The sequence below is a fragment of the Poecile atricapillus genome, chromosome 1, assembly GCF_030490865.1.
Source record: "Poecile atricapillus isolate bPoeAtr1 chromosome 1, bPoeAtr1.hap1, whole genome shotgun sequence".
In the NCBI taxonomy this organism is placed as follows: domain Eukaryota; kingdom Metazoa; phylum Chordata; class Aves; order Passeriformes; family Paridae; genus Poecile; species Poecile atricapillus.
In genome coordinates this window covers 88,792,829-88,912,769 of record NC_081249.1, presented here as the reverse complement: position 1 = coordinate 88,912,769, position 119,941 = coordinate 88,792,829, and the positions used below count along the sequence as shown (strand labels likewise).

The following is a 119,941-nucleotide window of genomic DNA, read 5'->3' as shown; positions in this document are numbered from 1 at the left end:
GACTCACTTCTGGTACATACCTGGCACTGCCTGCTGAAGTCCTTTGCCAAGAGGCTGACCCCAGCATGGGGAGCATGGAGTGCAGCAGCCACAGCAGAGACCTGCATGTCTCATCCCAGCTCAAAGGCTGACTGCATCCCTCAGTGCCTCATGGAGCACCTCATGCTCTCAAGTGGGTCTGTCCCAACTCTTGCCTCAAGGGAGGGGTTTTGTGCCACTCCTGTGGCTGACAGTAAAACCTGTGACTGTCCTCTTGTGCCCAACTTGTGCCTAAATCCTCCTCATTTGGGCACAACAGCCCAAATGCTGGGGACGGAGAGGGCAGAGCAATCACCAGCACCTTTCCAGACTGCCCAAGTAAGTAAGACTGCTAAAATGGACTTGTGAGAGGTAAGAAGCTGATGAACCAGTCTGCCTAAATATTCAATGGGAAGACCTTATTGTGAGTCCAGAGATATAATCCTAAAAGGATAGTCTTGGACAAATGTTCAAGAGGTCAGCACTCAGCAGCCACAGTCCTGAGCTGAATGCTGACAGAGGGACTGCCCAGATGCATCCTGCCATGGAATTCCATTCAGTCTGTGCTTGCACTGTTCTTGGGCACTAAACATTCACCTTAATGCATGGACACAGAGCTAGAGCTAGGACCTGATATTGCTTCCTGAGCAAGCACTGCCACGAGGTGTTCCTAGAGGAACTGAGCAGCTCCTCTTCATCTCCTCTGGGAACATCACAGTTCCCAGCAGGGCACACGGTGGAGAAAAGCAGGCTTGATACTCCCCAAAGAATGAAAAGGAGCCCACAGAGAAGAACTCAACAGATGGAGGCACCACATCTCATTTCAGCATCAAAGGTGTGGGGTCACCACTGCTGGACAGGCAGGTGGCCCAGCTAACACCAGAGGCCTTGGGCTGTGCTTCCCACACGGAGAAATTGCTGAGGCAAAGGATCCATGTCACATATCTTGCCAGAGATCTTGGAGGCTGTCAGACTGGCGGGGGAACAGAGCCTCTTGCTGGTGATACAATTCACCAGGGAACAGCATCTTGCACATGTGGGTGGCAGAGATTTTGATTTCACTGCAAGTGGAGTCGTGGCAGGCAGTGTGGGACCGGGATCACCACGTGTTCTGGACACGGGAGTCTAGCAGCACCTGCTGCTCCTCTGGGCAGTGACTGCTTGAGGCAGAGACCTCAGTCCTTCTGTGCTTCATGCCTGAAATCTCTCAGGGTATGTACTCTGCAGTCTTGTGGGTTCTTTAAGCAGCACCAAGGCTTAAGGATGTATGCACATCCTGGATTATACACAGGGGAAGCCAGAATTTGTCAGCCACTCACAGAACTCTCCACAGGAGAGAAAGAGCAGAAAACACTGAAAAGATGCCTACAGGAAAGGGGATTTGCATGAAACTAAAGAGCCTCCAGGCAGGATAGGAAGTGATCCCTGATCTACTGTGTGTGAGACATCATTACCTGAAGGTAGAATAGTAAAATATTTCCTCTGGCTTTAGCTCTTTTAGGTAGGAAAATAGAGAAGAGGGAAATAAATGGAAACAGCTGAACAAGGTGACACGGAGGTGAGGGCCATGGCAGGCATTGAGGCATGCACCTCGCATCTCCCCACACACCCACAGACAGCCAGGGCTTCTGCTGCTTCCCAGCACGCTGCTGCTCCTGTGAAACACTTCCCAACTTCCTGCAAGAAGTGAAGATGGCATTCAGGAGTCACAGCCCAGCCACAGCAGCTCGCAGGCTGAGGAACTGCCATTCCCCACCACCAGCATGCTCTACCTGAGTCCTGATTTCCTGTCTCCTGCTCAATTCTTCTGCCATCTGCAGAGACTCGCCTCCCTGCCAGCTCTAACCAGCCAGCTCAGCCCCTGCTGCAATGCCTACACATGCCTTAACACATCCTGCAGGCACGGGCAGAGCACCTCACCCTGCCCAAACACAGACACTGTGCTGGGGTGCATGGGTGCCACAGTGCTCCCAGCTCAAGCACCCAGCAGCATCAGCCACCCAGGCCATAGTTACAGAGAGAAACTCTTGCATCCCTCAGCCCCTGTTTTATCTTCCATACCTAACCTTTGAGATAATCCAAAAACTATACTGCTATGTGTTTTCTCTTCCCTTCAGTACTTTTAGTGGGAAGCATTTTTTCTCCAGAGCTTCACCTGCCTTGGTTGTGCAGGCTGTGTCCACTTTTCAGCAATCACACTGCCTCTCTGGATCACAGTGCCTCTTGCTCCCCCCTGACACCCTGCCAGGCCCCAGCCTCCCGTCACTATCACAGGAGGAGCAGGTGCTGCAGCCAGACAGGAAAATGCTGCCAGAGATGGAGGGACAGGAGATTCCCCCACTGCAGTTACACTGAGGTGGGATATGGGTCTGAGGGCAGGCAGGAAGGGATGCCCTGGTGTGGCAGAGGAGGCCAGGAAACAGGAAGAGGAAGGCTCAAAAGTCACAAGCCAGGATCAGTTTCATTTTCAATCCCTCAGCCTCTGCACTGACGATGCTCCAGGTTAAAAACAAGGCAGCCCATGCAGCACCAGTGCCTGCTGAGGGCCAGTGGCTCTCAGAGCAGGGATCTCACCACTGTCCCATCTGCCAGTCCCACCTGGCAGGCCCAAGGGATGGGACTGTCCCATGGGGAGACCCACTGATGTGGGCTTGGGGTCTGATGGGCGACAGCCCCGCCTCAAGCCACGCGTCGCCCGCGGCAGCACAGGGAGAGCCCAGACCCAGCGAAGCTGTAGAAAAGGAAATTGTCCCGTTTAATGAGCTCGCCCCCGTAACACAGACGTGAGCGCATGGCCGACGGGCGGCAAGCAAAGTGCACAGTGAGTGGGACTCAGCCCCCGCCCTGGAGAAGGCGTGGGAGGGCTCGGGGTGCCCGGCACGGCGTGGGCACCAGCCAGGTGCCCGGCCAGCAGCAAGGACAGGGAGAGCCCCGGGCTCGGTCCAGTTGGCACCAGTGTCAGGTCCAGTTTGCAGGGAGGTACGGCTCTCGTTCGGCTCCGTGTAGCGCAGGGAGGGTAGGGGCAGGTCAAGTGTACCAGGACGGAGGCCAGAGGAGGTGGGTCTGGGGGCGCCTGCGAACAGGTCCTGCAGAACGCCACCATGGCAGGTTTGGAGCCTCCCTGCCTGAACCACAGTTTAACCAAAGCAGGGAAAGGGAATAGAGAAGGGGCTGAAGGCAGGGCAGCCCGGGCAAGGGCCCTCAGGTCTATCTAGCTATTCCCATTTGCAAGGTATCCGGTGAGGGGGTGTGTGGGATCTGTCAAGCACCCCAAAACGGGAGTGAGCCTGGGTGACAGACGTTTACCAGCAGTTCCACGTCCCTGACAGTCTCTCCCAGGTGTGACTCAGGCAACCCCATGCCAGGAAGGGGGTCCGAGGGAACCGGGCCTCCCCTCATTATCTGATGGAAGCATCGCTGGGGGGATCACGGTCAGATTCCTCGCTCTCCTCGTTCGGGGCTGACTCGCTGTTGGAGGTTGGGGTGAAGGCAGGAGACTTTCTGCAGAGAACAGTAAAGGGCAGCAGTCATAGCATCGCCCAGGGGGAGGGAAAGGACCCAGTTTGGTGTGGGCAGGGGTCACTACAGCAAGGAGAAGCTGAAGTGCCCCTTTGGGCATGTGTGGGTCTGCAGGAATCCCTGGGTGCTGGGAAGGTGTTCCAGAGGACACCAATGAAGAGCATGAAGCAGAACTGGGGGAGACGCTGGAGGGGCCTGCTCAGAGCAGGACCCTGACAAGATAAAGTCTACCACAGGGCTCCCCAGCCTGGAGCCATCCTGACTCCACAGGCCTTTGGGGACTTACTCAAAGTCCCTACACAATGGCAACTCCTCTCTCCATTGAGGTGGGGGTCTGGCTTCATGCGTCAAAAGTGACTCCTGTGTGTCTCCTGCCTTCTGCAGAGGTGGCACCATGGCCTGTGTGGAGGCCAGCCAGGAGTCCAACAGCCCCCAGGGACTGCCCTCTCTCCCTGCCACACAAGGGCAGGGCAGGAGGCTACCCAGTCCTTCGGCTCCCTGTCACCACCAGCCTGGCTTCAGAGCCAGAGCACGGGTGTCCTGGCCCTCCTGCTGAAGCTCACCTGTCCCCAGACTGGGTGATGAGCCGCCGGCAAGTCTCCATCTGCACATCCAAGCCTCGCTTCATGCTGCACATTTCCATGTACTCGTGGAGGTGCCGGTTCATGTCATTCTTGGCTGTGGCCAGTTCCAGCTGCTCAAAGGAAACGGGGCAGAGATGATCCCAGGGCATGTGGTGCAGGGCAGTGGGCATGGCCAGAGCGAGGGCTGTCTCCCACATTACCAGTGACGTGCTCCAGCATTGTGTCTCCCCCCGCCAGGGACCCACTCCCCCATTTGACACCCTTCTGTGCCATGCCCTCCCCGCTTCCTCCTTCTCCCACCTCTATTTGGTCGATGGTTTCCTGGTACTCCTTCTCACGGCTCTTGAACAGTGACTCCGTGTCCTTGATCACCTTCTCCAGGCTGTCATCCTGCTGCTGAGGAGAGCAGACAGCAGGTTTAGAGGCAGGGAAGCGTCCAACATGAGGAACCAAAGGCAAGAGAGAGAGACAAATCAGAGAAAGAACTGGCAGCACTGGGAAAAGAGGAAGAAATATATACTGTGTAGTGCAAATAAGACAGGAGTCAGTCCTGCCAACGTGGACTTGAGAGACTCAAGACTCGCCACACTGGGCAGAGACCACATCAGGCGAACAAGCCCAGCATTGCACTGAAGATTTGGAGAGCACAGACCATTCCCAAGCATGACAGATCCCCAGGGGACTGCCGAGGGCCAAAGATTTGGGGTGACAAGGGCTTTGGCCAGACACCAAGGGCTCTGTTTGGGCATTTTTACTGCCCAGTGTGTAGGTGGGCTGGAGAACATAAGCAAGGATGACCAGAGACCAGTCCAGCCAGAGGAAGTCTCCTCTTCTGGATGGGCTGTGGCTCTCCCCATGTGTGTGCACCCTGCCCTCAGCACACCCCTCAGGCTACAGGTCCCTGCCCTGTCTCTAAAAGGGAGACCTCGACAGGGATGCTTTAATGTATTCATGCAGAAAGGCAGGAAAGCACCTGGTACAGGCCTGCAAAGGGAAAAGGGCTGAAATCTGGTCTTTGAAGAGAGCATCTTCCCAAGCTCAGGCAGGACCGAGTGTCCCAACCCAACAAGACCTCAGGGCCCTGACACCACCGTTACCTCCCCCTGCACCTCTGCGGCTGCAATGGCGTATCCGGAGAAGTCCTCCCAGAGGAGCAGCGTTTCTTCTGTCTCCTCCCACGTGAGGCTGTCACAGTCATCCTCAAAGTCGTATTCCCTCCTGGGCACAAGGGAACGGCACGTCAGCACCCAGCAGGAGAGCCGCAGGAGAGCCGCAGCAGGCAGGGGGCTGCATCGGTGCCAAAGCCTTGCACCTGCTCACGGGCAGGGCTGCAGCCCTTGGGGGTCTGGCCAGGGTGAACTCAGGTGTGCCCAAACCCAACAGTTGATGGGGAAGGGGCTGGCTTTATGGTCAGGACCCCAACAAGTTCGGGCACAGATTCACAAAAGGCAGGGAGAGAGGCAAGAGGAGGGGAGCTGGAGCTCCCATTCTCAGCATAGGTGGGCTCAGGTCTCCCAGGGGGTCAGTCCCACTGTGCCACAGAGCACAGGGTGAACATTCTCCACAGCAGCATCTCTCATCTTGCCCTCACCAGGGAAGGGAAGCCACAGACCGCCCTTGCCCTCCCCATCCCAGGACCAGCAGGGAGCCTGGCGCTGGAGCCTGGCTCGACACCACGGGCAGAGGTGCACAGCAGCCGCACTCACAGCTGGTTCAGCATCCTCTGCATTTCCTCATTGATACTCATGGCCGTGGTCTCGTCCTCCTCCTCCTCGTCAGGTTTCCGGGAGGCATCGCTCTCTGACAGCGAGGTGTCCTCGTCGCTGACCTGCTTGCGCTCCCGCTTCCGCCCCACCGAGGCTGGGACCTTAACGGGAGACAAGTGCAGAGACTACAGAAACGAGGCCGGGTCCGAGGTCAGGAGCAGGTAGTTGGGAGGAGATGGAGGGGAAAGGAATGGCGGAGGGACAGAAAGGCAGGGAAAGAGAGAAAGACAGAAAGAAAGGAAGGAAGAAAAGAGAGAGAGAGAGAGAGAGAAAGATGGGCTCATTATGATCAGGTTAAAGATGGGTGCAATGGATAAAACATGGTTTTAGCATTTTCTAAAATTAAAACTAAGCAACTAAAGATGGAAGCTATGAATCTGATGAGAAAAAACAATGTGGTTTTACTGTAGAAAAACTCAAATCACCCACCACCCCAGTCCAGAGACAGGGAAACAAAGTGACAGAAACAGGAAAAAAGAGACAGTCTGAAAAGGTGAAATATGTCAATATTTATAGTCCGACCTTTTTTATAGAAAGTTTAAAATTTGTAAAATTTCTCAACTGAATGGAACTAACCAGTTGCTTCTGTAGGGACAAAGAGCGAGACAGAAAGGCAGAAAGAGAAAACAGAACATCCAGAAAGAGAAAAGAGACAGGGACAGAGAAGAGAGACAGAGAGAAGATGACGGAGAGGGGAAGGGAAAGGAGAGAGATGGAGTTAGAGACAGACGCTCAAGCAACTTGTCTCCCTCCTGCAGCTGTTCCCCTAGCACTGTGGGGTCCCCGGGCCCAACACAACAGGTCAGCAAGAGGTTGAGGGGACTCTTGATGTCCAAAGCAACATCTGGAGCTTTCCACCTCCTCTAGGTGCCCTTTTGCCTGGTCCTCCCAAGAGACAGAAAGCAGGGGACCGCAAGGAGCAAGGCCGAGGGTGACCAAGCGTCTCCCCTAGCAGGGGGCTGGTGTTGTCTCTTCTACCTCCTTTGGGATCTCTCCTCCCCAGAGCTGGTGGCTGAGTCTGGAGCAGCAGCGGACGCTTCTCACCTGAAACATCTTGATCATGTCCTCGCAGTTGCGCTGCTGTGCCACATCACACAGCTTGGCAGTGATGTCGATGCGACGGCAGATGTCCATGTCCACCTTCATGGCCTTCTCCTGGATCTTGGTGTCCAGCTCCGTGATGTTCTGAACCCACGGCACCACAAGAAGGGGACAAAGGAGGAATATTAGGCAAGATAGATGGCAATGGGTGCCCCCACTTTCCCCCTCATGCAGGACTGCTCCTACATCCCTGCCTTGCTCACTGTGCCCCAGACCAACCCTGCCAGTGCTGGATGGGCCCCACCAAGGAACTGCTTTTCTACAGAGCCGCACCACTCGAGTAGGACACTGCTGTGGGGTTGGAGAGGGATTAGGGACTCACATTGCTCATCAGTCCCTTGAAGACAACAAGCTCTGCCTTGAGCTGCTCCACCTTCATGGCCAGTTCCTCCTGACAAGCTTCAGCCTCCTGGGCTTCCTGTGCCAGGGGGAGAGATTAGCACCAGTGTGGGGCAGCTGGGGTGCCGGGGAAAGGGGAGACAGCACTGCTCACCTCCTGCAGCTCAGCCACCCGGTCCTGGAGCTGGACACGCACCGTGTACTCCTCTTCCCATCTAGGGAGACAAACACCGCTCAGATCCCACCAGCCTCGCCTCGCTGGCTGCCAAAGGGAGAGGATACAGCGGCAGCTGCTCTCCCCAAAGCTATCCGAGAGGGGGGGATGGCAGCACCGGGGTGGGAAGGAGAACGTGCCCAGGAATGCATGGCCTCTTGTTTCCAGGCGATGGCAGCTGCCAAGCCCATCGGGCCCCCCGGCCACAAACCCTCTCCCACCATGGCCGCCCGCCCTGCGATGGGGGGAGCTGGGGACACCGACCGCAGGCTCTGCACGGCAGCTGTGCCGCACGCCCTGCCACACCGGAGCTGGCCCGTCACAGCCCTCCGGCCTCTCCATCCGCCCCTGAGCCCCACAGCCCTGGCTCACAGCAGCTCCAACACTCAACAACAGGTTTGCAGGTGGATTGCAGAGTTGCCCCCATGTGCATTGTTTTTGTGACCACATTTGTGTGTCTGCAGTGTTGCAGCTCAGGAGCACAAGCCCTGATCTTGACACCAAACCTCCTCCACTCGTGTGAGTGACCACGATGTGCATGGAGGGCTGCTCCATTGCCCATCCCAATGCAGGGGGCTGTCCTGTGCCAGGCCACGCTGCCTGGGCACTCCTTGGCTCTACTGCTGCCTAACAGGCTGGATTAAAGAACGCTGTTTCATCCCACAAGGAAGCAGGATGGATTGTGCCACTTTATGCCGGGCTGTCCGGTGGGTATTCAGCTCTGCAGCTTTGCAAAAATCCGAGCTGCAAGGCGCCCCAGCTTTGCAGTGCAAAGACACATCCCCTAGCAATTATTATATTATATTTCACTGCATGAGATCAACCTCTTGGGTCATGCTGCAGTGTTGGCCCAGCCCACGGTCTGTTGGGAGGCCATCAAGCCGTACTGCTCTTGGCTAAATGACGATCCCATAGAGCAGGGGGGTTGGCATGTGCTGTGGTGCGGCATGGGGCAGGGCTGCTGCATTCTTATCCAGCTCCTGGCTCTTCTGGGAGAGCCAGATTTTTCTGAGAAAGAGAGATCACTCTGGGACAGCAACCAGAGCTGGGCCCTTCCTGGTGCTGTGAGGTCTGGTTTCTATTTAATGCCTGCAGGCACCAACACAGACACTGCAACTCTGCACAAAGATGTGAAAAATCTCTCCTCTCACTTAGGCACACCAAGTCTGAACAATAAATCCTAAGGTCTAGAAGGCCAGAAAGCATATGAAAAGCCCTTACATTTGTTATCTTGGGGTATCTGGACAATCTGACGATGTGGGAGAGCCCTGGCTTGTGAATTTCTAAGCTCTTAAAGCTAGCAACGCTTCTCCTTACTCAAACAAGGACAAAAGTGTGCACTCCTCATGTTAGTGTTGGATCCATACCACAGCTCCAGAAGGGGAATCAAAGAGTGTTCCCATTGCCTTGGGGAAAGAGACATGAAGGGAAAAGAAAGGAGAAAGTTAAAAGGTAGAATTGCCCTTATATGGGAACTGCTCAAACAAAGCCTCCCTCCCCAGGGACAAAAACGCCTTCCACCATAAGAAAAAAAACTTCAGCATCTTTCTCGGTGTGGCACTGCCTCTTTTTTGGTCCCCGCCTCCCTCTGGGTCTCTATATAGCCCAGACTCACTGGGGACATAAAGCATAGCTGCAAATCCTGGTAAGAGTTCATCGCACACCAACGCTTTGGAAGACGAGCGCAGGTCACATACACGGGAGAAAACAGCGACTCGCCCCACCAGGGACAAACCCGTGCACCCATCCCCTTGTGAACCTCGCTCCCACTCACCTCCTGCCTGGCTCCTTCTCCCCTGCTCCCTCCTGCAATGCACCACTCCTAATAATAACCTGCCTGCAGCACTGCGCCCGCAGCCCGCAGCCCCGCTGCCAGCTGGAGCCGAGGCTGCCCCACACAGCCCCACGGCCACCGGTGTGTGCCAAGGGGAGGGGGCAGGTCCTCCCTGCACTGCTGCAAAGCAACAGCCTGCCCAAAGGCAGACAGCGAGGGCAGGAGGGTCCCAGCTGCATGCAGACCTGACCATCCCCTTGCCAGCTACGGGACAGCTCTTCCAAAGCCAGGGATGTGAAAAGATGCACTGCTGTCCCTGCCAGGTGCGTCCCTTCAACAAGTTCACTTAGAAAAGTCAACAATTCCCCCATCTTTAAAAATCCTGCTCACTGCAAGAGGCAGTGGGGTGCCTTACCCCATCCTGCAGGGTCAGTGCACACCAGGGTTTTGGGCTGCTCGGGGCCTGAAGCTCCACTTATCCCCCCCCTTGCCACGTCTAAACCATGTTAGAGCTCACCTTAATGGGGATGGCCCTGCAGCCTGGCACAGCTCCTCAGAGGGCAATTACAACAACAAAAGACCTTCTTGAAGCATTTTAATAAGCAAGGGGGCTTGTAAGAACGATGGAGAGACTTTGTACCAGAACTTTTGCCTGCAGTGACAAGAGGCGAAGGTTTAAAACTGAAAGAAGGTAGGTTTAGGTTGGACAATTTAGATTGGAATAAATTTTTATGATGGCGGTAAGACGCTGGAGCAGAGAAGTTGTGGATGGCTTGTCACTGGAAATGTTCAAGGTCAGCACTTTGAGCAATCTGATCTATTGAAACCTCACAGCAGGGAGATTGGACTAGGTAACCCCTAAAGGTCTTCTCCAACCCAAACCATTCTGTGACTCTAACACACCATGTTAGACGTGTGTTACTCACTCCACACCTCCAGTCTGTCCTTGCAACATCCAAGATAAGAACTACTTGTGAATGCAAGTAGTAGGTGTAGCAGACAGCACAAACCCGATAAGACTCCCAGATCCCCAGCACTTAGCAGATCTAATGCATGATACAGGCACCCTTTTCCCCCATTCAGACCACCTAATATCAGCCTGTTCCTCCCAAATGATGCTCCTGTGAGCCTCTCTCCTGCTGCAGCAACTATTTTCATCCCTCCTTATTGCCCCCACAGCCCTCCTGGATCCCTGACTTGAATTTCAGGCCCTGTGTACCCAGAGAGAAGCTCCTGCTGCTGTGGGGCACACAGCAGCAATGCTGTCCCAAAAAAAGCATAAGGTCCAGCACCCAAGCCATGGGTAAGAGAACTGGGAAGTCCTGTTTTAATATGGCCTCTTCCATCTGTCTGCAGGCAGGTGGCAAAGGCATGACACCAGCTGCACTGTCCCCATGGCAGATCACAGCCCACTGTGGCAGGGAACTCTCAGCTCCCAAGGGATGTTGGTGTCAGCCCCCAGCACGGAGAAGGGTGTGGAAATGGGATCCTTCTGTCCCATTCCCCTGTTTGGGACCTGGCTTTACCCGTCAGAAAGTTCCCAGTGCTGGATAGGGTCTGGGGGTGGGGTCTGCTTTCCCCCAGCTCCTGGTAACACACTCCAAAAATAGATCCCACCAATAACATCGGCTCATAGCAGCTTGTGGTGCCCCCCATCTCACCCTCCGCAGTCCCTCCGTCACCCCCACCTTCCCCAAAGCTAAATTGCCACAGCAGGACAACCCAGAAAAACTCTCAATTTTCCCAAAGTTTCAGCAGCACCAACAAACCAAACTTGGTCCTCTCTAGCTGACCCACTTTGAGGCTCAAGCTTTCCTGGCCAAAAAAACTGGCTCCAGCTTCCCACTCTCTGATCTGAAAATGCAATGCAAGGAGTGCCGCTCCCCTCTGGAGAAGGAGCCTGACCACTGGCTTAAAAATAAAAGGCCTGAGGTACATGCAGCAGTTAGTGGGAAAGAAGAGATGCCAACTCTTCCTTTCCACATGCCTTGCTCAGTGCCTTTCGAGCATCTGACGGGCAAGTTTGCTCAGTCTAAGCCTTATAAAGCCAAAAACATAAGGTGCCATCTTGGACCCCAGCCTTGATCTTGGCACTGGCCCGTGGCTGTGCAGAACCGGTCAGTGGCACAGCCGGCGTGGGGAGCCGGCTGTGGAATCACAAACTTTCCGACTGCTTCTAAAGCACCATAACGTGACATCTGAAAAAACCCCAGACCAGTCTCTGGGCTGGTGTCAGTCACCAGTGACGCTCCGGCCCGGCGCTCTGACCCCGCCACGCCAGCCCAGCCTGATCTCATCCTACGTGCGGATCCGGGAGCAGCCTCGGGAACCGGCCCGACACAAAAAGCACTGCTGGCAAGAGGCGAGAGCAGCGGCCACCCTGCACGGGAAAGAAGAACCGGCCAAGAGATTAACTTTGCATTCTGCTTCACTCTTCTGCAAGGCACATGCCAAGCCACAGCTATTTTGGGTCGGGAGGAAAGCCCGAGGAGTGGGGTGTCCTGCCTCGGCTCCCTGCTGCCGAGGGGCCAGCTGGAGAGCACTGGCGAGGGAAAGGGCCTAGGAGAGGCCAGCCACCCTGCTGAAGGGCTCCTAGACACCTTCCAACACATCCAGAGAACTCTTCCCAGCAGCCTTCTCCAATCCAAACCTCTCGCTGCTGCATGTCCACCTTTCTCACCTACTTTCAGGAAGGAGGCTGCTCCTCCTTCCTGAGCATTTCCAGATCCCCCCGGCTTTAAAACACAGCTCCTGGAGCCATTCCTGGAGTTATTCCTTCCTTGCTCGGAAAAGCATTTCTAGCCCCTTACAGTAGGTTGGTAAGATGGAAAAAGACTCAGGGAACATCCCGAGAGGGTTCACACACCAGGTGGCAAGGGAGGAGACCCAGGCACAAACAAATGCTTTCAGGGGTCCACATTTTTCCTCACGCTGCCTGCAGCCCCTGCTCCCGCGAAGTCTGGCCAAGACTGGCGCCTTCCCTCCCTGCATCTCCTGCACAGAGAGCCCTGCAGCCTCCTCGGGATAGCTCGGGTCCCCCGGGGGATGCCGCTGGTTCCCCCGGCTCCCGCCGCCCCTCCTCACCTGCGCTTGTACTCGTCGCGCTCCCTCTTCACCTTGGCCAGCACGTTGTAGAGGGCTCGGATCTCGGGGGTGATGGTGTCGATCTGCACACCCACCCCGTCGGGGTGGACCCAGGAGACGCCCGGTCCCTGCACCAGGGTGGTCTCGGGCCCCGGGCCGAGCCGCCGGGCTTGCGAGAAGGACCAGATGGTGCCGGGCATGAAGCGGGAGCCGGAGGAGAAGGCGGAGGGCTGGCCGGGACCCCCGGGGCGGGAGCCGGGGGACCCCAGCGCCCGGGCCGACCCCAGCCCCAGCCCCAGCCCCGGCCCCAGCCCCAGGGTGCGGATGGGACCCACGAAGCCGGTCTGCACCGCCTGGTCCCGGCGCGGGGGTCCGCGGCCGCGGCCGCCCGCCCCCTCCTCCAGCGCCTGCTGCAGCTGCTTCTCCAGCTGCCGGTTGCGCCGCTCCAGCTCGTGGACCTTGGCCAGGAAGCAGCGGAACCGCAGGTTCAGCGTCTTGAGGACGCTGATGTTGGAGCCCAGGTCGTTGCGGAGGGCCATGGCGGCGGGCGGCGCGGGGAAGGGGCCGGCGGGCGGCTCCCCGGACAGGGGCTCGGCGGAGGGCGGCGGCGGCAGCTCGGGGCCCGCCAGCCCCTGCTGCTCCTGCGGCAGGAGGAAGAGGTTGGGGCCGAAGAGCGGGTTCATGGCGGCGGCGGGACGGGGCGGGGAGCGCCGGGCGGGGGGATGCGCCCGGCCGGCCCCGGCGGCGGGGGCGCGGCTTCCGCTGCGGCGGGGATGCGGCGGCGGCAGCTCCGAGAGCCGCCCCCAGCTCCCCCCGCTCCCCGCCGCCGGCCCCGGGCGGAGCGAGCACAAGAGGGGCCACGGCAGAACCTCCCTTTCCTCTGCCGGCCCCCGTCTCTCCCCACGCCGAGGGGCGGCTCGGCCTTCCCGCAGGGTTTCGGGGCGCCCGGGGGCGAAGGGACGCGACCCGGGTCCAGCAGGATTCCCGGAGGGAAGTCCCTCTCCGGCACCGCTAGCTGAAGCCCCGCCCGGTACCGATTTCCGTAACCACCCCAGCCGAGACATGGTGTCCCTCTGCCTCCTTTTTAATACTTTATTCTTTTCTGCATAGAATTTAGTGCTTTCCCAGGGCTGCCGCCCTTAAAGAGAGCATAACTTTGGCTCTGCACCCCAAACCCTCTCGTTATCCTCGCCCACGGCGAGCTGCCGCTGGACAATGGCGAGCCAGCGCGCAGAGGCGGCTGTGTGGAGGCAGCCTCTCACATATCATGCTGGGCTTGCAACTGGCTTCCTCCTTCCTTCCTTGTTCACAAAGCAGCCTCGGGTCTTGTTTCATGTCCCTTATTTTAGCCTACTTTAGGTCATTCCCTCTTGGCTCCCTGACCCGACCCCAGGTGAATTTTGCCCAAAGCGCTGTCGTCGCCCCTCACCCAATCATCCGCTGGGAGGGGACTGCGCACAAATCGATCGCCACATAAATATTTTATGGATGTGGACACCTGTGTTCCCTCGCTGTCTGTGTGCTCCTGGCCCGTTCCCCCAGGACTTCCACTGAGGAGCTGAGCCGAGTGTGGCACTTGCGCAAAGCGGCCTCTGATGTCTTGGCTGAGCCATCAGCCGTGGGTTTGAACTCCAAGAGATGCCCAGCACTGCACTATGCTGAGCTCTGTGGAAGGGGCTGGGCATGCTCCAGTGGGGCAGTGTGCTACAGCCCTTCCCTTGGGATCAGAGGTATGGCTCAATCCACACTGCCCGGAGCTTCCCGGCTCCACTGAGGATGGCCAGCTTTGTGAGTCTTGAGTGAGAGTCTGCCTACTGCATGTTCCCAGCTGCTTCTCCTCCAGGGCTACAGATCTCTTCCATCCCTCCATTACTCTTCTGCCATACTGGCCTGGGAGCAGGCGAAATCAAATTTGTCCCCCTCTCCTGCCTTGCTGTGTCCAGCATCAGTTGTATCCTGTGGCCTGCCTATCTCCCCTGTCCTGCCCACATCTCAAGGCCCCCCACGGCAGCCCCCAGCTGCATTTCTAATACTTCCTCTCCTACCAGTAACAATCTGCATCCTCCCTGGCACGCCCACAACCACTGGAACTCAGCTGGATTTCAATCCCTCTGAGATGGGCTTAGGTTGGGAAAGAAGTGAGCTTTCCTTTTCCATCACCTCCTTTTTACTGTTTTCTCAAGCAGATGTTCCCTTGCTCTGCCTCTGACTAGAGAGGCTAGAGAGGCAAGCAGTGCTTTTGTCCAGGGAGAGGAGGGCAGGAAGGCTTTCCTCATGGACAGGCAGAAGAGATGCCCATCTTCCAAACACCAGCACTGCAACAGCACCTGGTAGGGAGCAATGTGCCTGGCAGCAATGCTACCAAACAGCCAGGAAAAGAGAAGGACAGATGGACAAGAGGGATCCCGGTCACAAAGCTTGCTTTGAAGCAGCAGTGACAGCTCCAGCTCAGAAATCTCCCAGCATGTGACCTTTAGCCACCGCTGACTCCCTCCTTCCTGCTGCCACCTCCTGTCACCCGCCCCCCATGCTGCCACAGCCTGCCTGCGTGCCTGGCAGCCCGTGCTTTCTGCCGGCATCCTCCCCTCTCACATACTCCTGCTTTTGCCCCTCCACACCCTTTGCACCTGGGCGAGCAGGGCCAGACAGGGGGGCTCTGCCGCTGGGTGAGCCGGCGAGGAGCACGGGCAAGAGCAACGCCACAAACCGGGCAGCGAATGCTCTCCCAAGCCCTGCCTGTCCGGCTGGGGAAACCCAGCAAGTGGAGCTGATTAATGAAATGCCAGTGGCGGAAGGCATTGCCATCCATCAGGAAAAGCTTTTTTACCAGGAGGCCAGCACAGCACAGGAGCAGGTGGTGGGATCTCCGTCGGTGGTGGCTCTGCGGGCTCAGCTATGCAAATCCAGTGATGTGACCTAGTGCCGGGACAGCCCCGCTCACAGCAGGCACTGGGCTAAAGACCTCCAGCACCTCCTCCCACCGACACTCCTGCTGTCTCCTGGACAGGAAGCAGTGTGGAGCCTCCTTTTTTCTCTAACTTCCCTTGCTTGGGATACTTGCTGGAGTAAAGGATTCTTATTGATGCAGAAGATGCCTGGGGCAAAGGGCCAACCTATTCTAGTTACTCCTGCAGAAGCCCAGAAACTAGAGACAATCCTGCTACCCAGGGGACCACAGCGCTCCTCCTCTAGGCCTCAATCTCACTGCAGCACAACAGCTCCTTCTCCCCATCTTCCCCTCTCGGTTCACCTAACACCTGGCACTTCTCCAGAGCCTCTGACTGCTCCTGCCCCCACTTTATCAGCTCAGGGTCAACAGTGGCACGGCTGGGCAGCAGCTGCTGACATGCAGAGCTGCTCATTGCAGCTCTTGAAATCATACCTGTAGCCAACATGAAAAGAGACACTTACAAACATGGTGGTATTTGTCTTACTTCCACAGATTTTAAGGCCAAGAAAGAAGCACTGCATTTTCTGACCCTGTGCAAAACAGTGCAAATTCCTGTTGTTCAGATATTTGTGTGGGACTTCATCTTTAATTGCAGGCAGCACAGTAAAAAGAGCTTAAGCCTCTACCACTATCCTCCATGGGGAAAACAAGGTAGGCTCCCCAGGTGGCAACCCCCTATTAAAATCACCTGTCTCCTTTGCATTTGCCCAGCCTAACATCCATTACCAGGCTGAGATGCTCCTCCTCTCCCAGATCTCAGAAACTCTTGGTAGCTAACACATCCACCTTGCAAAGACACAGAGGTTCTATTTGTAAGGCATAGGTCACCTTGGTGTGTCTGTACCCCATCTCCCTGCTCCCTTTTCCCTCCAAGTGCCTCAGTGGTACCTTCTCCCTTACACAACACTGCTGAAATATTTCTGTGTAAACTCTCCAAGTCTTCCAACTTCCAAGATTTATGACCCATAAAATTGCTTCTATCCACAACCAGGGGGAGGTGTTGCAGTGAACACACAACTTTTGGACCCAGCAAAGCCACCAGCCCAGTCAGCTGCCTGGATTTGGGTGCAAAAGTGGGGAAACTGGTGCAGAGGAGCAGCTGCACCACCAGCAGCTGGGTGATGGCCACACTTAACAACACACAAAAATGCTCCTGTCTAACAGCAAAGGAGGGAATGGATTTTCTTCTAAAAATACACAAACACCAGTCCAGGAGGGAGTTTTGGAGCCAGGTCTTCATGAGAAGGCAGTTCTAGGAAATGCTAGAGACTGGGATGTAACTGACCTTACCTTCTCAGCAGTTCCTGACTGGCTCCATCAGGAAGGTGGGATTTGCAGACATCCTCCTCAGGGATGGACAGCCTTGGGGAGCAAGACCCACTGACAGGACTTTGGCCATTTGTGGATTCAGCCCCTACAAAAGTGTCCGTATCTCTGGGTGTTAAGTGCAATGTAGTGAGTGCACGAAGATCCAAATTTCATACCCAAGTCCCTGAAATGTGCAGGGCAGGATTTCAGCCCCTTCTCCAGGATACAGCCAGACATGAGGAAATGCAACCAGAGGCAGCATGCCTGGCCCAGAACAGACATTACAGCACATGACATCACTGGAGTCAGTGACTGACCCCCGTTGCTGCTGGAGTCTCTTCTCTTTCCATTACGCACTCTTATCCCCAGCAGTCTTCATTTTCCTTCCTCCACCACCCCAAGGGTGCAGCAGTGCAGAGGGGAGCTGGCAGCGCTCTGGAGCCTGCAGGGCAGGAGCTGCCAGCTGGCTGTCTTCATTGTGCCTTGATAAGGCTTCTCCAAGAGACTCCCAGTTTGGGGAGAAGGAGTGCAAGCGGCGCAGTGGAACAGATATCATCACGACTTCTCTCAACAAGCTTTTAATCTGTGACAGCATTTTTACCCCTCAGATCTGCTTTCAGTCCTTGCTCTGCCTCAGTTCTTGCTTTGCTGTGTCTCAGCTCTCACAAGCCACGTTATCAGCAGCTCTCAGATATTAAAACACATTAAAGGAAGGTACTGAAAGATGATCCAGCAGTCACATTTTCCAGAAATCTCAGCTTTCAGGTAACAAAAGATTCCCAGGGTAAGAAGGCAGCTGCAAGCACAAGCCCAATGTGACCACAGCCTCATACCAGCATGCAGAGGAAATCACCAAGCTTTGTCCCCAGCTGCTGCATCTCCAATACTGCCTCTGAAGCTTGATGGCTGCATTTCAATGTCACACTCAACATTATCTCTCTGAGCAGCGATAACTGCAATGGCTGAAATCAAGAGTGCGAGTTCAAACCACCAAAAAGAGAAGAAAATTTCTCCCATCTCTTCCCAGCTATAACAGAAGGTTTGCAGGCATGCCAAGTGATTGGAACAATGCTCAGCAAGAGAGAAGTTTTATTGACAGAGATAAAGCAGCAGCTATTCCTGCATTTCAGGGCTGAAATTCCATCATAATTTGGACATTGTTGGAAACCAGACAGTTACCCTGGGATCCCAACCAGATAAACTCTATCCCTGCTGTTGGGGTTATCAGGATAAACTGCTTCTCAAGCTGAGGCTGCACACTTACATGGTTACCTCAGCAGGCAGCAGCAACAACACAGGACAGATCAGCATTGCTCCCAAAAGGACAGGCCCAGGGCTCAAAAAGGCTCTTGCTGCTTCTTTCACCAAAATTTAGGATGTATTTGTCCTCTCTGAACATTTCCCAGTTTTAGTCTTTATGCAGATGGGGGGTACTAGAAATGCAGTATTGAAGCAGTAATTCCTCCCACTTGGGTGCTATTGCACCTAGCATTTATTTAATTATTCTGAAAAACACTGAAAATCTTCCCTTGGGTCCTCTGTATCCAACAATCCAGACCTCACCACACAAGCCCAAAGTGAGACAGTTGCATTCAGAGGCTGCTCCCTGACCTAATTCACTGGGGAAGCATGGGGGAAAGGTTAATTTTAAACTATGAAGATATTTGTTTAATGTCTATTCAACACAAAATTATAAAGTCAGCCCTCCTGCACCTTCCCTATTCCAAACAGGGTTATAGTAAATAAAACACACAGATAGATAAGCCCTAAAAAGCAGAAGATAACAAGGTCTGTAACAAAGACCAGGACTCCTGAGGCACTGAGACTGAATCATTACAGGAACCACTCAAGTGCAACGTTGGAGAGCTTCAGCCAGAAATTTCACAGCTGATAAAAAAGCAGCATTATCATGGACTTGGTGGGAAAGAGCAGATCTGTGATGGGATGTTTGAGGGTAACTGCAGGACCGTGTAAAGTTTATCACGCAATGTTTTAAGGAAGATTATGGGAGCAAAACTTACTATGGGATGTTGAGGGGCAGAATCAAAGGAGGCGAAAGGGAGGCATCAGGCTTAAATCAGGGAGAACTGGGCATGGGAAATGGAGAGAGGGATAAACAGGAGCCAGTCACACAGAGACAGGCTGCTGGTCAGTGTGGCTGGGCCCTGCTCCCAGTTACCACCATCTGTCCTGGCCTTGCATTAAACTAATCCCAGCCCTTCTCCCTGCACACATGCACGTTGCTGTCCCTTAGCTAACTGCAAGTTGGGCTAGCCTGCATGCAGGAAAGGTCTGAGAGCCAGGCAGCAGACAGACCACAAGCCTGAGGACCAGCTGCCAGTGACACACCAAAGTGTGGGAAGGCAATCCACCAGCATAGTCCAGGTTTGACAGGCCAGGGAGCAAGAACAGGATTAGGATTTTTTTTTTTTTTCCATGTTTTCTAAGTGCTGTTTTGTGTTTCCCTGGGCACCCATCACAGCAGGTTCCCTCAGTTTCTGCTGGTCACTCTTGTGCCTGGTGGCACTGATGAGTAGGAAGGCTGGAGCCTCACATGGAACAGACCAGGACATTTAAATAGGAACAGCCCAGACCACTGCTTGCTATGTCTTGAGAAGAAGCTGCATCTAGGCGAACATAAAGGCAAAAAGAACTTCACTGTATACAGCCCCACAAACCAAAAACAATCCCTGCTCAAGTCTGGGAGGCCAAGAACTGAGACACTGCTGGGGACCAGAAAAATGATGAAATGGGGACAGTCACAAGAGTGAACTAAGTGACAACAGGGAACTAGGGAACCACTGGGCTAGAGCCTTGCCCAGACAAAACACTCAGCTGACAGCTCCACACAATACAGCCTTCATGCAGGCAGAAAGGATTTCAGCTCCCACTGCTTCTTCACAAACATCCCCGTTGTAAGGAATATGGACAGACACCAGAAATGCCAGAGCATCAGCTGGGAGTAAGAGGGGTTTCTGCTGCAAAGGAGTAAGGGGACACAGCAGAATCCCGCATTTCGTGTTCCAAGGAAAAAGAACAAGACTTGAGCAGGAGTATAAAACTTTTAATGGGTCAGTGCATCAGTCCTTGATGCAAAGGGAAAGGAGCAAAGGGGGCTGCCATCGTCCCAGGTGCTCAGAGCTGCAGCGATGATCTGCACAGAGCAGCAAAGTGGGGGTACACACAGAGCTACAGCAGCCTTTGCTCTCCACGGAAGGGATCAACACGTGGAAAAGCACTTCCACTCATTGTCCATTCGCTTTCACTCTATGCTTCTTCTTCCTGGTAGGGACTTTAGGCCGCATCATTTTGGGAGAAGGCCGGACAGCCTTCAAGGGTCTCCTCTGTGCTTGCAATGAACGTTTCTTCTTCAAAGCAGGTTGGGGCAGCTTCTGCTCTTTGTCAGCTTTTGATCCCTCAAGTTTCTTCTTTTTTGGCGGAGGCTCCGTGATGATGGTATCGGGGACAGGGGACGGAGCTGCCGCTTCCACAGAGGGCTCCGCATCTGAACCGAGAGAAAGGCGCTGTGAGAAGAAGCCAGGTGGCTTCTACAGGGGGAGCAGCCTGTGAGGGCAGGCCCAGGCAGCTGAGCTGAGCTCCAGCACCACGTTACCTTTCTGTGCCTGCGGGATGGCATTGGAGAACTTCTTGAACTTGGCAATGAAGAACCCGTCCATATTGTGCGTGTGGGGGTAGAAACGCCGCGTAGACTTGAGGGACGGGTGGAAGCGGCGTTCCTTGAACCTGGAGGAGGAAGTGGGGTGAGCAGCGATAGAACACCTCTGCTCAAACCTGGCCACCAAGCAGCAGTCACGTGCAGCTTGTGACCTGGCACGCACCTGGTGAAGCCTTCCTTGCCAAAGTCCAGGCCTGTGGGCACCAAACGGACGTTGCGTTTCTTCAGGGCATAATCCACAACCCACTCATTCTCCTCCACCTGCCAGAGGCTAAACATTAGGACCTAAAACTCACCATCTCCTGAGGAGGAGGTGACCACAGCAGCTCGTGGTAGAAGGCACTTACCATGATGGAGCAAGTGCAGTAGACAATGTAGCCCCCTGTCTCAGAGGCAGCATTGACTGAATCTATGGCGCTAAGAATCAGCTCCTTCTGCAGGTGGGCACAACGCAGGATATCTGTCTCATCCTGAAAGAAAGAGAGAGAGGCTGGGATGCCACAGGCATCCCAGGGAAGCACCCCAGGCCTCTGCTGTGGATGAAGGAATGACAGGAGAGAAAAGCATTTATAATATACAAGAGTCTGGACTCTTCTGCAGAAGGAATCTCAAAAACTAGCCCTGGTACAACACACAGAATAAGAAAGAAAAGGAAAAATGTATTATAGGTATCTTTCAACAACACAGCTGCCCCAAAGGCCTTCCTCTTGTGACTCATAGTTGAGTCTGCTCTGGTCACCCACCTTGTTGGTTTTGACAGCAGGATCCTTGGAAATGACACCTGTTCCGCTACAAGGAGCATCGAGCAAGACACGGTCAAACCCTCCGACAACCTACAGGCAGACGTGTAGATCTGGAATTACACTCATGGGTGGGGACTCAAAACAAGGCCAAGACTAAAAGGGGAACCAGAAGACCAGGAAGACAGGAAACACTCCTTCTCCTTCCTCCCTGTCCACTTCCCGCCTCTCTATCAAATAACAAACACTCCCCAGCAGCTCTGCTCATCCTCCTGTGACAGGTGACTTTGGGGGACACAGCTTCACTAAAGGGACAGCACAGCAGCTCTGGGTAAGCACTGTGAACAGGAACATACCTTGGGGAACTGCCGTCCATCGCAGTTACTCACGACGGCATTGGTGACTCCCAGGCGGTGCAAATTCCCTACCACGCTACGCAGCCGCTCGGCACTGCTGTCATTAGCCAGGATCATCCCTGTGTTCTTCATAAGCTGAGCTGCCAGAGGGCAAAACACACCAGCAAGGGGCTGAAAACCTCTTGTACCTTTGTCTCCAGTTCCAGCCACCCGCTCCTTTCCTCGAGTTCAGTCCCCCTCTATTCCCCCTTTCTGTGTAGACCAGTGCAAACTCCTCCCTTGCCAGTGCATCCCTCCCAAGGCTCCAGGGCAGTACCTATGTAGCTGGTCTTGCCTCCTGGGGCACAGCACATATCCAGGATGCGCTCATTCTCCTGTGGAGCCAGCGCCATGACAGGGAGAAGACTGGAGGCTCCTTGCAGCATGTAGTGTCCAGCAAGATACTCTGGGGTGGCACCTGGGTAGGGAAGGCAGAACAGAAGAAGATGACACGTAAAAGAAAGGGAAGCAGGAGCAGGTGAGCTCAGCCCTGTCTGGTAAAGGTGATCTCACCAATGGGCACAGTGGAGTCATAAATAACAAGTCCCGTTTTTGACCACTTCCCCAGGGGGTCAAGATTCACGCCACGGTTGATTAGAGCCTGCAAGGCAAGGAGAAGGGACTGAGATGCTGCTCCATGGGACAGGCAGTTCAGGACACAGCCTCTGGTTCCTGCTCACCTGTGCCAGGTCCCGCCGCCGCGTCTTCAGTGTGTTGGTGCGAATGGTGACGGGGCGGGGAACCTCGTTAGCCTCCAGGAAGTTTATCAGCTGGATAGAAGAAGGAACAGAGATAAAAATGAATTCTCAGGGAGGCAGCCAAACCCCCGTCGGTCAGCAGAGCTCCGGGCAGGGCAGGCTCCCACCTCAGGGAGCGGGAAGATGTCCATGAGCTTGGAGAGCAGGAAGTCGCTGTAGGAGTAGTAGGCGGCCATGTCCCGGCGCAGCAGGGCGAGGTATTCCTGCCGGGAGCGCCCCTCCTCCCGCTTCACCCCAAAGTCCTGCAGCACCTCCACATTGCCCTGGATGCGCTGGTGAATGACATGCAGGTCAGGTGGCTCAGCAGGTGGGAACACTGTCAAGGAATTGCCAACAGCCAAGGAACTCGCATAGGGACTCTTTACAAGTACAATCAGCCCTGCTGGACAACAGTGCCTGCGCCAGAATGGCCCTGCTGGAACACTGCTTCCATCAGAGCTCAGCAGATGCAGCATTCAAAGAATGAAACTGGACAAAAAAGTTCACAAGGCAGAACTAGAGAGTGTTTAAAAGAATTGCTTTAGATAAACAGAAAAAAACCAGAAAAAGAAGCCCAACAAAAGAAGTGCTTTAATACTGAAAGCATTACCTGCAGCAGAAAAGAGACTAGAAGTTCCCCAAGGGCAACCAAGGGGGACAGAGGAGAGCAAGAAGGGAGGCAGGAAATTAAAATCACCGAAGTCCAGCAGCAAGCACTTTGGATGCTAGAATTGCTGTCATCAGAAACTCTGAGAATGGATTACACAAACACCCACCAGGAAAATCAGGGCAGAGAGGAAGAAATCACATAATAAGACATCCATATGTATTTAGGACTAAAAAGGAAATTAGGGCAGGTTCCAAGCCCCATGCAGGGCGTCACAGATTTCCTAACTGTGCTATACAGAAGCACAGCATAATACACTATCTATTAGGACAGCTCAGCTAAAAATACCTTGTCATGCACAGACACTTTTGCTAAGCAATATGCATGATAAAGTCCAAATGAAGCTCTTTGGTTGTATCCTGGCCCTGTGCTGCATCACGCAGAAGGCTTGTGGATGTCACAGATAAAAAGGATATTCTCCTTCTCAATCTCTTCACTAGTTGGCAGTTTAAATTGTTCATCTATATCCAGGTTGAGCTGCAGATCTGGGCCCTCTTCTTCCTTCTGTCCCATTTTCTGCTTGCTTGCCTCCCCTGCTTCCTCTTCCTCCTCTTCTTCCTCCTCACTGTCATCTTCACTGAGGCCTTCCCTAAGGACAAAGAACAGGATCACACAGACACTTCTCAACTACCATTTCTAAGATGGCAGAAAGAACAGTAACACCACAGGCTCCTCATCTATCCAGGAAAGTCTCTACACACTCACCTGTCAGGCTTCCGCTTCAGGGCAGCTTTTTCAATAGGCAGCAGCTAAATAGAGACAAAAGGTTAATCAGAAAGCATCCACAGTCATCCCACCATTTCCCACCATCTGTGAAATTTACTTGCTCCGTCTAAAAGGGACAAAAAACAAAAGCACTGAATGTTATGCTGGAATCAGCTGCTAAACTTGAAATCATTCTTGTGAAGGAAAGAAGGGGAAAGTTCTCCACCACCTCACCAGCCCCCCTGCCCTAAAGCCATCCCTTCCCCCCAGGCCCAAGGGGTCCTTTCAGCCAGCAACACCAAGTATTCCTTGTGTAATTAAGAGCAAGAAGTTCCTACCTCTTCTTCCTCTGATGAGGAGGCACCATAATCATCCACCATCTCCTCACTGCTCCCATCCTCCTCCTCCTCCATCTCCCAGCTGCTCTCTTCCACCTCACCATCACTGGATAATTCCACATGGTTTCCATTAGGTTGGGTTTTCTTGGCTTTGGCTGGAGTCAGCCACTTGGAATTGCCATCACTGAAGCCAGAGCGGCCACGGGCAGTTTGTCCTGCTGCCTTTACAGCACGTTTCTGCTTCTGTGGGGACAGCTGCTCTTCAACTAGAGGCAGAAGAAGTGGTTCAAAGTTAGGCATTATCTCCAAAATCAGCTGCTCTGCTTTTTCAGTTGTTACACAAAAAGGCCTCAGTCCGAGTCCTGAGCTGCTTGTCTAGAGGGAGGGACTGCTCTCTACATCTCATGAAGTACTGGGCATATTCTCACCTCTCCTGCAATGGACCTTCTAGGAGATCTAACTAGAATTATCGAATCAAAAACACTGCCACAAAGTTCTTATGGTATTTGCTCTGGCATATTACAGTACCCTTTGCCCCAAATCTTTGTCTATCCTTCCTTCTTTCTCCTTCAAGAGTTTCCTGGGCCACACGAGATGTAAAACAAAGATTTAAAAGCCTCAGTTACAAAAGCAGCCTGCAACAACCTTGCTGTGAACGGAAGATAAGTAAAAAATGGAGTTAATACACAGAAGAGAGACCTTTGAGTAGTTCTTCAGACAACACTGCCTCCTGGCACAGCAGACACAAGAAATCAGATAGAATTCACTGTTATTATCTATTAGAGAGAACCCAGAAGAGGGCCAGGATGATGAAGAGTCTGGAGGGGAAGCCTTATGAGGAACAGCTGAGGTCTGTTCAGCCTGGAGGAGACTGGGGAAGACCTCACTGCAGTCTCCAACTTTCTCCTGAGGGGAAGAGGAGGGGCAGGCACTGATCTCTTCTCTTTGGTGACCAGGATCCAAGGGAACGGCAATCAAAGTTGTGTCAGGGGAGGTTTAGGTTGGATATCAGGAAAAAGTTCTTCACCCAGAGGGTGGCTGGGCTCTGGAACAAGTTTCCAAGGAAGTGATCACAGCACCAAGTCCGTCTGAGTTCAAGAAGTGTTTGGACAACACTTTCAGGAATACGGTGGGACTTTTGGGGTGGCCCTGCGCAGGGCCAGGAGCTGGACTCAGTTTTCCGTGTCGGTCCCTTCCAACTCCGGATCCTCCGGGATCCTGTACCTTCAAATAACGAAATCCCACACGTCCCTTGCCTTGAAAACGACGCCAGAGAAGAGTGGTGGCGGCAGCGCCCAGGGAGAAGCAGGACGGGGTCCGGCCGGTCCGTCAGCCCGGTTCGGACCGGCTCTCACTCACCTGTCGGCTCCCGCTCTCCTCCTCCTCCTCCTGGCCTCCTCCCCGCCGGGCCTCCGCCCGCTCCCAGCCGCCTCTTCGCAGCCCTGCATCGGGAGGGGAAGCGGCGATCAGCGCCGGCCCGGCCCGCACACCCCGGCCCGCCGAACCGCGCTCCTCACCTCTTTCTGCCGTGACTGGAGAGCTTCTTCCTGCCGGTCTCCGGCTCTGCGGGAAGACACGCGGCGGTCAGACGGCCGCGGGCGCCGCGGTCATACGGCCGCGGGCCGGCCCAGGCCGCACTTACCTGGCGGTAGGAAGCGGGCCAGCTCCACCTCGGCCCCGCGCTGCTTGCGGGCCTTGCGCCCGGGGCCGCGCTTCTCCTTCCTGCTGGGGTCGAGCTTCCGCCCCATGGTCGCGCCGCTCGGGCCCCGCCACACGTGCGGCGCTCCCCGCCGCCCCGGCGCACGCGCCCGCCGCGGGCCCGCCCATTGGCCGGCGCTGCCAACCGCGATCGCTGATTGGCCCTGCGGGCAACGTCAGAGGCGCGGGTCGCGCGCCGCCCGGATGCGTGTGCCCGCGGGCCCGCCGCGCCGCGGCCCCCACAGCGAGAGCGCGGCCCCGGGAGCCCCGGGAACGGCGCTCCTGCCACACGCGAACACAGGCGAGTCCTGCAGCCGGGAGAGGAGGTAAGGCAGACAGCAGGGAAAGATGTGGTGCAGAGGCAAGGGGGAAAAGGAGTTATGGAATCAGAGACTGTTAAGGTGAGGGTGAAGAGGTTTAAGGATCATCTAGCCCAATACTTGAACGCTGCCAGGGCTAGGGCATCTACTGCCCTTCTCCGAGGATACCCCAAAAGCTGCTCTGGTACAGCAGAAAGACATGACTACCTCTTCTTTCAATATTGAGACTACATACTTACCCCCAGTACACTCATGATAATAGAGACAACAAAGTAAAATACAAGGAAACTTTATTTTTCGGTTTTATCAATGTTTTGCTCTGTTTTCTGTTCATTTTTCACTGTTGTTTTTGCTTCTGTCTTCAAGCTGCTTATTAGTTGACAAGTCCGGTCAGTTTTTGTATTAAAAAGGATTTTGATGGAGGTAGCTTTGTCTCTGTCCTGGCTTTTGCTTGGTCTTGCCTGCGCACTTGTCTCAGTAAACAAACTCAAAATAAAATTAAGAACGAAAACTGGAATTCCAGGTGGAGGCAACGAGCAATGCAGCCAGGTTCTCCATGTAACAGACATGGCGCTGGGGCCTCCAGTCACTATATACAGAGTCCATCATACATCCATCCCCCTCTCTCCTAAACACACTCCTTGCTCCAACGGGCTGGCTGCAGAGGAAGGAGTTTCTTCTCCTTCCAGAGACCTGAGCAGCAGCTTCCATGGAGGGAAACAGCACCCAGTCAGGAATGTCAGGCAGAGGGGTAGAGTGTGGAGGGGTGGGCTAGGGGGGGTCACTTCAGCTTGGCCGAAAGGTCAACAGCACTGGGCCAGGAACTCACTGCTGCTGGGCCACCTGCAGGGCAACAGAGGAGGACCTGAGGCTCACGGGCTGGTCACCAGAGCCCAGCCTGGCCCACGGAGGCCGCCTCTCCCCAGAACTCCCTTACTGACCAGAGAGGGTACGTACTTGTTGGGGAGGGGGCGGTGGCGGGGGCTCACTGCTGCGGTTGGCCAGGCGGCTGAGGATGTTGCGCTCCGACATCTGAAGGCGCACTGCCACAGGTGGGATGCGGGCAATTGTGGCAGGCAGGCGCGTCACATCTGCCTTCATGTCACTCAAAAGCTCCTCCAGCTGCTTCAGAACTACAAGAGAAAGGGACATCTGTTCGGACGGGAAAGGGACACCCCAGAGGGGACAGCACAGTTGAACACCTATCCCACCCTTGTTTAACACACCGCATTACCTTTGTGCAGCACAGCATTGGCTGGTTTATTCCCAGCCATCGACTCCTTGGATAGGTGCTGGTGGCTCTCAGCCAGGCATTCCACCTCTGCAAAACGTGTGTTCAGAGCCATGGATGGGTGAGATGGATCTTCGGACATGTTCAGATAGGCAGCTCGCCGCAACTGTTCCTCGATCACCAGTGCTTGCTCCAGGAGCTGCAAGGTGGGGCAGGAATGAGTCTTTCAGCAGCTGCCTGAGAGGGAGCCTTGTCTGCACCCCCAGTCTCTCCTAATCCAATTCCCCACCATCTCATAAGGTGAGATTGTGTTGCTGAATCTCTTTTCTCCAGGTTTTACTGAGTAGTCCAAAACAGTAAGGGCTTCATGAAGCAAAGTCAGACATAAAAGAAAACCAGGGTGCATTGGGTTTAATAAACTACTGCAACTTCTCTAGTATTTTCTTTCCTTCTCTGATTCTTGTTACACATTCTTTATGAGGTAAATGGGATGGAGATTACCCTTTGAACTCAAGGGAAAAATATTCCATCCTACTTATAGAAAGTCTAAAATCTTGTAGAGCATTTGGAGAAATCAGTTGGAATCCTCTCAGTGTAGAACTGATCATTCAGTGTTACAGTCAATCAATGTTTTGCCCCAAGACTGAGACCTGCATGGCTTTTACTTAATCTTAAATCACTCCCATGGTTGTGGAGTTGTGTTCACTACTAAAGAGGATGAAGTAGGATGAAGGCAGCCCTTCCAGCAACCCAGAGTTCTGTTCAGGCACATGGAGTGGGTTGTAGCAGACCAAGCAAAAGCTGTGGTGAAAACAGCTGCCTGAACCTCAAGCCTCCTGCTTACCAGTTATTCAATAAACATTTGGATAGAGAGCACTGAACCAAGCTTCCCAATACCATTTCCAGAAAAAAGGGAGCTGCTATCATGGAGCAACTGCATGATCCTGAGATACATTGCTTTTTTTATTACCCCTAAAATAAAAGGCACTGCACAAATCTTTCACTTTCTTGGTGGAAACTCAGAACTGCAAGAACTTGTTCTTAGAGATCCAGGCAGTTATCACACTAAAGAGAAATCCTTACCTTAAATCTCCTCGCCAAGAACTTATTCTTTATTTCCAGGAAGTTACCCCTGTTCATCTCACCCTTGAAGGGTTCATTGAGGATGGCGTAACGTGGATCATTCTGAATATCCTGCCAACGGGCATAGCCATGACTGAGATGGGATGAGCTCAGGCAAACAAAGGCAGTGAAAACAAGGGAATATATAGCCCAGGCAGTACAGTTCTCCAGAGGGACTGGGGAAAGGGGTACAGAGAGGGGATGAACAGGAGCCAAGGAAGAGGAATGAGAACTATGTCCTGCTAAATCATAACTGTGCTGCAGGAAGCTCCCCCTCCCACCATCACTTTCACTCTTGTGAAGAAGATAACGCACTCTCTCACTTAACCTACTCCAGTCAGATTCAGCAGGGTCACTTTCACCCTGACAAATTATGTACAAGGTGGGAGAATGTATCTGTCACGGCAAGGATACTTGATAATCCCGGCTAGGAGCCAGTAGTCGTGACGCCGATGCCAGATCTCGTAGGTCTTCTTGGTGACAGTTGCAGCCCGCTCTTCATTCTGCCAGAGGGAGTGTAGTTCTGGAAAGGCAAGAGACACCAGAACGGTTGGAAGTTATTTCACAAACATAAGCAGGAGCTTATAAACAAGTTCAAGCAGATAAAGATCTCATACCAGTGAAACCACCATCTGCTATGTTGAACATGAAGCGCTGCTTTACTGCCTTCTTGTGCCTTTCATCTACTGACTCCTTCAGCATCTCTCCGTTCTGCAGCATCACCACATCTCTCTTATCATCATCCTTTTTCTCATCTGTACACACAGGAAATTATTACAACAAACATGGCAGACAACACAACAAATTGGACCCATGAGGAATCCTTGCAAAAGAAGGGTTAAGGTAGAGAAGGGAGTCATCATGCCTCACCTTTCTCATCCAGAGTGATTATAGGAGGGTCAGGGGGATTTTCAGTAGCTGCTCTGTCTTCCACTTTCTCCACATCAGCTGCAGGAAAGAAGGGGAACATGAGACGCACAAGAACATAGCAAGTCCACAGTTTTGTTCTTCAACCAGTGAAAGCCAATACTATTCTGTAACTTCCCACTGATTTTCTACATTCAAGCTTATTTCTTTGGGATGAAGTGCTCTGTACCTTTGCTTTCTACTTCCATTGGTTCATCTGGTCTTTCCTTCGCTTCTGTTTCCTCTACTTTTTTTTCATCTGCCTCTGTGGAGTTCACTGGGGATTTTGCTTCCTGGGGTGGTGTTTCCACAGCTTGAGCACACTGCTGAGACAATCAGTGAGACAAAAGTATAGCAGTGCATGACAGATTACAGTCATAGTCACTTGAAAAGCAAAGACACACAAAACTGTGAGACCAATTCTGAGGACCAGAGTCAGAGATCTTCAAGTATCACTCTAAAAACTCATCTCTGCCTCAGCTGAAATGAAGAGGGGGCAGAAGTACAGAAACTTGCAAGAGAAATCACAAGGCAAAAAAGCCAAAACTCACCTCCATAGGAGCCTCTGTTTCAGTAGCAGAGGCAGTGAGCTCCTTCTCTGGTTCAGAGGGCTCTCCTTGCTCCTTAGCACTAGCTCCTTCTTCTACTTTTACTCCATCTTCTGTGTATTCCCCACGCCAGAGCAGCACAGCAGACAAAAAGAGAATCAAATCAGTAAGGTCTTCCCTGTTCCAAAGCCCACTTCTCCTTTGCTCTCAGGGATCAGGCCCACCAAAATGGAATTAACATGACCCCCCCCCCCCCTTTTCCTGCCCACTACAAATGATGGGCTTCTCACTGATGTCAGCTCATCACTCATCATCAGTGTCCTCTCTTGCCTTTAAGGGCTTGCACATGTCTTTGGCAGCCCTCCTAACATGAGAGTAAGCTGATCTGCGTCCACCCCCAGACCCCACCACCACAGTTCCGGTGAGGGGAACAGTCAGGGTAAGGTCAGGACGCGGGGTTGTACGAGAGGGGAGCCCTCACCAGGTGGAGGAACAGGGGCAGGTGTATTTGGCTGCGTATCCCCTGGTGTCGAAGGAGTTGGAGTTTTAGGAGAGGGTGAGCTGGGCTGTGAAAGTTTCTTGTTCTCCTCTATCTCTGCCAGTTCTGGCATACTCCAGCGACCGTTCACATGCTCAAACTCCTGCACCTGTACAAGAAGGAGAGAAAGACGTATCACTGGAGGAGTCATACAATCCTTACACCTGTAGACAGGCCACCGAGCATAGAACAAAAGTAGGAGTGAAAGGAGAGGTAGCTCTCTAACTCGAGGCCCCAGTGACTACATACAGTTGTATGGCCAGCAAAGGCCACATTGCTCTGCTAGGCACCTACCTTTTTGCGTATAAGTGACATGACCCCAATGCGAGTAAGGACATGCTGTCGAGAAAGACCTTCCCGTGGGACCCCATCTGCAAAGGTCTCTGCACCATCAGCTCCAGGTTCACATAAATGGCGCATGAACAGCGAGACATAGGCCCTGCAGCGATTGAGAGACAAGCAATTAGTCCATAAACTGCATTATCTGGAGGCATGCATTGTCAGACCCCTTCCAGCATGTAAGGGAAATTACCCTGAGACTCTTAACCCATAGTAGCTTGTTTTGGGGCACCAGGCACCTTCAAGGGAAAACTTCCTAACAGAATCACTACGTACATAGAGGACACACTGCTAACTCAAGAGTCTTGAGCCAGAAGCAATCATAAACCCAAGAAAGACTCAGGGAGATTATTCTTTACATGCTTGTAGAGCCATGCTACTCCTATAAAAGCATTTGCTTTTGGTGACTGAAGAGTCAGGTCAAGGAGAGTTAGCAACAATTCCAGCTTATACTTCATTCTCCCACAAAGAATCAACCAATACATTAAGGAAATGTAGTCTCCAAGATAAGGCCCAATTCTCATTCCTCCCAAAAGGACTACTTGCTGTCAGTCTTCCACTCCTGCCTAATGCAGACTCACTTGAACTCTTTCTCTGACTTGCCACGGAGGTCCCGAACAAGCCACTGAGTGGTGAAGGCATCCTGAGGTGGCATTCCATAGCGCATGATAGCATTGAGGAAGGCTTTCCGCTGGCGAGCGTTGAAACCCAGCACCTAGAATGAAGGAGCAGACAGATATGGCAAGAGGAATACAGGAGCAGCTGGGATGCAAATGCCTTCCCCTTGTACAACTTACCTCAATGTTCCCTCCCACACGGGCCAGTAAGGGAGGCAGAGGCTTATCCTTATCATTTCTCAGGCCCTTGCGGCTAGGCCGACGAGCTGCTGAAGAGAGAAATGGAGCTAAGTAAAGAGTCAAGGCGCAGCATATTGTTGTGTGAATACTGTCCCAGCAGGGGAGCACCACGAAACATATAAATCGCCCAAGTCCCAACTGTTTCCACACTCAAAGCAACCCAGCAACTCTGGCTCCAGTAGAACTTACCTTCAGACCTCTCATCAAAGTCCTCGTCTCCTTCTTCAGAAGCAACTGAATAGTCTGACTGATTATCTGACTGGTCATCCTGCCAGTCTGAAAGAAATACAGCACGTGAGCCTGAGACGCTACTCCGTTACTTCCCAGCAACATATACTTAACACCCCTTTTTCCCTCAGGGTCCTGTGGATTTGTACCTCTATCCTCCTGCGAGCCATCGTTGTAGTTAACCTGCTTGCGAATACGTTTGCCCTTGCCCAGATTCCTGGCCAGATCCTCCTGTTGTTGCTCATAATGGTGACGGAGCAGTTTCTCCCAGTAATCAGGATCCACAGATTCCTCCTGCTTAATAATTTCCCGTTCAACTTCCTCTTCCTCCTGTCAGAGAGGTAAGAAATTTAGGACTCTATGCTCCAAGTCCCAGCCTGTCATAGCAAATATATGCCTGCCTGTTTAAAAGTTTCAGAGCTAAATTAACTGATCCTCCATCACTCAGGAGAACGTATTAGCTGACATCCACCGCATACTCACCCCCATCTCCTCCTCACGAACCACATACTGGGCCACCTTGAAGGAGCTGAGATATTCATTCATGCCCTGAAGTTCTGTATCTTCTGTTTCATCCTGGTTCCGATCCAATAGACGCTCAATCGCTTTGTCATCATAGTGGATGACACTACTATCCTCACCTTCTTTGTTATCCCCTGAAGGAAGAGTACAGGCACCATTGCTGTATGGATCTCAATGGACTACGAAAGGGAATGCCACCCTAGACCCTCTTTCTAGAGCTATAATCAGCACTGTGTCTACAGTCTCTCACTAAAGGAGGCAGATCTCCCCACCCCCTTCAGTTCTACTCCCAGGTACTCACCCCCCTCAGTAGCCTCATCCTTGAAGAGCTCTTCAGTGCCAAATTTGAGAATGTCATCAAGTTCCTGTTTGGACATGGAGCCTGTCTTGGAGCCCAACCCTGGTCTCACTACCAGATGAGTTAGCATCATCTTCTTCTTGGCCACCTGAGTGATACGCTCCTCCACTGAGGCCCTTGTCACAAAGCGGTATATCATCACTTTCTTGTTCTGTCCAATTCTGTGTGCACGGCTAAAGGCCTAGAAAAGAGATGTGCTCACAATAATCTAGAGCTGCACAAGCAGTAGTTTGATACACCCCAACTACCTCCACAAGCTTCTCATCTGCCTTCATGCTAGCTCTTAGCATTCATTAGTGAAGGCTGTGCCCTAGAAGATCCCTCCACTGTTTCACTTCCCATCTCTACCAATCCTCACTGCTCTAATTTTGCACATTTCTAGAGGGGAAGTCTCAGTCCTTCACTCTTTCTGATGATTTAATTTCTCCTCTTCCTCAGGGATTACTCCATATTGAGTGATCTCATTCAGACTCACCTGGATATCATTGTGGGGGTTCCAGTCTGAATCGTAGATAATCACAGTATCTGCTGTGGCCAAGTTAATACCAAGACCCCCAGCTCGAGTTGAAAGCAGAAAGCAGAACTGCTGAGCTCCAGGAGCTTGGATTAAAAAAAGAGAACAAAAGTAATCAAGGGAGTGTGCAGTACTCAAAGAAGGATTTGTAACTGACCCACATCACCTGACAGAGAATTGCTACTAATTTAAGATTCCAGAAAAGCAACAGAAGGCTTAGGGCACAACAATCCCACAATGAGCATTAAGCACATACAAGGCAATCTTTCATTTTACGGAAAAAGTAGGAGACTATATACCATTGAAGCGATCAATAGCCTCCTGACGCATGTTCCCTGTGATTCCTCCATCAATCCGCTCATATTTGTACCCTTCGTGTTCCAAAAAATCTTCTAGAAGGTCCAACATTTTAGTCATCTGCATATCAGAAAAACACCACCACAGAAGAGTGAGGGACAGATGGACACCAGATCAACAGACTTCTTTGATTGTATTCCAGGCCTGGAGGTTTTTCTCCATATACCTGAGAGAATATGAGCACTCTGTGACCTCCTTCCTTCAGGTTCTTTAACATCTTCTGGAGCAGCAACAGCTTTCCAGAGGCTCGAATAAGTGCACTACCATCATACATGCCATTTGGCATTTTTGGAGCTTCCTAAAAACAAAGAGAAAGAGGGAATAAGGGACAAAAACAGTTTGAAGGGATGTAACTTGGTCTCAGTCCCCAGCTGATGCTGGCTCACACCTGGTCACTTAGCATGGCACAACCACAAGGTATAGCACTGCTTGTATGAAACATCAGTGCTAGCCTGTACCTGTTCTCTTGCAATTTGACTCCTACAGAGCCACCTCTTTTTTTACTTAGTCCCTACTCTTACAGTCTTCACCACCTCACATGAGTCAGAAGATAGCTCCTACCTGTCATATAAATGTGCTGGAAATGGCCTTCCAGCATGTTGGGTCTAAATAAAGAAGGATGGAAAAAACACATAGAAGCAAAAAGAGAGAAATGGGAACCCCTCCATGCCTCACCTAGGGAGCTAACTGGCTTCCTGATAACAGCAAGCAGGGAATTTGCTTATACAGAATAAGTGACTGGACATACCATAGCAGCCACAGGAAAGAGGTAGGGGTGGTTACAGCACTTCTTCAGATCCATAACAACATTGAGCAACGAGACTTGGTTACCACCACCCCGTGCATTCAGTGCCTCAAAGTTTCTTGTCAAAATGTATTTATAATATTTCCTGAAAACAAAGAAAATAAAACCATTCAGACAGTTGTCATGAGAATAACTAACCTACTCTTCCCTTGCTGAAGTCTGCATAGCTACTGGCATTACCTGCCAACTACCTAGGCTCTGCCAGTGCCACTCACTATCTCTTTATCCCTTACACCAGAGCACAGGATCAGTCCTTCCTCTGCTCTAATGGCAGCCCACTGCACAGTAAACCCTGTAGAGTAAGGATAAGGCTGTTGCAGCATCCTCTTTGAAACTGCAGAGCAGAGAAACAGTTCTCAACAGCAAGTGCTCTCTTCACCCCCACACTCACTTCTGCATGGGACTCAGCTCCACTCTGACAATGAGTTCAGTCTTAGATGGCATATTCTTGAAAACATCAGCCTTGAGACGCCTCAGCATATGTGGGCCCAGCATGTCGTGCAGCTTCTTGATCTGATCTTCCTTGGCAATATCCGCAAACTCTTCTAGGAAGCCCTCCAAGTTACTGCAGGGAAACAGACACTCAGCAAACAGCACAAAGGAAAAAGAGCAAAAGAGCAAGTGAGGGGAAAGGAATGACAAGACAGGCAGGCTGACTTGCACTGCAAGACATACTGGAATCTCTCGGGCGTCAGGAAGTTCAGCAGGTGGAACAGTTCTTCCAGGTTGTTCTGCAGGGGAGTTCCTGTAAGCAGCAGCTTGTGCTGGAGGGAGTAACCATTCAGCACACGGAAGAACTGGAAAGGAGAGAACAGGGAAGAAAGTGGAAAAATAAACCAAAACACACACACAAATACATCAGTGGCTTATTAAGTCATAGGCTTACAAAGAAAAACATTCTAGAAAGAAAGTTGACACCAATCTAGGGTTCAATTTAGATCACATCAGCTGTTTGGACAAGAGTTCCAAGTAGTTCACATTCCAGTCAGGGTTACTAGACTGATCTTATTTGGATCATTGTTCTGCATAGCTAAATCATGACTGCAGCAAATCCTCTGAGCCATCAGGTGCTAGTAGGTTTCCTTTGCTCTTACAAGTTATAATCTCTTTCAGACCACAAATCATTTCTAGACTGCTGTACTATGTATTTTTTCTTGCTAAATTAGTGTTCCACATTCCTACAACTATTCTGCCCTGAGAATTCTAGAAATAACTAAGTCACTCTTCCTATTCATATCATTCCTGGCAGTGTTCCAGAGCTCTGAAGAAGCAGAGGAGAAAAAGAGCTAAGGGTTTGCCAATGTATCTTGAAGGTAATTTGCACTGGTTTTCACAACAATGAAGTAATTCCAGACAGATGTAGTGAGCAGTTAAAGTACTGCACTGAAAAGCACAAGTGTACTATGTTCACCTGCACAAACTGACGGTGAAACAGTAATTTATTTATGAGCTTGGCCACTTCTTTGCTTATCTTACACTTAGCATGATACAAGGTCAAACTTAATGAAAGCAGCTGTACTAGATGGCAAACAAAACCCAAATTGCTTATGTTTTGGTTACTGCACCAGAGGAGTACTTCTAATGGTCTTCACAGGGATTTATCTTCCTATGTAGTTATACTTAAAAATATTCTTATTTCAGAATCAAATGCGGAAGTTACTAATTATATCGGCAAAACTTTAGGAGATAACTCAAATTTATCAAGAAGCATCTGACATATGTATCTCGCAGCCAAACACCTATAACAGCTGTCCTTAAAGGACAGGAAACTGCTGTAGAAAAAGATTTAATGGCTCTGCATAGTGTCATAGTGCAACCTTAAGCCTTTACATCCTCTTTCAATTAATGAATATTAATAGTAAGCATTCATTCCTACTTCCAATGGTTTCAATGCTAAGCATAGAATGGCATCCAGTCTTAGTGCCTACAATAAAATAAGATCTAGAAACTGAACTGCAAGCACAGCTGTGATGCCTCAGGAAGATGCCTCATGCCAAGATCCAAAACACTAAAGCTATTTAAACAAACAAAAAAAAAAGAAATCAAGCAGCAATTTTGTCTTATAGTCTCCAAGAACCTCTAAAACCAGCTTTCCAATAGTAATTGTTTTTGGCATATTGAGCACTAGAATCCAGCTGAAGACAGATAAACCAATACCAGAATTAAGGCAGAAGGCCTACGGAGGGGCTGGATTAAGAAAGTACAGTCAAGTCTACTCAATTCAAACAAGCTTAGTTAAGGTGCAGCCTCATATTAAAGTAGCTATATGGCTCTCAGCACCTACCTTGGCATTTTTGAACACCTCTGCCCACCATCAATTTCTGTAACACCTAATTAGTTGTGCTACAAAGCCAGACGGATGCAGAGAGCAAGCCTACTCTGGAAGCAGGGTAATTCTGCTCACGGAGCATGTTTTATGCTCAGCATAGTAAACCTTTCCAGAATAGAGGTGGTGCAGGTATGTGATCTGCTTTTAGAAATCATTTTGTATTTGAGAGCAACAACCACATCCAGGCTTTTCTGTTTTTCAGTCTACACCAATTGCCCATTCACTTGGAAAGAAAGCTGGTTTAACCAGTGATCTGTATAAGTAAAGTTGTTGCTAATGATGATTGATCTCCAAATGCAGGCTGTTGATTTTTCTTTTTAATAACACATCAAATTTACTACTGAACAAATGACTAAGAGCTCTCTCTCCCCTGCAACATATGCCATGCCCATGAACCATCTATGCTTCTCTGTACCTTAGACTGATTGTTCTTCAGTCTGTGAGCTTCATCCACAATGAGACAGGCCCAGTCAATAGAACCTAGTATGGCCATATCAATTGTGATCAATTCATACGAGGTGAGAAGCACATGGAACTTGACAGCAGCCTCCTTCTGCAAAGGAAAAGGACGAACATGTAATGGGATAGAAGATGCAGTGCTCCTCCATCAAGTTATCCTGATGATCCGTGGTCAACAACCCATCAAAAACTTTCATACCCCCTTGTTTCATCCTGTCACAAGATTCTAAATGCTGCCCAAACCATTTTAGCCTTTTAATTCCTATTGCTCTCAACACATGTCTCCTCAACCCCCTCAGTACCTGCTACTTTTGGACAGATGCCAAATACTGTAGCAGAGATGTTTAACAAGTAGTGAGTAGAGGCATCTTAAGAGAATTGAGATTCTGAGATTTGAAGAGTGGCTCATCTGCAAGCTAAGACTTCAAAAGATAAGAAGTTTACCATGGAATTTTATTACTATTAGTACTTAAGGCTGTTCCATTTCAAAGGAAGGAAATTAGCCTATCTGCCTCTGCCACTGAAAGTGCTTTAGCTTCCATCTTGGTTTTACTAGGAAGACTTAAGTTTCACAAAAAAGAGGCACCTAGGTCAGGCTCTTCCTTCCTGTCTGGGCACAAAATGCATTATCTCATATGTCTGGGTATGGCCTGTCAGCCAATTCCTCAGGATGAAAAAGTTCATACTTTTTTGGATATTTGTCATTTACACACAATGGCAATTCTGACATCAACTTAGAGCTGTAGAAAAGATGCACAATTTCACAGGTTAAGTAGGGAAGACAGAGGGACCTGCCTAGGGTCAGTATTACATTAATCAACTATCTTTCCCCAGTACTGAACCAGTTCAGACTAGCAGAAGTGTTTAAACACTTTACAGCAAGAGTCTAAATACCCACTTGTCATCAATTTGCAGTTATTTCCCCTTGGAAACTACAAGTATATTCAGTTCCCAGGGACAGCAGAGTATCTGAATCTCAGCTCCTGAAAGTCAGTCAAGTGCATTTCAGTTCAGGCTTGTGTTACAGCAGAGCTCTGTACCTTCATTCTGGATGCTTTTTTGCCTCCACGTATGGCATTATCCTCAAAAGTGAACTCATTCTCACGGATGATGGCCCGGCTGTCTTTGTCACCGACGTAGGTCACTACATACATATCTGGGGCCCACATCTCAAACTCTCGTTCCCAGTTGATGATTGTGGACAGTGGTGCACTCACCAAGAAGGGACCCTTTGAGTGGCCCTACAAATAAAGAGCATTAGATGACTGCAATCACTAATACAGGCAGAATCTCCCTGGGCAGTGACCTCCCTGCTCTCACCTCTTTGTATAAGGAGTACAGGAACACTGCTGTCTGCACAGTCTTTCCCAGACCCATTTCATCAGCCAAGATTGTATCTGTGCCCTGAGCCCAAGAGAAGCGCAGCCAATTCAGCCCTTCCAGTTGGTAGGGATGCAAGGTCCCCCCTGTTACATCGAGGTACTCCGGTTGCCGGTCATATTTCACTGTTGGCTATAGTGGAAAAAGGAAGAGTTGGAATCCTTTTACTCGCTTAGATAACTCACAAGAGTCCTTTCTTAGCAACCCTTATACTCACTAGTACAGACGAGGCTTCACAGATGACAACCAGACTAGCACCAAACCCAATTTCCCAATGGCCAAAGACATCCAACAAGAAGCCATTGTTTTTTGTAAAACCCTTTCATCAGGAGCTAGGGAGTCCAACCCAGTGGACACAGTGGACCTTTGTCTGAAGGCTGTCTAGTGCCACTTATTCTTTCGGCTATGAAGGAGCTCTAAACCATATGCTGTTCACTCTCTGGTTTTCTATTTACCTGCAGGCACCCCAAAATAAGCAGCTCTATCAGATGGCTGAACAGTAACTTACATCTACTGTGGGAGTCTCAGGGGGTCTTTCCAGTTTCCGCATCTTCACTTTCTTCAACTTCTTACCAGGCCTGCCCTCTTCACCTCGCATCAGCTCCCTATGCAGACACAGTCCCAAGTACATGTAAGTTTAATGGCTTTTCATTGACAGATCAAGAGAACTATTGCAGAGAATAGGAGGGCAATCACCCAACTCAAACAGGCTCAAGAGAACAGGGCTGGAACATTAATGAACTGGTAGAGAGGCACTAGGTCCCTGACCAAAGGCGTAAAGAGTCAGCAACAAGAAGGTGCTTCTTGCCCATTTCATCTATTAATCCAGCCAATGTTAGAGGCTGACATACTGCAGTACTTTCTCTTGAGGGAAGGGAAAGGAAAACAAACTCTAGATACTTCTCCTACCTGTGATTCCAGTAGGCCTGCTTGTAGAGGTCATAATCTTGAATATCCACATCTTCGCTTTCCCAGGATGCCTGATCATAGGGTAGGTCTCTCCATTTAATCAAATAGTGGACATTCCCCTTCTTATCCACACTGCAGAAGAAACCAGTAAGTCTCAAGCAGAGTGAGATGGCAGTATTCCCCCAATCCATTCACATGGAAGGGAAGGACTCAGTGAAGCAGCAGAAAGAGAACAACGTCTGTCATACCGACAAAGAACTCCCACTGTTTCTCCCAGTCATACCGCAGTTTAGCTCATCCCCTCTCCCTTAGCCTTGCTTAAGGTCTTCATTGAAAATCCTCTTTGTTACACCCCCTACCTATGATTAAGGATCCTGTGGATCATCATCCACTCTGGCTTGATCCCATATCGATAGAAACGCTCCTCCATCTCAGCGTATTTGGGGTCCTTGTTTTTTCTCTTCCGGCTTTTCTCTTCTTCCCCTCCAAAGTCTCCCGAAGGTGGCTCATCCATATCATTTTTGCGTTGGTAGTTACGAAACATGACCTGGCAGTGCAACTCCAGCTGCAGTCAGGACACAAGCAGTCAGTAGATGTTTTAGCCTCAACTGTCCACCCTTATGCCATGGTTAGGTCCCTCCACTCACCTGCAACTCTGACACCCAGGAGCAGTGCCAGTAGGACATGCCCTGCCATTTGACAAAGAACTGCCTCTCAGGCCGACCCTCCAGAGGCTTCGGGGGTGGAGCATTAGGGTCTGCATCAGGAGGACGTGGTGGTGCGGGGCCAACTGGGGGCTGACCCCATTTCCAGATCAAGATCTTCTGCACCTTTCCTTTCAAAGCTGGGCACTGGGAAGTTAAACAGAGCTTGATGCATCACAGTGTATGTACTCTAACATAGAAGCACTGAGAAGCAGAAACAGAGTCACTTTTATGGTTTCACTAAACAGAATTTGCTAGGCCTGACAAGCCCAATAGTCTGCCCAACTACTACTTCATCGAAAGTTTGTGCAAATATTTTGCTGTAGAACTAAGGGCCCAACATAACCAACTTTCCTTTTGCTTGTCATCTTTAGGTTATCACCTAATGAAAGCAATTAACACCATTTATACTACCTATTTCTCCTAAAAAATGTGTGGTATTTCTCCTGACCATCTACTTTGAAAGGCTTTAGCATTACAAAGCTTACAACAGTGCAAAACCAGTTTGTCTCAGCATCAGTTTAAATTACTTTAAGCATTGAATTTGCTTGCACTTATTCTCCTCCTTCTACACACGGACAGGAGCCCAGAAAAGTGATCATTGGCATGCTGGACCAAAAACTGCTCAACTACCCTGCACATGGACAAATCTCATGAGACCCAAAGGCTGTAGCCTGGTTCTTCCCACTGTGTGGAGAAAGCAATCAATCAAGGCACAATACAGCTACAAAAAGTCAGGCCTTTAAGCTTTATGATGAAAGTGTATGAGGAGAGAGTCTCCAAAGGACTGTGTATTTCCACAGAAATATGATGATCTAAAGAGATTAGATCAATCACCTCTTGTAGCAATAGGAGAATGGTACTAGCGGAAACTCACAGTACAGCGAGGACACAGCCATTCTCCATTGGGAATCTCAGGCAGCGGGGGATTCAGACAGTGGATGTGATAGGATGAAGGACAGGCATCACAGCACAGCAGCTCTCCTCCATCCTTGCAGACTCTACAGAACTCCATATGGTGGTCATCCTCTTCCTCAGCATCCCCCACTACATCCTCCAGGATTTCCTCACCTTCAGAATTATCCTCCTTTGCTTCCCACTGAATGCCCTCTTTTTCCTATGGGAGAGGGAAATCAGAAAAACAAAGCAATTATTTCATTACCACAGAAACACCCCCAAGTCACTTGATATCCCCCTCATACATGATCTCTTGCACCATTTGGGGAATCCAATACTCACACAGTGTGGGCAGCTCCATTTGCCCTCTGGAGCTTTCTCCATATCTGGGTCCAGGCAAACCATGTGGTAGGCACGAGGGCAGGTATCACACAATATAATTTCTCCTCCCTGCTGGCACACCTCACAGTAGTCCTGGTGATCAGTCTCATAGCCATCCACAGCCACTGTGGAGTCCTCCTCACCTGCAGAGGGTGATGAGGAGCTACTGTAGTACAAGCCACAGGTACAGGTTTCCTACAGCCAGGGAGGGTATTCTCCCAGCAGCCTACATAGCCATCTAGAGATCCAAAATACAGAACTCTTACTCTGTGTAAGTAAACAGGGCAAGAAGGAAGACCTGGAAATAGAAGCAAAACCAGTCCCTTTGTGCTCCCTTCCACCCATGAAATAAAAGGTACACTTAAGGCCAGGAAAACCCAGCACTTCATCTGTTTCCCTAACAAAGAACCCCTGAAAGAACTTCTGAAAACATTTTCCTTATTCAAAATAATATCAAGTTCTTCCTTCACAATCAATTCTCCCTCAAGTATGCTGTTAAACATCAAAACTCCACACAGACATCCCTCTCATCTTTCTACACACTTAGCTGTGCTTGTCTCCAACAGTTGGCAAGTATCTATACCTTTCTTTTTCTTCTTCCCAGCCTTGAGTTTTTTGCGACTGCGGCTGCTACGGCTTGTAGATCCATCTGAAACAGAGTAGCTGTTGATGCTGGCATCATCAAAGTCTGACTCCACATCCAGATCATCATCTTCACTCTGAGGTAGGTAAGAGAAAAGCTTTGTTACTCAGACACACATGCTGGGGGAGCAGCAATCAGACATACACCCCAGCATTACTATCACATCATTACCTCCCTCCTCACAAGGTCAAGAAAGGAACATCACTTACTGATGATCTTTTACGCTTGGAACCAAATCCTCCCAGTTTGATTTTCAGTGGTGCCACCTTCTTTGTTTTAGGTTTCTTGATATCAGGAATACGAGGACTGGCCTTTGGCTTCCGCCGGGCATTGGGTCCTGGGAACACAGGAGGCAAAGTCACAAGGGCTATTGCCTAGACATCACTCACATTCTATCCTCCTGCCAAACTCTTCATCTCACCTTTGCCCTCCTTTGTCTTGGCTTTCCTGAGTGGCACATCTACAGGGGGCTGCGGCAGGACAGCATCCACGTTTGTCACCATACTCTCAACTACTGCAACAGCTGCAGCTGCAGCAGCTGCCACAGATGCACCTGAACTTCCCTTGAAGGGGTTGTTTGTGCTAAACTCCCTCCATTTGGCTCCCAGTACCATCATCATCTTCGACACTGCTATTTTAGGGTTCTTGGCGGCGATAAGTGGTCTGTGTACAGTTAAGAAAGGAAGGAAAGGTTACTGAACCACCCTGAAGTCTAGATTATTCCTCCCCACTGCCAGCCCCATCAGCACCTTTATCTCAAACTACATTCCTTTCTAATCTCTGATTGCAACAGCCAGTGAATCTCCTCACTCTCATCCTTCACTCTAAGTGAAATATGGAAACGTTCAGGGGCTTGGAGAAAAGAAACGGAATTTAGCATAGTAGGGAAAAAAGGGGACTGGGAGAACTTGCATCATCTCAATGACTGAAAACAAAAAAGCTGGGGACCAATTACTTTACCATTACTTCAGTTTTCACTCTAGGTACTACACTAGTGTGTACTGATGTTCCAAAATCAAGGACTCTAGTTTTTGTCCCTTCTCTTTTTTTGCTCCCAAGTAATTTCAAGTGTAGGCTTGCAGCTCACCTGACAAACTGGCTGAAAGCTTTGTAGTTGGTGAGTGTGCGGTAATCCTCCTCTGTGAAGATGTGATCAATATCCTCCATACCCCAATCTTCCAGGAGCTGAGCAGATGACTTTGGCTCCTATAAAAAGAGAATCATGGCAACTCTGAGCAGAGCTTCCACACATCTTCCACATTCCACAGATGACCCAGGGAATTTTTTTCCCCTGCATTCACTTATCACTACCATAGGATACAGCCACAATAGCAGATCAGTGGAAATGAGAAAAGTATTTGGATTCAATATAAATTCCATGTGTGCTTAAAGCAGTGGAGAGGGAAGAATGCAAGGTGGGGAAAAGGTCAAGTCAAGAGGGTCTAGTGGAAGACACAGTCCCAACTCCCTGTGCAATCACAAAGGGAGAGCACAATGATCCCCCAAATCAGATACATGGAAATGAGAAGCAAGCAGTCAGCAGGGCAGTTTGTTACCTTTGAGTCATCATCCTCTTCCTCCTCTTCCTCCTCCTCCTTGCGCTTGGCTTTGTTTTTCTTTTCCTTCTTGGGTCCTAATTTCTTCTTTTTCTTCTTTCCAGGGGTATAATCACTGCCCTCACTGTCAGAGCGCAGAACCTCTTCTTCTTCCTCCACAAACTCATTCCCCTCACCAGAGCTGTCCCCCAGCTAGGGAGAGAGGGAGAGATCAGGCATGAGAAAATACCCTGGATAAACACTAAACACTGCTATCTCCCCAAGTTCTACAGGATTCATTCAAAAGATTGCTGCTATTGGCCAACAACAACAGTAAGCACCCTCACCCTACATATCCACATTTTAGAGTGTGACATTAGGCATCCTTATTACCTCCTTCTTTTGACGTTTGCTGAGCTTGGGCACTTTGGGTTCCTTCAGTTTCTTGGGCTTCTTCTTCTTCTTGATCTTGGGAGTGTCAGCCTCTGACAGAAGCTCTTCCTCTGGCTCTTCTTCAGGTTCTGGATGTGAAGAGGTGACAGGTCTCATTCAACCCCCTCCTGTGCACTACAGCATAGCTCCCCTACACACTTGTCTGCTTCTTGCTACATTCTTACAGAGGTGGTTACAACTCTTACTGCTCACAACAAATACTCAAAACTTGTATCCAAAGGTACCACTGAACATGGTTTCCCCCCTCCCAACACCACCTATTTCCAGAATCTTGCTTCTCCAAGCAGAATTACACTCAGAACTCGGGGACAAGAACTTTGCCATAACCTAACAAGAAGAGGAAAGAGCATAAAACAGATGGCCACATCTAAAGAGGGCAAAACAGCAAATGCATTTGAGAACCTGAATACAATAATGTTTCAGTCCATGGATCTCCAGGAAAGAAACCATCTAGCCTTTTCAGCAGTACAGAACATCCTACAGCTGCAAGCAAAATACAGGCCAGTAAACCGCTACTTTTCCTCCTCCATAGGAAAGTTGTTACTCAGCAACTCTATTCTGATCCAGATTAGACAGAACCTTCCCCCAGCCCCAGCAGCTAGCAAGCTGACTGCCTGGCCAGAACACACAGCAGCTCCCCAGCACCAGTGCACGCTCCCATCTGTGTGCCCCCATTCCCTGTCTGCCCTTGGCCGGAGGGGCAGGGGCAGCCAGACAGAACCTTCCTTCTCTTTGTGGCAGGCTGCGGGAGCAGCGCGGCCACCCGCCCTCCCCTGCCGCCCCGCCCACTGCACACAACCAGAGTCACTCCTTCTCCCTCCAAGGGAAAATGGCCTCCTGACCACCCGAGCTGGGCAGGATGGAGGAAACCACAGGTCAGAGGAGCTACCGCAGCCCGGGTTAAAACAGCAGAGATAGAGCTTTCAGAACCTGAAGTCCCATGCCTGGCCCCTGCCATATTCCCAACCAATGGATGTCTCTTTGCTCCCATGGTGCTGCAACACCAGGTCCTTCAAGGATCATGCATCTTCTCACGCAAGTTCTGATTTAGAGCTTCTAAGGACCCACCATTTCCAAGGTATGACCTAAACCTTTCCATTTTTCAGTGATTTTACCCGGATTTTTGTAAAGACTTATTACTGATAGTCCCATTCCCAAGATCTCAGAAGTGCCAGAAAACTCCAGAGACAAGGCTTAAAAAAAAAGCCAAACAAAAATCCAAAACTCCACAAGATCTTCCCTTCTCCTGTTACATTTATCTTACATGACACTACAACATTCCAGCATGACTTAGTAGGAAATCCCACACTTATCCTGCAATTGACTATATACACATCAGTCTTTTTTCACAAGAAACTGAAGAATCCAGATGCATGTCCACAGAGCAGGTCAGCAGCACCAGCAGCAACAAAAAAAAAGCAAGCCAGAAGAATTCCTAGGGCTCTAACCCAAGCCTCATGTTGATGATGAGGATGCAAATACAAGGGAAAAAGCAAGATACAAGGACTAAAAAAAAAGCAAAGGTGAGCAAGCAGCACAAAGCAAGAATCATAAGAAACCTCAATAATTGGGTGTGGTGATGAAGGAAAGTGGGTCACGCAACAGCCCAGGGCAGTTTTCTCTGGACGTCAGCTGGTCTGAGTTCCCAGATGAAAGCAAGCCAGGCAACCTGCCCTTTCACATACTACCCCCTCTTCCCCCTGCCCATTCATGAAAATTGAAACTCACAAGCATTTCGGTACCCCATCAGAACTGGACACTGCCTGCACGCTCTACACCTCCTCCAAGCACAGGCCCTGACAACCTGCAATGGCTTGGAACAAAGTCAGTTCCACCTGACACAAAGCCGTAAGCCTCTCACTTCAAAGTAACCCTGGGACTCGGATATCAAAAACGTACATGTGACTTGCAGAAAAAACAGTGAAAAAAATTATGTTCCCCAGCACATCATGCATTTCACATATTCAGCTTGAAACCAAAATTATCCCCACTCCACATTCATGCCCTGCAGGCTCGGCATACCTGGATGCTGGGGGATAGCGTTGTTCAACAGGATCTCCATCTCATCATCATCACTGCCCCCTGAGCATGGCGATGGAGATCCAATGCCCGAAGCCATGTCCTCCACACTGGGGGAGGCCTGGGCTTACACAGGTTGTCGTCTTCTTGCCAGTCTGACCAGTACTTCGTTGAAAAGAGAAAGAGAAAGTTACAGCAAATCTGAACTCCGTTCTCCCAAGCAATAGTGCTACTAAGAGAATCTGTGAGAAAGCTTAGACAGCAACTTTACTGTCTTTGGAGCCCATGGATAATAGAAACACTGGCAGCAAGTATCAGTTTAGAGTTGTGATAAAGCAGGCTTTGAAGACACCAGATATTAAACTGAGTCAGCAACTCATGTCTGGCGAAGAAGCCAAAACAGCTGTCCTAAAGGAAAACTCTCCCGTTCTCTGCAGCCGGGTGCCCTCAGTTGTTTCTGCCTTGGACCGGGAGAAGGCAGCGGGGCAAGCAAGGCAGCCGGGCTTCCAAGGGAGCCCTGGGGCCAGCGGGGCGGCTGTCAGCGCGGTGCCCTGGCCAGCAGCCTCAACCCGCCCCGGGCTGGCACTGCAGCGCTGGCCCTGCCCCTGCCCGGCCCCCGGCCGCACACAAAAGGCCGGGCGGGCTCGGCAGCCCCGCTCCGCCGCCCCCGCCCGGAGCGGGGCTGCGCGGCGCAGGGCGGGGGCGGGGGGCACCGTCTCCCGGGCGGGGGCGCGGGGCGGGGCCGGGGAAGTCCGGCGGGCGTGCGGCGAGGGGCCGCCGTTCCCGGGGGCCGGCGCAGGCCAGGGCTGCGGGCACCGGCGAAGCGGTTGCGGGGCAGGGGAAGAGGGGCCGGACTCCTCCCGCGGCCGCCCGGGCAGGGGGACGGCGCGTCCCCGGAGGAGCTGCGGCCGGAGCCAACGGGGCGTCCGGCGGAGAGACGCGTCTGCTTGCCCGGACGCCCCGGGAGGCGGCAGATGGCCTTGCCCGCCCTCGTTCCCTCCCGGCTCCTCACCCGGCTCCGGACCCCGGCTCCTCTCTCGCCGCTGCCGCCGCTGAAGGGAAAATGGCTCCGGCCGCGGCACCGCCTCTTAAAGGGGAAAAAAACCCGGCTAGGCCCCGCCCTCTCCCGCCTACATCCCATAATATGCCCCGGGACCCCGGCAACAGGCCCCGCCCCCGTCTCCCCGGCAAACACACACCCCCTTCCCCCCCCCCCCCCGACATCCCATAATACTCACCCTCCCCTCAGAACTTCCCACTCACTGCCCGGCCCGGCATCCCATAATAATAACCACCCCTCCCGCCGGTAACATCCCATAATACTGTCCCCCCCCGCCCCCCGCACCTTCACCCCGAGAAACATCCCATAATACTCCCCCACGCTCGCACCCCTTCGCTCCGGCATCCCATAATACTGACCCCCACCAAGAAACATCCCATAATACTGCCCTTCCCCCCCACGCCCCGCGCGGGACCCCGCGCGCCGGGGCAGGGCGCCCCCCCGCGCCTCCTGGGGCTGCCATCCCATAATAGGCACGTCCCCCTCCCGCGGGGATCGCGCGGTGGGGGGGGGCGGGAGGGCGCACTGTGAGGACCCCCCCCATGGAACATCCCATAATAGTCACACCCCGAGCGCGCACATCCCATAATAGTCACACCTCCCCCCCCCCCCCCCCCCCCCCCCCGCGCCCAGGCAGGCATCCCATAATAGTCGCCGGGAGCCACCGTCCAGCCCGGCATCCCATAATACTCGCGGCCGCCCGCCCCGCACCCGCACCCGCGGGGCTCCGCCGCCGCCCCCCGCCCGCCCTGCCCGGGGGCGCGGGGCCCGCACCGGCCCAGCCCCCGCTCCGGCCCGGGGCACGGGGCCGACCCCTGGCACCGCGCGGCCTCCGCGCACCTCCCTTCCTCCTGCGCGCTGGCACCGGCCCCGGGCACAGGCTCCGGGCACCGCCCTCCCACCGCCGACCGCCCCCGACCTCGGGGCTGAGCGCCCCGCTCCCTTCCCTGGCCCGTCCTGCCGTGCCCATCCCGCACGCTCCGCCCGCGGAGCCGCAGGACCTCTCCAAGGTTATCCGTGCCCGGCGCGGCCACTGCCATCGCTAGCCTGTGTGTGGGGAGCCCGCAGTGAGTCCGGTGACTCCCCTGCACCTCAAAGCTTCCTGGCTGCTGGTACCTGCAGAACTCCCTACCCCAGGGATACACATTCTCCCAGGCAACTAGTGACAGGACGAGAGCGTGTAGTCTCAAGCAGTGCTAGGGGAGGCTTAGGTTGGACATCAGGAGGAATTTCTTCATGGAAAGGGTGATCAGACATTGGAACGGATTGCCAGGGAAATGGTGGAGTCACCATCCCCCAGGGTTGTTTAAGGCTGGATGCGGCGCTTAGTGCCATGGTCTAGTTGCCATGGTGGTGTTTGGTCAAAGGTTGGACTTGATGATCTCAGAGGTCTTTTCCAACCTTATTTGGATATCTGTGATTCTGTGACACACGTGTGTCCGCGTCCTCCATTCCTCCCCGCCACCCATCACCCTGCTTCCCGCTGCACCCTCCACCAGGAAACTCATCATCGATTCCCACAGACGGGAACGGTCCGTACGTATGAGTATACTCCAATTACGCACATGCAACTGTATCATTAATTTCCCATTAAACGAAATCACATCCCATAATGCTGCCTTATCCTCTGTTGAGCATTTTCATAACACCATTAATCTCAACAAAGAGGTGCAGTCCTGTCCGTCTCTCCCGGTAAACTGTAAACTCCTGCAGAGTTCCACCATGCACAACACCAGTGCAGCCACCCTGCAGCACGAGTTGCATCTCTTGTGCCCTCACTCCCGCCTTGCCAGCAAAGACTAGACCAATATATCCCAACAGGCTGTTGTGTAATCCATGTTCCTGCACACATAAAAATCCCACCTACCTCTCCAGCCATCAGCAGCACGCACCCTGTACTCTCTCCCTGTACATACCTTTGCCCACATGACAGTGATGCTCTTATTTAGCTCAGCTCCACGGAGGAAAAATGATAGGAAAGAGCACACTACTCTTCCACAGGTGCTATCCATCCTCCACATGGATCAAACCAACCATCCAGCGCTACAGAAACATGTGGATGATACCATCACCAAACACACGGACCTCTGCAGGACTTCTCCTTCCCTCTTTTGTGTGCTGACAGCCGTAATCCCCTCTTAACAGGAGCCAGGTGAACCACCACACCAAATTCCCAAGCTGAGCAGCCTGGCCCCAACCAGTGTTCACCAACTCCATGTTTGCCACTTTCCCACAGTGGCTTGGCCACAAGGGGAGAGGTGGGATGCAGATGAAGATCCTGCAAAGGGAGTTAGGTGCTGGGGCTCTCTCTGCAGGTGATTCCCAACCCTCCTGCCTGCATGGTCTGAAGAAGGCTGTTTGATACTGGTTAGGCAATGTGGGCCCAGTGCCCCCCGATGCTAAAGCATGAAGCTTCCCCATGAGCCACCGCCTCCCTGAAATCTTTCTCTGTGTGACAAATGAACACATTCTTACCATAAATGTGCCCAAGGTTCCCCATCTTAGCTCCAACTCCTTTCTTCCTTTGTAACTTGAAGTTTCTTAGTTAGCAGAAATCTTAATTTTCCCTCAAAACAAAACTCCATATGGGATATATGTGATTATGTTTAATGTGTTTTTACTATTTGTAAAAGTAGATTAAATGGATTAAAAAAAAAAAAAAAGATTTAAAAATATTTTCCTTTGATGAGGAAAGGATAGATTTCCATGAGATAGATTTCCAGTTATTTGGCTGCCTTAAACTCAGAAGTTGCCATTCCTTACTGTGGTTCAGTTACTTACCCAGTTTAATTGAATCTTTTGAGTTTATAGCACTTGTCTTGGAAACAATTACAGCAAGATCTGTGTAATACAATCTTCCCTACCTGTGCTGATGGGCATCAACACCCTGAACAAGCCCACAGTACGCTTCCTATGGGGAAAACACCTGCAACATCTTGCTTTGGTGCTGCGTCCATGTTGGGAAATCCAAACTGGCCAGAGGACCTTCCACACACCCCTGCCCAGCTCTGCTTCCAAGAACAACTGGGTGAAGTGGGCTCTGTACCCTCACAGCAACAAGCTGGGGTGACCCCTACATTTCTGTAGTTTTGTGCATGGTCTAAGGCTCCGTCAGGGTTCTGTGTGGGACCCAGGAGAGTCCAGCCTCATCTTCATCCACCCTGTGGGCAGCTGCCCCTGTCCAGGCTTTTATCAGGCCCATGGCCCTTTCTCACTTTCAGTTTTAATTTATATTCACTTTTAAACATATTTCCCCAAGGTAACAAGAAGAACAAAAGCTTTTGACATTGTTTCACCCTGGAACTCAGGGTTGTAGGCTGGAAACCTCCTTCTGTGTGTTTCAGTGCTGCCCAGTGTGGGAGGCAAGGGTGGGAGGAAGGAACTCCAGAGCATTTTGGAAAGAGGGGAGACTCTCCAGCCTAGCATGAACCGTTCGTATGTGGGACACAGATAACAGGCTACAAGGTTGACATGCTGGTGCTGCAGACAAAGCGAACTGCAAGATCGGTTTATGGTCTTCCAGGCTATTTTTTGCCAGCTCTTCTTGTGTTCCACAATGATACAGAGGGAGTGATGGGTTTAGACACTGGGCACTGCAATGCTGCCACTGTAATGCTTCATTTGTGTGCTGGGACACAGCCATACTTCTGTTCTCATTTTTGCTATTTCCGGGACTGAGGGTTGCTCCAGCCTGTCTGTAATATCTGTTCTGTCAGGTTACATACAACTGGTAACATGAAAAATATCTTTCAGTATCTGTGTAAAACTGGCAGCCCCTGATGTATTCGTGAATGTGATGCTGTTCTGCAAAGGCTGCAGCTACATTTCACCTCTTCCTTTAGCCTAGTTTTGATCGCTTGTAGCTAATGTGGATAGACTTACTCCTCGTGTTTGTCATTCAGCAGCCCTGTAGGCTCTCCAGATCATACTGATGCTTGCCATGACTGAGCTAAGGTTTTACCACTTCTGCCAAGGAACCCTGAAGATCCCAGGACTTCTGAGAAGCCTTTCCCTTTTGTTTTTTCTTTGGTAAAGCAGAGAATTTTGCCCTAGATAATTTTTTGAGTGGAGAGGGGGATCAAACTCTGAGATAAGTATATTTTACTTTGAAATTAACAAGAAAATGGTTCAAACTTTCACTCAGTGTCTTGTTATTGTCCAGGCTCTGTGTCTCTTTAACACCCAAGTCCCTCTGCCCCCATTTTAAACTATCTTGTGAGAATCTTGTGTCCCCAGCACAAGCCAAAGTAACTGTTCTGAATTCTGCAATTCTCCCCCAGCACTAGAAAGCTTTTTCTTCTGCCCAGGATACACTTCTCCACTCCCAGCTTTCTACAAAGTCTCCATGGCAAGCTAAGTAAATCTAAATGACCAATTTTCATTGTTGTTTTCTTCATCATGCAACCCCCTTCTATTTTTTTTTTTTATTTTTTAGTTTGAGTGGGGTTTTATTCAAAGAAAAGCATGAGCTTATTTCTTTAGCTCAATGGAAGTATCTTTACTTTGGTGTCAGACATGGCAGAAAATGACGCAGGAAAGTCTCCTCATCTTGTGGAGAAAAGACAAGAGCCGTTCTTGTCATGTCCAAGGAGCTGCTCCTGCAGCAAACAAATGCCACTGGAACAAGAGGCAGAAAGACACTTGCACACAGAGGATTTTGGAGCGTACAACCAGAATAACACCAAGAATCACTCAAGAGACCACGTGTGCTTCTTTTTTGAGAACATTCTACTGTCAATGGAGGATCGAGTCTCTCTCTAACAGCCACCTAGGTGAGGGCTGCCCATATGCCAGCGTGACTCTGCATCTACTTCCCGTTAGGGGAAGAGCATTTCAGACTTCGCTCAGCGCTCGTCATGAGCCTCGTCTCCTGTTTTGCCAGGAGAAGGAGGGGGCAGGGAGGGCGGCGTGGCCGTGCAGCCGGAGCCGCACCGTGGCAGCCAGACGTGCAGGGTGCAGGAGGCAGTGCCGGCGGCACAGAACTGAGGCGGGGGAGTGATAGAGAAGATTGGGGGTTGCTCAGCCCCCTGGAAATCAGAACGGCTGATCTCTATCTCTGTGTGCTTCGCTGGTTTGTTTGCTTTAAAAAACATCACACGCTGGGTACTGACACCTATAGCTAAGGTTACCCGATATTTTCCATCACAAGTCTGTTTTCAGTTACTCAGAACTTTGCCAGACATCAGATAGTCAGATTCGAATTTTCCATGTTTATTTTCACTTTTTTTTTTCTCTGAAGATGGAGGCACTTAGTAAGGCGTAAAAAACAAATGCTGCTTTGCAATTATAAAAATTTGACTTTGACACCAGTCTTTTAACATAGAATTATGTATATAATGAATAACAAAAGCTGCAAGCAATACACGAAAGTTAAGAATGCTTATTAGTTACCATTTTTAGGTTCCCATTTCCCTAAAGCGCCTCAGAGGTGCCCTGATCCCCTCCCCTCCTCACGAAACAAATAGTTGGATCCAGCCAGGGACGGAGCCAGTGGTTTCAAAGGAGCTGCAACAACAACATCCTGGTTTGAGCAGCCTGAAGTTCTACCATACCTATTTTTACCTCCTCTATCAAAGCTGGTGCATGCTGGCAAAAATCACTAACACCGACACACATCTCTTGAGCTCATTTAGCAGAAACACTGAAAAAACAGGCTGAGACAGAACTCTCCTTCATCTCCTACCTCCAGCTGGATCTGGGAGAGGTGTTTCCAGCGCTGCACCCAGCAACAACTGTGCTCCAGGGAACAGCGCTAATTAGCCTGGAGGTTGCATTCCCCATTCGGCTGGGTGAGAGCACTACCGCTGCTGGGCAGAGCTGATGGACTCGGGTTGGCTGGAGCAGAGGAGAGTCAAACCTCGATGGTGATACCTACTAAGTCAACATGGGCTCCAAGCCGAGCAGGGGTTTGCAAAGCTGCCACAGCCACACGTGTCTGGAGGAGGTTTTCTCTCATCTCGGGCAAGAAGCAGACCAGGTACTTTGGGGCTGTGCCTCCGGTGCAGAAAGCAAGGATCACATATCAGGCTCTGCTCCTGGATGGACAGTGCAGGGACATGTCTTGCTTTGTGCCATCCTTGTGCACGGTTCTTGAACTCTGAAGTCAGAGCTTTGTGACACTTAGACTTAGATGGCAAGTTTCTTGGGACTAAACTACAGGTGAGATGCTGAGATGCTCCACAGCCTCAGTTTGAATGGCTGTGGGCTTTTTTTTCTCTTCCTCAACTACGTCGGGGTCAGAATTCTCTTGCGAGGGCAAGCGGGCGCCAGCAGCCTCGCCATGCTGGGGACCCGGCCGGGGCTTCCAATGGAGCCCACGTGCCGTTGGCAGCCACGAGCCCGCCCCGGATTGTGCCCCGTGCCCGGCGCATCCCCCCGATCCCATCCTCCCGCCGCGCCGCCCCACCCCGCATCCCATAATAGTTCACAAAGGCGACTCCATCCCATAATAGCCACCCACGGGAAACACACCATGGCAACCACCCCCCCACCCCACCCCCGCGCCATCCCATAATACCCTGCCGGCTTTATTGGTCCCGACTGAGGGCAGGGGGGGGCCGGGGCCGGACGGGGGCACCGCGGGGAGGTCCCGGCGGGCACCGCCAGGAAGCTTGGCTGGGGCTGCAGCCTCCCCCCGGCATCCCGCAACACCCCCTCCTCCTTCCTGCTGCATCCCATAATACTTCCCCGGGAGGCAGCCCCGCTGTAAGGTAGAGCCATCCCATAATAGTGGCCCGGTCACACCGCGCTGGGAATGGTGCCATCCCATAATACTCTCGCCGGCTGCGGCGGGCCCTGCCATCCCATAATAGCCGCCCGCTTGTTTCCCCCCCGCGTTGTGGGGCATCCTCCTCATCCCATAATACTCTCCCCGGCGGCACGAGCGCCCGCCATCCCATAATATGCCCTGCCACCCACCTGCCCCCCTCCGGTCGCGGGAGGCCTCGCCATCCCATAATAATCGCGGCTCGCCCTTCCCCCCCAGCAGAAGGGTTCGCCATCCCATAATACTCGCCGCTTGCCATCCCATAGAGCTGCGGCTGAGGCCTGACCCTGTGGGCCGGACCTCGCCTGCCCGGCTCAGCTCGGCCCGGCCCGGCTTCCCTGCACCCCCCCTCCCCTGTCTGCCCCCGCCGCCGCCACCACCAGGCTGCCTCGCCCCAGCCTCGCCGTTTGTGCTCTGCTTTGGCTTCACCCTCACCTGGCAGCCCAGCTGCCGCTGCTGCCCCAGCTGCCGCCTTGGCCACGCACCTTCTTAAAGCCTTGTCCTGGGTGCCCCCAGCCCGTGCTGGGCCCCTCGCCATGGTGCCTTCCCCGCTTAGCTCTCGGTGTCCACCCCCAGCCCAGGCACTGCCCGCTAGCCCAGCCACCATGGAGTCAGCAGAAAAGCACAAAGCTGGAGCGCGGTGTCGTGACACCCATGACACCGTGGGTGCGTGTCTGGTGCGGATGGAGCCCCTGCTGCGGGGGAGCCCAGGGCCGTGCTGGTGCGGCCTTTGTGACCACTGAGCCCTGACCTAGTTTGCCAGGTGCTGTGCTGCCACTGGAAAGGCTTCCTGCTCCTTGCCCACGGCCACTGTGTGCCGCGTTGGGGTCGGCTCGCTATCCACTCACATCCACATTACCACGCATCTGGTATGGAAGATAACTCCATGTCTTGCCATCCGCTCATATTGAGCGTATTTATTTTACTCTGAAGGCAGTTTTTACCAATGTCTTTGGGTTTTGCTTTCAGCCCCATCCCTGCTTTTGTGCCCCAACTGGATTTAGTGTTATGGGCTGCAGGGAGTGTTTCTGAGCTGCTCTGTTGTTTTCCTGGGTTCTTTCACCACCTGCCTTTACAAGTGCAGCTCAGCACTTGCAACATGTACTTCTTGTTCAAATGTGTCCTGATAGCTAAGTGAAGAATAGGAAGTGTAAGCCTCAGAAGCTGAAATAATGACATGTGAAAGAAAAAAAAAAGAAAATAACCAAAAAAACTGTAATTCCCCATGCTCTGAACGGAAGCTACAAAATTACAGACTTTGTGGATTGAAAGGTGGGCTGGGAAATAGTAATGCATGCTGACAAGAGAGTGAGGTGTTTCCTTCTTGGATGGGATGAGTAAAGATGCCTGCATCCGTTCAGTCAGACCCTGGCAGAACATCTAACGGCATGAGGTTTTAGAGCAGCAGTAGCAAGTTTGGATGCTGCTGCTGCAAGGAAAGGTGGGAAGCATTCTGTTTTCCCTGGGAGAAACCCGCGGCTGCTGCTGCTTCTAGTGGGGAAGGCTCTCCATCGGGCCTCACCCTGGTGAAAGCAGAGAAGGGGTTTTCCAGGAGCACTCCCGCAGCTGCGTGCCCACCGGCAGCCCCAGCGGTGGCCACGGCACTGGCAGTATTGGTGAGGTGTGGTCCCTTTGTCTGTTGGCTTTCCGGCAGCAAATGCAGGAGCCCCCTTTGCAAACTCTGTGTTTTACAGGGAGTCCCCCTGTGGCAGATCTGTTTTACAGGGAAAGCGACTGCAGGAGAGCATAAGGCTCTCAAGGATGGAGTCTGCAAATTGCTGCCCGTTTTATTCTGCCTGTCACACGTTTTGTTTGCAGATGATCCTCTGGCATCAGTGAGAAACAAGCGAGCAAACACACGCAGCGCTCCACTGTCTTGGAGAGGGATCTCTGCGCTTGGAGAATGGAAGCCCTGAGTCCTTTTGACAATTCTTCCCACACGCTTTTTTTAAGGTTTCCCGGCATCTACTAAGTCAGTCTCCAGCCCGCCTCCTTGGGAAGATACCTGTCTTTTCCTTCTTTAACCCAGAGAGTAGCTGAAGGGCTAAGTGAGGTTGTGCCAGTTTGAGCTAACACAGAGCTCTAGTTTGCAGTGTATAGTCCACAGCACACCATTTACATGTGATGTGTTTAAAGCAACTTTACATCTTTTTAGTAAAACATCAAGAATGCCTAATGTAGAGGATGAACTTAAACTGCTCCAAGCCTGGCTTTAAATCCAAGCCTGGATTTTTTTTTGGATAAATCTGTGGTTCGGGTGCACACTTGCTTAGTGGAAATCTGTCACAATTTGGGTGCTCTGGTCCCTTGGCTGTTCACTACTGATCTCCGGCAGTAGATGTTGCTCCTCTCTTGGCTCTGGCAACAGAGCAGATGTGCCTGCTCAGTGCCTGCTCCGGTGGGAAGTCCAGCTTTTCATGGCACAACAGCTGCAGGAGGAGGGCTGAGCTAAGAGAGCTGTTCTGACTGCAGTGGCCTTGTACGGACCCTGCTGGAGCATCCCACTTGTCAGTGCCTGCCTGCCCTGCCAGCAGCCATTTCCTCCTCTCCTCCTGTTTTCCTCAGCCACCATGTCAGGTCCTGTACCGTGCAGCCTTTCTCATCTTGCACCTCTCACAGGCAAACAGGGTGACTGCTGCAGCCGGGCTGCTGCTCCAGGGAGCAGGAGCCATATTGCTGCAGGAATGAGAGTTGCCACCCAGTGTCTGTGAGCTGCAAGCGGGCACAGGAACGGCAGTAGCGTCCCGGGCAGCGAGCCATGCCAGCCTGCAGGCTCTCAGTTTGATTGCACTCAGTGAACAGGTGCCTTATCCTTTAAGAATACACCAGATTTAATTATACCGCTTCAAAATGTTCTGTCTTAGGTGAGGCTTTGAACATGTCCACATTAGCCGTTTATGGAGGTGTGACAAGACTGTTTTTAAATGGATTGATTTACACTGGTGACATTGCTAACAGACGAACCACGTTATGAAAAGCTCCAGCTTTTGAGTTTGACCTTCTTTCTTTCCACAGAAATATTGTAGGCTTTGTGTGTGAATTTGTTTCCAGCTATCAGGCCTCATTTTCCCATCTGCCTCACAATTCAGACAAAGCTTCTGAAAAGCCCTGATCTATGGCAAAACAAATCCTGTATTCCTGCCTTATTCTGAAGCTGCTGGGGACAGCAATGTGATTGATCCCAGAGTGGCAAGTTCAAACTGCAGGTTTTTGCAAGGAGAAATTTACCAGCAGAGATGGAATTAGACTGACTGGGCATTCCCACTGTAAACCATTCAGTTGCTTGTAATTTTGATGATTGGAGCTGAAATTTTCCATTCTGGCTGTCTGCCTACATTTGATTTTTTTTATAATTTTTGTTTTCTTTTTAAATATGGCTTCAGCCTGTACATTAAATCTACTCAGGGGAAAAAAAGAAAAAGGCAGAGCAAAACATTTTGGTTTTGAGTGTTAAAGTGTATGTTAAAAAGAACAGTCTTTTGCCCAACTGCTTTGGAGGAGGAAGCTGAAGCCTATGAAGGAGAGCTGTCCTTGCGTCAGAGCTACACTGCTCATTATCCCCATAAAAATCCATGCCAAATTTTGGTAAATTATAAGCTTTTAAAAAATATATCCATTTCACATATGCTCTGTAGGGACATTTGAGATTTTCCCTGTGTAGTTCTTCCAAGATTTGCTGTCAACACTGTCTGACAAAGGTGGGATAAGGTTGTGTGAATGCCAGCCATCTTCTGTAAGGACCTATCCACTGGTGCCTGCTCTGGGCCAGGAAAGCGGAAGGAGGAGCAGCTGAATGAAAGGAGAGCAGCAAGTCCCTTGGGGAAGGGAAACATGGAGAATAGATGAGGGGCAGGAGCTCTATGATACTAACTCTTGTGAGAATAGAGACAGAAGGAGTGACTGGAAAACAAAGGGATCAAAGTGTGAGAAAAGAATCTTGGCCAGCTGAATAATGTGACTAGATGGGAAATCAGAGTACCTGGGATTTATTATAAAAGTCAAGAGTGACTGCTGTAGTGGAAGCAGGGCCTAGAGAGAGTGAAGACTTTGAAAAAGCAAGCAACTAGTCTTGAGAGCTGTGGAGAGAGATTGGAGCCAGTGAAATGAGGAGAAAAAGAGGAGCTAAAAGTGATAGGAGGGTGTCTTGGGTTGCAATGCAAGATGTAACCAAAAGTAAGTATTCTATTACCATCTGTTAAAACCAGGTGGGCAGTGTTCTTCATCTCTTCCACACCTATCTCCCTCCAGGGGGACATCTTCTGTTAATGAGCCATTGAGTCTCACTGCATGGCTGATAAAATGACATCATCCCAGTGTGAGATGCTCCACCCAGGGGGAGGAGCCAAGCATTCCTACGTGGATATAATCAGAGACTGGGAACACCACAGGCAGCCTTTCTCCACTGGATTCCCAGAGGAAGACCAGACCCATCCACATCACCACCACTGGATCTTCAGAGGAAAACTACACCCTTCCACAGGATCAGTGCTTCAACAGAAACACATGTGTCACTCTGGGAGTCACCATTTAATCAGACTGCTACCAACACCCTGAGCAACAGGGTGTCAGGTTGTATTCTGACTCTGCCAGTGCTTTGGGGTTTTTTTTGTATTACTGCATTTTTATTTTAATTTTCCTAGTAAAGAGCTGTTATTCCTATTCCCCTATCTTTGCCTGAGAGGCCCTTGATTTCAAGATTATAATAATTCAGAAGGGGGGTGTTTCACATTTTTTCATTTCAGAGGAAGTTCGTGCCTTCCTTAGCAGACACCTGTCTTTTCGAACCAAGATGGAAAGGTGTAACAGCACTGGATGTGGAGATAGGAAAGAACAAGCTGTGCTAGACTCACTAAGGAGCCAAAGAGCGGGAAGAGCATTCAGATAACAAAGCAAGGAGACTTGAGGCAGGAGGGTGGACAAGGAGCTTGCCAAGCAAGCACCAGTGTCTGTCTTATTCTAGGGGCACAAGCAAGCCTTTAAATTCCCACATCTTGTCATTGTTGAGTCATGATTCAGGAATCCTGGGGCTGGCAGCACTTCTATCCTGAAATGTTATAGGAGGGAAAGAAAAATAATTAAAAGTAAGAAAGAGGGGATTCTACATCAGCTTCCAAGCTGTCATTCCCCACATGAAAAAACCCACAAATCAATTAGTCCTAAAAAATGTCTGATTCCTTCACCAGTGTATACATGACATCCTGAGACCATCTTAGGGGCAAAAGAGCATCCCTCCTGGTCCTGACATCCTCATTTGTTTCCTTTCCAGACTCCTTGGTAATGTCACAGAGACTGGACCAAATGAACAAGGACTGTCTATTTTAGTCTGTGGCTAACAAATCCTGCTTTTTTTCTTTTTTTTTTTTTTTTTTTAGGAGGAGGAGTTGAGTCAGCAGACCTGATAGAAATCTCTTGATATATAAAAGGGATAAGGTGCTCCCAACATCTGTGCTCTGCTCACTTAAAGTTTCCGTACCTGCCCTTCATGCTTGCTGCCCAGGCTGTAGGGGGTTTCACCAGAGTTGCTGATGGGCAGGAGACAGGGATGCCAGATCTGGTTGTGGTCCATCCAAAATTTGTTGAAGCTGGTGTGATTCTTCTCCTTTACCTATCTTTTTCAAAATCTGTGAAACCACAGAGGGTGAAGGGGGGCAGCTGAGAGTGACTGAGCCCTATGAACTGTGCTATTCCCAGACATTTGTCTGTCTCTACAACAACACCTGGTATGTTTGCTGACAGATGCAGTCACCTAGACTTGAAGCAGAAACAAGAATGACATTAAGAAACTTCCCAGAGCAGCACACAGGGGCAATGTCAGACATTAAAGTTGGTCTTCAAGACTTGTGTTACCATATCTTTAATAACAGTTCTTTAGTCGAGAGCCAAATATACTCACCAGATACCCAAAACAAGGACATTGCACCTTACCAACAAAGTTTCCAGTTTATCCTGCCCTAGTTGCATGTACAGGCAAGCGGAATCTCTCTTTTTGTAATTTGACCCCTTTTATGGATGCTCAAGCGTTTTTCTTCCCCTTTCCCTGCCCCTCCCCTTTCCCCCACCTCCTCTCCCCCTGGAGAAGCTATGGAAGCAACAAAATATAAAAAAGAGATGGTGACTTTCCTTGCCCAGCTTTCTCTTCAAAATTATACCCTGGAAATAATTTGCTAATCTATCTGGGAAAGGAACTTGAGATGCATTTGATGCAGGCTTGGTGCAGGACAAGGAGTATCAACTGCACTCAGGAGCTACACGAGATCAGCAAACTGTAAGCTCCAAATGGCTGCAGGTTCAGATGCAGGCAAGGCCCCATCAGCTTCCAAAAGCATCCACCACTGTGGCATGAGTCCAAGGAGATGAGACAAAAGGCCATTCTGGACATTTTCCCTGGCATCCAAGCACAGAGACTGTGTTATGAAGATCCTGTGTTCTTGGTAGGGTTGCTGTGCTGTTGATTTCCCAAAATACTCCTCTGGTAAAGAGCACGAGCGTCTTCTCCAATAGGTCTCAATAGTGCCTTTCCTATTCCTTTCAGGCTTCGTTGCAGCCTGATGTCTCATAGGCAGCCTTGGCAATTTGAAACATAAAGCAGGACAACTATCCTCTGCAGCACTCTGCTGCATCCAGGAGCTTGGCATGGGGAAGAGCTATCTGTCAGACTCCGAGATCCACACCCACCACCCTGACGGGCAGGAAAAGCAGTACCAAGCTCAGACAGATCAAACTGTCAGTGCTGAGGAGGTCATTTCTCAGGGTCACTAATACCAACCCTGTGCTAAACACAAGCCAGTAGGAAACACTTTTCTTATTAAATTATTTTTTACTTTCTTAAGTTGGTGAAGGCTACCCCCTATAGAGGGCTATGGAAGTCAACCCACGGACAGAAATAAAAGTGGTGAAAAAGGCAGGCACGATCAGCTTCGTCCTGTGTTTAGGTGTCCTTGGGAAACTGCTCTCCCAGCTGAATTATATTTCTGGTGCAGAGTCCCTCAGGTTTTTGCAAGAGCAGTTTTTCTTAGTGCTTTTAGATTACATGTCCAGAAAATGGCATGAGGAAGGACAGCATGGAGGGAAGAGAGAGCACAGGGTCAGGTTGGAAGAAAGTGAAACAGAGAATTGTATCTATGACAGGGCCCTCCAAAGCTTCAAAAATAGCTCAAGTGATGAGCCTGACCATTTCCCTTTGAAGCATTGATGTCACCCTGCCTGTGGCAATGATCCACTTACCAGACTGACGATATATTGCTACTGGCAGTTACTCTGAAACTAAAGTCAATAAATACCATTTCTAAATTAAGTAGCCAGAGAATTTTCTTATTGCTTCTCCTATATTTAATTCTTCCTTGTCTAGTAAGTCACAGTGTCTCACCCATTGCCATAACTTTCCCTCATCATTAGAAAGTACAAAGTGTAGAATGACAGAATGGCCTATGTCACTTTTTGTCTGTCTTACCCTTTTACTTTCTAAATTCCTCATTCACATTACCTCTAAGATGGCATTTTCCCCTTGATTACAGCTGTGGGCTCTTTGACTAAGTAATAAACTTAATCTAATGAACCGCCAGATCCACTAATGTTTTTCTCTCACTGTATTTCTTCCTGAATAATTCCCCACATCACTGCCCTCCTCTGGAGGCAGGTTCTTTTGGAGCACCAAGTGTACTTTTTGGTGGTTCAGGTTACATTCCAGAAGTGCAAATAAGGTGACCTGGTCAAGAATACAACCTCCAGTTCCCAGGCCAACAACAAATGCCTTGCCACCCTTTGCAACATGACCCCAAACAAGCTGGCTTGTGGCAGTGTAGGTCCTTTCCCTGACTACAAATTGTCACCAATAATTTTGGCAAGTGCTAATGAGGCATTGTTACTGCAAAATATCTCCCACACGTTTCCCAGTTGCAGATCTCCCATAGCATGGGAGACCTGCAACTCCCATGGCTCAGTATCCTGGGGACACAATGATGCTTTCAGCAGTACTGCAGGGACTGCTGTTCCTCAGCCATAGCAGCATGTTTCTCCTACACTTCTCTTTTTTTTTTTTTTTTTCAACTTCCCTCTCCCCTCTGAATAGGCTGCAACTGGGGACTCAAGCAAGCTGAAATTATGCAAATCGTCCCACTGGGTTTTTTTGTAATGCTACTTATATCAAATACATGCTCATCAATGAGAACGTCTAATTTCCTTTGCTCATTATCTAGATGTTGCACACTGGCATAGAAGCATCTGAAAAAATTAATCTCCTCATAACACCGTGTTTGTGAACCCCTTGCCACCACCTTCACTGCTCCTGCCTCTGCCCCAGGACCCCCAGGTGATACCGGGCACAAGCACATGCTCCAAACTGTCCCCAAAAACCACCAGTCCTTTGCTCCTGCCCATAGAGGAAGGAAGCCTTACCATGAGGCTTTGGTGTTTGATTCACAGAATTGCTTAGGTCTTGTATTTGTGACTTAAATCACTGGGAGTGACACGATAGATGTGTGCTATATGGCACTCCAGAAAGTGCCTTCCAAAGTAGTTCAGAACATACATCTTAGCTACTAGGTTTCCCGCCTATAAAATAGTAATAATACCTTATCAGCTAATGGGCCTCCTGAGAATGACATTAATTCAGATTTATGAAGCTGTTGGATGCAGGGATGGTAAATACTACAGAAAAGCGGGAGAAGACCAGGAACACCCTGTTTGCAGAATGGAGTTCATATGCGTATAGTAGATAGCTGATGGATTTGTATACAGCAGAGAAAAATTAAAAGAGGGGGAAAAATGTAAAACAACACTTTTTTTTTCTCTTTCTGATGTATCCTCTTCCTACGTGTTGAACAAAGAAGGGACTTCGAGGGGAAAACAATCTGTCATTTCGTAACAAAGGACAAGCGTGGCACCTATGCACAAGGAGTCGACGAGGAGAAAAGTAAGTTTGGCATTTCTCGACTCAAAGCGCAGGGCTGCGACACCTTCTGTGGATATGTGCTTTCATTTATCGAGGCGCTCCCTAAATGTGTGAGTTCAGCGTTTGCCAGGTTCTGATCAGGTAAAACCCTCAGGAAGACCCTGACCCGTGCCACGGGCTAGATTGCTTCCAGATGTTTTTGTCATTCTGTTCTTTACGCCTTACGGGGATGTTAGTAGACAACAAACTTAACTCCTTTTCTCCCCTTGCTCCCAGCGAAGAAGCACTCACCCATTTACTTCAGTTTATAGCTTCTTGCCTTTATTAACACTTTTCTTTACAATTTGCTTTTCTTCCAGAAGCTGAGAGGAGCTTCTTTTCCCATCTCGCGGTGGCGGGTGCTGAGGGTGCGGACGCCCCGGTGCCCCCGGGGGTCCCGCCGGTGCTGCCCGAGGCGCCGCCGGGGGCCGCTGTTGGCCGCGGAGAGCGCGGGGCGGGCGGGGAGCGGGGCGGGAGCGGAGCCTCCTCCGGCCGGCTCAGCACCGCCTCCCTTCTCCCTCCCCCCGCCACACCCCCTTTGAATTTTTATTTTTATTTTTAATTTATTTTCCCCCCCACATGGTGTTAGAAAGCTTCTTCTATCATCACCTCCAGGTGAAAAGTTTGATCCTCTCCCTCCACCCCTTGCTCTCCCTGGGAGAAAAGTTCTTCTTTGTTGGTTTGTATTTCAGGGGCTCAAGAAGAGGGTTGACTGCCCGAGCTTCAGGGGACAGCGTGTGCAGTGCAAGAAGGTTTTACAGCTACCATGAGAGCCTTGTCACTGTCACTGTCTGAAACAGGTAAAAGAAGTGGTAGCCATGCCTGACCTTAGTACATACAGACTCACAGATAACGTCAAACAAAATCACCAGCATAGCAGGTTCTTCAGTGATGTTACACTACTTATTTTGCTTTGGTGCCCTCTCTGATCGCTATCTCGTTGCTCAAGATGCTGTGCAAACCAACCAAAAAAAAAACAACCCAAAAAACCAAAAACAACAATCCATGCCCAGAGATGTCTCCGAGTGTAAGAGCAGAGACAGTGGAAATGTGGGAAACAATAAAGAAACCCTAAGCTGGGTTTGGTCAGTACAGCAGCATCAGGGCAGCGGCAGCCTGGCCTCTGCCGAGATGCTGTTAGCACTGCAGAATGCACGAGTTTGCAAGAAAGGCTTCAAAAACAGCACACAAAATGTGGAGCTTTCACTGCACTCAGCCACAGGATCAAGGACTCTGCAGCTGAAAGGTAAGCAGGGTATGCAAAGTGTAATCCGAGCAAGAACAGCTCTGGGAGGGAAAGATAATAAAAAAATGCCTGGGATGACAGGTCAGCGTCTAAAACACAAGGTCAGGGAACCATACAATTATTTAGGTTGGAAGGACCTCTGGAGGACATCTGTTTCAACTCCCAGCAACGGGGTGGGGAGGAGTGGAAGGCAGAGGGTACCTCCCAAGCTCAAAGCAGGCACAGCTGAAGTTGCTCAGGGCATTTGTAATACAAAATGCATGTTTTGTTGTAGGGATACATCTAGTGGTGGGAGGCGCACAGCCAGTAAGCAGTGGAAGGAATAAAAACAGTAATAAAAGCAATCTGAAGATAAGGTCTGGCTTGTTCTGGGACTTCTGAAATATCTTTTCAAGCTGACTTACAGAACTCAGAATATCAGAGGGTTTCTAGAAAGTATAAAATACATTTTAATGTCAACAGTCGTGATTAATAGTCATAACAATACTTTTACACAGCATCATTTCCAGAAACATAGAACATATCCATTCTGGAAGTCAAAGGACTTGAAATCCTAATGTATTTGTACATTTTTGCAGATACTGTCTGATCCATACAGAATAAGTGTTCCGTGTGCCTTTGCCATCTCTCTGACCTTTCCCTTGTTTAGTCTTACCTGATGAGGAGACATTTGTTTAATGTTCACATCTGCAAATGACACGCAGTACAGGGGAGTAGTGAATGGCACCTTTTACCTCTGACATACTTAACAAGAATACTAATTCAGGAATTACCACAGTAGGATGTAGAGGGTCACCTATATAGGTTGAAAAGACTTTGCTAAGTTTATATTCCCATTTAACTTTCCCTTCTTGCATATCATTGCTTCACATAGCTCCTGTTGTTCTAAGCACAAGCTTTAGAGTGGTTCTGTTTTGTATTGTTGGACACCATCATACACTAGAACTTTCAGAATTGTTTGTCTGGTTTTTTTTATACACTGATTAAAAAGAAGCCATAAAGCAAGATAAGGGTGAATGACTCATTTCACTAAAAGACAGCACATACATGTGCTATTCCTTATCACCGTGTGATGGAATAAAAAACTCCTGAAGCTTATAGAGCAAAAATGCGGAAGCAGAAACTTAGTTAACTCCAATTCTCCCTGTCAAACATGAAGAATATCCCAAATCCCCTCTAGAATCCAAAGTAATTACATCTGACTAGAATCCTCAAAACCAAAACAAAACTAATGCAAGCTGAAAAAGATTGAATACCCAGAGGACAAAACACAGCAGCCCACACTGGGCCCACCACTGTCTATATGTAACAATTAAGCAAAGCCTTCAGAAACCCAAAGTCAGGAACTTTTCTGCTGTGTGTAACATGACCAGCAGCCCTCTTTATTGTTAAACTGGTTGATGAGATTCATTAAAAGATCAGCTTTGCAGCTATTTATAATTTAGTCAAAATATTTGAGCTAAAATTTCCTCTGCTGGAGGTGGAATATTTATGAAATGTTCCAGGTAAAAATAGTTCCACTTTTTTTCAGGAATGAAGCTACAAGAAAAGATCATGTTTTCTGATATGCTTTTTGAGAAGTTGTGTGTTGTGGAGGATACTGTAAATTCAGCAGAGGAGCAGCCTCTTCCGAAGGAGTGGCATCTGCCAGCTGACATTTCATTCATACTTGGCAAGCTTGCCAAGAGCAGACAGAGTCAGACTCTGCTCATAGTGGCCTTGAGAAAGCACAACAGCCATGACTTGCAACAATCCTGGTGAGCATTAGGAAAAGCCTCTCCCCAGGGCATGTTTCTGCACTGGTGTGGGTACCTCAGGAAGCTGAGGAATCACCATCCTTGGAGGTGCACATAATCCACCTGGACAAGGCTCTGAGCAACCTGAACTGCCTTGGGGTCCCAAGTACATCCTCTGCTCCTTTGGGGCTTTGTCTGTACAAGCTTGGGGACAGGTCAGAGGCAGTGGAGCTGAGGGCAGCCTCTTCCCTCTGATAACTTTGGGGAAAGTTTCCAGAAAGCTCTCCTGGAGCCTCAGCCAGGACTGACCCCTTGCTCCAGGAGATGCTTTTAGGCTGGTGCTCTTGCCCTTGGCTCCTGTCTGAGGAGGCTGGCCTGTGCCTGATGGTGCACTCTATGGATCTAGACCTGTGGATAGGCTTCCTGGCTTGACCCAAGACCTACCTTGTCATGATGGACTTGTCAGCCAGTCTCTGGACTGTGGCTCACCCCGGTTCCTGCCTTCAGACCTGATCCTGATGCTGACTTGACTTCTTACTTTGACCTTGGACCTTCCTCATCACCACAAGCTTGTCTGATGATCTGGATTCTCAGCTGAACCTGGCTATCTGCCTGTACCTGCCTTTGTCCCTTTGCTCAGATGCTTTCCCTTGCTGGCTAAGCCTCTTCCTCTGCCTGCCTTGTTACCTGCCTGGATCTCAGCTCTTGTGCTCCTTTAGGGAGCTGCCAGCCCTCACTGTCCCCAGCAACCTGCTGTGAGCAGGCAGTCTCAGAGGTCCCTTCCCACCTGAATCTTTCTGTGAGCTTGTAACAGCACTCTTGCCAAGTTATAAGGAAAGAAAAATCTAACTCCTCTGGGCAGGGAAGAAAACATAGCTGTGAAGGCATTGTGTTGATGCTTAGGTGCATGGTGCATTAGATCAGGGAAAGGAGAAAGGACCAGAGGGACAGGGACAAGGAAAGGGGTCTAGGAAGGAGGAAGGTGGTGGAAGGTTTGAAAATGGACAGCAGTAATATCACTCCGTTAGCCCATAATTCCCAGGACAAAAGGGTAACACAAGAGATGCACACTGCTCTGTTTCCTCTCCAGCTACACCATTTCACGAAGGATTCATGGCAGTCCTGGGTTTTTAAAATAGAAATATCTATTGCCCTACAACCCCTCTTCTACCACTCTCCCTGCGTCTCTTGGGCACCACTAAATGTTCTTCATCTGCAAATGGATTTCAAGGCTGCTCTGCTGGTGATGCATGGGCTGAGCAAGGGGACAGAGCTGGCTCACATACAGTCGCTAGGGCATATGTCTCACAGGCAGCCTGTGACACAAGGATGTCTCTGTGGAGAGGCTCATCATCTTCTATAGGTCTTCTTGAAGACCTGCTTCTGCAGTCATCTCTCATGAAAGAGAGGGTCTTCAAGGGGACTGGAAAAATGGGTTTAAAACCCAGTATCTCCTAACACAAACCCGTGATGTATTACAATGCATTTATTCCCACAGCAGCCATGAGGTAGGAACTTGAAACCAGATTTATTGCTTATTGAGAAGTCTAAAAACTATAAACCCTAGCACTTTGGGCTGCATTTCTTGTCACTTTCCCTGACCTTTCCTTTAACATTAAAAAACCCAAAACCAAACCACTGTAATGGATCCACTCCAGAATAGCCTGAGACCTTCTGGAAGCCACAAAAAGAGGTTGTTTTGCAGTGCAATTGGAAATGCAACCCTTGACCATCAGCAGGAATGAAAAACTGGGGCTTCTGGCACTGCCTGTGTATAGCTGGATCTTGCTTCTGGGGAGATTTATAGGGCTTTCACATACAGTGCAGCCTGAAAAGCATGTACAAACAGTGCAAGCAAATGCATTTCACCACAGCCTCATTCTGTGACATCATTTCTTTTCAACAGTGAAAATCACTCAGACCTGAAATTAATTATCCTATACAGGGGCCAGCAACAAGAGAGTGCAAAGCACTAACATCAGCATGAGCTTCTGACACAATGACAATTTTGGTATCCTCTCTTTTTTCTGGGACCATTTGGAATGTAGTTTTTAAAGTATGCTAGTGCTTCCCAAGCCATTTTGCCTTAGGTAAATGTATAGCCATTGTGCCAAGCGTGTGTGTGTGTGTGTGTGTGTACAGCTGCACATTTGACATGCCTCCTGAAGATTGTTTTGCTAAGGTCAGTGATTTTCTATGCAATTAGGAACCTATTTTCTGCAAGATTACTGAAAACTCAGCTATTCTCCTTGACCTCAACAAAGCTTGCTAAATGCTTCAGTTCTTTTGGAAAATTAAGATACTCATTTAGGTGTCCTCAGCTGGACCTGTGACTCAAATTGAAACATCTGCTCAAAGGTTTTCCACAGCCACTGCTAATAAATTCACTTTGTCAGCAGTGAGTACCATATCTGTGACCTGATGATCCCCAGAACTGCCTCAGGCTACAGGGCAGCCAGGAGCTACTTCAGACAGGATGGACTTGCTATAGGAATTCATTCTGGCTGGACCTAGACACACTAACTTTGTTTCAAATCCTTGTTCCCCACTGTTTCCTGTACCAAAAGAGTCAGGTATGACCATGTCACGAAGGCACCTCTGTTTATTCAAAACAACCTTTCATCCTTCAGCTTTGCATCATCACATTCACCCACAGACAGTCTGCTGTGCTCCCTCAAACATGTTTGCTGTATCCCACAGGCTTGCTGTGGTTATTGCATGGGTGACTCTGCAATGGTACGGCTTTCCCGGGCTTAAATTTCCGAGTCCTCAATAGGGCCATTCAGAAATACTGCAGTAGGAAGTGGTGGTGAGCATTCATTGGGATGGATAAAGTTTTCAGGTGGGAACAGTTTTACTTTAGATGCAACGTGGTCTCGGGTTGACTTACTCTCCACAATCTGATGCTTAAGCGTTCCCATCTCTGAGTCCCAGGCTTGTCCCCTCCGCAATTTCTTAAAGGTGTTCCGGAAACCCTCGGTGCTAAAGTAGTAGATCAAGGGGTCCAGTGTGCAGTTCATGCTGGCCAGCATCATGGTTATAATTAATGCTTGGCGCACGGAGGCCTGGGTTTCTTCCTCAACCTTCATCACCCGGGCCTTTATCATCCCATAAACCGCCAGGGTAGTGTTGTAGGGCACAAAGCAGATGATGAAGATGACCAGATTGACCAAGAGGAGACGGACAGTCTTCTGCTGTCGCAGGGTCTTTGTCTGGCTGGGCTGGCAGAGCTCCTGAAAGATCCGGATTGAGCAGTATGTCACAGAGCTGAGAGGCAGGAGAAACCCCAAGATTTCAGCCAGGATTACCAGGGGGAAGAGGTTATTCTGCCACATGTTGTCGCTAAAGCTTTCAAAGCACAGATAAATGGTCTGGTTTTTTACTTTACAGTGGTTTTGCTTGTGGACTATGGCTGTGGGGATGGAGCCCAGGAAGATTACAACCCAGACGATGAAGCAGAGGAGCTTGGCCACCTTGGGGCGCCGCAGATGCCGCCAGCGAAGTGGGTGAACAATGGCAACGTAGCGATCCAGGTTGATGCACATCAGGAAGAGGCAGCTACCGTACATGTTGATCTGGAAGACTGAGCCAGAGACCTGGCACAGGATGCTACCAAAGGGCCAGTGGTGGTTGGAGTAGTAGTAGAGTCGCAGGGGCAGAGGAAGTGTGAAGCTGAGGTCGCTTATGGCCAGGTTCAACATGTAGATCATCACTACAGACTTCAGGCGCAGGTATCGGACGAATATCCACAGGGCTACCACATTGAGTATCAAACCTGTGATGAATATCAGGGTGTAGCCAGGCATGAGGAGGTGGTGGTTGAAGGTGTAATCCTTGCATGTCTGAGATGTATTGGACGTATTGGATGTATTGGACGCTGACATGCCCAGCATGGATCAGGGGCTGGTCTTGCTGTGGTGTCTGAGCCTGTTGGTGGGCTGAGGAGACACAAAGAAGAGCACTGAGGGATGTTGTTCCCCTCTGAGAAGCCACGGGCAGGTCATTCCTGTCATCTGCAGCTGGGAGGTAGATGGGCAATATCTCTCTTGGCTGGCACTGCTTTGGATTGCGGCTCTGTGGTCATCTGGCAGGGATGGTAATGTGGAGTCTGCTTCTGCCTCTAGCTCAGTAGTTCTTTCCAGTGGTTATGAGGTGATAAGGTGATGGAGGATCATTGCCAGCTGTCAGTACAATTCCTGGTCAGACTGGGAGATCAAAACAGAAGAGTTTAAGTTAGAGGAGGAAATCTCTGGAAATGTTAAAATCCCACCACAGTGGCGTCTGCAGCAAGAGCTCATAAAGAAACCAAAAGATGAGGAAAAATGGACACTATAAAAGTGAGTAATTACGTGGCAGAAGAAGACAGAGCACAGAGAAGGTGGTTGTTGTACAGAATCATTTATCACTCAGCCCCAGAAAATGAACTTTGCTTTGATCACTGCTGAGAGCACATGAATACAAGAAAGGGACACCATAAGCACACAGGGAAAGCAGTTGAGGCAGCTCCACACAAAGAGAAAGAAAAAGAAGAGAGCAGCATTTTGAAGGAAAAATGCTGAGTGGAAGGAACTTAAAATAAAAGTGGCATAGTATTGTTTTATATCAGAGAAAAAGGACTTTGTACGTCCACTTCAGATAAAAAAATTACAGTACAGTTAGACCTGACTCCACCCAAGCTCCTTTTCTTACGTAAAGCAACATGCACAAACCTCAGTTCCAGGCACTTTGAGTTCCTTATGCTTCTTACATTCATACAGTTCCTTTGTTGTCCTTACTTGCATGGGACCAGTGGTGCTTATTTGGATTGCATGCCCTCATTCTGCTGCTTAGAACACCCTAAAGCTTGAAGCAGCCCATGTCCCAGGAATGCAGAGCAGCACAGGGGAGCACAATAAAAAAGGAAGTGCCATGGGACTCCCTCATTAGCATCCATGTAGATTGTGATTTATTTCAAAAGGAAAGTATAATTTTCTGTCTAGAGAATATCTTTACATGAGGTTGATATTACTCAGCAACCTGACAGGCATGTCAAGCACATCAGACCTTCTGCATGGCATTGTGTGGCAATGCACAGATCCAGAGGGAATCTGCTGCAGACAGAAGAGTGTGCTGACCTCATAGAGAGGAAGAGAACCATTCTGGCAACAACACGTTGCCAGACAATTGCCAGACATTCCCAACAATGGAAGTGGAAACCTAATACAAGAGTGTAGGCAGCTACCAACTTGCCCATCCTTTTGTGTTGTTGCGCAGGTCCATCACCAAAACAGATTTCTTAGAGAAACTTCTACTGGTTTATCAAACTATATCTGAGTGGATTCTACCCTTCCTGGTGGATGAATACTTCGCATGAAGTCTCGTGCAAGTTTGGAGTATAAGATAAGATGACAAGGCAAAAGTGCAAGAATGTTGTTCATTTCAAGTGAAATGTTTCATGCTTCAAGAGATCTCAAGGAGAAGCACCGCCAATGGTCAAAGGAGGTGATTGTCCTGCTCTGCTTTGCAATGGTGCAGCCTCAGCTTGAGTTCTGTGTGCAGTTTTGGGCAATATAAAAAAAGACATTGAGCTATTAGAGAGTGTGCAAATGAGGGCCATGAGGATGGTGAAGGACCTTGAGGGGAAACCGTATGAGAAGCAGCTGAGGTCACCTGGTCTGTTCTGCCTGGAGGAGACTGAGGGGAGACCTCACTGCAGTCTGAAACTTCCTCGAGAGGGGAAGAGGATGGGCAGGCACTGATCTCTTCTCTGTGGTGAGATCCATGTCAGGATCCCAGGGAATGGCCTGAAGTTGTGTCAGGGGTATGTTTAGGTTGGATGTTAGAAGGTTCTTCATCCAGAGGGTGTTTGGGCACTGGAACAGGCTCCCCAGGGCAGTGGTCACAGCACCAAGCCTGACAGAATTCAAGAAGTGTTTGGACAACAGTCTCAGACACAGGGTGTGATTCTTGGGATATCCTGTGCAATGCCAGGAGCTAGACTTGCTGATCCTTGATGATCCTGATAAGTCCCTTCCAACTCAGTATATTCTGTGATCTATAATTCTAGGAGAATATGTCAGCTTTTGTTAGAGCCCAAACCCTGCAATGAACTGCAGACTGAACAGAGTGGTCAGACCTTTATCTTGATGGAAACAAAGTTATTGAGACTGTGACTTAGTGAGTGACCATGACCTGCTGTAACACATGTACTCAGACCAGCCAGATGTCAGGTGAAAAGGACTTATCTCTACAGAAAACATGTTTTTTCAAGCCTTCCAGAGGTATTAACAGATCTAGAGAATACAATATGTAAGCACAGTCCATGCTGTGTCAGGCTTTCTACCACTAATATTCAATCTCAAATTGTGGATGGTGAAGGGATTGTGTTAAGAACAGTACAATCATGTAGTTACACTGCCTCAAGCTGTCTTCCTGCTTCCAGCATAAACAGCTCAGGAATTTCTTGAGCCATAGGTGACCTAGTTGTATTCAGTAGTCCTCGGGGAACTTTTATTTCATTGGGTTTTTTTCAGTAATTTTTTGAGTTGATGTAAAATTTACCACCTACATTATCCAGTGCCAGAGTGCCAATGAGTTCCACAGCTTACTTGTGCCCCAGGTGAAGAATCACTTCCATATACCCATCTCTGATTCATCATCAGCTAGATTCAGTTCTTAGCTTTAGTGCTGGAAGAGACAGGGCAAAACCCATCCCTTTTCACCTTCATTTCATGGCTGATAATATTATAAACGTCTACCATACTCCCACTCAGCAACTTTTTTTTTTTTTTTTTTTTTTTTAGGCTAAAGGGTCCTTGTCTTCATGGTTTTTCCTTGTAGAGAAGCTATTCTGTACTTTTGATCATCTTTGTTGCCCTTCTCAGCATCTTTCTGCTTCTGCTACAGGCTTTGTGAGCCCTGTGCTGGGGTGCTGAAAACACGCAGTGCTGATGATGTGGATGCACTGAGCTGCGTAGGTGTAGATCTCATTTGCAAGTGGTAATGGTCAGTTCAGTTTGCTTTTTCCCATCACTTCACTAGATAAAGTTTCAGCTGTTAGTTTAAGTCCAGTCACTCACACTTCTCTTAATCTCTGCACTTCTTCGCAGCCAAACCTCATCTTTTTAAACTTGAATAATTTTATGTCTCCAACAGATTTGTTATTTTATTATTCATCCCTCATGAATAAGTCAAACAGTCCAAGCCACAGCACAGGTGTCTGACAACTCCACTGAGAAAAACAACCATCTACCTTCACTCTCTGTCCATTCTTTTAGGCCCTTTTTATCCAAATAGGAACATTTTCTTTAATTTTTTTTAAGTGCCAGTGGTGAGACTAGCTTTGAAAGCCTTCTGGAAATCCACATGGGCCACTGTTCACATGCTTATTGAGCCCTTTAAGGAAGAACTGTGGGAACAGCATTCCTTTATAAAAGCCATGATGACTTTTCCCCCCTAATTAGATGTGACCGCATGCCATTTGATTTTTTCCTTTATTATAGCCTCTACTAATTTGTTCAGCAAAACCATCAGGCTCCCTGGTCTGAAACCCCCCAAGAGCCTTTTCTTAAATTGAGTCTGCCTTTAAGAGCTGTTTTAAGCAAAGGTTTCTATAGCACAATTAGTCAGGTCTTCCACCCTTCAGTTATTTCAGTGTGGTTTTGGACACTGTTTAGTTCATCTTGCTGCTCTGTGGTTGATCCTACTACAGTTTTGACCAGAGACAGTCCTTTTATGAACTTCCCATAATGTGAGTTTCTGCTGTGGAAATCTCCAAGGCTTTCATAACACAAATACCAGTGAAAGAAGCCTATCCTTTTTTTTTTGCCCACCATCCCATTTTCTTTCTTTTCTGAGGAGTCTTTCCTTACACACTCTAACCTTTCAGCCTTCAAGATGGAACAGCACAGTTCTCAACTGGCAGCAAAGATCACTGAGAGCAGAAAATAGATTGGGGTTTTTGAGGGGATTTTTTTTCGTGGGTAGATGGAAATACAGAAGAAAGGGTCTGCTAGGTGCTGGTATGGAAAAGCCATACTAAGCTGATAGTCTCAGACTTACCACAACAGATACTGTGACCAAGACCTGAAATGAGATGTATGCAGACACAGTCATTGGAAAGATGAAGTCGTGGGTGTGGAAAGTTTCTCCAGTGAGCTTTGGAGGTCCTGCTTTGACTGTTCCTCTCTAAAAAGGAAATCTATGGGTAGATAAAGCAGGCTGGCAGCAGGGAGACCGATTATCCTTGCTGGTTAATGTCTGAGAGTCAAGAGGCATGTTCCTTGTGGCTGCCTCTGAAAGAATCCCAAGTACTCATTGCTCTGCACAAAAGCTGCCAAGAGATCCCAAGCCACCGGCTGTGTAAGGAGGCAGTGGTACCACAGCTGAATAATTCCCCTCCTCACAACAAGATCCTCTCTTTAAATCCTGAAGAAACTCTCTGTTTGGTGACTGACCTTATATATCCCAGGAGGTGGAAGAAGCATTTTTTTCTCTCTTCAATTTGAGCCCCTGAATACCATCAACTGCCAAGACTGTGACTTGCAAAATCCATGTGAATTTGACATTTTTCTTTTGGAGGGTAAAAAGCCCTAAATGTACTTGCGTACAGGGTCCAGAACAGGCAGGCATGCCCTGAGATGGGATGTGTGCCTGGCATCTTGCTGCCTGGTCCTGGGAATGCTCTCTCTCCTGGCATTGTCTTACTAGGAGTCACTGCCTCCAAGCACTACAAAAATGACAAAGAATCTGAGTATGGGGCTGAGAAATGAAGTGGAAAAAGAAAGCTGGAAAAATACTGATGAGCATGCTGCAGGGACAGTGTTTCTGTTAGTGGCTTGTCAATAAAAAACACGGGGAGTTTTGGGGCTACTGTGAGAATGCAGAGAGCAAATGTATTATTGGGGTGCAGAACTTAAAACACAAGCTGCATAAGCTCGCTTACTTAATCTGAAATCAAAGAGGAAACAACAAAAATGTGTCAAACCTCAGAAAATGCACCCGACTTTACTCTAGAAATTGGAGGTATATTTTTTTAATAAATGTGGGTGCTTTTTACCTGCTGCTGGTGATATTAAATCCCACTTTTTATCTTTTTTCTATGCAAGAAATTAGATTTTTGTGGTGATTAGGATCTTGAAGACATTCAAGGCTTATGATAGCTTGTTTTTAGGGAGAGATACATGATATATAAGCTGAGACCTCTGTATTTAACTCATGAGGTTTGATCACACTGCTATTGCCTCCTCCCTAGAGATGCCACCCCTCCTCATCTCCTGAGAATCCTGTGGAAGAGGGCTCCCATGGTGGGCACCTTGGCAAGTAAGCTCTGCAGGCTGCCTGTGCTTTCAGTATCACAGGATCCCAAAGGAAGCCCCAGTTTGAATAAAGCCAGAGATGTGCCTTGCGCCTCCTTGTCCACGGGGCAGCTGAGGAGGGGCAGATGTCCCCCAGGGCCCCGTGGTCAGGCCTGGCAGCACGTGCACAGCAGCTCACGGGTGCCCAGGGTGCCAGACCATCCAGCTCTCCAGATGTTCCCGCCTGCCTTACCTCGCTGCTGGAGAAGAGCCAAGCGTGGATGCCGGCTTGCTGCTCCGTGAGCGCTCCCACTGCAGTGGTCTCGATCCCGGCACCAAACCCGCAAAGCAGCTTGGATCAGAACAGAACGGGGCAGGCTCTTCATCCAAATCACAGCTGTCCCCTACCACGCTATGGCTGATTCTACATCTGGCATGCTGCAGTTTGACTCTTCTCCTTTCTCACTTCCTGATGCACTTCTGCCTGGCTGCAAAGCATGAACTTTGTTATCAAAAGCTGATAAGCTAAACCACATCCTACAACAGCAAATGCAATCATGAAAGAAGCAGTACCCAGGTGTCCTTGCAACTGAGGAGACCTGCCCTGGGTCATAGTGCCAAATACGTGCTTGTCTTGCTAACTCAGCCACCCCCAGGACTGACAGAGAGAAAATAAAACATCTCTCTCCCCAAAATATTGCTAAACAGGAGGTAGAAGTGAAATACAGGAAGTGAGAGCAAAGTTGATTTAATTGCTAGCCCGCACAAAGACTTGGAGTCCTGTCACTCCCCTGGTCTAGGGTGCTTTGGGATTGAACTCCTTCCCAGGGGTCCAGCTGTGCACTGCTGGCATATGGCAGGGTCCCAAAAAGAACCAGGCTGTGAAGAAGTGTCATTATCTGTGGCAAGCAAAGGCATGTTTGCCACGAACCTCCGTCCCTGGCGTTCAAGGCTATGGGAGGCACAGTGCTATGGAAGTACAAGGGCTGATTTACCAGGACATCTGTGACCTGGCACTGCCACGTGTAGCTGGGAAGGGACCTTGTGCAGAGCCCATCTGGCACTCTATTGCTTCGAGTCCTATTTCTGCTTTGCCAGTCTCAGCACATCTGGAAGAAGACACGAGTTGTGGTGACACTCCTAATCCCACTGCCACCCTGCCCCACGAACAGCTGCCCTGGGAAGTTGCTGTGGGCTCCCTTTCTCTGCAGCCCTTGTCTGCTGGTGTTTGATTTTCTCACTCCCTGCCTCCCTTGTTCTGCTGTTACTGACTCCTCATTCAGGGAATGACACACCATTGGATATATGTTCTGGCTGCCCATAAATCCTTGGAGGGCACAATAGCACCCAAACCACTGAGTTAACCCTGCTTCTTTTCAGTGCCTCCCTTTTTTAACCAGACTCCTTTTCTCTCTTGCTAGTTGCTGGGATCTTTGTTCTCACGGCTTTTTGTGTCTCTTCAGTTCCCGTCAAGGCGTTGCTACTGATAAAAGCTTGCAGATATGCCACGGGGGGTGTCCTTTGCCTAAGGAGTGTCTGACACATTCTGTGGGAACTTCCCCCTCCCCTGCAGCCTTCACCCCTCACACACATGAGCACACACCTGGCTGAGCCCGGCAGTCCTGGCTTTTCCATGTGTGAGAAGACAAGGACACCGCGGCACCCAGCCCAGCCCATGAGCCCCAGAGCATCCTCACCCAGCCAAGTCCACTCACCCCCTCGGGTCTCGGTGCAGCAGCCCACGAGTTGTGTCCCCTCACTGGGGGGGCTCACACGTCTGCCCCTCGCTGTCTCTTGGAGGCTCAGCTCATGGGGAAGAGCAGCTCAAGCCCCAGCGTTTCCTCACTGCTATTGGAGTGAGCAGCAGGTAAGACCAGATTACTGGGGTGTGTGTTGGAGGCTACACCCTGATGCTGCAGATCCCAACATGCCTGCCACCCCGCAGTGCTGGCTCCAGAAAGCAGGAGCAAGGACCCAACAGGAGGAGGGATGCAGGGAGCTGGGAAGGCAAGGAGAGAGGTGAAAGAGAGAGGCAGCCCAGGTCTGAAAGGATGACTGAGAAACCATAGTGTTCTTCAGACCTCCTTGTGCAGAAGAATGTGGGAGAGCAGGGCATAGGGGAGAATCCCTTCATGGAAGAAGCACAGCTGGGCCAGAACAGCCCTGCTTCATTTTCTGAATGATTCAGACAGGAAAAGCAGAAACCTGTGGCTGCGGAGGTGTTTTACCTTCCAAGTCACTGGCAAGAGCTGGCACTTCCCAGGCTGGCTGTGGGAATGGCAGTCTTTTGTCCCGGGATATTTCAGCTCCCTGGTCACATGGCTCACATTTTCCTGGGCTCCCAGGGGCTCTTAGGAAAGGGGTACCCAATGAGAAGGGGGGGCAGCCACCCCATTGTGCCTCCTAGGAGAAGGGCAAGGACTGATCTTGGGGAAAGACAGTTGATAGGGAGGAAAATGAGGGAGGGGAAGGGAGACCTGCCAGGGAAAGAGTTAAGAGAGCCAGGGAGCAGCTGGGCTGTGTCTGTTTGCTGTAGCTATGTGGGCTGCAGGGTAGAAAAGAAGAATCTCCAGCCTGGAGGAGGCAGATGAGGGAGTGTCTTGAAGAACAGTGGATGTGGGTGAGGGAGGCAGCAGGTCTTCTTCTCTCTGCTGAGGAGCTGTCACTGCAGGGAAGCTCTCTCCCCAAAGGGCTTGGTGACACACAGGTGACGAGTTGGTAGATCTGGCAACAGCTGCGTGGTGCTGCTGCGATCTTCTTGTGCGGAAGACTCTGTCTGCTGCTGAGCAGGTCTTGGGCTGCCTCCTGCTGAAGAAGTGACTGGACTGTGGAGGAAGACAACCCCATCATCTGCTGGCAGGATGGCACAGGCCACGGGAGTGACACAGATGCTGTCCCCATCCATGTGAGCTCCTGGTGACGGATGCCAACCCCAGAGCACTAGCTCAGAGCTCTCCCACCGTGCTGCCCAAGCTGTAGCACTGGTGTGGACGACTTCGCAGGGGCAACCCAGCAGGGTTCTGCTGGCTACAGGGTCTCCAATGCTGGCAGGCACCACACATGGACAGCCCACGGTCTCTGCAGTGCTGGAGCTGCTGTGAAAGGCGCTGTTGGGCAGAGGCCGTGGGAAGCGACAGGAGGGGATTCAGGCGGCTGCTGTGCGGGGGCTGGAGGTGGTGAAGTTTTGCCATGGACAGGATGGAGCTGGTGTGGCTGCACGTGATGCTGATCCACGTGCAGCACATCGCTGCCGTGACCTGGCTGTAAGTATGCTTTGTGCTTGTGTTGTCTGGGTTGGAAAACCACCTAGGGAGGTGCTGTCTCCAAAGAAAATAGGGTGAGAACAGGGTGGAAGGAGGAATCTGGGCAACCAGAAAGCAGAAGGGGCATCTCTGGGATGGAGGGAGTGGGATGGTAAGGCTGAAGAGGTGCAGACCAGAATGGGCAGCAAGAATGTCCAATTCACAGACAACATGGCCACAGCCGCTTCCCTGCCCCATTTCTGCTTTAAGATATGCCTAGAGAAGGTTAGTCCTGCAGAGGTGAGGCCCTGGCTCTAGCCCATCTGCAGCTGAACCTCTCCGCTGCCCCACAGGTCCCTGACCAAGCAGATTTCCCTGCAGGCAGCCCTCCAGGACCCCAGGGGCTGTGATGGCCTGATGGGGCAGGTGGAAGAGCAGGTGGAAGCCATGGAGGCGGTGAAGTGAGGTGTGGAGCTGGCTGCCCTCGAGTGCCAGCACCAGTTCCACTCGCTGCTGGAACTGCTCCACCCTGCAGGGGCTGCAGGTCTTGGGCAAAGCCACCATCCAAGGTCAGCGAGGGAGGGTGGCACAGACAGGCTTGGCATGGTGTCCCTCCAGCATGCCTACTGTGCCCTTGGCACATCAGCCTAGTGTGCCAGAATTGCACTGTACCCGTCCCCAGAGTGGCCAGTGATTTCTTCCACATGCTAACAAGTCTGTCAGCACAGAGCAAACTGAACCAAATGCTCTCACAAATATTAGCATTCTGGAGAAACTCCTTCCCATTTGGCCAGATTTGGCATTTTGGTCCCATCGGACCATCCTGGGTACCACCTCTGCAGACTGGTAGATTTTCTCCCTGACCCTGCCACCCACCCTGCCACAGAGCCACATCACTTACTGACTCCCTGCCCACCCTGGTGAACACCCTGACATGTATTTCTCCCAAGCAGTCTCCATCAGAAGGCATGAAGTCTCTGTCCTTCCTGCATGCAGTGACAGCCTCTTTTCCCACCCTGTGCCCCATAAGTGCCTTTGCCCTCTGCAGACTGGTGCCATTTCTTGTCCTGCTGCAGGCACGCAGGAGTCAGCTTTCATCTGCACCATCTCCACTGCCAGCTTTGCTTTTGCTGTCACCCGTGCCTGCAGCCACAGGGAGCTGCACAAGCGTGGCTGCGACCACAAGATCCGAGGAGTCAGCCCTGAAGGTGGAAGAAGTGGGCAGCAGGGAGAAAGTGGCAGAGGGGAAGGTCCTTGGGGGAGACAGACCTGAAAAGGAGACGCTTTCATTCTCCACAGGTCTTTGGGAGATCTTCTCAGGGATTCTCTTTCCTTGTCTCAAGGCTGCTTTCCCTCTGCAGGTTTCCAGTGGTCAGGCTGCTATGATAACCTGTTTTATGGGATTGATTTCTCTCAGGCCTTCGTGGACAGCCCTGAGAGGAGCCACAGTGTCTCCTCCAGCCGAATGCTCATCAACCTGCACAACAATGAGGCAGGGAGGAAGGTAAGGACAGGAGCAAGGGCTGGGAGCAAACCTGGCTGCAGGGGCTTCTCCCTGTCTTGGCAGAGGTCAGTCCAGCCCCCACACCCCAACAGGGCAGCCCCATGCTCCCAGAGGAGTCTGCATCCTGCTGCCTTTCCTGGCCCAGCACTGTGCTGATTACCCTGAGCTGGCTCCTGCCTGTGTGGAGGGGGTCCCAGCCTCCCCTCCACTCTTTTGTGCAGTCTCCTTTTCCTCGCACCCCACCTATGATTTAGGAAATAATTCTCTCTGTTCTGCTCTGAAGGGCTTCCCTGCCCCTCCAGCACCTCTTCAATAAAGAAAGACAGCTGCAGGCGCTGCAGTCAGATCTGGGCTGTTGTGGTTTGAGTTATTTTTTCAGATGGAGGGTTGGAGGACACAAGCCAAATAAACCACTAAAGTTGAGAAAAAACCCCAGCTGCAGTGAAAGGCAAAGTGCACACAAAAGCTTCTTGCTCCCATGCTGTGTCTGGGACCTGGAGAGTCCCTGTCTCTGGTCCCTCCCCCGACTCTGGACATGCAAGAAATGCCTTCTCCAGTGCTCAGCTGTTCCTTTGGCTGGAGAAATGTTTCCAAGAGGAGTTCCAGCAGCTGCCACAGTGAGGCTCTCCTCATTCAGGCTGACCTCAGTGCCAGGGAATGTTATGGAACAAATTATCCTAAGTGCAATCCCACAGCACAACCAGGGAATCAGCCCTAGCCAGAGTGGGTTCAGAAAAGGCAGGTCCTGCTTGACCTTTTAAAAGGTCTCCTTTTATGACCAGGTGACCTGCCTAGGGATGAGGGAAAGGCTGTGCATGTTGTGGACCGGACTTCAATAAAGCCTTTGACACCACTTCCCACAGCATTCTCCTGGAGAGGCTGGCAGCCCACAGCCTGAGCAGGTGCATTCTGTGCTGGGTTAAAAACCAGGGAGTGGTGGTGTGTGGAGTTACATCCACCTGGTCACCAGGGGGGTTCCCAGGGCTCAGAACGGGGCCAGTCCTGGGTAAAAACTTTATCAGTGATCTGGAGGAGGGGATCCAGGGCCCTCAGTCCGTTTGCAGGAGACACCAAGCTGGGTGGGAGCGTTGATCTGCAGGAGGGCTCTGCAGAGGGATCTGGACAGGCTGGATCCATGGGCTGAGACCAATTGTGTGAAGTTCAATAAGGCCAAGTGCCAGGTCCTGCTTTTCAGTCAGAACAACCCCAGGCAGCACCACAGGCTGGGGACAGAGTGGCTGGGAAGCTGCCCAGAGGAAAAGAACCTGGGGGTGCTGGTGACAGAGCTGAACATGAGCCAGCTGTGCCCAGGTGGCCAAAAAGGCCAATGGCACCTGGCCTGTGTCAGGAATAGTGTGGCCAGCAGGAGCAGGGCAGTGACTGGTCTTGCATTCTGCACTGGTGAGGCCACACCTTGAGTGCTGTGTCCAGTTCTGGGCCCCTCACTGCAAGAAAGATGTGGAGGGGCTGGAGTGAGTCCAGAGAAGGGCAACAAAGCCTGTGAAGGGTCTGGAGTGGCTAAAGGAGCTGGGGTTGTTTAGCCTGGAGAAAAGGAGGCTCAGGGGAGCCCTGATCACTCTCTACAGCTCCCTGAAAGAGGGGGCAGCCAGGTGGGAGTTGGTCTCTTCTCCCAGGCAACCAGTGACAGGACAAGAGGAAATGGCTCCAAGCTGTGCCAGGGGAGGTTCAGGATATTATGAAAAAAATTTCTCCACTGAAAGGGTGATCAGGCATTGGAACAGGCTTCCCAGGGAAGTGGTGGAATCACCATCCCTGGAAGTGTTCAAAAAACAAGTAGATGTGGCACTTTGTGATATGGTTTAGAGGGCATGGTAGTATTTGGTCAAAGGCCTTGACTATCTTGAAGGTCTTTACAAACTTTATTAACTTTCAGATTTCTGCTTGGAGAGGCTGTGGAATATCTCTTGCCACAGCTGCACCTCCTCGTCTCCCTCCTTTGCACTCAGCACCCGGTAGCTCTTGTAAGGCTTGCATTCCATGGGAGCCACCTGCAAGGAGAGCCTGGGTTCGTGGGAGTGGTACCTCTGCCCATCCTTCCCCAAGGAAAGAGATCTCCATGGTGGATGGCATCTGGAGGCTGGGATGATGGGGGCACCAGGGGGAAGAGGGGAGGACCAGCTGAACTGGCAGCTCAACTGTGTGCTTGCTAGGATACAGGCCAGTCCTCTGTCCTGCTCTGGTGATTTGGGCTTTTGTTACTGCCTAGGAAGCTCCCAGCAGATGGGGGAGATCCTGCCCTTAAGGGATATCATCCCTCACATCATCTGTACAAGTCTCACCCACCACTGACACCCCAGTTGTGCTGGGGCCTCTATTTGTTCTGCCACCTCCCCCAAATACACCCAGTTCTGTCCTCCTAGAAGGAAAAGCAGTGGGCCAGTGAGTCCAGCAGGGACTCAGGGCTGGCTGTGGAGGGGCCAGACATGGAAGAGCAGGCTGTGCAAAAGGCAGCGTGGCTGCTTCTCACCCTCTGGTTGTAGATGCTCTTCAGGAGGCACTGGTAGCTCTTGAACATGCAGTAGCTGGGATGCTGATTTCCTCTCGAGTCACAGATCTGGTGGCAAGGGAATGAAGGTCAGAGAAAGAAGAGGAGAAGGGGGGATGGGAACATCCAGTGATGGTCACCCACCTTTCCTGAACCATCCCCGTTTTGGAAGGCTTCATACTCTGCCTTCAGCCAGAGGATCACAGCAGGCTCCTTACAGCCATAGATGGCCATCTGGCTGCACCAGTACTCCAAACTCATCCCTCTCAAAAAGTCCATGTTGTAGCCCTCCAGGGTCTCTGAGGACATGGGCTGCAAAGGGGTGGGAAAAAGTGAGCCATGCTTCTTCCTCCCCTTCCCCAGCTCCCAGTCCAGGCTCCTCCTGATACAGCAGCAGGACATACAGCTCGCTCGGTACCTTGCCCTCCTCATCCCCGAGCTGGGCCGAGATCTGAGGGTTGATGTAGGTGGAGAAGCTGCCCGAGTCGCAGTGAACACGGTTCAGGGTCTTGATGTTCTGGCACTGCTCCCTCTTCAGCGAGCAAAAAGCACAGGCAGGGCACAGGTCCAAGTGGTGCCGCCCAAGGTTGTCACACACCTGGGGTGGATCCAGCGGTCAGGGGGAAAAGGAGGCTAAGAACCTCCCAAAACAGGGGACTGAGGAGTTCCCATATTCCTGGCTTGGAATTCCTGCCTCCCTGGTCACCCAGGTCAGCTTCTCTCAGGAGGTGGCCTGCACACAGTGGGGGCCAGAGGTGGACACTGGTGTCTTTACCGAGTCTCCGAACTCAAAGTTTTTTTTCTCCATCTCCCTCCAGGCTGTGGCGAGCATCGAGGAGAGGCAATCTCCCTCCAGCACTGCGTAGCACAGGATCAGCACTGCCTCATCGTTCTGCAGGGCTAGAAGGCTGACAGAAAGGGAAGGAGGGAGTCATCTCATTCCTTGTCACACACTGAAGAGATGCATCTTTAGTTAGAAACTGAAAACAATCCCAAAACAAAGTGAAAAATCCCTTCCCAAAGAAACCTTGGACTCTTGGCTAAACTGCACAGAGTCTCTCTGCAGGGTCTGTACATGCTGGCGTGACACAGAGCCTGCAGCGGGGTTGCTGTGCATTTGGGGGCATGTGAGAGGGACTGGATGAAGAGCACAGCTTGAAGAGCTTTCCCAGAGCCCCTGCAGCAGCTGCTGCCTAATTTCATCCATTGGAGTGCACAGTGAGGAGATGTTTGTTAGTTGTCTGCTGAGTGTTGAAGGTTGGGCAGCCCCGTTTGGGTCTGGAGAATGTCACATATTAAGCCTCCCTCCCAAGTATTTGACAGAAACAGGGAAAAACTTGTTGAGCACTGTTCATCCAAACTGACATGGGTAGCTAAAAGTAGAAAATGTCAGGACAATGGGATCAGAGCAATGAGAATATTTGGGATCTCTTAGGAACAATGGAATTTGTAAACATGGTACACAACTGTTAGCAGACAGGGATGGTTGGTTTCAGTCATCATCAATGATGCAGAAGAGGTAAACATGCTCATTAGATATTTTCCTCTTGTGTCTGGAAACAAAGCCAGTGATAAATAAACAAACTTTGATCTGACAGAGAGTAAAGAAGAGCAGCTTATGTTAAAATGCTCTTAAAATCCATGCATGGGCTAACATGTATGGACAAGCTTTCCTGAGAATAGCTGAAACTTCTTGGAGACTGTCAGATTAGCATTGAAAAGAAGAAAAAAAAAGAAGCGGTGGAGAACCTGAAGGAAGGTCCTGAAGATGAGATTTCCTCAGGCCTGGAAAACTTTCACCTAGAGGCAGAAGCTAAAAAGGCATCACTCAGCTGAGCAAATCCACCAGTGGGTACCCACTCAGTCAGTCAGCCCTTTTACCAAGGAGGGCTTCAGCTGGAAAGCTCTCCTTGTCAGCAGGTGGATGAGTAACGACTTTTGGTGACTGGAATTTGGGGGCAAGATCCATTCAAACCAGAAGCAAACTGCATCTTCCTCACACCAAGGGTGTTTAGCATGGGAACAGCTGATGGGTGCTTCCTCCACAGTTTGGAGACTCCAAAAAAGTTTGGATGCTTCTGTTAGGAGAGGAGTCTGCCACCACATAGCACTGTTGTTTTCTTTGGGGCTCACCAGACATGACTTCATGTCCTGTCCTGAGCAGGAGGGTCAGGGTGCAAGGTCAGGGCAATTCCTAGACCTGAATGTTAAAAGAGATGAGTCTCACAGAACACAGAGTTGTGCCACCAGCCTGAGTTTGAAAGAACTCAAGAAGCTTAGTCAAGAATGACCAAGAAATTCTGCTGTGGTCTCTGTCACATCCTTTTCCTTCTCCATCTCTGCTGTGAGGTTTTCTGGTCTCACAGCTGCAAATTTATGAGCTGATTTACCACCTCTGGGTGAGTATAACAGCACTGCTGCTGGTTCTCTCCACTCGTTGACATGCTGCTGAGCTGTTTGTGGATGCACAGAGGTTTCACCATGATTCAGGGAAAGGGATGGGTCTATCTAAAGCGATTTCCTAATGCAAATCCCTCCCCAGCTTTGTACCTCTGCATTTTACTGTCCTAAGCACTGCCCTGGAAAAAGCCTAACAGGTACTGTGAGGCAAAGATCCAAAGGGAATGTGAAAAAAACCCACCAGGATTAAGAAGAATCCATGGGCCGAGATCAGTAATTGATCCAAGGCGAAAGAGAAAACTTCAGGTAACAGCTTATCATACTTTGGCATCTCAGGATGTGGAAGGACACACAGAGCCTGCTTCGGTGCTATCTCTGAAGAGTTCTGGTGAGCAGCATCTGCCTCTCCCACCATGTAATGACAAGGATTTGGGCCATTAGCTTTCAGCTGCTGAACCTTCCTGATACTGGCTGGCTGAGGTGCAGTGAGCACCTGAGGCAAGCAGAAAAGAAGATAAGGAGAGAACAGCAGCTTTCCAGCACTTGGTAACTTCTGATTTAAGGGGGTTGCTGCAGGAAACGAAAACCAGTTATGAAGAAGACACTCTTAACAGCTTCAGAAACAGAAAAAAAGATCTTTGACTGCATGCCAGGGCTGGTTATGGGTGATGATAATTCAAAAGGAGTTTTTTTTTTTTCTGGGGATGGTATTTCTAATGAAGGGTCTGGCCTTAAAATGAAAGCCTCTGGGGCTGAAGTAGATAAGCAGCACAAGGACTGTTTGGAGGGGTAAGGCAGGAGGAGGAGGAGGGGGAGTCACCAGGAGTGTATGTATCTCTCACTGCACATAAATATCCCAAGGGTGGCTGCCAAGACAATGGTGCCAGACTCTTTTCAGTGGTGCCTGGCCACAGGATAAGGAGCAGTGGCCATAAACTAAAACAGAAAAAATACTGCCTCAACATCAGGAAGAACTTCTTTGCATTGAGGGTGGCAGGGCACTGGAACAGGCTGTCCAGAGAGGTCATGGAGTCTCCCTCCCAAGAAAATCAAACCCACCTAGACAGGATCCTGTGTCACCTGCTTTATGTGACCCTTCCTTGTCAGGGGATTGGACAGAATGATCTCCAGCCCTAACAGTTCTGGGATTCTGAGAGGGCTGGAGCAGCCTTGCTGGGGAAGCTGGGCTCACACGAACCACAGGTGAGCATCCAAGCGCGAATACCAGCGGAATCAGATCTGGATCCGGGACAGCTGTGATGCTGAAAGGGTGTAGGGGCTGTAGCTGACAAATAACACAGCAGTGGGAAGCTCTGGGAAAAAGGGCAAATGCAATTCTTTGTGCAAACAGAAAAGCAGGGAAGGGAGGCTGATGTCCTTCCATGTACCCAAATGCCAAATCTCATCAATGGGTAGTGTGCACAGAGCTGGAGCGTGGGGGTGTTTTAAAGGGACACTGAAAGTTGCTGCAGAAAATGAGAGTTGCATGGGCTTTATAAGGCAAGGGCTACAGAGCTCTCTTTGGCTTATTGCAAGACTGAATCATGGTTTAGAGGGAACTCTGAGGAGAGGAAATACTGGGAAACAAGGCAGAAAGCACAATAAGGACTAAAAATAGAAAATAGGTGCAGAAATTGTTGTTCCCCCCTCCCGCCCAATGATTCACCACTACCAGAAAGACCACAGAAAAGTGCTGCAGGTTATTCTTGTCTTACTACCCTTTCCCTGTCTGCCTCTAAAGATTACAGCTGGCCTCATCAGGCACTATGAAAGCTGGAATAGCTGCCAGAGCAGCTGCCACAAGCCACAAGGGATGAATAAAAGGATGGATGTCCTGCTGGACATAAAACCCCAGGGAAGACACGCAGCTCTGGGATGTGTGCCCATCACAGCCCTGCCCACCTTGTGTTAAACCAGATGCTGAATGGCACCTCTGCACAACGACCAGTCCCACCTAGCATTGCTCCCCTTGCTGGGATGGAAATGCCTCCAGGCATTTTTCCCCTTTTTTAGGTCATGCTTTCAAGTTCCTGTGAGAGGAGGTGGGATGTGGAGAGCGGCAAAGCCGACAGGCGCGGTCTATCTCGCCTTTTTATCCTCAGTGGGGTTTAAGCTTTGCTTAGCATGATTGATGGGGCTCGACTGCCAGTTACAGACACACAGGCAGCATTAGTGTCTTTGAGACACTCTGCAGCAGCAGAGAGAGTGTCATCTGCAGCCACAGCAGTCCCCCAGTAATCCCAATAGAGCTCAGTCACAGCAAGGCTCAGTTTCACAGGCAGGGAGAACGAAATCCTCAGCGAAACACAATTTTGCCGGAGAGCACATACACCAGGAAAACTTTATCCAGGCAATGAAAGCCTCCTACAATATTAGGAAGGAGGATGACATCTGTTAGAGGCTTGCAAGAGGACAGTTATGGCTTTAACAACATGATGCAACTCATCTTTGCATGCAGAAGTGGAATCTGTGGCTGCACTGTGGCAGTGCTATGCAGCGTGCTCAAGAGAAACCACAGACATGCAATCAGGCACAAAATCTGTGTGCTTACAGGAACATCACTGGCCAGCAAGAGAGCGAAACCAAAATGACTTCTCCATGAAAACCGCATCTAGACACCCTTTTTTTTCTTTTTTTTTCTTTCTTTTTTTTTTTTTTTTCTCTTGGTAAGCAAAATAATATTTGCATGTCAGTCAAAGCAAATGGTCCTCAGCCACAAGGTACTAAAAGGTCAAAAAGGAAATTTGAGTGAAAGCACAATATCTTTTTGGAGGTCTTTTCTCTGTCACCAGTCCCAGCTACCTGAGGACAGAAGCAAACAGATCCTGGCAGAGCAGCTGAGAAGAGCTCAACATGCTCCGTAAGCTCCTAATGCATCCATAGGCCAGAGGAACTGAGGGGGGTGTGTGACAGGGTTGCAGCAAGCCAGCCTGAACTGTGCTGAACTGCCACAATGCTGCCTCCAAAACAGAATGGGGAACCAGAAACACCCTAGGAAGTGCTGTGCACACATCCAGAGTGCAGAGAAGTGTGTGTGCTTGAGGAGAAGGAGCGGCCCTGCACAGCTTTGTGCTCCCGGCTGATTCCTAGCCCAGGGTGGCTGCTGCTCCCCATTGCCCAGGATGCAAGGACAGTGCCATTTTCAGGCACTAACAGTGCTGGATCACCCTCTCCCTGGGTGCTGGAGGGAGGGCTCCCCAGGTACATTCCTGCTCTGGATGGGACAGCTTGCTCCAGAGCACTTGCCCACACTCACCACCTGCTCCGAGCAGGGATGTGGATGCCCTGGGGCTGGACAGCCCTGCACGGGTGGGGTGTGGTGCCCAGAAAGAGCAGCCTTCCCCTCACCTGCCTCGGGGGTGGATTTCTGACTTCACTGTGTGTCCTGGGCCCAAGCTGGTGAGGTTCCAAGAGGAGTTCTTGGTCTCCAAGGACGCATCCAAGGAGAGGGCTGAATGGATCAGCTGCCAGATGCTTTTCCTCAGGCTTTGCTCCTCAGGGGATTCCACCCTGGAAGGTGAGGTGGTAGCCCAGGGAGTCGGTGGGTGCGTAGTCCTACTCTTCTGCCGGGGTGTGGGCACCTTTGGCGTGGCTGTGGGGTGCTTTGTCTGCCATGGTTTCTGACCTAACAGAGCACAAGAGAACTGGAGAAGGTCTTCCACATTGTCCTGCAGCAGGGCATCAGCAGGTGACAGAAAAGCCCTCTTCTGAGTGGTGAGACAGAGGGATGGAGCGGTCAAGGGCGGCTTTCGGAGGACAGACAGAAAGCTGCAGGGGTGGAGAGCAGCTACAGGAGAGCAGCAGGTGAGCAGGGGTGCCCAGCACAGCTCAGTGCAGCCATACCTTGTGTGACAGGGGAGCCTCTGTCCGCTGCCGAGGAGTCTGGGGTGCTGGATGGCTCCATCGGGGAAGGGTTTGTTAGAGACCAACCCAAACATGGGACTCGCTGCGTGGAGGAGAGAGGGAGAAACACAACTCTCACTGTGCTATCTTCCCTTCCTCCTCACTTTCCATTTCCCAAGAGATACTCCCCACATCCCAGCCCTTACCTTGACGAAGAACTGCTGTTTGAGGCAGCGATACTGAGCAAACTGGCAGAAGGTCTGGAACTGCACCACCTCTGGAAATTCAGTGCAGATCGGCCCTAGAGACAGAGATGTGGGATGGAGACAGGCCTGGGTGCACCAAGAGATGGGGACCCTCTCAGGTGGCAGCTCGTGGACACAGGACAAGTCCAAGCTGTGTGCCCCCAGGTGGAGATCACAGCCCTGGGCTGTTAGAGCTCCCCATTCCAGGCACCACATCCCTTTTCCCTTCAGCCCCCTGAGGGTTTCGCTTTGTCCTTCTGCCCTTTTTCACACAGTTATCTTTCCTATGACAGAGACACTGTTTCCAGGATCTGATGCTTTTGTTATTAGTTCTTGCTGGGTTTAAAAAAGAGAAAAATGCCAAGTAGTGACTTAGAAGGTTAAAAAGATGACCAGACCAGGCCTGGGAGCACCAGAGAATCAGAGAATGGTTTGGTTTGGTTTGGTTTGGTTTGGTTTGGTTTGGTTTGGTTTGGTTTGGTTTGGTTTGGTTTGGTTTGGTTTGGTTTGGTTTGGTTTGGTTTGGTTTGGTTTGGTTTGGTTTGGTTTGGTTTGGTTTGGTGTGGTTTGGAAGGGTCTTTATAGACTGTCAAGTTCCAAGTCCCCTGCCACGGTCAGGGACTCCTTCCACTGGACCAGGTTGTTCAAAGGCCCATCCAGCCTGGTCTTCTTGGGTCAGGGATGGGGCTGCCACAGCTTCTCCAGGCAGATGGCTCTAGAGGAGACAAATTCTTCAGGGCAATATAGTTTGACATTGATTCCAGCCTTGCAGGGGATGGAGGAGGGTCCATGGGGCCAGGATGCTGCTGGCAAAGCCTGTGCCTGTACACACACACTCTGCAATCTTGACCAGCACTGCCAGCACACTGGCTCCAGGGACACAGCTCTTGCAGCAATTGCAGGAAAGCCAAGGGTGTGCAGGAGAGCAGAAAATGCTGAATAATTGGGTGATCTTGTGCTGCCTCTGCTCTAGGAGTGCATAGCCTGGCTGGCACAGAGGGTCTTGTGAGAACAGGGTGCTGGCTCAGAGGGAGGGCACTGCTCTCCTGATATTGCTCAGGAATCCTTTACTCTGTACTCATTTCTTGTGCTGAGCAAACAGCTGCGCCATCAAAAGCAGAATTTCAGATCTACACCGGGATCCCAGCCCAGAAAAATGCCCAACTTGTATGGAAAACTTCAGAACCCCATCCCTTGTTTAAAGCACAAGATATTGTAGGGAGCACTCCAGATCCTCACACTCTCCTTTGTTTAAAGCTAAAGTGATTGCCTTCCTCAGCACCACACCTGAATGGGCACAATTAATGCTCATATCTGAGTGTAGACAGCACTGCCATAGATCTGTGGGGAGAGCAGGAGCTAAACATGAGAGGGCACACACTCTGCCACATCTGTTCCAGCTCTCAGGCTGGCTGAAATGTGCCAAAATATCCCCCAAACTGGGAAAAAAGGTAACACAGAGGGGAATATATTCTGCTGGATAGGTGTGTTAGGCTGAGGGATGGGAGAAAAGAAGGTAAAGAGGGCAGCCTGCAAAACTGTCCCATCTTCTGGCATTTCCAGATGCTTCTGCTCCTGACAAGTGAGTCTCTGAAGGCAGCAGCAGTGGGAGTGTGTCTGGACATGACAAAGAGCAGTGCTGGGGAATTGGGCACCATGAGGAGAGAAACTAGGGACAGACCGTGGGTGCACCCATGCACAGTGGATTTCAGGTGCCCAAAAGTGGGTGAAGAGCATAGGACCCATCCCTGGGTGGGTGGGGTGGGACTTGTTCCCCCAACACAGCTGCAGAAACCAGCAAGAAATAGTTGCCCTCAAGCTGCAGTCCAAATAAGCAGTTGGCTGATCATTCAGCTCACTGACGTTCATATCTAAATATAAAGACATATTTTTTATGAGAAAATTGCCTCTATTTTTTTTTCCTCTGAAGAAAAATACAACAGAAGTAGTCCCAAGTTTTTCAGCTGCACAGATATAATTATACCACTTAAATTCTCTGATGCAGGGGTGCAGGGAAAATATGACTGCAGAGATCTGAAGGGTGCTGTTGCTATGGTGCTTTCTGAACCGGGATGTTTCTTGGCTCCTGAAATGTTAAACACTTAAAAAGGCAGCTTATCATCTCAAGTTTTCTTAAAGACCTACGAGAGCCCATGAGCCAAGATTCCGCATTAACCCTCAGATGAAGCTGGAAGGAGCTGGTAAGAGATGAGGAGCTGCACTGAGCTTGAGAAGACTGTGGCCAGTTTTTCCTCCTGCCACCTCACCAACAGAGATGTGGAGAAAGGAAGGGCCACTGGAGGGGCTGTGGCTTTCAGCCTCACGACCTGTAAAGAGGGGCTGGGACAGCTGTGCTTGCTCAGCTGGGTGAAGAGGAGGAGTCACAGCAGCCCACAAGGGCTTGAAGGAAACCTTACAAGAGAAAAAACCCTTTTTGGTGATGCCAGACAACACATGGAGTGGGGGGAAAACCGTGCAAATTGCTGCTTAGGTTAGGGCAGCCCTTTGGGAAAAGGTTTGTTTTTTCTCCAGGAGAGTGGTGCAGCACTGAAAGGGATGCTCAGAGAGGCCACAAAAACCAGTGCGCTCTAGTCAGGCTAGTGCCTGCCCCAAGCCGCTTTTTGGGCTATATTGACCAACCCAAGCCATCCCATTCCCACAATCCTGTGGCATTTTGGGGCAGCTCCAGCGGGGTCCACGTGCTCCTCTGAGCCTGGTGATGCCCTTACCTTCGGGGATTTTTCCGTGGTTCTCCTCCTGGTCCAGGCGCCGGATGTCGTGGTTGAGGCAGCCGTAGGCCTGGCGCAGCAGGCAGAACATGTTTGCCTGCCAGGGCGGGTGCAGCTTGGCAAAGAACTGCTGGTACTCCCTGTCCGAGAGCGGGCTGCCCGGCACCGGCGGCACCGGCAGCACCGGCGGAGCCGCAGCGGCCGCCGGCAAGCTCAGCACACCTGCGGGACAAACACGGGCCGTGGGCTGCGCTGTCCCTGCCACCTGAGCGGGTGGAAATGGAGGAGCAGGCTGGCCTGCCCCTGTCTGCTGGCACAGAGTGCTGGGACAAACACTTCAGATGCCGGCCTGGTCTCCATCCATCATCCCTGCCTGCAGGGCGCTGGGGTAACCAGGAGGCCCAGGGAAAAGGCGGGGAAAGAATACAGAGGAAAGAAAAAACCAAAAAAACCCCTTTAAAAGTCAGATTTTATTTTGAGCTTGGTTTGGATTGGGGGGGAAGTGTTTTTGTTTTGGTTGTGTTGTTTCCTTTTTATATGTGTGTTTTGTGGGGGGAGGTTGAGTTTTTTTGTGTGTTTGATGTTTTCTGTTTTTTTGGGTTTTTTTGTGTTTGGGTGTTTTTGGGGGGATAGGGGGAGGGTATTGATGTGCTTTTTTTTTATTTTTCCCCTCAAAAGTCCCAGCCTCCAGAGGCACCCACAGTGGTGGTGGCTCCCCTGCCCCCTGCACTGTGCTGTGGACACATCCCTGTCCAGGGGGACATCCCTCCATCTCCTCCCTCCCCTCTTTGCCTCCCGCCGAGCCCCCTCTCCTGCTGCCTCCGCACGATCCCCACCCCAAGCCCCTGACACGGCTCTGGTGACAGACAGGGATGCGGCAGCAGCAGCAGAGCAGCGGCTCCAGCCCCAGGCCCTGAGGTGGCCCTGCCGGGGCGGTCACTTACTCAGCAGCCAGAGGAGCCGCGATGTGTGTGCCACGGGCTGCAGCATCACGGAGCTGCTCGGTGGCCGCCTGGGAGTCCCTCACACACCGAGCAGGGCAGGGCGGCGAGTCTGAGCGCTCGGCTCCTGCCCTTGGCAACCGTGGAACCATTCCCTGGCCACGGCACCGCAATCGGAACCCGGGGCCGGTGTCGCGGAGGGGCCAGCCGGAGCTCTGGGCGCCCCTAGGGAGGGGACACGCCAGGCTCATAGGGACAAGGGAGCGGGAGCCAAACTGGGAGGTTCTCCCTCTATTTGGGGACACGCTGGTGGCTGGGAACGACCCACAACAGCATTTGAGGTCTGGCCAGGCTGATCTGAGGCTGGGGGTACTCCAAAAGTGATACCTATGGGGTATCTTAAAACCCAAATTGTTTCACGAGGGGGAAAGGAGGCAGCATCTGTTCCATCTGCACGGGTTTGAGAAGCACCCACGTCTTCCCAGGAGCGTCCCAGCACCGGCTTGCTTCAGGATGTGTCGGGAAGCTGGTTTGATCCCTCCCAGGCAGACACAGCACTTTGTGAGCTCCCGGGGAGTCAAGGGAGCAGCAGCTGCTCTTCCTCCTCTCCTGGCACAGGTGCCCTCAGCACCTCTCTCTGCTCTGCAAAGCATTCCCAGGAAGAAAGCAGGAATAATGCTGCCAGCAAAAAGGGACCACCAGAGCAGAAGTGCCCAGAGCCCTAAGGACTGACTTGAGGGGGATCCGCAGCCGTGCCCATTTCCTAGCGCTGGGACACCTGAAGCGCAGGGCACGGACACAGCATCCCCGGTGCCTGCCACAGCTTCCACAGGCACAGGCACGGCCGCAAGCAGCACGGCTGAGCAGCTGGCAGGAAAACGCTTGGCACAGCAGCCCCGGGAGCTGCAGGCGTGAGCAGAAGTCGGGGGGCCCAGCAGAGCCCCCCCGGCACCCCCGGCTCTGCGGAGCGGCTCCGGGGAGGAGCCCAGGAGGAGCTGCGGGCAGAGCGGGGCCGAGCTCCGGAGCTCGCAGCGGGGTTCTGCTGCTGGAGCCGCTCCTGCCGCAGATCCGGGGAGATTCCAGCGGCTCTGCTGATGCACCGGCTGCGGCTGCAGGGCTGGCACATCATGCCCTGTGGCCATGCAGGCTCTCAGCTCGCAGTTCAGGAGGTGTCTGGTGGCGGTGGCAGCGCGTAGCTCTGCGGGGCCTGGCAGGAGACGAGCTGTACTTTGCTCTGTCTTGTGGGAAAGTAGTGTTTCTGAGAAGCTTGAAGCCTGGCCATTTAAAAGCACTGCTGAATTTTGAATGTTTTTTCAGTTCTTTAGAAAAACAATGATCAGGAGAGTTTTTCCAGCTAGCTCTCGATACTCGCATTAGAACAGGCAACACTGCTGGAGCTTGCATATTTTTGGCAGCTCCTAGCCTTGCATTACTTAGCTTGAGACATATTGCTTATTAGCTGATTTTAGACAATTGCATGGCCTTCAGCTCCCTAGCTCTGTTAATCACCTCCACTTCTCTGCAGGAAAAGAGCCAAGGCTGAGTTCTGTCACCCTGGCTGAGCAGCTTCCCAGAGCAGTTCAGTGCTGACCTCACTGGCTGATGGAAATGTGGGACTAAGGAAAGCAAACCGATGTGGCATGTCACAGAATCACAGAATCATAGAATGGTTTGGGTTGGAAGAGACCTTAAAGATCATCCAATTCCAACCCCCCTGCCATGGGCAGGGACACCTCCCACTAGACCAGGCTGCTCAGGGCCCCATCCAACCTGGCCTTGAACACTGCCAGGGATGGAGCACCCGCAGCTTCTCTGGGAAATGCCACACAGTGTTATTGATATCTGGCAGATGCTGGGTACACTGCCTGTGTCTTCAGGTGCCAGCAAGGGATTTATGGCAAATGAGAACAGGAAACAAGAATGAATGCAAAAGAAGGGGGACCTGTCAAAGGAGTCCCCCTTGGTCAGGGCTCTGGTAGCAACACCTGTGGGGAGCTACTGCTTATTTGGAAAGGTGGTTACAGATGCGAGGATGTTGGCTACTCCTCATGCACTGTGGAACATCCTGGACTTGGTTCACGTTGTCAGAATCCTTCAGAAAACTCACAGTCCACTAGTGGACTCTGTAGAAACCAGTGAGTCTCTGGCATGCGCCCAGCAGGGTTGGGAGGCTGCGAGAGCAGGAGGCACTGCTGGGCTGTTTGATGAGGTGTGTGCCAGCTGGCTGTGGGACATCTGCATTTCAAATCTTTGCAAAACAAAAATCATCTCTGGGGGAGGGAAGAGGAGGGAACAGTGACTTGTACACGATGCATCAATGCTGCAGGCTGGGGGAAGTCTACTCGCTACTGCTGCATCGAGCAATTATAGTTGTCAGCAATGCGGAGCACGGGGGTGATGTTAATTCCAGCATTTTCTGATTTCTGAGAGTTCACTTGGCACCTTTAAGGCCCTACCTTCAATGACACATTACAAGCCGTGTAATTTTTGCAGTGAGGCAGATTTGCACCCTTGTTTTCAGGGCTGCCACACAACAGAGTTTCCTGCAGCCACTGTTCCAGTGCCAGCTGGGACCCCCAGGCCTACAGAGCGCCTGAGCCAGCAGCAGGGACGTGCAACAATGGGGCAAGAACCCGCTGGAGTGGTGTTTTCCATGTTGCTATCCGATTGCATGTCAACCCTGAGCTTTGTAAGAGCCTGTCTGGTTTGTGAGGGACCACCCTTCAGAAGATGAGCTCCTCTTCCTTGTTGTTGTCTCAGATGCTTCGGCTATTTCTCAGCATTTTCCGTGCTGCATGTTCCACCACAAACACCACCAGCAGCAGCAATGACGAAAAGCCTCTTGGAAACTCCAGGACCGTGGCTCACAAACCCAGTGTCAGCACAGTGAGTTAAACTGAGGGATTTGGGGCAGGGAGAGGATGTCTGGTCAGCTCCAAACCCTATAAAGATGGAGGCCACAAAGATTACGTGCAAATTCCAGTGGCTTGTCAAGCAGCATCCCCAGAAAGCACGTGTCTTAAATAGTTTGAAATGTAAGCAGAGATGATAGAAAATGCTTCCAAAGCCACCTGGCAGGTGTGTTGCCAGAAATGAAAGAGCAGGCTGCTTAGGGAAGAGGCCATGAGCAGTTCTGTGTAGATGCTGGGGTGGTCTCAGGAAGGGGCTGACAGAGCCCCTGAGACACGCCAGGTTGTGCATTCCTCACAGCGCACCAAAGGAAGGTGTGGTACCTGCATTTAGTAAAACACACACCTAAAGGAGTGGGTAGAGGAGGGGGACACTCGCTCTGTTCACTCAAGGAGCTGGACAGAGCAGAGGAGCCTCTCAGCAGAGGGGACAGCCCTGCCAAGGAGCCTCAGAGCCATCGCACAGCAGACAAGCAAAGACCCCCTTCCAGTCCAGCACTAACACATCCAAACACTACTGCAAGATCCCAATGCTGGACACCTTCACCCCGTGGGAAGGGCTGTAGGTACCAGCCCATGCTGAGCAGGGCACAGATGCCCATCTCCACAGACAAAAGCACCTGGGAGCGTTCTGATTCAAACCAAAATTCTCTGAATTGCTGGCTTTATTCACAGGTTAAATCATCTTAATTCTGCACTTGTACTTTATTTTCAGTGGGTTTACTGAAGAGCTATGTGAATATGCTGATAAATATAGACTTTACATTAAAATTGGCACTCTTTTTAACCTGGTAGATATGTTAATCTATTCACATTTGTACAAGCACCGCACAGTTATAACGTGCATTAATTCAAATACTTAATTTACATTTTATTTTGTTAGGAAATAGTGAATGAAGCATTTTTTACTTGACATTTAGAAAATGGAATATTTAATTGATTGCAAAAACAGCATTTAAAAATGGTTTCTTGAATTATTAATACAAACTAAAACGAGTGGATACATAAAAGCCTGCTTGAACAAACTGCTGTAGTCTTTTTAGGCAGGTTTGTTTCATGCAAGAACAACCTGATCCAACCACAATTTTATCCTTAGTGTGAGCAGGGGCTTGGACTACAAAGCTCCAGAGAGGCTTCTTCCCACCTCAGTCTTTCTGTGGTGAGTAAATGGCTTCTTCCAATGACTGCATCATTCAGGCTTTCAGAACGAGGAAATCTCAGGGTCACACTTCTCTCCCTTGCTTGTTGTCAATGTGTAAAAAATAATTCCTTTCCTACTCCCAGATGGGGTTTCAGTTTTGAATGAGCTGTTTCTTCAGTGGTAGCAACCCAGCCCACTGAAATTAAATTGCACACCTGCAAAAACAGACCAAAGTGGACACCTCGCTGAACATTTCTTTCACACCAAAATGTAGGAGCTTAGTGTTTGTCACAGCTTTGCCTGTCCTTAAGCCTTGGGCACAAATGTGCTTTTTTAAGACTAACACTCCTAGTTTCTTTTATATATTCAGAAAAATAAACATAAATTAGCATAAATTAATCAAGATGTTTGACTATTTTTATAAATGAAATTCATTTTATTGGATAAAAACAGCTATATTTCTTCTGATACTGTAACTGATAGGAAGTAAAGTTGGAGAAACTTCCTTCAGTTGTCTTTGGAAAGAAAGGTAGGACATTTCATTTTCTTCTATTTCTTCTAGTCTTTAACTCTTTCAGTGCTGCAGTGTCCCTTGCCTACTGCTAGATCTTTAGAGCAGATCTTGCCACTCAGGCTCTCAATGTCTTCACATTGGGAGGGAGAAGGCAGAGCTGCAGTTGATTATAAAAAGCAGAACAGCTCAGAAGTTTTCAAACCAGCCAGATCTGGGAGGAGATGGGCTCATTTTCAGTCTGTATGAGCAAGCTGTCTCTTGGGAATGTCTTCCACTGCCAGCTTGAGACCTCTGGGCCGATTTGGGCCACGTTTGAATTGAATATACATGATGGTGAGAGAGTGTCCATCACCCAGCTCTGAGAGGTGGTTAAGTAAGTAATACTTTAAGAGTGCTTTAAGAAGGGCTGGGTGTCACTGAGCTGTGGGGTGAGTTAATTGAAAAGCAGGAGAGGAAGGTGGTCCCAGTGATGGAAGGCGATGGCTGGGATGGTTTCCACGCACATCATGCAATGGACATGGCGGTGGCAGAGCCTGAGGGATGGGAGCCTGGGGAGCACGTCCGCTCGCTGGAAAGGGGAATACTTTGCTGAACATCCTTGTCAGCAGATTTGCCCAGCTGCTCGGGAATGATGCCCACAGATGGGGCAATCAAACTGGGCAAGATAAATTGGTCGTTTGTGTGCATGACCAATTATTATTAATAAATGGGCTTAACAAGGCTGCAAAATTCTTCCCTCTTGTCACGCTCCATGGCTCCAGCCTGCTGAAACTCAGACTTGACTTCACTCATCAGCTAGGATATTTCCAATCACTCTAAAGGGGCAATTTCTCCAGCACCGTTTTAGAAAGTGTTTATGTGGCACTGACAGCTGTTCCAGGAAATCTGCAAGCTAGCCAGTTCTGTAACGGAGTTCATGATTACTTTAACTGAGTATATCCCTGCTTTAAGCACTTCAATTCTAGGAGAAGTAAACTTCTCAGATCCCATTACCACTACAGTGATCCAGGTAACTATTAACAAGGATCTTAATAAAAAAAATTCAAGTAATTTTTGACAGATTTTTCTTTGGCTACTTCCCTTCTAACTGATTTTATTTTGTTGACCTGGATTTCTTGCTTGTTTTAGAGAGAAGCAATTTACTTCCCCGCTGTTCCAGTATTTCACATCTGGACTGTTGTGGCAGCCTTCTTGACATCATTAAGAACCAGAACAGAGCTGGCTCTTTTCCAGCCTTGTAGGTTTTCCCAAGCAGTCCTGACTCTGACAGAGATCAGCCCACAGATGCCTCCGGGTGGCTTTCACAGGACGACAAACACCATTTATTGAGGACTGATGATCAAAAAAGTCTTTGCCGAAGAGGTGCCATTTAGAACCCTTCTTTACTGTTTGCCTAGGAAGTACACCATCCCCATATGACACCAGCACCAACACAGAATAAATATTTACAGAACACTTCCCCTCCTCTCATTACAAACAATTCTGCTGTCTTGCAGTCGGTAATGGACAAGTGCCATGTTCAATTATGTCAAAAACAAAAGGCATTCTAAAAAAAGCTGCTCATGTTTCCAGCCTTGTCACTTACAGGCTTTGTTCTCACTGGCTTCATTTTTGTACTTTGTATTTTTTAACTTCTACTGGTTCTTTTCCTCCTCTGGTGATTAAATATTGCACAGCCACTGCCCTTATTCCTTCTCTTCCAAGGTTAGCTTTTAATGTGCTTTCATTTACGTTTATACTTGCAAGGCATTTAAAAATGACCAGGTTTTATCCAAATTTTGGTCAGAGCATTCCCTCAGTGGCAGCAGAAGTCCCTGGAATGCTCCTTGCTGCTGGCTTGTGCTTCAAACACCTCTCTGGCCCACAATTCCTGGACAGCTTGCTGCTAATGCTGGCCATAAAATCCCATGTTGTATCCCTCAAAACCAAGCTGCTTGGAGCAGTTTCCATCCCAGTTTCCATCACCCCTGCACTCTGCCCAAAGCCCATTTTCCAGTTCAGGCCATATCCACCATTTCTTCTGTCAGTTGAGCACCAGTTGATGTCTGACTAACCCTCAGCTGAAGAGATCAGTTCTGCCACAGCGTGCTCACCCACTGGATCATGGGAGAGTCTCCCTGCTACTAAAACCATACCAGAGATGCAGCCAATACCTTCCAAAATTTGCTTCATCTCTGTTTAAGAAAGGAAGCCCCAGGAAGTGGTGTAATACAGTCTGGGGACTGAGATTCAGACTGTGGCAGGGGTACCACAAACCATATAAGCCACAGCCTGGGTATGCACAGAAAAACAGAATGAACATCCCTTCTCAAGGCCAAAGCGAAGACTGACTCAGCGCTAACTCACTTGAACAGAAAACACCAGCTCCTGAGCTGATGGCTGCCAGGGTCCCTGTGCAATGACAAAGTGGGAGTAGCACTGATCTTAACCCACACTGTCCTCTGAACCCGAGCAGAGCTTTGGCTTCATAACTAAACGAGCAAAATCTTCCATGGATCCTCATACAAGTTATCTGGGTGAGGAAAATGTTCCATGTTTCAGATAAAAGGCTTAAACCTTCCTGAGGAGCAGACCACAAGAAGGAAGAGGACTTGGTTTGTCAGTCTCCAGGCTGTGCCAATGGAATTGATAAAGAGGAGTTTCAGTAGGGGCCATCTCCTCAGTTACCTGCAGACACTACAGACCTTCAGATCTTCAGGAATTGTTTTGGAGCTTAATGTTATGTTAGTAACAGCAGCCAGAGTTTCTGGCAACAGGGTGATTGTGACCTCCTGGGAAGCAAGCTATCAGGGTGTCTGGAAAACCTATCCACCTTCTTGGAGACATGTGGTTTGTCCTGATGGCTTATTTTCTCAGCTGTGCTGCCCAGCAGGCAGTGAGGGTTGGCCTTCGCCACGTCCACTCCTCCTCATTTAAGAGAAGGCAACTGATGAAGAAAATGATCAAACAATAGTGGGAATCAATGTTCCCCTTCTCGTGAGGGCATGACTGCAGGGACAGGTATTTTTCATAGCCACTGGAAAGCTCAGTAGCTTTCTTCAAGTACATTAGGTACATTTTCAAACCTGACTTATGCAGAATGTCACTTCTTAGTGACAGGACTGCTACATGAAAAAGCTGCACCACATTCACCATTTACAATAAAAGCAGAGCTAAGAGAGAAAGAAAAACCAGAGAGACCAATTGCCGCAGTTTATTTTGGAGGTGATGTCAAGGCAAACAGAGCACTTGTTTCAATGAATTTTATTTAATTCTGTATCATACAAGTGGGATCTGAATCCCCAAACTTCCCACCATCAACATAATGGAGAAGCACCACTACACAAGAGGAAGGCAGAATTTTGAAGCCGGAAGACAGACAGGACCAAGCCGTTTCTCCCCACGTGGTCAGAAATTCTTCCTCCTTCACACAGTGTGCTTCCCAGACCAGCAGGTTTACCCCAGGAATAAGAGAGACAAAGCTAGCTCTAAACACTCCCTCTGCCTCCTCCTCTCCCCAACAAAAGAGGCTGCTCAAAGCCAGCAGTGGAATGGTTAAAGACAGGGAGCACATCAGGTTTTCAGTCTTTCAACCAGCCCACTAGATTAAGAAGTAGCCTGGTTACTCCCTCTCTCCTGAAAAAGATCCAGGAAAATGAATGACCTAAAATGCTGAAGACTTACCTCCTTTCCTTCCCCCATCCCATAGCCTTGTTCTCTAAGCAGAGAATAGGCAATGAACTCTGAGGAGGCTGAAGGAAAGCCAAGGAAAATCAGGGGCTACCTGAATCCCTGGGAATCTGGTGGCTACCCTGGTGCCCTCATTCATTCCCTTTGAGGTTCAGAGACCTGTTTGGAACAGTACACAGAGAGGGCCTCCCTTAAGGACTCAGAAGCAACCAGGGATACAGAACACACAGGAACCACCGTGAGGGTACACACCATTCCAGGGATGGCCCAAACCACAAACAGGGCAAGACTTCCCTTCAGCCAAGGCCCCAAGGGCTGGGGGAATTGGGACGAGGCCCTGGCAGGGGGAAGAGAGCTCCTGCAGCAGTAGTGAGGTCTCATGTGAATTTACTTCTTCTTCCTCTCCTGGGAACAGCGAGGGCAGAACCTATTAGAAAGGGAAGCACAAAGCTAACATTTAGGGCATGACATAAGCCTCAAGTGCATGGTCCCAAAAGACGTTTTCCAAGGTCCCTGACAAAGTCTTAATTCACATTTTCCTTTTAATGATATCTTCTAAGTGTGTACATATAGTACTTTTCCCCCTGCCACCTAGGACCTCCTCTTTCCAAAAGCCAAGGGGCCCCCCAAGTTGCTTCACTCACCATTTTCCTCTTGGTTTTGTTGTCAGACCCACACAGGCAAAATGAAACCATTCAATGGAACACTGTTGGGATGAAGAGCAGCCAGTTAAAGAGCAGTTTCCTTTTCAAATTGTTGCTTCTGGGCTACCAGAGCTTCCCAGCATTTAATCACAAACTCCTAAATCCCTAGCAGTGATCAAGGATTGAATACTCACACCCAACCTACACACTCTTAGCAAGGAGAACGCCCCTTCTCCCTTGCTAAGTTTAGGGACAAGAAAACATTTTAAGGAAAACTCTGAAGAAAGAGGCACTTCAGAGGTCATTGCCAGGCACACCTCTGCCCATCCCAACTACCTGAGGTACGCCCTCTCCTTGGCACGGCTTGCTGGCTCAGGCCCCAGCCAAGCAGGACAAGACTTTCCATGCAAGACTCCACTCCACTTCCCCCCATTCCCACCACGTGCAGGCTCTTACATCGGGGTTGTCACAGCCAATCATCTCCCCATAGGAGACCTGGTGGCAGAGGCAGTAAGTGGGCTCATTGGGGTCCACGGGCATATCCAGTACATCTGAGGGGTGCACATTTCCAAAGGTGACTGAAGGCATCCCATACTCTGTGCTACTGCAGGACAAGAACAAAGTAAGTCAGCAAAGTAACTGGCTCTGAGTACCTTCATGTGTCCCACAGCAGTGCCCTTGTCTGCCAGAGACAGATACTTCTCTCATTTAAGTACATACACCCAAGGGGACCTGCCTTCCTCTTCAACCCACACTCCCCTTAAAGAGTAAAAACGTTTTCTTCCTCTTGCTCCCCAAGAAGGGACAGAGGACACACAATTCCAGTTTGGGGATCTCAGGGAAGCCTGGCTAGGCCTGCCTTGATCTAATTTCTGGTGCTGCTTCTCATTTCCTCAAGTCCCTTGAACACTCACGTGCGGACGAGCTTCAACTTCTTTTGGGCAGTTTTTGGTGCTTCCTCATCAGAGTTTTTCCCTTTAGAGCGAGCACGGGCAGCTTTTTTCTCTTTCTGGGCTCGGCCCTCTGGTAAGAAGAGAAAAATGCGTTGAATCTGTCACCCACCAAAACATACACCTGACACACAGTGACAACCTTTGCAGCACTAAAATACACTCCTTCTTTGGAATGTGTATTGGCTTTGGGCCCTGCATCCCATCTTAATTTATCTAGCGGCCTTGAATAAGCTCACACAAGAAGAGCCCAGGTCACCATCTTTTTACCTGTCCTTCAGACTCCAGCGCAACAGTCTTTGATCTGCACCACTCCAGTGCCTGCCTTCATCCCCACCACTTCCACAGTCACTTGGCTGCCTCCTGAATCAATCTGCAGCCCAGTGGTGGTACTCACTCTTCTTGCCCTTGCTGGAAGAACTGTCATAGTCACTCGACTCTATCTGCTTCTCCTTCAGGTCTGCTTCAAAGCGAGCAAGGTCTGTGTCCAACCGCCGGATGTGCTTATCAACCTGCAAAGACAGCAGTGACCAGGGCTTACCCCAGGACAGAGCCCAGGAAGGCAAAGAGAGGACAAAGAGGGGACAAAGAAGCAGGGGGCTTGCTCTAAAGAGCTGAAGAGCAAGAGTGGGAATGGCCTACAAATGAGAGATCAGGGCCTTTCGAGATGGGCGGTTTTAGTTCACATGATAAGCACAAGACACTTCCCTTCATACCATCTCGTAGGTCTGCATAGCCAGCTGAACTTTGTCGTCCCCAAATTCCTTGCACTTTCCATAGGCCTCCTGGATTTGCTTGAGAAGCCCCAGCTTTTCCTCCGAGGACAGAGTCCGTGCATTGCTGATATACTCTGTGGCCAACTTATCGATCTCTGACTTGAGGTCTGAAACAAGTGAACCATTAAATACACGAACACCACACATACAGTGCCCTCCATGAGGAGAGACTGAATGGAGCAGCTCCAAGCCTCCTCCCCTGCCTGGAGATCCCCATGACAAAGGCAAAGCAAAGCTGGTCAGGTTATGTACTCTTTGTCTTGGCAACAAAACCATCTCCAACCCTCACCTTCTGTCCTCTGATCCAGATCTCGCATGAGCTGGAAGTTTCTCTGTAATTCAAATGGCAGGTTCTCAATACCTGCAGAGAAAGGAGAAGATGGAGAAGTCAGGTTCTTGTCCATGATACCAAGGCAGGAACGAAGCTAACCAGTAACACACACACTCCTGGTGCATATCAGCCTGCTTCCATTTGTTGCTGGCCTCAAAGGAGACAGATGATAAAAATGTGATATATTTAATGCAGAAACATAGTTCTAGAGTACATATTAGTTTGCAGAAAACTGCTGCCATGCAGAAAGGTCCACACTAAGAAAGCAGAAACCCAAAATCTGTAATGAGTGTCGGTCACTATAATATGTCTCCATCCAAAAACTCCACTCAGTAATGAAAAAAACCACACAACAGCTGGTAAATAAAGCCATTTAGTTATTTCTACACAAGGATGTAAAAATTGAAGTTGATCAAATGCTAATTCACTGAAAAGTAAAGGGATAGTAGACACTTTGGGCAGAGCAAAGATCAAGCCTGAGATGGGATGTGGAACAGAAAGCAGTCTTAACCCTTCGTGATTTGTGACTTACTGTGCCTTCTGCACTGTCATCTCAGGGTGGTCTGTCCAACAGCTGGAAGGATGCCACACATTGTGAATAATAAACATTTGTAGGGCTCTGAATGAGCAATGTGAAGTTGATAGTCAATTAATTTTCAATGCACTATGCTACTCACCCCCCAGGCATCACCAGATGCTCAACTGGCAAAGCTGATAAAAACAATTCTCATTTTTCCATGCCTGTCTAATCAAAATGAGATCTAGTGTCACTGCATTAACCTGAAGTCTAAGCTTGATTACTGTCACCTTTATACCTAATAAAAATAATAAATATCTCTTGAAAGTTTGGAAAAAAAAAAGGTGTTGGGAAAAGCTCTTCACAAACACAACAGAAGCATGTCTGAGCTTCCTGAACTCACTCTCCAGCTCACAGGCAGTGCAACTGAAGGTGTGTCTGGCCATCACCAAAGCTGTCTAACACAGCCCAGGCAGCAATCTCTATTTTCACTGCACATATTTCTACAGCAATGAATGCTTCTTCACTTCCCTGAAGAGCAACCAGTTGACAGGGAAGGCTCTGTATGCAAGAGGAAGGTTTTAACAAGTTTTAACAAGTACTACTTAACAGGACCTAAAATTAATTCCCATAAAAGATACAACAAACTGTGAGCCTTGCACAGAAGTTGTTCCTTTTACTTAGATTTTTGCCCAAACAGCATAATAAGAAGTTACCTATAGAATCCTTAGGAGCAATCAAGCTGCTGCTTCAACAGATTTCTGTTGCCATTTCTGATTTAGTTACCTGAGAAATGCTCAGATAGTAGGTGTCCTTAAGTACCCAGATAAATGATCCACAGCACATACCCATCACCCCCCTGCATTCAAGGACAGTTAACAGTGCAAATTCGAATTCTGGAAAACTACTAAGCAGCAAAATTAAGTCTGTCGGCACATCCTGAATTTGATACTTCCATGTTTGTTCAGCATGACAGACTTCACACAAGGTTTAAGCAGCTGACTACTGGATTACATCCCTACGGTTCAAAAAAGCATCTCAGAACACGATGGGGACACAATGCCGAAAATTATTATTGCTCACAGAGGGAGCTTATGGCAGGGATGAAATCCAGCTTGGGAATCTAGAGACCGTGCCTTTTTCCTTCCTGCAATCCCCAGCCTCATCAACTCTAAACCTTTCAATTTATACAGCAAATGAAACATGGGTCATACTGCAGCATGCTGCTTTTCATTCCTCTCCAAAGCATCCGCTGCAGAAGACAAGACAGGTATCCTCTAGAGGAAAACAGAAGCTCTTCCTGCACTGCACACAATATGTCAAGTTTATATTGAGTTTATTAATCCTGTAAGATCACAGCTTCTGAATTCTTGACTTCGTGGCTTTTAGAAAAGATTAGTGTAATTTCTTTTTCTCTTCTGAAAAGGACAGATGGTAAAAGCACAAATTCCACCAGGTACTGTCAGCTTTCCCTCAGCAGGGCTAGAAAACTTTAGATAGAGCAAGCACCTGAGCCAGCACAAAAACCAGTAGGACACAACTCTGTGGGCAGAACAACCCCACACGAGGTTTCTGTCACATTTCACAGTGATGTTTTTGCACCAGGAGAAACTCAAGCAGGAGTCTGATTCTGCTACACAACCTCAAAGAACTGTGCTCTAGTTTTTACAGCCACTGCTGTAAAAATCTGTCACCACCACTGAATGCCAGAACATGCCCTCGTCTGGACAGGATCTGTCTGTCTTTCTTCTGCCTCTATGTGCCTGGCCTTGCTGGTTCAGCCTGTGCCCCCACCCCTGAGAGCCCCTCTCTCCCCAGAGCCGCTTGGCCCCTCAGCCAGGCCAGTGGCTCCCCTGCTTCATTTCCTGCCTCATTTCCAGCCTCCAGCTGTGCAGAGCCCTCTGCTCCCGGGGGCTCTGGCAGTGTGGGGAGAGCTGTCACCTGGCTCTGGCTGAGCAAATGCTCAGCACAGGCACCATGGCTGGATCATTTAAGCTTGATCTTCCAGGAGCTCATTAGCTGGGCAGGCTTCCACCGGGGCTAACGAGACAAACCCCTGTCAGTTAAATTCCTTCTCTGCTAAAACCAGCAAAATGATTTCCTAAAACCACAGCAAAACACTTCACTCTGCAGATCTATTATTGGACAAATGTTCTGCCACTGCTTCGTCAATAAACAGAGAAAATGAAACGAGTGACAGCACAGTGACTTTATAATCAGAACTGCTACAAAGATACTTTATCTGTTCAACTGAACATGGAAGGAAGCTGAGCAGACCATTACAAATTATGATCCAGAGAGAGTCTGGCAATAACAAAAAGCATAACAAGATAAAGCTGCAGATAAGCAAGTTATAACTGAGCAACAAATTATTTGTATGGTACATAACTTAATCTAGCTGTGGGGATGTTTCCTACTATCTGCAGCTTAACTCCAAAGCTCTTGCATAGCCTTAAACAGAAGTGATTCTCTTCATCACAGAATTTATCACAGGGGCCAGAACACTTGCTGAAATTGCTTGACCTGTGCTGTGCTGGCTATCAGACATTATCATTCTCTAAGTCCCATTAAAAAAAAAATATAGATGTGAGTCTCCATTTCCTCATTCCTACCACCGCACTTTTCCTCACTCTTTCTAAAAATATTAATGTCATTTATGTAATTTAATTTCCTTCTGCTTTTCTCCTTCTTTTCCTCTACAATTAATTTTGCTCTTTCATCTTAGTAAGACTCACCTAAAATTATAATGACTAAATGCTATCTATCATAAAATACCCACGTAATTCTCAGATTATGAAACTGATAATTGTAAAGAAAAAAAACCCTAGAGGCATCTTTGATCACTAGAGAAGAGTGATGATACATAACGATGGACAAAAAAATAAGGAAAATAAGGGCCTCTTTCCACACAAATGGCACAGCAGCAAGAAAGGAACAGGACGATGGTGAAAATGTACAGGGAAGAAAGTGCTAGCAAGGCCAGCAGCTTGGCCTAAAGCATGTGCTGGCATTAATGCAACTGTATCACAGAATTACCGAATGGGTAAGCCTGGAAGGGACCACAGTGGGTCATCCGGTCCAACTTCCTGCTCAAGCAGGGTCACCCCAGAGCACACGGGACAGGATTGTGTCCAGAGAGTTCTGGAATATCTCCAGTGAGGAAGACTCCACAACCTCTCTGGACAATCCATCCCAGCGCTCAGTCACCCGCACAGTAAGGAAGTTCTTCCTCATGTTCAGCTGGAACTTCCCGTGCATCAGTTTCTGCCCATTGCCCTGTGTCCTAGTGCTCGGCACCACTGAGGAGAGCCTGGATCCACCCCAACACCCTCCCTGCAGATACAGACACTGGTGAGCCCCCTCTCAGACATCTCTTCTCGAGGCCGAACAGGGCCAGCTCCCTCAGCCTTTCCTCATAAGAGAGATGCTCCAGTCTCCAAATCATCCTCATTCCCCTCTGCTGGACACACCTCAGGAGCTCCACGTCTCTGTTTAATGAGGAGCCTGGAAATGGTTGTGCCTCACCTGATGTGCCTCACCAGGGCTGAGTAGATGGGCAGGATCCCTCCCTCACCCTGCTGGCAATGCTTTTCCTAATGGACTCATTGCACAGATCCATACAGAAGCCTTGTGCAGCCCTACTGATTCCTCTCATGGTATGGTTATCCTGAAAATCACTGCTGCGGCTCTCTCTGTGAATTTTTTTTCACCCCTTCTTTTTCCTACCTTGTTTTAATTTCTGATCACAAGCTAAAATCTCTCTACCTACCTTCAACTTTCCTCTCCTCAAATGTTATCCCTTCACTAAACCCATTCTTCTTTCGCCTCTTTTGTTTTCCTCTTTCCTTGTCATTCTTTCCCCCGTTCATTCTTCCACAGACATCCATAACCATGCTGTCTTCTCCCTTAAGAACCACGCACTCTCTCTCCAAAGTCAGAATCCAACACCACTGTTTTTCCTCTCCAATAATTATTATTTTATTTACCTCTTTTTAGAAACACACGTGGGGTGTCAGGTGCAGGCAACTGATATTTAAACGTCAGCTACTTAACTCAGATGTTACCTGTGACACACAAATGCAGAGAGCGAGCCTACACAGCCTGGTAACTTCAACTGTGCTTCAATCCTCTGCAGCACGTCTGTGCTGTGCCAAACAATGGATCTGTGCTGCTCAAAGTCCTAAAAACAGCACCAAGCACCATCCAAACACACAGTGCCTTCCCAAGACATCTGTTCACCCATCATGTTTAGATGCATGTTTAAATTTTATTAAAAAATGGGAAAATACATTTTGAAACATAGTCACAGTTGCTTTATTGAACAGCTTAGATTTCAGCAAACACTTTAGACACCATGTTGCTGAAGGCAATTAAAACAAAAAATCCCGCTTGTGCCAGGGACTGCCACAATGAGAGGGTAAGTTCTTTGCCCCCCAAGACTGCAAACTGGCTGGGAGCTGGATGGGGAGGAACACTGGACTTTTCGGTACTCCAGGATTCTCATATTTTGTAGCACTTGAAGTACACTGCAGAACAACTGGCTTGCTGCAATCTTCAGGAGCTTCCTTGCTCCTTCATTAGGGGGCAGGGTGTTTTTTTTATCCCTCCTTTCAGAGTGTATCACCCTTTTAAACTACTGCTTCTACTCTGTCCTGTGTTCTTAAGTAATCAATCACCTTCCTACGCAGTTTACTGAAATCGGTGCTTGAACACAATATATCCCTTTCCCTCTAAATCAGAGATGGCTCATCCCTGCTGCAATAAAAAATCCTAACCTGTCCCATTATCCTCACAACACCTTGGTAAGGGATAACCCTTACCTACAGTTTTACAAAGAGGGAGCTCAGGTGCACTGGCAGACTGATTTAGCCACAGCCACTTGGGAATTCTGTGGCCATATCACATATCCCAAGCTTTGGGCCAATGTACTGCACACGAGTCCACCCAAGCACATCTGCTTCTGACACTGTCCAAAGACATGGGCACCAGTCAGCAGTGACAGACAACAGTGACAGTCAGCCATGGAAACCCAATACTCTCCCAAAGTGTGGGCCCATTTCTCAGGAAGGGAGGGCTCTTTTTGTTGTCTTACTACAGTAGCTCAATGCTACAGCATCCACTGCCAAGACAGCAAGCAATGTTTTAAGTCTCAGAAAAGGGATCTTTATTGTCAAAGATCAACCCTGACTTGAAAAGCTTGGAGGCCTTGGAAGACTGACACAACAAATAAGACTTGCAACACTCCAGGCATTTCCAGCCTGCCACAGACCTCCAAGGGCAGGGACAACCACCAAAGAGATCACAGGGCTGTTTGCCAAAACAATGACATCAGATTTGCAGTTGTGTAAGTGAAGAACTATAGAGAAAACACAGCAGGCTTTGCCATGTAAAGCCATCTTGCATCAGCTCCAATAAAAGAATCAGCCAATAACAAAACCAATTCTAAATGAATTGGTCATTAAATGTATCAGCTCAGTGTGGGCTGTGCCAGTAGCTTTCACACAGAAACAAATGATGCCTATGAATCACCAAATTCTCTCCCCTGCATGAAATCTTTTGTAATTTTCCATAGATCACGTGTGGTGCATCACAGGTGTAACTAATCCAGTCTCAGTAAAGGTGAAAGGCATCTTTCACTACACTAAAACAGTGACAAGCAGAGAAATGATTTATTAAGAGACTTGCATTTCTGAAGAATGATGTGAGAAACTGTAGAGGCAGGGACAGGGGATATGGCTGCGTGCTACACTGCAGAGGGGATAAGAGTAATGAAGGTAGGGAATGCAAGAGATAAAAGAACTGCTGGGGAAATTGGAGCATAGCCAGGTCTGGGAAGGAATCAAGGACCTGCCTACAGCAATTTTCAACATCATACCCCTGTTCTCTAAGAGCTTTAAGATGATGATACTCATCACAGCCTCATTTGATGAATCCATACAGAGGAAAATCCAGGCAGATGTAGCTATTCTTAAAGAATAATCCTGTTTTACCAGGTTAGCCAATGTTATCAAGGAATGAAAGGACATTCCCATTCAGCTGCAGGAGAAAGAAGATGACTGCCATGAGGACACGTGCTACTTCTGTTGCTCTGTGCTTATGCTGGCTTAAGTTTTCTAGGAGTGACAAGCCCTGAGCTGGTGCATCTCTATGTGCCTCCTGACAAATGCAAATAGAAGGAGCAAAGGAAACGTAATACCTCCCTAACCGGGGTAAAAAAGGGGAAAACCCCAAGGTAAACTGACTACATAGTACCACATTAACTTACCAGCTGAGATCTCCTCATCTAAGCCTCCATCACCTTCTGCGCTGAGGCAGATACATCCTAGTGCCTGCTCCTGGAACAGGTCCTGACTGGAGGCCTCCAAGGCATCAGAATTAATGTATTGGAGCTGTCTGAACAGCCCAGTCTGTGACATCCTCCTGCCTCTCACCAAGGTTACCTGCTACTCATGACTCTCCCAGATGTTTAGGTCTAATTTAGATGAAATGATGGCTTTAGTTCCTCAGGGAAGATGGAAAAAGTTCTTGTTTTTGAGGGGAGGTACATGCCTTGGTATGCTGCCATGAAAGATTATTCATGTGTTGTCACTATGTTCATGTACTTTATTCTGGCACCCACTGGGTGGCAAAACAGGGAAGCACTGATGGCAGAAAACACAGGTGGCTGCACAGCAGCTCCCTCTACTGTAAAGACAATCTCTGCACTCATGGCACGCTCACATGTAAACAGAGACTTGATTTGGGACTGTTTTCTGGGTATGTGTTCTTTAATGATGCCTTTCACAAAGGAGCTCTTGAAACTTCCAAACATGAAGAAAACTCAGGGTTTGCATCTCACCTTCTGGAAAAGCTGTATTCATCACATTATCCCTTTTCTGCCCCTCAAAGCCTCCACAACAGTATTTCTAACACCGTATGAGGGCCAAGCACAGCAACTCAAGCTCAAGCAAGCACAAATTCCTCTCGTGAGTCTTTATGCACATTCCATCTTTTAATCACAAAACACTGTTTTCTTCCTTCTTCTTCCTCCATTCCTTTATACATCTCTAACTCCTTTGCATCCACAGGTTTTCCCTTACTTAAGCTGCACTTCGTTACTGCTTGAGGGAAAGCACTTTTTAATCTTGCTTTCTCCCCTCAAAACCAGGCATAAAAGGGTTTAGAAACCAGAAGGAGGACAATATGACAAATTTGAAGAGATGGAAATCTTTTTATGTTTAAATTCGGCCACTGGAGAAAAACACCCAGGAAGAAAAGTGGAACAAGACACATTCCTCTTCTCCCATTCCCTGAATCCTTTGGCTCGGTAAGTAGGATGAAGGAATGAAGGTGATCAGAGTAGACAAAATACAAAGTTTCTCTGTCAGGATGCTCAGCACAGAAGGAATGTGCATATTTTTCTGCTGCAAAAACATCTGCCAAGAGCATAACACATTTCAGACAGATCTGCTTTGTAATTAACAACTTAAAGCCAAGGAAAGGGCATGCCTAATCCTAGGTCTAAACCCAGTTTCAAATTACAGAAAGGACTTGAAAGCTGCTGAAATACCCAAGAAGATTCTAGACACCTTTTACAAAGAACTTTTTTTAACTTGGCTATTTCACAAAAAAAAAAAATAAAATGTAAAAGAACTTGAGATGTCTAAAGCAGAGGGCTCAAAATATATGAACTGAAGCAACTGGGGCTGTATGCCTGGCTTTGTCAGACTGCTCATGCATTTTAACATACAGTTTTTAATTACCTTTCACATGATGTTTCATACAAGGTATTTCTCATTCCCAGTGACTGAGCATTAATTCAAAGTTTTATTTTATTCTCTTTTCTCAATACAGAGTCACATGCTCAGATTGAGAGCTCAGTCTGAAAACTGACTTTGTAATCAGCTTTTCAAGGTGTTCACTATTGTGACACCAAAGTGTTTTCACAATGCTGCAGTGGAGTGGCCCATTTCCCTCACCAACAGAATGAAGGCCAAGAGATTTACTGAGGCCAAGAGATTAAAGCCAAGAAGGCCAGCCAAACTCTCCTCTTGAAATGTGCAAAAATGCTTCATAGCATGACTTTTCAGAATTATCTGTTCATGGCAGACTCCAGCTGCAGCTATAAGCATTCTGCACATCTGCTCCTCTAACTAAAAATTTCCACTCATAATCTGAGGGAAGCACAATCCAAGCAAGGAAAACCTGTATAAAGTGGGACTCACAACATAAATAAAAACATCAAGCTCACTTAGTCAGAGTGATATTCAGTTCCTTCAAACAGGAGGCCACCTTTTTTCTTCCTACAATTTTCACTTTATTCCTTATACACCTTCCTTTATTCAAAGATATGAAGAGGTCCTACAAGTAACTACCCTTTCATCACACACTCCTCATTCACTCCCTGAGCAGATCCATATAGAAAACCATATGAAAGAGAATCTCTGTGGGAGGAAAAAAGACATTCAATTGAAAACTGTGTCGCTGTGTCTGCAAGAGCAATATAATACTAAAAGAATTCCGTTCCAAGACACAGATGTAAATTAAGAATTAGACACTTTTTATAAGAGATGACCAAAAGTTCTGGATGATTTATTTCTATCAAATTTCAGGAAGTTTTAGGATAGGATTTAGAATGGAACTGGATGTTTTTAAAACACTGAAATAATGTGGGGAAAAAAGGGGAGCGGCAAGTAGCAAACTGAATGCTGTCCATCAGTCAGCATCAAGAAGACGACTCGTGTCTAAAATACTGTATGCATTTTCACAGAGTCAGGAGTCCAGGCAGAACATCAGGAGAGGAGAGCAGGCTTAGAGAAAAACAATATGGGTAATTAGAAATAGATGCTACTACCTATCAGCAGCCTAACTTATTAAATACTGTGATGGGTGCTCTTGGACTCTAAGGATCACAATTCATATATGCTTTCCTGAAAGACATCTAGAATAAGGACAGCAAGTGTCTTATGATTAGCTAATAACAGCAAGTAGTATTGCACCAGACAAAACTGAAAAAGGCCTTAGAGATCTAAGAGTAAGCAAAAAAGGCTAAACCATCACAGCAAAGAATGTTTTGTTCTTCCTAAAATCTTTGTAAACAGGTACTTTTAAGGATTTTTAGATTGTGCACATCACTTTCATACTTCAACAGGATGCAAATCTCTAATCCAATCGCAGGACCACAAATCTCAGCTGAGAGCGAAGAGTTTGGCACTTCCTCTGCATGCCTGTACTAGAGAGGAAGAGGAGCTCCCAAGCTGGCTGATTTTAGTTGACTATGATGACATGATCCAGAAGTGTTTGACTTTGGCAGGAGCATTCTCCAGCCACCAACCTCCCCTTCTCTGCAGCTGGGTACCTACTGTACCTCTCCACACTCACTGCTGCATCCTGCTCATCTCTGCTTACCAGCTGCAGATCCCAGGCTTTCACTCTTTTATCTTTGCTCTGCAGCTCTTACCCAAAATACACTCTGTCCTCCCAGCAGGAAAACCCTGCATTTTCCCTATGCACTTACTCCTTGTGCATTTGCTCTTTTCTCCTCTTTCCCAGCCTTTGTCCTCCCAGCTGAGGAGCCTCAGTCAATTGCAGCCTTCTACAACGGAGTGAAAACTGCCCAAAAATCTCTGCTCCTCTCCAACCTGCCTCTTTACTCAACTTTTCTTCCTGGCTTCTGCATCCTCCTTCCTTCCTTCAAGCTCTTAGATCCTTGCCTGTCCAACTTCAGCTTCTTTTCAGCTTTCACTGAAATTTATTATGGTTCTTGAACATTCTCAGAGACATTTCCTTTCATAATGACCAAAGGAGAACTGAAGAAACAAGGAACAACACACCCTTGACATCTGTGTCAATATCAGCACCTTATCACTTCTGTGCTGGAAGAAACCTGGTGTGGTAAGACATCTGAAGAGCCAAACTCCATTTTTCTCCATGCATATACAGATAGTGAGAAGTTTAACTGGCCTGGTACAGTGAAGCAGAAGACACATAACCAGAACTACCCAGCTTTAAACACACCACCCCGTGAACATCCTCCCCTGTCTCCAGTGCCAGCACCAGACCAGCAGGAAAACGTGAGAACAGCATTACTCAAAGAACAGGTTACTCAATCTTAACTCGTTAGCCTATTCATTGAGAAACAGCTCCTCTGATGGATCTGCCTGGCTATTTTAGGAACGCGTGGGTAAAACATGCATTGAAAGTCTCATCCCCAAAGGGCAGAGTTTGACGGAGTTTTAAGGACCTTAAGGCAGGATGGTAAAATGGAAGGTACCATGGGAGGGCTCTGATAACGTTACCACCTCCATTAGCATTTACAGAGCTCCTCTTCGGCCAGAAAAGCAGGGCTGCATTTGTAAGTTGACAGCGTAGAAAGCTACCATAACTACCGCCCCACAGATCCCAAAGTTCTCTCTGTCTCGATGTCTATCCCTGGAAACCACTGACAGCCAAGCTCCCCCTCCCGAGAGGCGGCTGGAGCAGCACCGGGCTCCTTTCTCATGGGACAAACCAGTCGCGGGGCTGCGATGTCACGGCTCCCGCAGCAGCTGCAGCCGAGCCTTGCCCCAGGGACGGGGCCTCTCCGCACGGCCCGGGGACCGGGCGCCCGACAGCCGGGCCGGGCTGCGCCCGAGGGGCTGGGAGAGCCCGCAGACGCCCTGCGCAGCGCTCGGCCCCCGCCCCTCGGCCCGTCCGTGCCCCCCGGACCGGCTCAGCCGCGGCCTCGGCCCCGCCCCGGCGGCTCTTACTGTCCAGGTAGTGCTCCAGGTACATCCCCGCCGCCATCTTGGGCCCCACACAGCGGCGCTTCCGGCGGGAAGCGGACGCGCGCGCGCCCCCCGGAAGCGGCGCTGCCAGGACTGGAAGCCGCTTCCGCCCGCCCGTCCCGGCACTTCCGCCCCGCTCCCGCCGCCATTTCGGGCTCTGCGGGGCTGCCCCGGGCGGTCCCGGGCCAGGGTAGCGAGGGTGACCGGGGCACTGGGGCATCGCTTCTACGGGGAAAGGCTGAGGGAGGTGGGGCGCTTCAGCCCGAGAGGCTCAGACGACTGACAGGGGACCCCTTCCATCTCTCTAATCATCTAAAAGGAGAGCGTGACTCTTCTCGGTGGTGCCGAGCACTAGGACACAGGGCAATGGGCAGAAACTGATGCACGGGAAGTTCCAGCTGAACATGAGGAAGAACTTCCTTACTGTGCGGGTGACTGAGCGCTGGGATGGATTGTCCAGAGAGGTTGTGGAGTCTTCCTCACTGGGAGATATTCCAGAACTGTCTGGACATAATCCTGTGCCGTGTGCTCTGGGGTGACCCTGCTTGAGCAGGGAGGTTGGAGCAGTGACCCCCTGAGTTCCCTTCCAACCTGGCCCATTCCGTGATCTGGCTGAGGAAGTGATGCTGACTCGTTACTATGGTTTTCCATTCACCTCCTAATCCACCAGTGCCGAGCAGCTGCTGCTGTGTCCTAAGCGGAGATGGATGGTGTCTGCTGCAACACGACTGGTACAACCTAACACTTCTAACAGACTAACAAAGGGAATTAAGTTAAACATGTGACCGTGCTCTTTCTCTTCATCACGCCAGAAGCACTTCCGTGACCCTACACCACGAGCCACTCGAAGGTTTAGAGCCCTGCGGAGTTCAGCAGCCCTTCCCCAGCCATCCTTGGCTACATGCACGGTGCAGTGCTGCGAAGTCACATGTTATTATGGAGGAACTGAGACAAAATTCTCTCACTTCTGTTGAGCCTTAGGTTCCAAGATATGCAGGATTGTTTTTTCAAGAGGTCAGAGTTCATTTAGCATCCTATAGTTTAGGAGGAACTGGGTTTGGTAAATACTACATTTCAACCACCTTTCTCCTGCCTACTCCCCCTACACCATCCTGTTTTTTCCTGCCAGTCTATATAATGGCAGCCATTGCTCAGGACTGAATGCTCCCAGATTCTGGCCACAAGGATAAGTGATTACATTTCTTTTCCTCTCTTTTCCTCCCAAAGATCTTCCTAGACACCATGCCTTTATTTATATGGATACACTAGGATTAAGTCTTTGAGCAGACTGGACTGCAAGACTGAGGAGCTGTTACATAAAGGAACTGCAGCTGTTTGAACTATGAACCATCTTGCTGTTAAAGTACTTGGTTAATTCAGAGATCCTCTGTGTTCTGATGATGGAGTTTTCCATTCCTCTTCCTACAGTCATTTAAGTTATTTATGACATATTTTTAATTATTCAAAACACATTTCTTAGTCTTTTCAGTTCCCATGTGTAGCAGCTGGCTTCAGTTAGCTGAACGTTATTGTTAAGCCTCTTTAAAGTACTTCAAAATTCTTGTATAAATTGCCTTACACTCTTAATTAAGGGGAAGGATGTGGCTGTTAAAAAAACAAAAATCTGCTCCCTATAACCATGTCACAGTCCTAAACCAGAATCTCCCCAACATGTCCTGCTTGGGGCTACCAAGCTGAATGGAGCTGATGTTAAAAATCACACATTCTTAGACATCACTAATTTGTTTAAGAGACCACCTGGGAACCCAATCTTATCCTTCAAGCCAAGTCTAGGAAGATGTCAGAATTCTAGATCACTTACATGGAGAGACAATCTCCCTCTGGACTTCTTGCCACTGCAGATACAAATGACAGGGCAAAGAAGCAGCACTTGCCTAAAATCTAAATGGCAAATCCTGATAAAGTGTACAAATGTGTCTCTAACTGCATGATCTGCCACTGTGAATTTGCAAAATAAAAGGGAGAGGGAGTTTTGTGTGCCTGTGTGGTCTCACAGCAGTAGAAATTCTACCATTCCAGCAAAAACTAGTTCCTGAGCTCTGAGTCCGGGAAAGCTTGTTATTTTTGCTTTCTTTACAAAGTCAAAGAAGTATTTGCATTGCTCACGGCTCCAGCAGCATTCTCACCCACAGAGAAAGAGTCACCATGGTAGTTATTTGTTGAGAGGTGGAATATTTTTTTAAACACTTCTGCACGCTGAAGTCCGAGCACGGGTGCAGACGAGTGTGCAGGAAGGTGCTTTCCCAGCTCAAATAAGCTCTAGAGACCCAGGACCTTTTATGTGTAACCCTCACCCAACCTCATGCGCTGATCCTTTGGCAAGTGCTGCAGTAACAAAACCTCACACACTAACCCCTGTGCTTATCACATTCCTCCCCCTCACCCGTTTGCTACTACAGCTCCATGCTGCAGTCAATCCTGTAGGTCGCTCCTGGCTCGAGAGGATCTGCAGGATGAGCGCTGCTGCCCAGGCCTCGGCACCTCCCACAGGGAAGCTGCATGGCCTACGGAAGCAGTCTGCAGGGGTGGTTCTCATCCTTTATTGATGTACAGATGCCTGTGTGTTTTCCCTTGGAAATGTAAACATCTGTATACCAAACTGAAGCCTCCAGATTTTAGTTACCTTATAGACTTCTTAAGTGTTGTCCAAGGACTGTGAGGTGAAGGCCAGTGCTTGAGAGGGATCCTCATGCAGAAGCCAGCAAGTCAGCTGTAACTCTGGACTCTTGTTCAGTTACCTTTTTGCTGTTGAGGTATGTTCAGCTCTTCTCACTCTTTAACATTCTAAGTTCAGAGGTCCCTGAACTTTACATTTCCTGTCTTCAGGAAACACGAGAGGTACCCACACTTCATTCTCACAAATGGCAAATGATTGATCTGCAGCACTTGGCCCCAGGGGAGTTAATTAGCTTTACAAATGAAAGAGGATGCCAAAGGCCACAAATTATAGCTGAGTCCGTGTTTCAAAAGCAAATCCTACTTCAGTAGCAAAACTAGGCGTAGACTCTAGTTCTTTGGTGTCACGATTTCTTTTCTTGAAGTTTTTTTTTTTCCATTCATTACACAGACACTACATGAAATCGAAATGTTTGTTGGACCAAGTTACTACATCTCTCTAGTACTTTGGTGTTCTACTATACAGAAACAAGAAACCATGCACACAAATTTAATCTGTTGTACCTGAAAGGACGATTGAACAGGTACCTATCTTGTAGTTAAGGAAGTGTACAGAGCAATTTCATTCTATGTTCTGAAACTGCACTAGTAAACTTGGGCAGCTTTCAGGTACATTACCTGCAAAATATTAGAAGAAAATCCTAAACATGATATATATCCTTTAGTTGATATAAAGATGATAAAATAATCAATAAAAATATAGAAGACAGACAGAATCTCATAATTATATTCTATATTAGGAAGGAAGGTGGATGATGTAGACACATCTGTGAGGTAATGAAATATTACCTATTGCCAATGAGATTTAGGAAGATGTTTAGTTCTACCCATTAAATAAAACATCCTAGAAGTTGCATAGCTAGAAACTGACAATCAGTAATTTGAAAAGAATTATCTGGCAAGCAGATGGAAGCGATGGGCTTTCTTTTCCAAACAACTTTGAAGTTCTGAATGTGTTACAGGAGACCAGCAAATACTTTTACTAAAAAAGTATTTGCAAAGCAAGTGGGTTCATCCAGGTTGCTGTAAGGCAGTTAACCCAACACTGACGTGGCAAAATCTCAGTGGCAGTGACTGGGGTTGCACTCAGCTAAGGAAAGAAACGTACTGCTGTTTGTTTTAATTTGAAGAAAAAGACCTAATTAAAAGAAGTGGATATCCTTCTGGATAGCCATCTAGGCCTAATGTAGCAAGACTTTAGCTGAACACTATACAGCTGGGTCACTGAAAGGGAAAAGAAAGGCAACAGATAAGAACTATATGATGGAGCCAAGCCTTACTGTGAGACACCTAAACCAGCTCAATTCAATTTAGCTGTTTGGAAAGATGAATACAGTGACTTGGATCATGGTCTGTAATTCATTATACAAGAAGAAAGACTTTTTATAGCAGAAGACTTCAATGTACTCAACAAAGGAATAGCAAGACCCTATGGATTAAAAAAAAAAAAGTAGTAATAGAGCAGCAGTTTCAATAGCAGTGATAACTAACAAAAAAACGGTAATAAGGGACGTGGTTGATTAACCATAAGGCTTTAAATTATAAAAGTCTTAAATCTTTCTTGAAGACTTAACTGAATTATAGACCAGCAATACTATCATTAGTCACAGCTGAGATTCTGTTACTGTTTGTGGGTGACTTTTCTAAATGATTTCCAGCCTACATGATGTCTCCTTTTAAAGCAATGATAATTTGTAAAATGCAACTAAGAACAGAAAATCAGCTTGGAAAAGGACAAGAAGAAAAAGTGCTATTGCCTTTCAGCAAAGATACAAGATGCAACCTAATACAGAACTCCAGAGTCATTGTCAAGTCTTCTTAGGTGCAAACATATAGAAACAAATGGATTTGCATCACAATGAAAATGCAGGGTCAAAGAATTCATGGAGCTAAAGAAGAAGGACCACGGGATCTTGTTAAGAGAAAATTCCACTCTTGTGAGTGGAAGGTAAATAACTGAACTGTTGTTGGCTTGAGTGCACAAAGCTGCAGACTGCAGAACCTCAGATTTCATCTGAAGAGGGAAGATTTTTGTACAAGTTGTTACATTTTGTGTCTCACAGGTAGCTACTGTACTTTTTAAACCATCTGGAGCACAATGAACATGTTAAACAACCTTGGGAACCCAAAGAGGAAGACCTAATCCAAACTCAAATAAGTGACAAAGATAATGAGGGTAAGGTATCTTCAATTATTGCCACATGCGCAACAGGACTGGGTAAACAGAGAAATTCTCATTCATAAGAAAGGAGGCCTGGAATAAAGTGGCATTTCTGAAGCTCAGTGGGAATGTCCCTTAGTAAGAAATAATTAGTTTCCTCCTGGGCAACAGTAAAAGCTATAGGCTCAGCAGCAAACTGCACAAACAGTAACACCTTTGAAATGACTGGTAACAAGAATTGTACAGCCTTAAATACACATGGATGCCCATGCTGGGTAGCAGATTCCAAGAAGGGAAAGGGTAGCAGACATCAGAAAACACCACCTCAAACTAGGGACCAGGAAAGGCGATTTCAAGCATCTTTAACATAGAAAATGAAAAATCACTGCCAAGAATTTTAACGTGTGAGCCATTCCCCAGGGAATTCAACCAGTCAGCAAAGTATTATTCTGACTTTTAAAGCCTTCCCAGTTTAATTCAAAACACTGCAGCCAAACC

The 119,941-nt window shown here is 49.4% G+C and overlaps 7 protein-coding genes and 1 non-coding gene across 29 annotated transcripts; 1 reads left to right on the top strand and 7 right to left on the bottom strand.

Annotated features, from left to right (window-relative positions):
* Positions 1–2,750: 2,750 nt before the first annotated feature.
* Positions 2,751–13,464, bottom strand: IFFO1 (intermediate filament family orphan 1). 8 transcript variants are annotated; one of them, XM_058862074.1, is made up of 9 exons: positions 12,400–13,448; positions 7,482–7,542; positions 7,311–7,406; positions 6,923–7,072; positions 5,828–6,012; positions 5,231–5,339; positions 4,422–4,517; positions 4,101–4,231; positions 2,751–3,519 (listed from the first exon to the last, which is right to left on the bottom strand). In XM_058862074.1, exons 1-9 carry the CDS (start codon positions 13,080–13,082, stop codon positions 3,417–3,419), a joined length of 1,614 nt encoding a protein of 537 aa, XP_058718057.1. In that variant the 5' UTR covers positions 13,083–13,448; the 3' UTR covers positions 2,751–3,416. The 8 variants fall into 8 exon arrangements, with proteins under 8 accessions (XP_058718057.1, XP_058718066.1, XP_058718041.1 ...); XM_058862083.1 differs by having other exon boundaries at positions 4,422–4,514; XM_058862058.1 differs by having other exon boundaries at positions 4,422–4,514; positions 5,219–5,339; positions 12,400–13,446.
* Positions 13,465–19,700: 6,236 nt separating this feature from the next.
* On the bottom strand, positions 19,701–25,758 carry NOP2 (NOP2 nucleolar protein). Its single transcript, XM_058830397.1, has 16 exons — positions 25,558–25,758; positions 25,433–25,478; positions 25,275–25,357; positions 23,916–24,181; positions 23,578–23,621; positions 23,289–23,461; positions 22,334–22,533; positions 22,149–22,238; positions 21,982–22,069; positions 21,746–21,886; positions 21,430–21,569; positions 21,077–21,166; positions 20,681–20,803; positions 20,497–20,594; positions 20,271–20,401; positions 19,701–20,162 (listed from the first exon to the last, which is right to left on the bottom strand). The coding sequence occupies exons 1-16, from the start codon at positions 25,661–25,663 to the stop codon at positions 19,903–19,905; spliced, it is 2,079 nt and encodes a 692-aa protein (XP_058686380.1). The 5' UTR covers positions 25,664–25,758; the 3' UTR covers positions 19,701–19,902.
* A 448-nt stretch (positions 25,759–26,206) lies between these two features.
* On the bottom strand, positions 26,207–47,884 carry CHD4 (chromodomain helicase DNA binding protein 4). 9 transcript variants are annotated; one of them, XM_058830350.1, is made up of 41 exons: positions 47,802–47,818; positions 46,980–47,054; positions 45,971–46,132; positions 43,889–44,016; positions 43,517–43,708; positions 43,048–43,166; positions 42,382–42,623; positions 42,170–42,297; positions 41,901–42,036; positions 41,279–41,460; positions 40,917–41,156; positions 39,983–40,186; positions 39,695–39,900; positions 39,336–39,467; positions 38,935–39,031; positions 38,367–38,558; positions 38,087–38,287; positions 37,003–37,140; positions 34,934–35,055; positions 34,650–34,823; positions 34,202–34,343; positions 33,620–33,751; positions 33,396–33,513; positions 33,058–33,182; positions 32,526–32,763; positions 32,186–32,358; positions 31,852–32,032; positions 31,664–31,774; positions 31,415–31,503; positions 31,199–31,332; positions 30,573–30,717; positions 30,222–30,387; positions 29,744–29,853; positions 29,383–29,518; positions 29,157–29,234; positions 28,904–29,041; positions 28,701–28,809; positions 28,248–28,380; positions 27,168–27,363; positions 26,891–27,066; positions 26,207–26,776 (listed from the first exon to the last, which is right to left on the bottom strand). In XM_058830350.1, the coding sequence occupies exons 3-41, from the start codon at positions 46,065–46,067 to the stop codon at positions 26,759–26,761; spliced, it is 5,778 nt and encodes a 1,925-aa protein (XP_058686333.1). In that variant the 5' UTR covers positions 46,068–46,132; positions 46,980–47,054; positions 47,802–47,818; the 3' UTR covers positions 26,207–26,758. The 9 variants fall into 9 exon arrangements, with proteins under 9 accessions (XP_058686333.1, XP_058686368.1, XP_058686308.1 ...); XM_058830385.1 differs by lacking the exon at positions 47,802–47,818 and having other exon boundaries at positions 31,664–31,750; XM_058830325.1 differs by lacking the exon at positions 47,802–47,818 and adding an exon at positions 47,868–47,884 and having other exon boundaries at positions 26,636–27,066.
* Positions 30,056–30,194, bottom strand: LOC131575031 (small Cajal body-specific RNA 11). Its single transcript, XR_009276677.1, has one exon. It is a non-coding gene; the product is annotated as a small Cajal body-specific RNA 11 (non-coding RNA).
* A 20,395-nt stretch (positions 47,885–68,279) lies between the features above and the next one.
* LPAR5 (lysophosphatidic acid receptor 5) lies at positions 68,280–79,587 on the bottom strand. Of its 4 annotated transcripts, XM_058829774.1 has the most exons (5): positions 79,491–79,587; positions 77,208–77,329; positions 76,695–76,827; positions 75,233–75,467; positions 68,280–69,900 (listed from the first exon to the last, which is right to left on the bottom strand). In XM_058829774.1, exon 5 carries the CDS (start codon positions 69,595–69,597, stop codon positions 68,458–68,460), a length of 1,140 nt encoding a protein of 379 aa, XP_058685757.1. In that variant the 5' UTR covers positions 69,598–69,900; positions 75,233–75,467; positions 76,695–76,827; positions 77,208–77,329; positions 79,491–79,587; the 3' UTR covers positions 68,280–68,457. The 4 variants fall into 4 exon arrangements, with proteins under 4 accessions (XP_058685757.1, XP_058685758.1, XP_058685761.1 ...); XM_058829775.1 differs by lacking the exon at positions 79,491–79,587 and having other exon boundaries at positions 77,208–77,380; XM_058829778.1 differs by lacking the exons at positions 76,695–76,827; positions 77,208–77,329; positions 79,491–79,587 and adding an exon at positions 75,975–76,068.
* Positions 78,169–80,019, top strand: LOC131579769 (protein Wnt-4-like). Its single transcript, XM_058840196.1, has 5 exons — positions 78,169–78,242; positions 78,575–78,682; positions 79,218–79,456; positions 79,583–79,725; positions 79,818–80,019. Exons 1-5 carry the CDS (start codon positions 78,169–78,171, stop codon positions 79,977–79,979), a joined length of 726 nt encoding a protein of 241 aa, XP_058696179.1. The 3' UTR covers positions 79,980–80,019.
* Positions 80,020–81,595: 1,576 nt separating this feature from the next.
* ACRBP (acrosin binding protein) lies at positions 81,596–93,531 on the bottom strand. Its single transcript, XM_058840078.1, has 11 exons — positions 93,188–93,531; positions 92,476–92,614; positions 91,449–91,713; positions 88,681–88,775; positions 88,475–88,577; positions 87,980–88,256; positions 83,007–83,151; positions 82,650–82,829; positions 82,376–82,543; positions 82,214–82,300; positions 81,596–81,734 (listed from the first exon to the last, which is right to left on the bottom strand). Exons 1-11 carry the CDS (start codon positions 93,529–93,531, stop codon positions 81,609–81,611), a joined length of 1,929 nt encoding a protein of 642 aa, XP_058696061.1. The 3' UTR covers positions 81,596–81,608.
* A 6,650-nt stretch (positions 93,532–100,181) lies between these two features.
* Positions 100,182–114,820, bottom strand: ING4 (inhibitor of growth family member 4). Of its 4 annotated transcripts, XR_009276646.1 has the most exons (10): positions 114,568–114,820; positions 103,282–103,353; positions 102,933–103,099; positions 102,614–102,728; positions 102,181–102,289; positions 101,723–101,870; positions 101,267–101,328; positions 100,875–101,049; positions 100,717–100,781; positions 100,182–100,568 (listed from the first exon to the last, which is right to left on the bottom strand). XR_009276646.1 is itself a non-coding variant. In XM_058829975.1 (8 exons), exons 1-8 carry the CDS (start codon positions 114,803–114,805, stop codon positions 101,010–101,012), a joined length of 951 nt encoding a protein of 316 aa, XP_058685958.1. In that variant the 5' UTR covers positions 114,806–114,820; the 3' UTR covers positions 100,182–101,009. The 4 variants fall into 4 exon arrangements, 1 of the variants encoding a protein (XP_058685958.1); XR_009276645.1 differs by having other exon boundaries at positions 100,717–101,049; XR_009276644.1 differs by having other exon boundaries at positions 100,182–100,781.
* Positions 114,821–119,941: the final 5,121 nt, after the last annotated feature.

Bases quoted from the DNA above. Each gene is read 5' to 3' on its own strand.
- IFFO1 (XM_058862049.1), bottom strand. From the start codon at position 13,082: ATGAACCCGCTCTTCGGCCCCAACCTCTTCCTCCTGCCGCAGGAGCAG. The intron at 7,543-12,399 runs GTGAGGAGGGGC...TTGTCTCCCTAG, and splicing joins CGCGACGAGTACAAGCGCAG to ATGGGAAGAGGAGTACACGG. The intron at 7,073-7,310 runs GTGAGTCCCTAA...CCGTGGGTTCAG, and splicing joins TCAAGGGACTGATGAGCAAT to AACATCACGGAGCTGGACAC.
- NOP2 (XM_058830397.1), bottom strand. From the start codon at position 25,663: ATGGGGCGGAAGCTCGACCCCAGCAGGAAGGAGAAGCGCGGCCCCGGG. The intron at 25,358-25,432 runs GTGAGGAGCGCG...CTCCCGATGCAG, and splicing joins TCCAGTCACGGCAGAAAGAG to GGCTGCGAAGAGGCGGCTGG. The intron at 22,070-22,148 runs GTGAGCAGGAAC...CTTGCCTTGCAG, and splicing joins GGCGGCGGGACCTGGCACAG to GCTCTAATCAACCGTGGCGT.
- CHD4 (XM_058830325.1), bottom strand. From the start codon at position 46,067: ATGGCTTCGGGCATTGGATCTCCATCGCCATGCTCAGGGGGCAGTGAT. The intron at 39,901-39,982 runs GTGAGTGGAGGG...TCCTGACTGCAG, and splicing joins CCTGGGTGTCAGAGTTGCAG to CTGGAGTTGCACTGCCAGGT. The intron at 39,468-39,694 runs GTAGGGGGTGTA...TTTCTTCTGCAG, and splicing joins CACAGGATCCTTAATCATAG to TGTGGATAAGAAGGGGAATG.
- LPAR5 (XM_058829774.1), bottom strand. From the start codon at position 69,597: ATGCTGGGCATGTCAGCGTCCAATACATCCAATACGTCCAATACATCT.
- LOC131579769 (XM_058840196.1), top strand. From the start codon at position 78,169: ATGGACAGGATGGAGCTGGTGTGGCTGCACGTGATGCTGATCCACGTG. The intron at 78,243-78,574 runs GTAAGTATGCTT...GCTGCCCCACAG, and splicing joins ATCGCTGCCGTGACCTGGCT to GTCCCTGACCAAGCAGATTT. The intron at 79,457-79,582 runs GTGGCAGAGGGG...TTCCCTCTGCAG, and splicing joins AAGTGGGCAGCAGGGAGAAA to GTTTCCAGTGGTCAGGCTGC.
- ACRBP (XM_058840078.1), bottom strand. From the start codon at position 93,531: ATGGCCACAGGGCATGATGTGCCAGCCCTGCAGCCGCAGCCGGTGCAT. The intron at 82,830-83,006 runs GTAAAGACACCA...GATCCACCCCAG, and splicing joins ACTTTGAGTTCGGAGACTCG to GTGTGTGACAACCTTGGGCG. The intron at 82,301-82,375 runs GTGGGTGACCAT...CCTTGCCACCAG, and splicing joins ACGGGGATGGTTCAGGAAAG to ATCTGTGACTCGAGAGGAAA.
- ING4 (XM_058829975.1), bottom strand. From the start codon at position 114,805: ATGCCCCAGTGCCCCGGTCACCCTCGCTACCCTGGCCCGGGACCGCCC. The intron at 103,354-114,567 runs GTAAGAGCCGCC...CTTTCTCTGCAG, and splicing joins CCTGGAGCACTACCTGGACA to GTATTGAGAACCTGCCATTT. The intron at 101,329-101,722 runs GTAAGAGCCTGC...TCATCCCAACAG, and splicing joins TTGGCTGTGACAACCCCGAT to TGTTCCATTGAATGGTTTCA.